At 44.5% G+C, this 127,914-nt stretch overlaps 2 protein-coding genes across 12 annotated transcripts; one reads left to right on the top strand and one right to left on the bottom strand.

Annotated features, from left to right (window-relative positions):
- Positions 1-59,091: 59,091 nt before the first annotated feature.
- On the bottom strand, positions 59,092-76,718 carry LOC141272980 (uncharacterized). Of its 7 annotated transcripts, none has more exons than XM_073684231.1 (13): positions 76,351-76,718; positions 71,048-71,202; positions 70,825-70,960; positions 70,628-70,725; positions 70,176-70,293; positions 65,935-66,095; positions 65,629-65,805; positions 65,421-65,544; positions 65,196-65,308; positions 65,025-65,106; positions 62,799-62,896; positions 62,482-62,590; positions 59,092-61,081 (listed from the first exon to the last, which is right to left on the bottom strand). In XM_073684231.1, exons 3-13 carry the CDS (start codon positions 70,919-70,921, stop codon positions 59,382-59,384), a joined length of 2,877 nt encoding a protein of 958 aa, XP_073540332.1. In that variant the 5' UTR covers positions 70,922-70,960; positions 71,048-71,202; positions 76,351-76,718; the 3' UTR covers positions 59,092-59,381. The 7 variants fall into 7 exon arrangements, with proteins under 7 accessions (XP_073540332.1, XP_073540331.1, XP_073540330.1 ...); XM_073684230.1 differs by having other exon boundaries at positions 76,436-76,718; XM_073684229.1 differs by having other exon boundaries at positions 76,452-76,718.
- Positions 76,719-76,768: 50 nt separating this feature from the next.
- On the top strand, positions 76,769-117,546 carry LOC141272984 (uncharacterized). 5 transcript variants are annotated; one of them, XM_073684239.1, is made up of 11 exons: positions 76,769-77,125; positions 100,454-100,578; positions 100,702-100,881; positions 109,257-109,380; positions 109,479-109,555; positions 110,073-110,201; positions 110,317-110,505; positions 110,590-110,713; positions 111,802-111,887; positions 114,150-114,222; positions 116,098-117,545. In XM_073684239.1, exons 2-11 carry the CDS (start codon positions 100,507-100,509, stop codon positions 117,423-117,425), a joined length of 2,382 nt encoding a protein of 793 aa, XP_073540340.1. In that variant the 5' UTR covers positions 76,769-77,125; positions 100,454-100,506; the 3' UTR covers positions 117,426-117,545. The 5 variants fall into 5 exon arrangements, with proteins under 5 accessions (XP_073540340.1, XP_073540342.1, XP_073540339.1 ...); XM_073684238.1 differs by having other exon boundaries at positions 76,770-77,125; positions 116,095-117,545; XM_073684240.1 differs by lacking the exon at positions 100,454-100,578 and having other exon boundaries at positions 76,771-77,125; positions 116,095-117,544.
- The last annotated feature ends 10,368 nt before the right edge of the window (positions 117,547-127,914 follow it).

The following is a 127,914-nucleotide window of genomic DNA, read 5'->3' as shown; positions in this document are numbered from 1 at the left end:
TCCAGGTGGTGGGTGTAGACCATACATGTCTAAATCTGGCCCGCAGGGTGATTATATTTGGCCCGTGACACCAGAACCACCACCACTTTGTGGGGCCCATTATTCTGTATGGAACCCCTTGTGGGGTCCATTATACTGTATGGAGGACGATGTGGGGCCGCTTTATACTGTATGGAAGGCTATGTGGGGACATTATACTGTTTGGAGGACTGTATGGGGCCCAGTTTTTCATTTTGGCCCTCTGTGTGTTTGAGTTTGACATCCCTAGTGTAGACGTTTTGGATTGAATGACAGCTTGAGCAGACCTCCTGAAGGCACAATTAGTCTGCCTCATGCAAGCTGCGCAGGCAGTGTGATTCAGTGTAGAGCAGGGCTGACACCTTTCGTAGTAAAGTGCTGTGATCTGCATTTCAAAAGCAAAAGGGTTATGTAATCTAATCTCTGAAAGGCTATTGCTTTACAATACTGCACATTGTCTCTTCAGAGCAGAAGAGGACTAGAACCCTAGAGCCATCTATAGGAAGTAGCAATCCTAAAAGTCAATATCGACTCTCTAACGAGCCTTGCCACATGACTTAAGACAAAAGCCAAACCAGGAATCTCAGTTTTCAGACACTGTGTTTCGGGGAACTGTCCCTCGTCAGTGCAAAGTGTGAGATCTAGTTTGGCTGAGTGAGAGTCGTCTGACTAGGATCCAAGGGGTAACGTTTCTCCTTGCAGAGTGACATGTCAAGCCTGACATGCCAAGGTGAGGAGACTTTTAAGCCACAATGCTCCTCTGGGAAATACGCGAATTGCTCTTCAAAGAGGAAGAGGACTAGAACTCTAGTGCCACCTCTAGGAACTAGCTATCCTAAAAGTCAGTATTGACTCTCTAAATAGCCTTATCACATGACTTAGGATAAAAGAATAGAATACTGGCATGGACACCTGAATTTGAATAACAAACACAGTGGGGTGCATATAATCAGAGTAAAAGGAGGCATGGAGGAGGATGAGTTTGGGTGGAGAATGGAGGGGGAGTGATAAGTGCTGGCTCACAGGCCACTGCAATGCATGATGGAACTTGTAGTCTTAGAACAAAGTAAACCTGGGGACAGGAAGTGATCGACATAAGCATCAGAGCTGCAGGTAGCAGACATCAAGTGATGCCATCTGCATGATAAAGATATATATTACTATAATAAGAGTATGGATGCATTTACTGGCACATAATAGCAAGATTAATAAAAAAAAATGAAATGAGTTAGGGTAGTGGATAACTTCTTTAACTGAATCTGAAAACTCAAAAATTGTTGCAAGTTTTACAGAGGGATGCAGCAGTCCTGACATTGCTAAGGTTTTGAGGCGTAACCACAGTACCATCAAAAGTTTTGTTGCAAATAGTCAGCAGGGTCACAAAAAATGTGTTGAGAAAAAAATATGCACATTAACTGCCAAAGATTTGAGAAAAATCAATCCTCCCGTACTGTCATATTCCAGGACTGCAACCTCTGTCGGGGTGGGGTACTGCTGTGGGCCAGTATTATTAAAGATGAGCTAGCTGGACCTTTTTGGGTTAAAGGAGGACTCAAAATTAACTTGCAAAGGCTATTGACAGTTTTTAGAAGTCACTTTCTTCAAGCAGTGGTACAGAAAAAAGCCTGCATTTTTCAAGGAAACCATGATTTTTAAGCACAACAAAGCTCCATCGCATGAATCAAAGCCTCCACAGCTTGGCAGCTAGTAACGCCATTATTGAAACAACAATGACCTGGCCTGACCATATACCTGTAGACACTGGATTGGCACTTCTCAAATGCATAAATATAACGAAAGACCCCACCAGGTGTTCTGTTTGCCCCTGGCGACAACTAGAAGTGACACATATTAGTTCAATAAAAATATTTTTTATTAGATATTTCAAATTAAAAATTATAAAAAACAGAAAAGGTGCAGGAAAAAAGGTACAGGAGCTATTATACCCAATACATGAACGTGAAATTCAACACTGATTATAGTTCAAAGTCAAGTTCAAAGATACATATATAATTTAATTTTGCATTTAGCACATTGCTCCTTAGTCTAACTCATTCAAGTAAAATATCCTTATAATTAGTGGTCCAAAGCAAGGTGGCTAAATGCAAAAAAATAGAGTGCTAGTACAATTGCAAATATATATTATTTAATATCACATATTGCATACTGTCCTCTGGACTAAATGATTAATACATATACTCCAAGATCTATGGTGCTATATCAAAGCAAAGCCTTCATATGGTGAGTCAAATCATTAGAATTCACAGGTGCACTTAGTAGTATAAAGGTCAAGCTGGATGTCACAGGGAATCATCTACATGTGAAATAACCTCAGTGGTCATGAGATTCCAACTTGGTCTCAGGGGCTGAGTGCAGGAGCTCCCACATTGACACCATAGCGCTTTCAAAACCAGGTAAAAAACAACCTTTCGTTCGACCAGTTCTTTAATATACATGTGATAGTTCTTATGTTAGTGAGACCAAGTTGGAATCTCATGACCACTGAGGTTAGTTGTCGCCAGGGGCAAACAGAACACCTGGTGGGGTCTTTGGTTATATCTAAACCCTATTGAGTATTTGTGGGCCTTTCATAAAAGGAACCTGTCAAGTGAAAAAATGCTATTAACCTGCAGATATGAGATTAATCCTGAATGTTGCTGGGAGAAATAAAGTTAATTTCCTCCTGGCAGCGGGGTTCAAAGTGCGGGCACCTGTGTGTCATGAGTGTTACACGTACCGGGGAATCAGAAGTAAAATTAGCGCTGTTCCCAGGTGCTGAAGGAATCTCTCGTCATTTTCCACTGCGATCAGCTTAAGCAAGGGACAATGTTGAGAGTAGTATTCTGCCGCTGTCTCCAAAAAGAAAAGTGTAAAAATAAGAATAAAATGAAAAAAATATTATACTCACCTGGCTTGAGGCGACCGCACATGCTGAGAAGCAGAGGAGAATGACTCGCTGCTGCGAGCGGGCCCCTGAACTGTCCTGAATGCAGTGAGTGACAGGACACGGCTCACTAAGCTCAGCGCAGTTCAGGGGACCGCTCGCTGCAGCGAGTCATTCTCCTTTGCTCCTCAGCGTGTGCGGTCGCCTCAAGCCAGGTGAGTATAATAATTTTTTTATTTTATTCTTATTTTTACACTTTTTGGAGACAGAATACTACTCTCAACATTGTTCCTTGCTAGCACTGATCTCAGTGCAAGAAGGGGACAATGATGAGAGATTCCTTCAGCACCCGGCGCTAACTGTACTGCTGCTTCCCAGGCGCTGGTACGTGTGATACTGATGCGGCACACGGTTGCCACACATGTACACACTGATATCACCGGTACTGGTTTTTCCAGTACTGGAAATATCAGGACATGTGAAAGAGGCCTTAATAGCATTTTTTCACGTAACAGGTTCCCTTTTAAAGAGGAGATTTACGGTGAAAGAAAACAGTACACCTCTCTGAACAGTGTTCGGGAAGTTGTGGTTGGTGCTGCTCAAAAAGTTGATTGTCAACAGATTAAGAAACTGACAGATTCCTTGGATGAAAGGCTTATGACTGTTGTTGAGTAGAAGGGCGACTATATTGGTGTCACGCAAGGTGTGGGAAAGACTTAGTGCAACACAGAGGGAAAGGGGGAAGTGGAGACTTCCTAGTCTGGTCTAGTGTCACCCTGTCTCAACTACCGTCCCTATATTGGCTCTTCACCAATCACCTTTCACGTGCCTCGCCCTGACTTTCCCTGACGTATGGCTAAGTCTAGAGAGGGAAGTAGAGAGATGAGCACTAGTAGATCTCCACTAAACTCTATAGACAACGAGGGTAGACAAATGGGGGGGGGAGGGTTGGAATTCCTTAGCTTTAGACTCCAAACAAATGCGCACACAGCCTCAAGCTCCAAAGAGGACAAAGTACTGTTCTTGCTGAAGTCTCACAAGTAGTAATGAATATCGCCGGCACCTCCCTCTCAGACACACCAGGTATTTATACACACAGGCTAGGGAGCTAATTAGCCAGAGGGAGGTGGCCGCTGGGTCCTATAGACAGCCAGCCTCTAAGAAGATGTCTGTAATGCCAAACGTAGAGATCTCCAGCAACCAACTGCAGGGCGACTGTCTGTCACCTCTGACACACCCGTGACAGTACTTCCCCCTCTATGAGTGGCCTATGGACACTAAGAACCGGGTTTCTCAGGAAAAGAGATGTTTAATGAGCGAACCAATCTGGGAGCATTTACCTATGGCACTGAAACCCACATCCTCTCCTCGGGACCATAGCCTTTCCAGTGCACCAAGTATTGCAGAGAACGATGTTGGAGACGAAAATCTACAATCCTTGACATCTGGAAGTCCAGATTGCCATCAACCATTACTGGGGAGCGGTGGTAGAGGCGAGGGCTCAAGAGGTTCCACATATTCTTTAAGGACCTATGGAACACGTTGTGGCCTTTAAGGGCCTGAGGAAGTTCAAGACGAAATGCTGCTGGGTTAATGACGGCGGTTATTTTATAGGTACCAATAAACCCAGGTCCCAGCTTCCAAGAAGGAACTTTCAATCTTATATTATTATTATTATATTCTTGGTAGACAACCACACAAAGTCATTCACATTCAGGTCTGGACCTGGTTTTCTGTCAGCCATACGTTTATACCTGTCTCCCATGATCTTTAAATTACTCAGCACACCCTGCCATACCGAGGAGAGCGACAGAGCAAGCCATTCCTCCTCAGGAACTACTGAAGCTCCTCCCCCACTAAAAGTACCAAACTGTGGGTGAAAACCGTTTGCACCGAAGAACAGTGACCTGCCAGTGGATTCTTGACTATGATGATTAATGGCAAATTCTGAGGTAGGTCTCCAAATTCTGATTGACACCCTCAGTCTGTCCATTCGACAGAAGGCAGAGGAAAAGGACAGCTGCACCGACAGTAGAGAACAGAATGCCTTCCAGAACTTAAAAACAAACTGGGTCTTCTGATCTGACACCACATCGGAGGGAACCCCATGAAGGTTCATGATCTCATTTATGAACACCTGAGCAAGTGTCTTGGCATTTGGAGGCACAGGGAATGCGACAAAATTAACCATTTTACTGAACCTATCTACTACCACCAAAACCACCGTTTTGCCTGCAGAAACTCAGTAATAAAATCCATGGACAAGTGTGACCATGGCCTACTAGGGATAGGTAGCGGAAGAAGAGTACCAGACAGACGGGTATGGGAAACCTTAGAACGCGCGCAAATACTACAAGCAGCTACATGTTCAGTTACATCCCGATGCAACCCCGTCACCAAAAATGAGAGAGGAGGTCCGCGGTTGCCTTACCACCTGGATGCCCAGCAAGCACAGAATTATGATGCTCCTTAATTACTTTGCGGCGCAGATTAGATTGTACAAATAACTTTCCTGAAGGGCAGGAAGCAGGGGTGTCCCCTTGTGCCTCCAACACCTCACCCTCCAGTTCAGGATAAAGACCCGAAATGACTACCCCTTTCGGTAATATTGGGGCAGGGTTCTCATGGTCACCACCACCAGGGAAGCTCCGGGACAAAGCATCAGCCTTGACATTTTTGACCCCTGGATGAAAAGTGACAAAATTGAACCTAGTAAAAAAACAGGGACCATTTGGCTTGCCTAGGGTTGAGATGTTTAGCTGACTAGAGATATGACAGGTTCTTATGGTCAGTAATAACAGTAATAGGATGGACAGCCCCCTTCAACCAATGTCGCCATTCCTTGAACGCCTATTTGATCGCCAAAAGTTCCCTATTACACACGTCATAATTTCTCTCAGCGGAAGACAATTTTTTAGAAAAGAAGGCGCATGGACGCCATTTACCAGGGGACGAACCCTGAGACAACACAAGCCCCAACCCCGACATCCGACGCATCAGCCTCCACAATAAAAGGTTGAGAAACATTCAGTTGACTGAGTATAGGTGCAGTGACAAAATGATTCTTTAAGGAAGAAAAAGCCTGGAGGGAAGCATCCGGCCATTTGAAAATAATCAGACCCCTTTTTAGTCATGTCAGTAAGGGGTTTCACTATAACAGAGTAATTTTGGATGAATTTCCGGTAAAAATTAGTAAAGCCCAGAAAACGTTGTAGAGCCTTCAGGTTCTAGGGACGTTCCCAGTCAAGGACAGCACGGATCTAATAATAATAATAGTCTTTATATAGCGCCAACATATTCCGCAGCGCTTAACAATTCACAGGTTCATATACAACAGTCATAAGTAACATAGCTAAAAATATTACAATAATTACAGCAAAAATGACAACCCTGCTCGTAAGAGCTTACAATCTACAATGAGGTGGGGGTGACACAAAGTACAATGTCTTATTTACAAGGATGGTCCAGCCATCTTGAGGGGATGAGGGATAGATAAAGGCTGCATGAGCTCATGACCAGCCCGTATCTGTAGTGCTTTTGGGTTCGGTGGAGACTTATGTTTGGAGAAATAAGGGATGGGCTATAAGAATATAAAAGGACTTCGATTAGGGGAGGTGATAGGCTGCTTTAAACAGGTGTGTTTTTAGGGAGCGCCTAAAACTGTGTAAGTTGTGGTTCATCCTAATTTCTTGGGGTAGAGCATTCCAAAGAATAGGTGCAGCTCGGGAGAAGTCTTTTTAGCCGGGAGTGGGAGGTATGGATTAGTGCGGATGTTAGTCGAAAGTCGCTTGCGGAGCGTAGAGAGCGGGTAGGCCGATAAACAGAAATGAGGGAAGAGCTGTAGGGGGGTGCCACACTGTGGAGGGCTTTGTGGGTGAGAACAAGCAATTTAAATTGGATCCTACAATTCATGGACAGCCAGTGCAATGACTGGCACAGAGCGGTGGAGTCTGAGTAACGGTTAGCCAAATAGATGACCCTGGCTGCAGCATTAAGGATGGACTGGAGGGGGGGAAAGTCGAGTGAGGGGGAGGCCAATTAATAGAGAGTTACAGTAGTCAAGGCGGGAGTGGATCAGGGCAACAGTGAGGGTTTTTGTTGTTTCCAAGGTGAGAAAGGGGCGGATCTTCTCCGGATCCATCCAAAAACCTTAAGATGACAAGTACCCAAAATAACTGCACTCCCTGAACAGGGAAAACACATTTTTCTAGTCTGGCATAAAGTTTGTTATCCCTTAATCTCTGGAGCACTTGCTTAACATGCCCCCGATGAGTCTCAAAATCAGGTGAGTAAACCAAAATATTGTCCAGATAGACCACCACAAACCTCCCCACCAAATGATAGAAAATGTCATTTATGAAATGCTGGAATACCGCAGGTGCATTGGTCAAACCAAAAGGCATAACCTGACTCTCGAAATATCCTTCCGGGGTATTGAATGCTGTTTTCCATTCGTCCCCTTCTCTGATTCTAACCAGATTGTAGGCTCCCCTTAAATCCAACTTGGAGAATACCTTAGCTCCCACAACCTGGCTGAACAAATCAGGAATCAGAGGAAGAGGGTATGGATCACGGATGGTAATTTGATTTAATTCACGGAAATCTAAACAGGGACGTAGATGCCATCTTTTTTCTTCACAAAGAAGATGAGGGTCTGATATGTCCCTTCTCCAAACTTTCGGAAATGAAATCCTTCATGGCTCGTCTCTCAGGGCCAGAAAGATTATACAGTCTGGACTTCGGTAGTTTAGCTCCGGGGGTCAGGTTAATTGGACAGTCATAAGCACGATGAGGAGGCAAATCCTGACACCCCCTCTCAGAAAAAAACTTCCTCAAAACCAGACAGAAAAGCAGGTAATATTTCCGCAGACACAGTAGCAAGGGAAATATCTAAACAGTTCTCATGGCAGTAATCTCCCCATTCAATAATTTCCCTGGTTTGCTAATCCACTAACAGATTATGTTTAACAAGCCAGGGGATACCAAAGACAATCGGTGTGGGAAGATTGTCCAGGACATAGCAAGGGATTATTTCACAATGAACTGACCCCACTCTCAGTTTTACATTTTGTACAATCTGAGGGAAGGAAGGAGATGAGCACTATTCGATCTCCACTAAACTATAGACAACAAGGGTAGACAAACGGGGGAATTGCTTAGTTTAGACGACTCCAAACAAATGCACACACGGCCTCAAGCTCCAGAGAGGATGAAGTACTGCTCTTGCTAAAGCCTCACAAGTACTAATAAATATCGCTGGCACCTCCCTCTCAGACACACCAGGTATTTATACACCCAGGCCAGAGAGCTAATTAGCCAGAGGGAGGTAGCCACTGGGTCCTAGGAAAACCAGCCTCTACGAAGATGTCTGTAATGCCAAATGTAGAGATCTCGTGCAAACAACTGCCGGGCGACTGTCTGTCACCTCTGACACACCCTGACAATTAGTCATTGATATTTTTTTTCAATGTCAGAAATGTATTTATGTACATTTTCAGGTTGGTTATTATTCTCAATTTAACAAATGAAAATAAATAATTTCATTTAGTTGCATAATAATTCTGCAAATTAATAGTTGCTCAATTATTCTGCTCACATAGATATAATCATAAGAAAGAGAAAACCTCACTTTTACTTATCCTGGTTTATTAACTTTTTGGATAGACCAGCAGTACTGTAGTAAAACAAACAAAAGAATACAGCAGCCTCTGCAAGCGCTTAGATGTATGGAAACATACAATATATGAAATTTGGATTGCATTACTGCGGTATAGATATACTAATAAAAATGAAGCTACTTAGCACACAAATTGGCCAATTCATGACAGCCCACCAGCTGCGGCACAAGGCGTATCTTTCTTTGATGGGACCCTAACTTAATAATTATTGTTTTTATATTACACAGTCATAGCAGCTTGTACCTGTTCACATCTGCTTTTTTCTGTTCAGAGGTGCTGGTAAGTTTTTTGGTCATTGACGGCACTGTAGTTCAATAATAAAATTAAAGGGGTATTCCCATCTCCAAGATCCTATCCCAATATGTAGTAGGTGTAATAATACTAGTATTAGCAAATATCTCCAATTAGAAATGTATAGTATTTTTGATTCGCTATCTCTCTTAACTCATGTGCAGGCATCGCAGGACCTTAGGTATCCATGGTTACGACCACTTATAAAGTCACAGGTAGTGGTCGTATGTAGTAATATGTAGTAGAGCTAGTGCCACTGTATAGTTTTCTTGGCGATTGGGAAGAACACTGTCAGTGATCTCCTCCATTGTAAAAGTTGCCTCCAGACTACAAGACACACATTTTTTACCAATACTTTTTTCTTGTTGAAATGTGCGTCTTATAGTCAAAAAAATAAATTATTTGATATTTTCTTCTTTAGTTTTAAGTGCACAATCCCAATGATAAATATAAAAGACATTTTCAACTAATTGATTTTGATCTTCTAAGGTTAAATGCTGCGTGTTGCTACGTCAATTGACAATTTTAAATTGTACCTATCATTCCATGTGAATTTACAGAATAGCCTATTATGCATGTGCACTGGAAGAATGACCACATTTCTGACCACATTGTTACTAGTATGATGTATTTTTATACTAGTTTTGCATTCTTGAATTTTCACCTTTTTCCAGAAGGGTTGGTTTCCTGCAGCTTTGATATTCTTCTACATTCAGGTGTCCTGCACCCTTGTCACAAAAACACACGTGGTCAAAATTGTTGGTACCCCTCGTTTAATGAAAGAAAACCCCACAATGGTCACAAAAATAACTTGAAACTGACAAAAGTAATAATAAATTAAAAATCTTTGAAAATGAACAAATGAAAGTCAGACATTGCTTTTCAACCCTGCGTCCACAGAATTTAAAAAAAAATTAAACTCATGAAATAGGCCTGGACAGATATGATGGTACTTAATATTTTGTTGCACAACCTTTTGAGGCAATCACTACAATCAAACGATTCCTGTAACTGTTAAGGAGACTTCTGCACCTGTCGACAGGTATTTTGGCCCACTCCTCATGAGTAAACTGCTCCAGTTGTCTCGTGCCTCTTCCAGACGGCATGTTTCAGCTCTTTCCAAAGATGCTCAATAGGATTTAGGTCAGGGCTCATAGAAGGTCACTTCAGAATAATCCAATGTTTTCCTCTTAGCCATTCTTGGGTGTTTTTAGCTGTGTGTTTTGGGTCATTATCCTGCTGCAAGACCCTTGACCTGCGACTGAGACCAAGCTTTCTGACACTGGGCAGCACATTTCTCTCTAGAATCCCTTGATAGTCTTGAAATTTCATTGTACCCTGCACAGATTCAAGACACCCTGTGCCAGATGCAGCAAAGCAGCCCCAGAACATAACAGAGCCTCCTCCATGTTTAACAGTAGGGACAGTGTTATTTTCTTGATATGCTTAATTTTTCCGTCTGTGAACATAGAGCTGATGTGCCTTGCCAAAAACTTACATTTTCGTCTCATCTGTCCATAGGACATTCTCCCAGAAGCTTTGTGGCTTGTCAACATGTAATTTAGCAAATTCCAGTCTGGCTTTATTCTGAATTTTTTTCAACAATGGTGTTCTCCTTCGTCATCTCCCATGAAGTCCACTTTGGAGCAAACAACGACGGATGGTGGGATCTGACACTGATGTTCCTTGAGCTTGAGGTTCACCTTTAATCTCTTTAGAAGTTATCCTTTGGCTCTTTTGTTACCATTTGTATTATCCGTCTCTTTGATTTGTCATCAATTTTCCTCCTGCGGCCACATCCAGGGAGGTTGGCTACAGTCCCATGGATCTTAAATTTCTAAATATGTGCCACTGAAGTCACAGGAACATCAAGCTTCTTGGAGATGGTCTTATAACCTTTACCTTTAACATGCTTGTCTATATTTTTCTGTCTAATCTCCTGAGACAACTCTTTCCTTTGCTTCCTCTGGTCCATGTTGAGTGTGGTACACACCATGTCACCAAACAACACAGTGAGTATCTGTAGCCCTACATACAGGCCCAGTGACTGATTACAAGATTGTAGACACCTGTGATGCTAATTAGTGGACACAACTTGATTTAACATGTCCCTTTTGTCACATTATTTTCAGGGGTACCATCATATCTGTCCAGGCCTATTTCATGAGTGTAATTTTTTTTTAAATTCTGTGGAAGCAGGGTTGAAAAGCAATGTCTGACTTTCATTTGTTTATTTTCATAGATTTTTAATTTATTATTACTTTTGTCAGATTCAAGTCATTTCTATGACCATTGTGGGTTTTTCTTTCATTAAACGAGGGGTACCAACAATTTTGACCACGTGTGTATGTGGCTGCTTCTGATGAATTAGAGGAGGGCTTTGAGCTCTGTCCCCGATGTGCTCAAGTTTTCCATGCCTGAATTTTGCAATCAATTAGTTGTCTCTACATAAAACATAAGTCAACATGTCTACAGACCTGTGATTGCAAAGATTCTCAAGCTACAGACCCTAAAATAGCCACATACAGGAAAGAAACATTTTTCTTTAATTATTACTAAATGTAGTAATTTTGCATACACTATTGATTTAGTCAAGAAAAAAATGATAGGTGCACTTTAAATATTAGTATTAAAATCCTGTATATATTGCACCATTTTGTATATGTACAGTACTGTTCAAAATAATAGCAGTGTGTTCAAAAACATGAGTTAAGCACAAAATCTTTATACTAGTTTTTATTTCCATGCATTGGGAACATTGCACACTGTTTCCTAATTCAAAACATAAGAGAAATGTATAAAAATTTTAACTACTTTACAGAAAATAACAAAAAATGAATATTGGGCTGTTCTAAAAAATAGCAGTGTCTGCATTTGTCTTTACAAACTCACAATATGTACTCTTTTTTGAGGATTTAGCATTCCTGTGAATCACTAATAGTGATGAGCGAGCACTAAAATGCTCGGGTACTCCATGCTCGGGTCCAGCAAATTTGAATACTCGGGTGCTCGACCTGAGCAACAAGCCCAATGTAAGTCTATGGGAAATTCAAGCATTTTTAAGGTGGCTCCCCCCCGGCGGTCTGCAGAGGGCCTAAAAATTGCCCAAATCGATGGGAACAGTGCTCAAATGACATGGGAACAGCATGGGGAAGACCCCTGGAAGCATCTCTGACTCCCAGATCACTGCTGTCAGCAACGTGGTCAGAGTAATGACTTGTATATAAGGCAAAATAAATAACCAAAAACAAAAATACTCCTCCACAACTTGGGCTATGTTCACACGTAGCGTTTTTTGATGCGTTTTTGCACTTTTGAATTGCTTTCAACCAAGACAAATGCATTCACCAGGAAATGTCATTTTAACATTTTACAACCTTATCTGGCCATGTGGTGTGTGACACAATCATCAGACACATGCATACAGTGCTGAAAAGACATGGGAAAAGCATGAGGAAGACCTCTGGAAGCATCTCTGACTCCCAGGTCACTGCCTAAAAGTATGCCCATCATAAGTGATCCTTGGCGCATGCGAAGATGCCTCCCGCCATGCACCTGTCGTTGCAGACTTGCAACAATCACCATCCACGTCCTTGTCCCAGTGCAGCATTCAGTTGTCCCTACCCCATTCCTTGGAATGCAAGCGCAAGTATGCAGGCAGCCACCCACCCACCCACAGGCTGCAATACTATACTGCCAAATTTTTGACAGCTGCTTGCACTTGAAATGTGGCCTTTTAGGCTCGTGGAGGAGGAAGTTTTCACAACCTCATGCTGGCGGCGGCCGGGTGTCCATACTCGGTCCCCAGCCGCCACTATATTTCCCGGTATCGCCTCCACCTTCCACAAGCACGGGTCCCACAACATTACCCGTGCCCTCCCCAGTGCACTTACTGGGAAGGACCGCCTAACCACAAACACGTGGCCAGGGATGGTACGGAGCCAGTCCACAACTTTTTTTGCTAAGAGTTGTATTTAGCTCGGTGAAAGGACTAGCATAGAGGGAAACCATATGTACCCTGCGTGTCATTTTTCCGAGGAAGTCCTGTAATTGAACTTGTTGCAAAAGCAATGGCAGCCCGTCCAACATCAACTCAAACTTGTCGGTGGTGCTTTGACACACACACACATCTTTCTTTGCGCATTTAATTTCTTGAAAACAGAGATGGACAATGGCCTGATCTGTAATGCGTTTTGAGAAATAACATGCATAAGCATGGCCGATCCACATTAAAAAAGCAGCCATAGAGTGTACGGGGACCTTCCCCCACACTTTTCTTAGCCAGGGCTGCTTTTCGGCAGGGTTGAACGGGCCCACCAGAGAACCGGAGACTCCTCCGGCGGGCCCTGGCTTCTCCTTCAGGAGAGTTCATAGTGTTGAGGTGAGGCCATGATCATGATAGAGGCCACCATCTGCTTAGTTTTCTGTTACTTGGAATGCAAGTGCAAGTATGCAGCCAGCCACCCACCCACAGGCCACAACACTAAACTTCCAGATTTCTGGGCAACTCTTTGCACTTGAAATATGGCGTTTTAAGCTCGTGGAGGCAGAAGCTTTTCACAACCTCATGCCGTCGGCGGCCGGGTGTCCATACTCGGTCCCCAGCCGCCACTATATTTCCCGGTATCGCCTCCGCCTTCCACAAGCACGGGTCCCACAAATTACCCGTGCCCTCCCCAGTGCACTTATTGGGAAGGACCGCCTAACCACAAACATGTGGACAGGTGAATGTGGCCAGGGATGGTACGGAGCCAGTCCACAACTTTTTTTTGCTGAGAGTTATATTTAGCTCGGTAAAAGGACTGGCATAGAGGGAAACTGTATCTACCCTGCGTGTCATTTCTCCCAGGAAGTCCTCTAAAGCTGCTTGCACTTGAAATGTGGCCTGAACATTACTGCTGGTACTTTTCTGTGGGAATTTGCTTGCCTCCTACCAGCCTGGAATATTTCCAGCAAACTGTGGTACGACACCGTGGTATTAGCACTGCCCCCAGTACCAGTAGCGAAGCCATCCCCAATTTCCTTCTCAGGAATTTTATTTGGTAGACTGAGTGGCTGCCCAAATACATTTTCTCACAAAGGAGCTGAAGATAGATTGGCAGTAGGTGCAAGTTTCTCCAGCCTGTTAGATATTAGAGGGTGAACGGCAGCACATTGGATCAGTGGTTAGCACTGAAGCCTTGCAGCGCTGGGATCCTGGGTTCAAATCCCAGCAAGAACAACATCTGCAAGGACTTTGTATGTTCTCCCCGTGTTTGCGTGTGTTTCCTCCTCAGTAAAAAAGCAGCCATAGAGTGTCCGGGAACCTTCCCACACACTTTTCTTAGCCAGGACTGCTTCTCAGCACGGTTGAACGGTCCCACCAGAGAATCCTCTGGTGTGCCTTGGCTTCTACCTCAGGAGAGTTCATGATAGCGCTAATTTTGCAGCTGCTATGGGGCTCTTGAGCGGGTGAGAAAGGTTAGCCCTCAGAATCAAATCCTCTGGTGGGCACAATGTTTTTCAATCTGAAACAGCTTCTCAGTGGGAGTTGTATTTCACCACAGCCATATTCTTTAGCTCGGTGAAAGGACTGGCATAGAGGGAAACCGTATCTACCCCGGCTGTCATTTCTCCGTCACCAGTTCCGCCCATTGTCACACACGACCATGCCTGGCTGTATGTTCAGCGGTGAGAGCCACAGATCAGGCTGCTGTGTTACAGCTTTCAACAACTCTGCAGCGCTGGGCGGTTTGTCAATTAAGCATGTTATCTTCAGCACAGCCTGTTGCCGCTTAGCCAAGGCAATACTGCCGTGCTGTGAGCTTGTGACTGATGTGATCATTTTGGAGATGGAGGAGGAGGTGCATGAGCTGAACAGTGTAATTACATTGAGGTTAAATTGGTGACTCTGTTTTTTATACTAAAGAAAGATCCTATTGTTTTGTTTTTTTTACATTATTTTTAAGACAAATGCATTCACCGGGAAATGTCATTTTAACATTTTACAACCTTATCTGGCAATGTGGTGTGTGACACATCATCAGACACATCCTTTTTTATTTATGATGGAGGGACTCTGAAAGTCATAAAGCCTATTTTTACAGGGACATCAGATGGCCCTTACTATTCTTAAAAGGCCAGCAGTTGGCCCTAGCTATTGTTAGAGAGCCATCAGCCGGCTATGCTTTGTTGTTCCCATTATTAACAAGTGGGTCTCCTATACTGTTATTGCGTATCCAGTGACTGCAAGGGCTGCCAAAAATTTGGACGCAACCCAATACCCCTTTGAAGAGACATAGAGGAGGGTCTCAGTAAAAAAAATGTTCCCATTATAAAGGATCGGGTCTCCTATAGTGGTAATTAGAGATGAGCGTTGTTCGACTCGAACTGTTCGCCAATCTCAAATTCGAGCTGTTTTGGGCGGTGTTCGAGCCGTTCGGCGAACACGAACGATTTGAAAAAAATTCGGCTGTTCAAGGTTATGTTCAATAACTGTTCGTGCACCAAAATCATAACTGGATTTTTTCTCAGTAATGATGAAAATTAATGTTAATACGCAGTTTGAGTGTACAGCGGGGCGGGGGGAGGGGCAGGGGATGGATCTCTGCAGGAATAATGAAGATCTCCATTTTTTTTTCTCTTTCCCGCATTTACAGTGGGGAGGTGCAATCTGTCAGCCTATCGGCAGCGCACACATAGAGCGAAGTGCTTTTTTTCACACAAGCAAGGGCATGTGTCATTGGCAGTGTATGTCACATGTCCTTGCCCTATAAGACCCAGCCATTTTCCCCGTCGCCACCATTTTCTCACTGCTGCAGCTGCATGTTAGACGGCACCGCTGTTGCTGTGTGCGCTATACCTTGTTAATTTCAAGCCAATTTTCGCACAAATCTACAGATAGCTTGGGAGTAGGGAATAGTTGTGATTGCAGTCCTTTTAAGGACTAGGTTACAGCATTTCCTACGACTTTTATTAGGCAGGTCTGTGCTCTTAAATAGATAGGTTGGGAGTAAAGACTAATTGTAATTGGAGTCCTTTTAAGGACTAGGTTACAGCATTTCCTATCAGTTTTTGCCAGGCAGGTCTGTGCCAGTGCTGTGCAAGTTTTTTTCACAGCATTTGGCTAAATCTAGCAAAGCTAATCCTTTTTGGCCTATTGCAGAGTGTGTTAGTCAGTGGAGTAGCCTATCTATGTTGCAAGATACACCACCTGTGTATAGAATACCAATTTTTTTACTGCACCTAGTGAAGTAAAACCTTTTGGGCATAGCATCATTCTATTAGTCCATCTATACTGACCTCCAACAGGTTGCAAATTGAATATAATTTTTTTATGCATCTAGCTCTGAAAAAATATTTGGGCTTCTAGCAGTGTGTGGGACTTGGTCTATTAGTCCATCTATACTGACCTCCATCAGGTTGCAAGTTAAAAATAATTTTTATCTGCATCTAGCTCTGGAAAAATATTTGGGCTTCTAGCAGTGTGTGGGACTTGATCTATTAGTCCATCTATACTGACCTCCATCAGGTTGCAAATTAAAAATAATTTTTATCTGCATCTAGCTCTGAAAAAATATTTGGGCTTCTAGCAGTGTGTGGGACTTGGTCTATTAGTCCATCTATACTGATCTCCACCAGGTTGCAAATTGAATATAATTTTTTTCTGCATCTAGCTCTGAAAAAATATTTGGGCTTCTAGCAGTGTGTGGGACTTGTTCTATTAGTCCATCTATACTGACCTCCATCAGGTTGCAAATTGAATATAATTTTTTTCTGCATCTAGCTCTGAAAAAATATTTGGGCTTCTAGCAGTGTGTGGGATTGGTCTATTAGTCCATCTATACTGACCTCCATCAGGTTGCAAATTAAAAATATTTTTTATCTGCATCTAGCTCTGAAAAATATTTGGGCTTCTAGCAGTGTGTGGGACATGTTCTATTAGTCCATCTATACTGATCTCCACCAGGTTGCAAATTGAATATAATTTTTTTCTGCATCTAGCTCTGAAAAAATATTTGGGCTTCTAGCAGTGTGTGGGACTTGGTCTATTAGTCCATCTATACTGACCTCCATCAGGTTGCAAATTAAAAATAATTTTTATCTGCATCTAGCTCTGAAAAAAATATTTGGGCTTCTAGCAGTGTGTGGGACTTGTTCTATTAGTCCATCTATACTGACCTCCATCAGGTTGCAAATTGAATATAATTTTTTTCTGCATCTAGCTCTGAAAAAATATTTGGGCTTCTAGCAGTGTGTGGGACTTGGTCTATTAGTCCATCTATACTGACCTCCATCAGGTTGCAAATTAAAAATAATTTTTATCTGCATCTAGCTCTGAAAAAATATTTGGGCTTCTAGCAGTGTGTGGGACTTGTTCTATTAGTCCATCTATACTGACCTCCATCAGGTTGCAAATTGAATATAATTTTTTTCTGCATCTAGCTCTGAAAAAATATTTGGGCTTCTAGCAGTGTGTGGGACTTGGTCTATTAGTCCATCTATACTGATCTCCACCAGGTTGCAAATTGAATATAATTTTTTTCTGCATCTAGCTCTGAAAAAATATTTGGGCTTCTAGCAGTGTGTGGGACTTGTTCTATTAGTCCATCTATACTGACCTCCATCAGGTTGCAAATTGAATATAATTTTTATCTGCATCTAGCTCTGAAAAAATATTTGGGCTTCTAGCAGTGTGTGGGACTTGTTCTATTAGTCCATCTATACTGACCTCCATCAGGTTGCAAACTGAATATAATTTTTTTCTGCATCTAGCTCTGAAAAAATATTTGGGCTTCTAGCAGTGTGTGGGACTTGGTCTATTAGTCCATCTATACTGACCTCCATCAGGTTGCAAATTGAATATATAATTTTTTTATGCATCTAACCCAGCCAATAGTTTTGGCCTAATACCACAGTTTGGCCACTCAGCTCTGCTCGGTTCCCATCCATTGTTTTTTTGTGCAAACAACTCCAGAGTTGTGAATTAGTTAACCACCAAAATGAGTGGAAAAAGGCCTGCTGCTGGTGGAAAGGGGAATAGGCGTGTTGGGAAGGGGAAAAAAGGTTGTGTCCGTGGGGTAGGTGTTAAAGCAACAGTAACATCTGCAGAAGAAAGACCATCTTCCAGCCAAACTAAAATGTCTACTTCTTTTAGCGGACAATGTGATAAGATCCCTTTCTTACGGCCACGCCAATCGCTGCAAATTCCAGATGAGGCACAAAAACAGCAGGTGCTTCATCGGATATCAAGTGCTCCTTTAAGTGGGCTCTCCTCCACATCAACTTCAACATCACAAATACTCCAGTCCTCAGAGGTGTCACCCCAATCGCACTTGCTTCCTCACAGCTCCCAAATCTCCAGCTGCCCGTCTGAGTATGAGGTAGAACAGATGGTTGAGTCTGCAGAGCTGTTTACTCATACTATAGCCTGGGAATCAGAGGTCGGCTCCAGCGCTTCTGTGAATCCAGATGAGGAAATGATCTGCACTGATGCCCAGAATCTTTATGAGTCGGATCCAGGACCAGACGCAGTAGGTTCTGACCATAATGTAGACCCTCATTCCCAAACTGTAACTCCTGTTGGTGGAGACAATGAGGAAGATGATGATGAGACTGAAATACCTGATTGGAGCGACAACTTTAGTTTTTTGTCAGGGCAGGAACAGGTTGGCTCTGAGCACGACGGGTGTGATAACACACAGGGTGATGATGATGAGGTTGGAGATCCCACTTACTGTCAACCCACAGTCAGCCAAGAGATGAGGTCAGCAGAGGAGGTGGAGGAGAATGCTAGTGACGGCGAGGTTAGGTTGCGCCTTCCTGGACAGAGACGTAGTACTGGAAGCACGTCAACAACTGCATCCTCAAACACAACTCTGCCTCTCACCACAAGTCGTGGTGGCTCTTCAGGTCGCATGGGTGCTAAGCCTTGCATAGCCTGGGCATTTTTTCAGATCGATAAAGATGACCCAACTCGTGTTATCTGTAACATTTGTCAGCAAAAGCTAAGTAGAGGCCAAAAAATACATAGTTTGAGTACTTCATGCATGAACCCGGCACATGGACATGAAGCATAAGTTGCAGTGGGAAGCTCACTGTGCTACAATGCGGCCTAGCCGGCCGGGCCAACCACCGTCTGCCACATCTTGTGCATCCGCGGCCTCTTCATCCTCTGTGACTGGGGGGACAGCAGTCACACCTGTTTTGGGACGCAGACCTGCCACCTATTTACCCGCAACAGCCAGCGTGATTGGCAGGTCATCATTTTCTTTGGCGGTGGTAACACCAGCTGGTGTTGAGCGCTGTCCGACATCGATAGCACCACCTTTGGATCAAGGCAACCTAACATCTCCGCCTGCATCTTCCTCACAGACCGGCAGTTTGCCGGGGACACCCTTATCAACCCCGTCTAAGCACAACAGCCAGCCCTCGGTCCCTCAGATGTGGACAAGTAAAAGACCATTTCCTCCTAGCCATGAGAAAGCTAAGAGGTTGAATTTCACCATCTGCAAGCTCTTGTCTACAGAAATGCTGCCTTTCCGCCTGGTGGACACAGAGGATTTTCGAGACCTTATGTCCGTCGCAGTGCCCCAGTACTAGATGCCCAGTCGGCACTACTTCTCAAAGAAAGGTGTGCCTGCGCTCCACCAGCATGTCGCACACAACATCACCGCTTCTTTGAGAAACTCTGTGTGTGACAGGGTGCATTTCACGACAGATACTTGGACGAGTAGGCATGGACAGGGGCGTTACATGTCGCTGACTGGGCACTGGGTAACTATGGTGACAGCAGGACAAGGGGCTGCTGTCCAAGTCTTGCCGTCCCCACGAGTTGTGCGTCAATCCTCTTAATCTCAAAGTTCCTCCACTGCTTCTGCCTCCTCAACCTCCTCTCGGTCCTCCACCTGCACCCAAAGCCTGTCTGGTCATGCCACAAGCTTTCTAACTGCGCAGAAGGGATCCTGCACACCTCCTTACTATGCTGGCAGTAGGACTCAACGTCATCAGGCGGTTTTTACTTTGAAATGTCTGGGAAATGTGAGTCACACAGCTGAGGAGTTGTGGTCAGCTCTGGAGAACCAATTTCATGAATGGTTGTCTCCACTGGACCTGAAACCAGGGAAGCCCGTGTGCGACAATGCTGCAAACCTGGGTGCGGGCCTTCGCCGGGGCAATGTCACACACGTGCCTTGTATGGCTCACGTGTTGAACCTGGTTGTCCAGCAATTTTTAGCCCACTATCCCGAACTAGATGGCCTTCTGCAGAGGGCACGGTCGCTGTGTGCTCACTTCCGCCGTTCGCATCCCGCAGCTCAGCGACTTACATCTCTACAGAAGTCGTTGGGCCTGCCACTTCACCGGCTAAAATGCGATGTGCCTACCCAGTGGAATTCAACTCTGCACATGTTGCAGCGACTGTGCCAGCACCGACAAGCCCTGGTGCAATACGTTCTGACGTATAGCCTGGGCCAACGAGATCCAGAGGTGGGGCAAATCATGCTGGAGGAGTGGTCTCAGATCAGGGACCTATGCACCCTTCTGCACAGTTTTGAAATGGCGACGAAGATGTTTAGTGCTGACGATGCCATTATCACCATGACTATTCCGGTGATTTACATGCTGGAGCACATGTTAAACAGAATTCGGAGTCAGGTGGTGGCACAAGAGGAGGTGGAGGAAGTAGAGGAGGAGGAGTTGTATGCGGAAGGGCTAACATCTGCAAGGTCCAGACGGTCGGCAGCACCAAGGCGGCAGGCATGTGAGGGTGGGGGAGATGGTTTTACCAGGCCGCATGGTAGCAGCCAAACTAGTGAGGAAGGTGCAGGAGCCCAGGAAGAAGTGGAGGACGAACTGATGGAAGACTCATCAGATGAGGGAGACCTTGATCACATTTCTGTTGTGCGAGGTTGGGGGGAGAGGACAGAGGAAGGAAGCATGATTGTTACTTCGCCACCAACACAACAGGGACTTGGTGCTCCTGGATGCGCAAGACACATGAGTGCCTTCTTGCTGCACTACCTGCAACATGACCCTCGAATTGTGAGAATTAGAAATAATCCTGACTACTGGGATGCCACACTGTTAGATCCCCGGTACAAAAGTAAATTTGCAGAAATTATTCCTGCCATAGAAAGGGATGCACGCATGCAGGAGTATCAGCAGAGACTGTTGCAGAATCTTACATGTGCTTTTCCACAAAACACCAGTGGTGCACGTAGTGAATCTCACAGTTCCAACTTGCCAACCGTGGGACCGTCGAGTGTTCAGCACTCAAACCGTAACAGAAACACAGTATCTGCTGGTAACATCAATTTTGCGGAATCATTTCACCACTTTTTTAGCCCATCCTTTGCAAGGCCACAGGAGACAAGAAGTCTGACACATAGTCAACGCCTAGAGACGATGGTACAGGAGTATCTCCAAGTAAACATTGAAGCCATGACTGTGTCACTGGACCCTTGCTCTTTTTGGGCTTCCAATCTGGATAAATGGCCGGAGCTAGCCACTTACGCCTTGGAGATCTTGTCATGCCCCGCAGCCAGCGTTCTGTCTGAACGTGTGTTCAGCGCTGCTGGTGGTGTGCTGACAGATAAGCGCACGCGGCTCTCCACTGATAATGTAGACAGACTTACGTTCATAAAGATGAACAAATCATGGATCCGAAACGACTTTTCTACCCCTGTGTCATCCTGGGGAGAGTAAAAGCTTGATGATTGGTTAAAATCACCTCACCAACTGTTTTAAGCTTTCAAATTACTAATCATGTTTATCTGTATATTGGCTGGAAAATAATTTGGGCTTTGTAGCAGTGTGCAGTACTGATTCTATTAGGCCATCTATACTAAGCTCCACCAGATTTAAAATTACTAATCATGTTTATATGTATCTTGGCTGGAAAATAATTTGGGCTTTGTAGCAGTGTGCAGTACTGATTCTATTAGGCCATCTATACTAAGCTCCACCAGATTTAAAATTACTAATCATGTTTATCTGTATCTTGGCTGGAAAATAATTTGGGCTTTGTAGCAGTGTGCAGCACTGATTCTATTAGGCCATCTATACTAAGCTCCACCAGATTTAAAATTACTAATCATGTTTATCTGTATCTTGGCTGGAAAATAATTTGGGCTTTGTAGCAATCTGCAGTACTGATTCTATTAGGCCATCTATACTAAGCTCCACCAGATTTAAAATTAATAATAATTTTTAGCTGCATCTAGCCCAGAAAATAATTTTGGGGCTCCGAGATGCGCAAGACACATAAGTGCCTTCTTGCTGCACTACCTGCAACATGACCCTCAGATTGTCAGAATTCAAAGTAATCCTGACTACTGGGTTGCCACACTCTTAGATCCCTAACACTCTTTGATCAACCTTTTCATTTTAATAAAGACCAAAAAAATGGTCATTTTTTAAATTATAAGCATTAGCAGGTTATTAGAAACTGAAATCAAACAGTTTTCAACTCAAAACTTTATTCTAGGTGATGTTACATTTGCACATAGGACCCCTTGTTCGAAAGGAGCTTCTGAACTCTCTCCATTGAATTTGTCAGGTTTTGGATGGTTTCTGCTTCAATTGTTTTGCATGAGGACAGAATACCCTCCCAGAGCTGTTGCTTAGATGTGAACTGTCTCCCGCCATCATAGACACTCCTTTTGATGATGCTCCAGAGGTTCTGAATGGGGTAGAGGTCAGGGGAGCATGGGGGTCACACCGTAAGTTTGTCCCCTTTTATGCCCATATCAGCCAGAGATGCAGATGTGTTATGTGCAGCATGAGACGGTGCATTATCATGCATGAAAATGATCTTGCTGTGGAATACACGGTTCTTCTTCTTGAACCATGGCAGGAAGTGCTGTTTGAGAAACTCCACATACATTATGGAGTTCATCTTTTCCCCTTCAGGGATCCTAAAGGGGCCGACAATCTCTCTCCCCATGATTCCAGCCCAAAACATTACTCCACCTCCTCCTTGTTGGCGCTGTAGCCGTGTTTGCGTGGGGTGTCCATCAACCAGCCATCCTCCACTCCATCCATCTGGACCATCGAGCGTTGCACGGCACTCATCCGTGAACAAAACAGTTTTGAAATCAGTCTTCATGTATTGTTTGGCCCACTGGAGCCGTTTCTGCTTGTGTGCAGTGGATAGAGGAGGTCGACAGGATGGCGTACGCACAGCTGCAAACCTCTGAAGGACCCTGCATCTTGTTGTTCGGGGGACGTTGGAGGCACCAGCAGCTTCAAAAACTTGTCTGCTGCTATGACAAGGCTTTTTTGCTGCTGCTCTTTTAACCTGACGTAATTGCCTGTAGGAAAGAGTCCTCAATTTGCCCTTATTAGCACGCACACATGTGTACTGTGAATCAGCTACATACTTCTTGATTGCCAAGACACTTCATCCTGATCATCGCACAATGTTGATTGTAGTCATGCCTTGACCTAAACACTCCACAATTTGTTGCTTCTCAGCAGCGAACACATCCTTTTTCTTTCCCATTTTGGCAGAAAATGTAGGCTGCTTAATAATGTGGGACAGCCTTCTTAAGTAGTCTTGCCTTTCATTGGACACACCTGCCAAACTAATTAGCACAGGTGTCTGCAATTGCTTACAGTGATATAAAGAGCCCTGACACACATCACCATCAATGAGTTTAACTGACAAACAAACAAATTCTTCCCTTATCACTCCTAAACAGTTTTTGCATAATAATTTGGAACACAGTGTAAATGTGCTTTTCCACAAAACACCAGTGGTTCACGTAGTGAATCTTACAGTTCTAACTTGCCAACCGTGGTCTGTATGGAGTTGTTCAATAAAGGGCCCAAAATTAAGATAACATAGACGGGAGAGGTCTTTATGAATAGGAATTCCTAAGTATTTGATACCCTGTGAGGACCAGGCAAAGGGAAAGTTGGACTGGATGGAATCCTGTATGGATTTGGGGAGGGAGACATCGAGGGCCTCAGACTTCGCTGCATTGATTTTAAAATTTGACCATGTAACAAAGTGATCTATTTCAGCCATAACAGCAGGGATGGATATATGTGATTGAGTGATATATACTAGTACATCATCAGCAATTAGAGAGCACTTGTACTCGGTGCCTCCCACCTCAATCCACCTAATATTGGGGTTATGGCGAATTGATGAGAGCAGGTGCTCCGTCACTAGGATGTATAAGAGAGGGGACAGAGAACATCCCTGCCTTGTCCCATTGGTGATTATGAAAGGTGATGAAAATGTTCTGACGCGCCCCCTGGGCCTTGGGACACCCGGAGCCGGACCCTTTTTGGTGGATGCTGGTGGTTGTAGTCTCCGTGGCGGCGACCCGGTTCCATGGCTCAGGGCGGTCAAACCAGTGGCGGAACTATTTATGTGGTTTTGATGTTTAAACGTCCGACTACGCCACCCGTGGATTGCGGTCAGAGTGAACCGCCGCTGCAGGGCAGACCGCTGAGGCTGGTGTTGTGGGTGCAGCAGAGCGTAGCATAACTCCCCACAGGAGGAGTATAGCCTCAGGGCAATGTATGCGGAGGATGGGGGTGATGGTGCAGGGCAGCAGCAGTAACGACACGGAGTCAGTGATGCAGTCCAGGGCCTTTACTCACAGTTCTTATTATCCAGACCACTTCTGCAGGTAACGGCTGCCCATGTCGTACTGTGCTCACGAGGTGAGGGGCTCAGACAACTCCCAGATAACTTTGGAGCGCTTCACAGGACCCCCTTTGTCTGGCCTTTCTTACCAACCCCTCTGTCTGGCTGCCTCGGGCCTCCTCTTGGTAAACTTGGCGCCAGTTTCCCTGACCCTATGTGGTGCCTTCCTAGCGGGTGTAGCGAGGGGCTGCGCCACATAAAATGTCACAGCCTCCGGTTTCTAGCTGAGGGTCGTTTCCCGCCTCCACTAGTTTCAGGGACCGGTCTCCCCCTTTGGCCTGACCCCTCCAACCAGGTGGATTCGGGCGTGCGGTGGCGACTCGCCCGTCCGCACCCCTGGGATCCCTTCGTTCCTCGTTCCTGGAGCCTTCTCCGCTCCTCTTCCTTCCTTCTCCCTCTTCCAGGCCTGGGCCTCTGTTACTAGGCCCGCCTCCGGAGCAGAGCTCATGCAGAGCCCCTGCTCCCTGTCACTTCTGCTCAGACTTCTCTGCACTGAACTAAGATGGTGCCCACCTTTTATACTCCCTTCTCAATGCACCCAGGAACTGCTTCCTCCCTGCTCCTGCACTACAGGGTTCCTCTTCCTCAGTGTTCCCTCCCCCCACTCCAGCCAGGGACAGGGACTGTTGTGCCCATCTCAGGGGCATATTGGTCGCCCTGCCCCACGGCAATGTGGTGTAATGCATGCAGGTGTCGGGTCCTGATCCACACTCCATCCTTACCTGAGAGTGAGATATTACACCTCTGGGTGAGGTGCAATACCTCTGTAGCAACCGAGCCCTCAGGGTGCTACAGTTCCATTTATCTTCAGCCTAGGTGACGTATTGCGATACAGGGCCGTGATTTTGGCTATAAAAGGGTCCCCTAGACCCCTACCCCAAGCTTTTTAAGAGAATAATATATGGCGTGCCAGGAGACTCTATGAAATGCTTTCTCAGCATCCAACGAGAGTATCTAATTACAAATTTTTAACTGCATCTAGCCCAGGAAATACTTTGTGCCTAGTAGCAGTGTCTGCTAGTCAGCGGATTATCCCGGCTGTTAAGCAAGCTACACCACCTGTAGTTTGGACACTTAATTTTTTCAAAGGAAATTGTTCGGGACCACGGGATACTCAGTGAAGAGCATCAGGAGGCACCCCAAGGCATAGGGGCTGGGACTGGCGGTAGGATGCCTTGCGGTGGACAGCCGAGCTCGATCCTTATAAAAGCTTTTTAACTGCAGCAGCTTTAGTGGACGCTACTGGAGCTGGAATTACGCGGCTGCTGGCATGAGACTTGCCCTCCAATAGATCCTTGTAAATGGATTTAAAGTGTATTCATTCAAATTAGAGAGACAATTTAAATTAAAAAGCTTAGAGCTGCCTCCACCACAGGGGGGCTCGCTCGACCCACCAGCGGACAGGCACCAGTATTGGGAGAGGGGGGCTGGCCATCAGGGTCCACCACGGCTCTGGCACAAACCTGGCGACACAGAGGTGGCACGGGCAGGAATGGACTGGCCGTGTCGGCTTCTCACTTTTTGGATTTTAGAAGGGCATGACATGCCTATATCTGTGTCTCCCCCTCCTTTTACTCCTCCACCTCTTTTCTTTTCGCATGACTATATGTACTTGTCACTTTTCCATGTGTTAGTTATGTCTTCTGAGCAGTTTGTCAGCTTTTGGACACCTTTGAAGGTGTTTTCTATGTGTTTCTATGTGTTTTTGTTTGCCTGCCATTGGTTTTAACGGTGTTCGAAGGTGTTCGACGAACAGTTCGACGAACCGTTCGGCGAACACACGGGTGTTCGACGAACCGAACTCGAACACTACGGGGGTGGCTCAACACTAGTGGTAATGCCCATGCTGTGACTGCAAGGGCTGCCAAAATCTGGGAAAAACCCCACTAAGAATTTAAAGACACATAGAGCAGGGCCACAGTAACAAGGTACGACATGTTCCCATTAGAAAGGAGAGGGTCTGCTATACAGTTATAGGGTATGCAGTGAGTCCAACGGCTGACCAATTTTAGGAAAAACTCCACTAAGAATTTAAAGACACACGGAGCAGGGCCACAGTAACAAGTACGACATGTTCCCATTAGAAAGGAGAGGGTCTGCTATACAGTTATAGGGTATGCAGTGAGTCCAATGGCTGACCAATTTTAGGAAAAACCCCACTAAGAATTTAAAGAGACACGGAGCAGGGCCACAGTAACAAGTACGACATGTTCCCATTAGAAAGGAGAGGGTCTGCTATACAGTTATAGGGTATGCAGTGAGTCCAACGGCTGACTAATTTTAGGAAAAACCCCACTAAGAATTTAAAGACACACAGAGCAGGGCCACAGTAACGACAAATTCCCATTAGAAAGGAGAGAGTCTCTCATAGTGTTGGTCTATGCAGTGAATGCAAGGGCTGCCAAAAATTTGGAGGCACTTCAATGACCCTTGGAAGAGACGTGGAGGAGGGCCTCATAAAAAAATGTTCCCATTAGAAAGGAGCGGGCCTCCTATACTTGTAATGCCCATGCACTAAGTGTATGGGCTGACAAACATTTACCCCTGTACTGTACATACTGTATAAAAAAAAATTTTCACGGGCATCATAAACACCTTTTAAAAAAATTATGTGGGTGTTGCATCACGGACCACGATCACCCTGGTGATATGGTGGTGGAGGATGAGGAGAAGGAGGAGAACAAGAGCAAATAGACAAAATCAGGAATCGTATACCCATGTGTGGGTGTGAAAAGGTGCATGGGAATACACCTCCCAAGAAAAGACACTGGATTTGAGTTTATGTTACGCTGCTATCATTCGGTGGTGTTGAGAAGTCTGGCCCAATCCAGCCCTTGTTCATTTTTATAAGAGTCAGCCTGTCAGCATTTTCAGTTGACAGGCGGATATGCTTATTAGTTATAATTCCACCAGCGGCACTAAAAACCCGCTCTGATAAAACGCTGGCACAGGGCAGGCCAGGACCTCCAAGGCATAGAGAGCCAGTTCATTCCACGTATCCAGCTTGGATACCCAATAATTATAAGGCACAGAGGAATCACGGAGGATGTTGGTACGGTCGGCAAGGTACTCCCTCAGCATCTTCCCAAACTTTGCACTCCTTGTGAGAGTACCCCGCGCCTCAAGGCCTGTGCGATGGGAGGGTCTGAGAAAACTCTCCCAGAACTTTGATAGTGTTCCCCTGCCTCTGCTGGATTGAAGTTGTGTCGCTCTTGCCTGTACTCCTTGGTTGTCCAACGAAGTGTGCCCTCTGCCGCCAGCGTTTTCAGATGGGAATTTTTTTAATAGTTCCGCAACAAGGGCCTTCTGGTACTGCCCCATTTTTGTAGACCTGTCTGCCTCAGGAATAAGAGATATAAAGTTCTCCTTGTAGCGTGGGTCTAGAAGTGTCACCAACCAGTAATGACTGAAACCCAAAATTTTTAGAACGCAAGGGTCATGGGAAAGGCAGCGTAACATAAACTCAGCCATGCGTGCCAGACTACTAACAGGCTAGACTTCCGTGTCCTCACCAAGAGGATGACTGACCATGCTCTCCTCCTCTTCCTCTCTGTCCTCTGGCCATCCACGCTGAACAGACGGTATGACATCTGTGCAGGTAGTACCATCTATAGTGCATGTGTGGCACCCCAGGGGTCCGGTTGCCACAGTGGCATTGCCTCCCTCAAAAGAGGTAATGTCATTCCTGTAAGCAAGCAGTGGTCCCCTAGTCAGGTATACTAAACATGCAACACTGTCCTGGCTCCAGACCAGCAAGCGGAGCTCCTCCCCTTGGCAACTGGGATCTGGGGGCGGGGTTAGTTAGTTTAGTGTGTGGAGTTGAAGAGAGGACGTTGAGGAGAGAGGTGCTGGGGACTGGAGATGCGCGGCAGCTCACCCCAGAATCACCAGCACAGAAGAACCGGACACCGGAGTCCGAGGCTGTGGGGCACTGAAGGCCCAGCCGCAGAAACCGGAGGGCAGGAGACTGCAGGTCTCCTGGCTCCATCAGACGCCTGGAAGCTCAGCAGCACCGCAGGGTCCAGCACCGCCACGAGGGAGCGACGCAACAGCAAGGCCCGAGCTGCCTGCCATACGGGTGAGCACAGAAACGCCACACTCAGGGACGAGGGCCACCGCACCGCTTCAAGTAGCAGGGCCAAAGAGTTTAGTGGAAAGGGAAGGCCTCCAACTTCACCTGGAAAGGAGGATTCTTTACTTGCTTCCAGGCTGCCCGGACTTCCACTTCTAGCCAGTACTCTAGTCTCGGCTTGTTTAATCAGCACCAGTAAAGACCCTGGGACTGCACTTCCTTGTCTCTGTGTTTCTTGCTGCGCCATCAACCCCTGCACTACAATGCCCAGCACGACCTGCAATATCCACACTGCCCTGGAGCTAGCTCTTCCTGTGGAGAGCCACACCATCCCTGCTGCAGTAACATCAGCTTCAGAGGACTGCTCCGCAGCGGCGGCTCCCTTTAGCCACATTCCACAGGTGGCGTCACAAACTCTATAAAAACTCTATAAATCCCCTATACATAACCCCTTTTATTGACCGCTCTGGGTCACTGACCGGGTCACCGCCACTGTGACATTCCCCCAGCATCTACCGGCCCGGCACCGGGTACCCCACAGCCCAGGGGGCGCGTCACATGAAACTAGCTCCTATCCTTCTTCCTCCTCCTCCTGATTGTCACCCAATCCACTTTGGAATGAGATGAGGCTTGGCTGTGTGTAATCACCCTGTATGGTTCCTTGCTCCATCTCATCATGCTCCGCCTGCAATGCATCCTCTTTGATTGTAAGCAGAGAGCGTTTCAGAAGACAGAGAAGCAGGATGGTGACGCTAATTATGACGTCATCGCCGCTCACCATCTTGGTGGAGTCCTCAAAGTTTTGGAGGATGGTACATATGTCTGACATCCATGTCCACTCCTGAGGTCTTATGTGTGAAGTCTGAACTGAATACCGACGGCCTTGATGATGCTGGTACTCAACAACTGCCCTCTTCTGCTCACAAATCCTTCCCAACATCTGCAGTGTAGAATTCCAACGTGTGGGGACATCACACACCAGTCTGTGAGCCGGAAGCTGCAAACGCTGCTGAAACACTGCAAGGGCGGCGGAAGCTGTAGCTGACTTTCTAAAATGGGCACACAGGCGGCGTATTTTAAAAAGCAGATCCGGCAGCTCCGGGTAGGATTTGAGAAACCGCTGAACCACGAGGGTAAGCACATGGGCCAGGCATGGTACGTGTGTGAGCTTGCCTCGCCTCAGAGCCGCCACCAGGTTCCGCCAATTGTCACACACGACCATGCCTGGCTGTAGGTTCAGCGGTGTGAGCCACAGATCTGCCTGCTCTTTCAGAGCTGTCCACAACTCTTCCGCATTGTGTGGTTTTTCACCTAAGCATATTAGCTTCAGCACAGCCTGTTGCCACTTGGCGGAGGCAGTGCTTCCAGCTTGTGACTGATGTGGTCATTTCGGAGATGGAGGCTGAAGAGGAGGAGGAGGATGAGGTGCAGGAGCTGTAGACCGTGGGGGCAACCCTGATTGACCTATGGCCCGCAATCCTTGGCGTCGGGAGGACGTGTTCTGTCCCAAGGTCCGACTGGGTCCCGGCTTCCACTATGTTAACCCAGTGTGCCGTCAGCGAGATGTACCGTCCCTGCACACAAGCCCTTGTCCACGTGTCCTTGGTTGGGTGGACTTTATCGGTAACTGCGTTGTTGAGAACACGGCTTATGTTTTGGAACACGTGCTTGTGTAATGCGGGGACGGCACACCAGGAGAAATAGTGGCGGCTGGGGACCGAGTACCGAGGGACGGCCGCCGCCATCAGGTTGCGGAATGCTTCCATCTCCACGAGCCTAAAAGGCAAGATTTTGAGCGCAAGCAGTCGTGAAATGTGAGAATTTAGTAGTGTGGCCTTTGGGGCGTTAGCTGCATATTTGCGCTGCGTTCCAAGGACTGGGGTATGGACAACTGAACGCTGCGCTGGGACAAGGACATGGACATGCTTCCTGATGCTGCTACTTGAGAGTGCAACGACAGGTGCAGGGCAGGAAGCGTCTTCGCATGCACCATGGACAGGGGATTGGCTTGCGTGGACAACAGCGGGAGAAGCAATGGTGCCACCCGCAGACACTGTTCCTGGACCCTGAGGTTCGGCCCACAAAGTCGGGTGCTTTGCTACCATGTGCCTGATCATGCTGGTGGTGGTCAGGCTGGTCGTTTTGCCATCCCTGCTGATGCTGGCCTGGCAGGTGGTGCAAATGCCCTTTTGGGGGTTATTGGCAGAGTCTTTAAAAAACAACCAGACTCTGGAAGACCTAACAGTTGTACTGGCAACTTCCTTCGTGTTGGTGTTACGGGGAACGGTTGCCTGCCTTCTGTCTGCGGCCACCACACTGCTTCTTCCTGCCTGTTGGGGTGCTCTGCCTCCCTCCCCCTGTGTGCTGCTGTCCTCGCTCTGCATGTCCTCCTGCCATGTTGGGTCAGTTACTATATCATCCACCACCTCGTCTTCCACTTCTGCACCCTGGTCCTCCTCCTGACTTTCTGGCAATTGTGTCTCATCATCGTCCACCTCTTGTGACACTTTCCCGCCGTCGCCTTTGTGTGACCGTGGCTGCTAAAATATTTGGGCATCGCTACACGCGATCTCCTCTTGCCCCGCTTCAAGTGGACCGGGCGAGAGGCCCAAATTTATAAATGGAAAAGTGAACAGCTCTTCAGAGTGTCCAAGTGTGGGATCAGTTGTCTCTGGGTAGTCAGCATGGTGGGAGGAAGGAGGATCAGGGTGAGGAATATGCGGTCCAGACTCACGGCTACTGAGACTTGACCGTGTGGAAGACAGGGTGGTGGTGGCTAAGTGACTGGAAGCATTATCCGCTATCCAACCAACAACCTTTTGACACTGCTCTGGGTTCAATAGTGGTGTGCTGCGGTCCCCTAGAAATTGGGACAGGAAGGTCAGGCGAGAAGATGTGGGTGTTTGTTGTGGCACAATTTCAGCTTGCCCACGGCCTTGTCCTCGGCCTCTGCATGCACCATTACCATCACGTCCAGTTCCCCGTCCCTTGCCACGTGCCTTGCCCATTTTAAATGAATCAGTATCTTCCACGCTCACTACAAATGACTGAGTTTGGAGCGAACTTATATGTGATCCGTGTGATAGAGAAAACTGAGTTTTAAATACCTGGCCTGTAGGGAAGTAGTTTGAACAGCAAACTGCTGTGAATTGCTTCACTGACACACTGAAGGAAATTTTTAATGGAGGCCAGGAATGGCAGTATTTTCTGACAACGTATATGTGATCCGTGTGACGGAGAAAACACAGTTTTAAATACGTGGCCTGTAGGTAACTAGTTTGAACAGCAAACTGGTGTGAATTTCTTCAATGACACACTAAAGGAAATTTTTAATGGAGGCCAGAAATGGCTGTGACGCGAGTCACTACAGAAATAACAGTCTCAGAAGAGACTAAAATTGCTGAAAGAAATATTATGTAAGTACTACTTATTGGATAAATAGAGGGAGGTCAAACAATCCAAAGTCAAGTCCAGGAAAATGGAGCAGTACAAAGAGAGCAGACAAAAGAGTAGTCAGATAACAGGCAAGTGGTCAAAATCCAGATAAGGGAAAATAGTCAGGCTGGGTCAGGCACAGAGCACAGAGAGATCAGTCCTACACAGGCAACAGCAAGTGTACAATTGACACTGGGTGAAGGAGATAGCATGCTTAAGTAGAAGACTAACCAAGGGAAGTGAACACAGATAATTGCCGAAACGACCCAGCAAAACCAAAACAGACTGACAGCCTCCACACAATAGTAACATAGCAGACAGGGAAAGTGTGGAGACCGTGACATGGCAGTATTTTCTGACAACGTATATGTGATCTTTTTGACGTAGAAAACAGAGTTTTAAATAGCTGGCCTGTTGATAAGTAGCTTGAACAGCAAACTGCTGTGAATTGCTTCATTGACACACTAAAGGAAATTTTTAATGGAGGCCAGAAATGGCAGTATTTTCTGACAACGTATATGTGATCCATTTGACGGAGAAAACACAGTTTTAAATAGCTTGATTTCTAGCGCTGTAATATGGAAAGAACCTGGCTGTATTCTGCAGTGCCAACAAGCAAATGGCGCAGAAAAACGGTGTTCTCTGGATTGCTTTTTAAGCAAATAATGAGGATTAAGATCCAAAGAAAAGTATTCCTGGCCCCTGAGACCTGGGCCTTTGTATAGAAATATATAACAGCAGCAGAAGGCAGAATTGGAATGGAGCCTCTTGTGCTATATGCACTGCAGTCTGCTATATACACTGCCTGCCTTTACACCCTGCCTGCCTGATATCTCTGCAGATAGATTAGTCCTCAGAAGCACTGTTTGTTAAGATGGATATGTGTAATGTACGGTTTTTCTCCCTACACTACCTAATACACAAGCAAATCTGTCCCTGATGCAGCAGCACCTCTCCCAAAACAAGCAAATGGCACAGAAAAACAGTGTTCTCTGGATTGCTTTTTAAGCAAATAATGAGGATTAAGATCCAAAGAAAAGTATTCCTGGCCCCTGAGACCTGGGCCTTTGTATAGAAATATCTAACAGCAGCAGAAGGCAGAATTGGAATGGAGCCTCTTGTGATATATGCACTGCAGTCTGCTATATACACCGCCTGCCTATACACCCTGCCTGCCTGATATCTCTGCAGATGGATTAGTCCTCAGAAGGACTGTTTGTTAAGATCGATATGTGTAATGTACGGTTTTTCTCCCTACACTACCTAATACACGATCAAATCTCTCCCTGACACTGCAGCAGCTCTCCCTGCACTGTCTGATCTGGAGTGACTGTGACGAGGATGGCGGCGCCAGGTCTGATATAGACCTGATGATGCTGTGCGGCCAGCCAATCACTGTAATGCCCACAACCAACATGGCTACGGCATTACAGTGCATGGCAGGCAATCCCTGCATGTTCATTGGCTCTCTAAAGAGCACCAAACATGCAGGGAGGGGACCCGAGTTCCCGCCCGAGCAACCCGGAAATATTTGGCGAGCGCCGACCATCTCGAGCAGTGAGATGCTCGGGTGAGCACCGAGCAGTAGCGTGCATGCTCGCTCATCACTAATCACTAACCTAATATTTAGTTGTATACCCACAGTTTTATAGCACTGCTTCACATCTATGTTGCATAGAGTCAACCAACTTCTGGCACCTGTCAACTGTTATTCCAGCCCAGGATTCTTTGACTACATCCCACAATTTCTTGCCATTTGTTGGCTTTGCCTCAGAAACAGCGTTTTTGTTATCACCCCACAAGTGTTCTATCGGATTAAGGTCCGGGGATTGGGCTGGCCACTCCATAACCTCAATTTTATTGGACTGGAACCAAGATTTTGCTCATTTACTGGTGTGTTTAGGGTCGTTGTCTTGTTGAAACACCCATTTCAAGGGCATATCCTCTTCAGCATAAGGAAACATGACCTCTTTGAGTATTTTAATATATGCAAACTGGTCCATGATCCCTGGTATGTGGTAAATAGGTCATGCACCATAGTAACAGAAACATGCCCATATCATGATGCTTGCACCACCATGCTTCACTGTCTTCAGAGTGTACTGTGGCTTGAATGCAGAGTTTGGGGGTCGTCTGATGAACTGTCTGCCACCCTTGGACCCAAAAAGAACAATTTTACTTTCATCAGTCCCCAAAATGTTTCTCTATTTCTCTTTAGGCTAGTTGATGTGTTCTTTGGCAAATTGTATCTGCTTCAGTACATGTCTTTTTTTAACAGTGGGACTTTGTGGGGACTTCTTGCTAAGAGATTAGCTTCACACAGGCGTCTTCTAACTGTCACAGTACTCACAGGTAAGTTGAGACTGTCTTTGATCATCCTGGAGCTGATCATTGGCTGAGCCTTTGCCATTCTGGCTATTCTTACATCCATTCGAATGGTAGTCTTCCATTTTCTTTCACATCTCTCTGGTTTTGCTTTACATTTTAAAAGCATTGGAGATCATTTTAGCTGAACAGCCTATCATTGTCTGCACTTCTTTAAGTTTTACCCTCTCCAATCAACTTTTAATCAAAGTACGCTGTTCTTCTGAACAATGTCTCGAATGACCTATATTTCTCAGGCTTTCAAGGAGAAATGCATGTACAGCATGTGCTGGCTTCACCCTTAAATAAGGGCCACCCGATGCACACCTGTTTCTTCACAGAATGATTGACCTCACTATTTGAACTCCACACTGCTATTATTTTGAACACACCCCCTTTAAATTAATTATTGAAATAAACAGGCTCAATAACATGCAGATCATGAATGCTGAGTCTGTTGTTTTTTTTTAGAATCTACTGCACCAACTGGTAAATTGTTAGACATGTGGTAATATAATTTATACCAAAAACAGTGATCAATCTGGTTAGTCATACTGGACTGCTATATTTTGAACACTACTGTATGTGTACATCTTTTATTGTGCTAAAACTGAAAGAAAAAGCTAGTTGGCCATAAATAGAGATGAGCGAACCTGAACTGTAAAGTTCGGGGTCCGTACCAGACACCTAGTGTGTGGTGCTGAACTCCGAACACAGACTTCTCCCGGAAGTACGTTTTGAGAGAGGGGTTCGGGTACCTATTGACTTCAATTGGGGTTTGTGTATTGGTTAAAGTTCGGGTAGAGTCCTGGTACCAGAATCAAACTTTGGACTAAAGTTGGGTTGAACCTGAACTTCCACGGGTCTGCTCATCCCTAGTCATGATAAAAGGTAGGGGTGTGTGTGTGTGTGTGTGTGTGTGTGTGTACTTTACGAAACAAAATGATATATCTTTTGATTGGTGTCTTCTAAGTGTGTATTGAAGCTAATCTGTAGTAAAGCAAAAGACCAGGAAAGAGAGCACTTTTTTACATAATACTAAAAGTAGAAAAAAATTTCTTGGTTCACTTTGGTACTGCACTTGTTTCTTATTGGAAGCCCAGTGTTTTAGTATATTGTTCTTAGTGGTTTAGTAATCTCAAAATGCTTTAGTTGTTCACAGATCTGTCCAGGTAAGAAATGATTGTGATCTTGTGGAGTGCAACTGGGCCCACAGGGTGGTGGGTCCAACCGATAGCAAATGCTCTTTGAAAGGGACTTGGTCAGCACAGAATGACTGTTCAAACGAAGTCCCACCGCTTGGTGCTTTACCATGGGGCCAATCATTTATATACACCTTCCCACCTGCTTGTGTTCCCTCTATCTCCACCCCCCTCTTCTTTGATTGACAGCTGTGGCTTCATAGTGCCAGAGAAGGGAGGAGACAGGAGAGTAAAACACCGAGCATCTGAACTTGGTTTGAACAGTCATTCTGTGCTGACAGTCCCTTTAAACTGCATCTGTGTCATTAGGACTCAGATTCAGTTGAAAACATTGGTGCAGCAGAAAACCATTGCTCCTTGCTCTATTATTAACTAAAGAAGCTGCAGACCTATTGAACCCAGATCAGCAGAGGACATGAATGTCCAATTACAGGTGGTGCACAGACACTGGTGCACTGCTCCACATGTGGAGGAGGACAAGCCACTCTTTGTCATCAAGAGGTGACATTAAGTTTATTGTTATTGGCGTAGATGGGGAAGTGGCACTTGTTCTTAGTATGAAGAGAACTACTGTGCAGAAGCTATTAACATCACTATATGGAGGCTACTCTAGGGGGCCTCAAATGAGAGTACTACTACTGTATGGGGGCTTTACTACTTTTATGGGGTAGTATCATGCACAAGTTACACTACTATTGTTTGGAGGGCACTATGTTATAGAATCTACAAAAGGTGGGCATCACTACTGTATGGCAGTCACAGAAGTGGTCTTTATCACAGTATAGGGGCACAAAAGGTGGATTCTACTACTGTATGGTGACCACGAAAGGGGACATAACTATTGTATAAGGGCCCAAAGATATGCATTACTACAGTATAGGGGCCAAAAAGATGAACATCACTATTGAGCTGTGCTTTTGATGGGGGGGGGATAATGTGAATAAACTCTGCACTGCTGCAAAATACTTTCTATGCCAGTATCACTCTGTATTTAAAATTTAGAAGTAACAGGGCAAAAAGACCGACCAGAAAATCCAGAATCAAAGTATAGGATTCAAAACTATATATTTTATTCAGGATCAGGAAGATAACAAAACATGCAACAAAGACGTATTACAGAAAATTATTTGTTTAAAATTGATGATCCCATAACAGTTAAATGTAACAGATATAGGATTGTATATGCTGCATAAAAAAGAGATTGATAAATTATATTTGTCATTGCATTGTGCGGTAAAAAGAATAAGCAGCAAATATATACTCAGTGAAGTTATGTCAAATAATAGCTCTATCAAATGCCTCAACTAGATATAGACAAGAAAATAAGATCATAGTACGGTGAGTACTTACTGATGAGGGAACTCAGGGCAATGTGGCGCCCACCCAAATGAGCGTTTCGGCGTTGACCTTCATCAGGGGGTGGCATCATCATGGGAGGTGGGTGATTAAAAAGTGGCTATGACCAATCATAAGGAAGAAAGGAAAAGGGGCGGGGCACGGTGCGCAGACAAGATGACCAATAATTTATGAGAAGGGGCGTGGTATGACGCAGCCAAAGCATGCCGAGGAAACCACAGCAACAGAGTCATGTGATCGATTACGCCTGTATCACGCGGGGACCACGTGATCTGACGTCGCAAAGCACATAGAGGCGCTGTCGGCGAGGCAGCCCCGGGAGACGTGACGAGCATGCGTGCCGCCCAATTCAAATGCCACCAATGACAATTAGTGTTGTGAAGCTGAATAGAGATATGGACAGTTGGACATAGAATGGCAAGGGAGCATATTAACATATAAGGTGTGGGGGGGGTACTTTCTATGCCAGTATCACTCTGCATTTCAAATTTAGGTAGCCTAATGAAGTTTTATTTGGCCTCAGCATGACTTTTTGGATATTAAAACCACCTCCACTTTCCCCAGCAAAGTACTGACCACTTCTCACCATCTCATAGCTAATGCCACCTTTCTGCTTAGTCAACACTCCCAATTGGGACAATACTAACCGTTTTCTTGACTCCTCATTCTACGATTCCTTTCTCTATTTTCTCCCTAAAAGTTGTCTGCCTCCTTCTGTCTTGACTGCTTCCCTATGCCTTTGCTGCTAACACTTCTTGAAACAGCTCAAAAACATCCATATACTTTCCCTTATACTTTACTGAACACTGTGTTGTGAACAAAAAGTGTCCTGTTCCTCGTGCATCCATCATTCTCTCCTCCAGATGCCACTGATCCATTCTTCTTTTTACCTTCCTCCTATTTAATAATTTTTTTCTCATTAACTTTCTTTTTAGGTTTCCAAAGTATCACTTATAATAAGAGCTTTAAGGGTCAAGGAAAATTACATAATCACATTATTATCATAATAATTTTGGTCATCCGAGATCTAACTTAGAAAGGAATAAGCTTCCATAGAATGAGCATGACAACCATGGTCCTCTATACAATTTCTCTTCGAAGCTCTGTAAACATTCAGAGAAAGAAGAAATAAAAAGAAAAGCAGAAAAGAAGGAGAAAGACAACATATACAGTGGTGGCCAAAAGTATTGGCACCCCTGCAATTCTGTCAGATAATACTCAGTTTCTTCCTGAAAATGATTGCAATCACAAATTCTTTGGTATTATTATCTTCATTTAATTTGTCTTCAATGAAAAAACACTAAAAGAATTGTCCTAAAGCCAAATTGGATATAATTCCACACCAAACCTAAAAAAGGGGGTGGACAAAAGTATTGGCACTGTTTGAAAAATCATGTGATGCTTCTCTAATTCGTGTAATTAACAGCACCTGTAACTTACCTGTGGCACCTAACAGGTGTTGACAATAACTAAATCACACTTGCAGCCAGTTAACATGGATTAAAGTTGACTCAACCTCTGTCCTGTGTCCTTGTGTGTACCACATTGAGCATGGAGAAAAGAAAGAAGACCAAAGAACTGTCTGAGGACTTGAGAAACCAAATTGTGAGGAAGCATGAGCAATATCAAGGATACAAGTCCATCTCCAAAGACCTGAATGTTCCTGTGTCTTCCGTGCGCAGTGTCATCAAGAAGTTTAAAGCCCATGGCACTGTGGCTAACCTCCCTAGATGTGGACGGAAAAGAAAAATTGACGAGAGATTTCAACACAAGATTGTGCGGATGGTGGATAAAGAACCTCGACTAACATCCAAACAAGTTCAAGCTGCCCTGCAGTCCGAGGGTACAACAGTGTCAACCCATACTATCCGTCGGCGTCTGAATGAAAAGGGACTGTATGGTAGGATACCCAGGAAGACCCCACTTCTTACCCCGAGACATAAAAAAGCCAGGCTGGAATTTGCCAAAACTTACCTGAGAAAGCCTAAAACGTTTTGGAAGAAAGTTCTATGGTCAGATGAGACAAAAGTAGAGCTTTTTGGGAAAAAGCATCAACATAGAGTGTACAGGAAAAAAAAGAGGCATTCAAAGAAAAGAACACGGTCCCTACAGTCAAACATGGCGGAGGTTCCCTGATGTTTTGGGGTTGCTTTGCTCCTCTGGCACTGGACTGCTTGACTGTGTGCATGGCATTATGAAGTCTGAATACTACCAACAAATTTTGCAGCATAATGTAGGGCCCAGTGTGAGAAAGCTGGGTCTCCCTCAGAGGTCATGGGTCTTCCAGCAGGACAGTGACCCAAAACACACTTCCAAAAGCACTATAAAATGGTTTGAGAGAAAGCACTGGAGACTTCTAAGGTGGCCAGTAATGAGTCCAGACCTGAATCCCATAGAACACCTGTGGAGAGATCTCAAAATGGCAGTTTGGAGAAGGCACCCTTCAACTATCAGGGACCTGGAGCAGTTTGCCAAAGAATGGTCTACAATTCCAGCAGAGCATTGAAAGAAACTCATTGATGGTTACCGGAAGCGGTTGTTCGCAGTTATTTTGGCTAAAGGTTGTGCAACCAAGTATTAGGCTGAGGGTGCCAATACTTTTGTCTGGCCCATTTTTGGAGTTTTGTGTGAAATGACCAATGATTTGATTTTTACTTCATTCTCTTTTGTGTTTTTTCCTTGCAAGCAAATTAAATGAAGATAATAAGACCAAAGAATTTGTGATTGCAATCATTTTCAGGAAGAAACTGAGTATTATCTGACAGAATTTCAGGGGTGCCAATACTTTTGGCCACCACTGTAGAAGATGATCGAAGAGATAAATGAATCACAAGAGGACGAATGCGGGGCGATAGCCAGTGCCACTCTGCCAAACATTATGCAGAAGAGACATTGGGATTTTTCAACATAAATATACAGTGGTTTTAAATGTATACATGAAATAGATAGTAAATGCACTAATATGCACCGAAAGAGACCTTCAAACTGTTTATAATTGGAATATACACAAATTGCTAAACATCGAGATCAATGCTGTGCCTACATATTAATGTGAATCACCTTGTGGATGATAATGTGGCATAAAAGGTTCCCTAGATGAGTGTTGTCCCACAGTTTCTGGATAATCTCTGCACGGGATATATCCTCTGAAGCACTCTGACGTCACCTGCTACGGGTTCTCCCATGAGCCAAAAAAATCCTACATGTATCCAAGGTAACATCCTCCTTCCTCAAGGATTACGTCTCCAATCAGCTTGACAGGCAAAAGTGAGCATGGACATCCTTGGGCAAGTAGTGCGCCAATATTGTTATCCAATTATACTAATCCATATGATTAAAGGAGTTGTAATAGGAAGGAGAGAAGGATGGAGGGTAGGGAAGGGGGGCCCCAAGTCTCATGATTACTAGGAACTTCTTAGAGAATCGGAGGTGACAGAAGTTTTTAGGCAAAGCAGTGGTGTGGCAAAGGGACTATGATTAGTGTATTTGCCCAGGGTAGCCAAACTTTCTCAAATTTATGGACTTTATCTGTTGATATGGCTGATAATTTTTGTTTAGCCACTAAAAATATAAAGGAGATGAGGGTTTGGGAATGCTTGGGGATATTAGGGATACATTTATTAAGTAAAGCTTTTCAGGTTTTTTTTGTGAGGCTAAGGTCAGTGACAGAAAGACTTAGGAAGTATATTCTAATCCAGAGTCTGCGGACTATGGGACATAATCTCCATATATGGTACATATCACCAATGAATTTGCAGCCTCTAAAACAGTTGGGAGAGTAGTCGGGGACTGCTTTGGCCATTCTAGCTGGGGTCAGGTACCATCTGGTTAACACCCTCTAAATTAGTTTACAACATTAAGGTGTTTAGTATCCCTCCAGTAGAAGAGGATCAAATTTGGGACCATTCTAAGTCGGTTAGAGTGGATCCAACGTCAGATTCTCAACGGGAGGGGTAGGTTAAATTACATCTATGTGAGAAGTAATTTATATGGGAATAAAGTAGTGAAATGGTTCCAGGGGCGTGTGGGTTTTGACAGCATCTTTGCTCAAATTGTGTGAACGTGTAAGGTGAGGCGGAGTTACTTAGCAGTGTGGAAATAAAATGTTTAAGTTGCAGATATCGAAAAACTTCTCTAGAGGGAAGGTTATATTTTTCTTGAAGGACTGGGAATGGAATAATGCCATCAACATTAAATAGGTGGTGGAATCTAGTGATTCTTGCTGCAATCCATAAGCGAAAGGTTAGGAGGGATTCGTTGTCTGGGGGAAATTGTAGGTTGCCCCCAAGGGTGACAAGAGGCTGAAAGAAGGAAACTAAGTTCGAAGAGTATTTCAGGGAGTTCCAGATTCTGAGTGAGTGCGATATAATGGGATTCATAATTTGTTTGCGCTGGGTGGGGAGGAGTCGGGAGTCTGAAGACTTATTGAGTTTAGGATTAAAGGGTTGTTCCCATCTCCTATCCCAATATGTAGTATGTGTAATAATAATAATATTAGCAAATGCCTCCAATTAGAAATGTAGTATAGTTCTTCTGATTCACTGTCTCTTTCCTCATGTGCAGGTATTGCAGGACCTTAGTTATTCATGGTTATGACCACTAGTAACTAGTTAACTATCAGTGGTCGTAACCATGGATACCTAAGGTCCTGCAATGTCTGCATATGAGGAAAGAGACAGTGAATCAGAAAAACTACATTTCTAATTGGAGGTACTTGCTAATATTATCATTATTACACCTACTACATATTGGGATAGGATCTTGGAGATGGGAATACCCCTTTAAGTATATAATTTAAGTCGCCACAAAGCAACATAGTGCCTTGAGCATGTTCAGAGACTAGGTCAAGCAGATGGGAGAGAATGGTAGTGTAACGGGTCTGGGAGGCGGAACCTCTGAGCTACTATACAAGGGGGCAGTCCTTGTAAGGGAGCGGGTGGCGACCAGGGAAGATGGGCAGGAGGTCACAGCAGGTGACCGGGACAGTCTCTGAGTGAACGGGCTGGAGGTCACGGCAAGTGACCGGGGCAGTCTCTGAATGAACGGGCAGATGGTCACGGCAAGTGACCGGGGCAGTCTCTGGATGAACGGGCAGATGGTCACGGCAAGTGACCGGGGCAGTCTCTAGGTAAAGGGTTGGTACGACCTGTGGCGGCTGATGATAGACGTGAGCTCCCAGGTGAGCAGGCGAGAGTCTCTGGATGAACGGGTGGTCACAGCATGTGACGGCGGAGCCTCCAGGAAGACCAACAGACAGGCGGCAGATGAGCGCTCCCAGGTGAGCGGGCAGAAGTCTCTGGACAGGCGGGTGGTCACAGCACGTGACGGCAGAGCCTCCAGGTAGGCTAGCAGACAGGCAGCAGATGAGCGCTCCCAGGTGAGCGAGCAGGAGTCACTGGACAGGCAGGTGGTCACAGCACGTGACGGCGGAGCCTCCAGGTAGACTAGCAGGCAGGTAGCAGGTGTGTGCTCCCAGGTGAGCGGGCAAGCTGGTCCATAGACAGACTGACAGGAGTTGGAAGGCAGACCGTCGGACCTCAGGCAAGCAGGCAGGTGGCTGATGTGCGCTCCCAGGTGAGCGGGCAGGCTGGTCCTTAGACAGACTGACAGGAGTAGTAAGGCAGACCGTCGGACCTCAGACTAGCAGGCAGGTAGCAGATAATCAGGCAGGAATCTGGCAGGTAACTGGCAGGTAACTGGCAACGGGACCTGAGGGCTGAAGCAGAGTAGTGAACAGTGCAACAACATTGCTCGGGCACCTCCATTTTGGAGGAGGTGCCTTATATATGGTGAAGTCCTCCGGCCATTGGCCGGGGACTCCTTAGGACGGCGCGCGCGGCCCCTTTAAGAGGGAGGGAGAGCGCGCGCGCGCCCTAAGCACAGTGGACGGGAAGGAGCGCACTCTGCCAGCAGAGCGGGAGGACGCCGGGCACGGAGCAGGGAGGTGAGGGGAACAGCGTCCCTGCCTAGCAGAGGGCAGGGACGCCGGCGCTACAGTACCCCCCCTTTAGGCCCCCCTTTTTTAGGCCAGACAGAAATTTAGCTAGGATAAGAGGGGCATGGATGTTCTCCCGGGGCTCCCACGTTCTCTCCTCAGGACCAAACCCCCTCCAATCCACTAGAAAAAAGGTCTTTCCTCTTACCCTTTTGGTGGCAAGAATGTTCTCTACCTCAAACTCGTCCTCAGCAGAAACCGGAGCAGGAGGCGTACCTGTAGACTTGGAAAAAGAGTTAAGTACCACAGGTTTGAGGAGAGATACATGGAAGGAGTTAGGGATCCGTAAGTTGACCGGGAGTTTTAATTTATAGGCCACCGGGTTGATCTGACTGATGACCTCCAGAGGACCGATGAACCGAGGCCCTAACTTGTAAGAAGGTATCTTGAGTCGGACATATTTAGACGAGAGCCAGACTTTATCTCCAGGACGAAATTGTGGAGGATCCAGGCGTTTTTTGTCAGCGTGTCTTTTCATCCGTTCGGACGACTGGAGGAGTGCGGATCGGGTACTCTCCCAAATGGAGGAAAATTTGCTAACGAGAGATTCCGCAGCCGGGTTGTCCACAGAGGTGGAGACAGGAAAAGGAATCCGAGGATGCTGACCGAAGACTACAAAAAACGGGGATTTGGAAGAGGATTCGCTCTCGTGATTGTTATAGGAGAACTCGGCCCATGGTAGGAGATCCACCCAGTCAGAATGATGGGCATTAACGAAGTGCCGGAGGTAACTGGTCAGGTTCTGATTGATCCGCTCCACTTGACCATTAGACTGTGGGTGGTAAGCGGAAGAGAAGTCCAAGGTGACGTCTAGCAGTTTACAAGTGGCTCTCCAGAAACGTGAGGTGAACTGTACCCCACGATCCGACACGATGTGGAGGGGCAGGCCATGAAGACGGAAGATGTGGCGGATAAAGTCTTTAGCCAGCTCGGGTGCAGACGGGAGACCAGGCAGGGGAATAAAGTGAGCCATCTTGGAAAAGCGGTCAGCGACCACCCAAATGACCGTACAACCGGCAGAGACGGGGAGATCAGTTATGAAGTCCATAGCAATATGCTGCCAGGGGGCAGCAGGCACAGGAAGCGGAAGAAGGCGACCGGCTGGCAGGTGTCTCGGGACTTTGTTGCGGGCGCAGGACACACAGGCAGAAACAAAGTCTATTACGTCCTTGCGCAGGGTAGGCCACCAGTAGTGCCGGGCAATAAGCTGGAGGGTCTTTTTCTGACCGGCGTGGCCAGCTAGTTTAGACGAGTGACCCCAGTGTAGGATCTTCTCCCGATCAGGTACTGATACAAACGTCTTACCGGGAGGGAGACGATTTAGGCTCACGGGAGCCACCTGCATTACTCTGGCGGGATCGATGATATGTTTAGGTTCTTCCTCGAGATCGGACACCAGAAAGGATTCTGACAAGGCATCTGCTTTGACGTTTTTGTCAGCCGGGCGAAAATGAAGAACAAAATCAAAGCGAGCAAAAAACAAGGACCACCGGGCTTGGCGCGGGTTAAGTCTCTGGGCATGCTGGAGGTAAGCCAAGTTCTTGTGGTCAGTGTAAATTATTACCGGGTGAAGAGCCCCCTCGAGTAGGTAACGCCACTCCTCCAATGCCAGTTTGATGGCCAATAACTCTCGGTCTCCTATGGAATAGTTGCGCTCAGAAGAGGAGAAGAGTTTGGAGAAGAAGCCACAAGTTACCATTCTCCCGGAAGATGATTTTTGAGTAAGTACAGCTCCGGCTCCAGAGGAGGAGGCGTCAACTTCCAGGAAGAACTGCTTGTTGCCGTCCGGGCGATGCAGCACCGGGGCGGAAGAGAAGGCCTGTTTTAGGGAAAGAAAGGCCTCCTCTGCTTCGGGCGGCCACTCTTTGGGATTAGTACCCTTACGGGTGAGCGCGGAAATTGGGGCAGTCCGGGAAGAGAAGTGTGGTATGAAGAGGCGGTAGTAGTTGGCGAAGCCCAGGAATCGCTGAATGGCCTTCAACCCCTCCGGTCGAGGCCATTTCTCGATGGCAGACAGTTTCTCAGGATCCATTCGTAGGCCGGTCTGAGAAATAATGTAGCCCAAAAACGGAAGCGAGGTCTGCTCAAAGAGGCATTTCTCGTATTTAGCGAAGAGGTGATTCTGCCTGAGCCTGAGCAGGACCTGACGAACGTCCCTCCGGTGAGTCTGGAGATCCGGAGAGAAGACCAAGATGTCGTCCAGGTACACCACTACGCAGGAGTAGAGAAGGTCCCGGAACATGTCATTGACCAACTCTTGAAAGACGGCAGGAGCGTTACAGAGACCAAAGGGCATTACCAGATATTCATAGTGGCCGTCCCGGGTGTTGAATGCCGTCTTCCATTCATCCCCCTGACGGATACGAACCAGGTTGTACGCCCCACGGAGGTCCAGTTTGGTGAAGATTCTAGCCCCCCTCAGACGATCAAATAACTCCGGAATGAGCGGAAGGGGGTACTTATTCTTCACCGTGATCTGGTTAAGGCCTCTATAGTCTATACAGGGACGGAGAGAGCCGTCCTTCTTTTTGACGAAAAAGAAGCCTGCTCCCGCCGGGGAGGTAGATTTCCGGATGAATCCCCTGGCCAGATTCTCCTCAATATATTCGGACATCGACCGGGTCTCAGCAGCGGATAAAGGATAAATACGCCCACGGGGAGGAGTAGTACCAGGTAACAGGTCGATAGGGCAGTCGTATGGTCTGTGAGGAGGTAGTGTCTCTGCTTCCTTTTTATTAAAGACATCAGCATAAGACCAATAAGGAATCGGAAGTCCAGGTAGATTAGCTGGGGTAGGAGAAGGACGGACGGGATGGATCGGGAACCAGACAGGTATTATGGCAGTCCTGTCCCCAGCGAAGGACTTCTCCGGTCTGCCAGTCAAGCACGGGTGCATGTCTCTGGAGCCAAGGTAGGCCTAGCAAGAGGGCGTGAGAGAGTCCAGGCAGAACATGAAAGGAGATACTCTCAGAATGCAGCATTCCCACCTGCAGAGTAATGGATTCAGTGATGAGTTGGATGGGGCGTGGTAAGAGGCCCCCATCCACGGCAGCAACAGACAAGGGTACAGCCAGAGGTTTGGTGGGGATGCGGTATTTCTCTACCAGGGACTGTGAAATAAGATTCCCGGCTGCTCCAGAGTCAAGTTGGGCTAGTTCGAAATAACGATTCTCCCCGCAGACGATTGAGACTGACAGCAGCAGAGATGGAGAGGATTTATTCTTGTCTAGGTTGACCTCTCTGAGTGAACCTAGACACAGGCGTTTCCCGACCTCTCCGGGCAGGCACGGATCCGGTGCTCCTTACTGCCACAGTAGAAGCAGCTCCCTTCGGCACGGCGTAAGTCCTGACGGGTTTTGACCATCTTGGTCTGGTCAACCTGCATAGACTCAGGAGAGTGTACCTGGGTAGAGACGGAGGGAGTAACGGGTTTCTGAAAAGTAGGAGCTAGACATGGTAACCTCCTCTCACGGGTGACCTCTTTGGCACGCTCCTGGAACCGTAGGTCAATCCGGGTGGCAAGAGTTATTAGGTCATCGAGAGTGGTAGGAATGTCCCGACCGGCAAGTTCATCTTTAATACGGCCGGACAGACCCTCCCAGAAGACGGATACCAGAGCGTCGTTATCCCAGGCCAGCTCCGAGGCAAGGGTACGGAACTGTATGGCATATTGGCCCACGGTGAGACTTCCCTGACGGAGGCGTAGCAGTGATGATGCGGATGAGGTCTTCCGTCCGGGTTCGTCGAAGACTTTCCGGAAAGCCGTGAGAAAAGCAGGCAAGTTGGACACCAGGGGGTCTCCTCTCTCCCATAGAGGATTTAGCCAGGCCAGGGCCTCCCCGGTGAGATGGGACATGATGAATGCAATTTTGGCCCGGTCGGAGTTAAACTGGTGGGACAATAGTTCAAAGTGCAGGGTGCACTGATTTATGAAGCCCCGAGCCTGGGCGGAGTCGCCTTCGAAGCGAGGAGGTGCAGAAAGCCGGGGTCCGGGGTAGGATACCATGGTATTAGTGGGCAGCGGAGCTGCCGGATTGCGAGACATGGCACTGGCGGAGGTTGCTGGTGGAGCAGTCAGAGTGTCCAGGCGAGTATTGACATTCCGCAGGTGACCCAGGATGGACTCCTGTTGGGACCTTTGACGGGACAGTTCATGACACAGGTCCGAGAGCGAGGGAGCTTGGGTGCCACCGGGTTCCATGGCCCGAGCAAACTGTAACGGGTCTGGGAGGCGGAACCTCTGAGCTACTATACAAGGGGGCAGTCCTTGTAAGGGAGCGGGTGGCGACCAGGGAAGATGGGCAGGAGGTCACAGCAAGTGACCGGGACAGTCTCTGAGTGAACGGGCTGGAGGTCACGGCAAGTGACCGGGGCAGTCTCTGAATGAACGGGCAGATGGTCACGGCAAGTGACCGGGGCAGTCTCTGGATGAACGGGCAGATGGTCACGGCAAGTGACCGGGGCAGTCTCTAGGTAAAGGGTTGGTACGACCTGTGGCGGCTGATGATAGACGTGAGCTCCCAGGTGAGCAGGCGAGAGTCTCTGGATGAACGGGTGGTCACAGCATGTGACGGCGGAGCCTCCAGGAAGACCAACAGACAGGCGGCAGATGAGCGCTCCCAGGTGAGCGGGCAGAAGTCTCTGGACAGGCGGGTGGTCACAGCACGTGACGGCAGAGCCTCCAGGTAGGCTAGCAGACAGGCAGCAGATGAGCGCTCCCAGGTGAGCGAGCAGGAGTCACTGGACAGGCAGGTGGTCACAGCACGTGACGGCGGAGCCTCCAGGTAGACTAGCAGGCAGGTAGCAGGTGTGTGCTCCCAGGTGAGCGGGCAAGCTGGTCCATAGACAGACTGACAGGAGTTGGAAGGCAGACCGTCGGACCTCAGGCAAGCAGGCAGGTGGCTGATGTGCGCTCCCAGGTGAGCGGGCAGGCTGGTCCTTAGACAGACTGACAGGAGTAGTAAGGCAGACCGTCGGACCTCAGACTAGCAGGCAGGTAGCAGATAATCAGGCAGGAATCTGGCAGGTAACTGGCAGGTAACTGGCAACGGGACCTGAGGGCTGAAGCAGAGTAGTTAACAGTGCAACAACATTGCTCGGGCACCTCCATTTTGGAGGAGGTGCCTTATATATGGTGAAGTCCTCCGGCCATTGGCCGGGGACTCCTTAGGACGGCGCGCGCGGCCCCTTTAAGAGGGAGGGAGAGCGCGCGCGCGCGCCCTAAGCACAGTGGACGGGAAGGAGCGCGCGCTGCCAGCAGAGCGGGAGGAGGACGCCGGGCACGGAGCAGGGAGGTGAGGGGAACAGCGTCCCTGCCTAGCAGAGGGCAGGGACGCCGGCGCTACAGGTAGACTGGTGGGTGTTGGGGGCGTAGTAGGAGACAAAGGTCACCAATTCATCTGAAATGGTGGCCATCACCAATACATAGCAGCCTTCTTTGTCTGCCACTGATGATCTAACAACAAAGAGGACAATTTTTTTTAAAGCACATGGCTACCCCTTTAGTTTTATTTGAAGCATTAGTGGTATAGAAAAGTAGGTAAGAGGTGGACATGAAGTTTGGGTATGATGTTTTAGAAAAATGTGTCTCTTGAAGGCAGATCACATCTGCTTGTAGAGATCTGTAATAGCGGAAAGCTTTAGTATGTTTGTTCAGGGAGTTAAGGCCCCGCACAATGTGTGATAGGATGGTTAGCGACATGGTGCTGATGCTGACTGGATCGCATACGAAGGCTCCAACTGTGGCCTATAATTGGTATTAGGAATCAAAGTGTGGGAACAGTAAGTTGTTTTGTGTCCTCTCGGGCAAGTGAGGGGGTTAAAGGTTGGGTTAGGTAGGACATTTGGACAAGGGGGAGCAACATAAATGAAATGGTGGAAACAGGGACAAGGAGGGGTGTGACAGGTATTTTAGATGGCTGAGCACAGTGTGCTTAGCAGCAGTGTTTAGTAACACAGGAGGGTCGTGTAGGTTTGTAAGGAACAACACAATTGAATATATAGTAGCTATAGTGGGGTTTTGGAAGGGGTTGGGATGAGCTGGATTAGTTTAACAGGTGATGAATCTATTACATGTAAGGCAAACCAGATTAACTATGTAAACGCCAAATATCAGATTAACAGAGGAGCTCAGTAATGGGTGGGGACCCTGTACCAAAGTATGTAACAATTAGTTAAAGTTATGAAGGAGTGGGCTTGATCCAGTAGGGGGTCTAGCTAGAACTCTAGAATACAAAGTGTAAGATTAAAGATGAACTGACCCTTTAAGGGTAAGGTAATACTGTAACCGAGAACATTAGGCAGCCTTATAAAAGTATTGAAAAACCAAAACAAAGTCTCAGGTAGACGACAGTCTTTAGGTGCTCTTCAAACCCCACATGGCGTCCCCTATTTATTACAGAAAATTTTACATTCAAAAAGTCAAATGGCGCGCCTTCCCTTCCGAACCCTGCCGTGCGCCCAAACAGTGGTTTTTCTTCCACATATCGGGTATCGGTGTACTCAGGAGAATTTGCACAATACATTTTGAGGTCCATTTTCTCCTGTTACTCTTGTGAAAGTAAAAAAAAAAAAAAAGGGTCTAAAGTAATGTTTTTCTGAAAAAAAGTTAAATGTTTATTTTTTCCTTCCACATTCCATTAATTCCTGTGAAGCATCTGAAGGGTTAATAAACTTCTTGAATGTGGTTTTGAGCACCTTGAGGGGTGCAGCTTTTAGAATGGTGTCACTTTTGGGTATTTTCTGTCATAAAGGCCCCTCAAAGTTACTTCAAATGTGATGTGGTCCCTAAAAAAATGGTTTTGTAAATTTTGTTGGAGAAATCGCTCAACTTTTAACCCTTATAACTTCCTAACAAAAGCAAAATTATGTTTCAAAAATTGTGCTAATGTAAAGTAGACATGTGGGAAATGTTATTTATGAACTATTTTGTGTGACATCGCGCTGATTTAAGGGCATAAAAATTAAAACGTTGAAAATTTCAAAATTTTCGCTAAACTTCCGTTTTTTTTTACAAATAAACACAAGTCATATTGAAGAGATTTTACCACTATCATGAAGTACAATATGTCACGAAAACATTCTCAGAATCAGTGGGATCAGTTGAAGCGTTCCAGAGTAATTGCCTCATAAAGTGACAGTGGTCAGAATTGTAAAATTTGACCTGGTCATGAAGATGCAAACCGGATTGGGGAGCAAAGGGGTTAATTCAAGGTATTCTATGAGCCCATCTCCACAGCAAGCAGGCTTGGGTACCAATTCTGAGTAGGATTTTAGTCTAGAGGCATTTAGTAGTCTATACAATTTCAAAAGAGGGTGGGTCAATTGGGAGGAAGTTAGTTAGGGCTCCCACCAGGGGGAAATGAAATCCCAGATTATCTGTGATTGGGATGACCATTGGCTGAAAAAGTTTGTTCTTGGAGAGGTGCTGCCTACATGACCAAATAACGACGTCAGTTACATATGGAAGCGCCAACGTTCGGTAACAACAGAGAACAGATCTACCTATCCAGATGTTAAGGTAGCTTGTATTTGTCGAGGTTGGCCAGGCCTCCTTTTTGCTTTTCCCTTTTGCTTTGGCAACTCTCGAAGGTTTTGATGCCCATGCAAATGTAGTAAACATTCTTGTAAGCCGGCTAAACACACTTTTGAGCAAATTATGAATTGTTTGATATGGATAAAGGAGGTGTGGAAGAATGTTCAATTTTAGTACATTGATTTTCCACAGCCAAGAAAAATCTGTGTTCCCATTTTTAAAGATCTGAGTTGATCGTAGTGATAAGGGTACTCTTCTCTGAAGCTGCGCGCTACACTTCTTCGTCTATTAGTGAAGCAAGCAGCATCAGCAGAAAGACAGGCAAGAGAACGAGTCCGGCTGTTTGCGCGTCCGGCCAGGCACAGGTAGTGCGCATTCAGACACTGCTCACTCTGGGAAGTGAAGTAAGCACTATCAATCAGAAGCGGGGTAATGCCCCCAATATGCAGATGAGTAGGCTTAACAGTGCACCAAACGCTTGGCAAAGCTAAAGGTACACCTTAGGATCATTTATATATGAATTAAAATTTATTTTCTCACGCAGTATACCAGTAATAGGTACAGTGATAGTATAGCTTTTATAGGGGTTATGTCTCCTACAATACTGTACAGGCCATTTAAAATGCATTTTGGGGATGACGGACTCCCTTTAACAAGAGAAAAGAGTGAACACGACGAGACGAGTGAAGAGAAAGGGGGAGTTGGCACACTGAAATTTAAAACCTAACTTATATTGAGTATACAAATAAAATATCTACCTGTGTGTATATTGCTATGGACGTCTCCCCCCTTACTGTATTTGTAAGATTTATTCCTAGATTGTTAAAATGACACCCAGGGATATGTGTTCATATGCAATGGTTTTGACTTTCTGTAGTAGGTCCATAATAGAGAATACCCATGTATGTTTGTTTATATAGCTAAAATAAAAAACTCAGGTTAAGTGCACACTGTGCGTTTTTTATGCGTTTTCGCGTTTTTTATGTGCGGAAATGCATCAAAAACGCTAGGTAATTTGTCTGCCAGCTAATGCAATGACAATCCTGATGTGCTGTGACATGATGCAGAATCTTCCGCTCAGGATTGTCATTGCGTTTAAATACGCAGCATGTCTATTCTATGTAGCGTAAATGCGTTTCCCGCCCATTGACTTCAATTGAACTGCAGCAAACCCGCAGGTCTAAATATATTTGCGGATTTGACTAGTTAATTGGTCAAATACGCTGCAAAAACGCATATGGATTGGTACCTGGGTTGGCTGGGGAAGACTACTTCTTGCATCAGAAGACCGCCGCTCCGACTGATAACAGCGAGAATAGCGCGGCTGAGGGGAGCAGTAGTCTCCTCAGCCGAGCCGGCATGTGCGCGGCGAGTGTAAAAAAACCCAAACAAACAAAAAAAAACACACCTATGCTCACCTGTCCGGCATCCTCACGATGTCCCCCGGCGTCGTGATCCCTCGGGGGCCGGCAATACACTGACGGGAGCGCGCTCGCTCCTGGCAGTGTACATCGCTGCGGTGCCGGTTGAGGTCACGTGAGTTCACAGCTGGAGATCAGCTGATGAGCTGGGGACCTCACTTTACGGCACCGGAGCTGCATGGGAACATTCGTGAGAATGTTCCCACGTACCACTGATGCTGAGGTCACCGGGGCTGATCAGCTGATCTTCAGCTGATGAACCCAAGTGACCTCACTCCTGCAGCAGAGCAATGTACTCTGACAGGAGTGATTACACTCCTGTCAGTGTACAATGCTGTCTTCTACAGCAGTCACATCAGTGATTGATGTGACAATCTGGATTACGTTGTGACGGCGGACAGGTGAAAGATATGGTTGTTTTTCACTTTTTTTTTTTTTTAAATAAGATTGTGGGATTCGGGGACTGGGCGTGTAATAAAAAAAATTATTAAAGCCGTGTGTAATTTTATTTCAATAAAATACTTTACTCTGGCGGTGTCTTATTGAAAAAGCGTAGAAAATTTTACTACGCGGTTAGTAATGGCGGTGTCTTATAGACGCCTCTTCATTACTAACCTGGGCTTCATATCAGCTGCCAATACAAGGCTGACATGAACCCCAACCCCATTACCCCACTGCTACAAGGCAGTAGGAAGAGCGGAGGCTAAGAGCCAGACTTGGCGCATCTTATGGATGTGCCATTTCTGGGACTGCTAGGGGTGATATTAGCTGCAGAGGGGGCTAGTATCCATGGACCCTTCCCTGGCTATTAATATCAGCCTGCAGCGGTCTGTTTAAACTTTGCTGGTTTGATTTTATAGGGGGACCCTGCGTTTTTTTTCTGGGGTCCCCTTTAATCCAGCCAGTAAAGGCTAAGCAAACAGCTGTGGGCTGATATTAATAGCCAGGGAACATTTTTGGCTAATGGCCCCTTCCCCGGCTACTAATATCAGCTCCCAGAGGTCAGCTTTCCCTCTGTTGGTTATAAAAATGACACGGGAGCCCATGCCATTTTTTTTTTATTTTTTAGGCTATGTGCCCACGATCCAGACGTAGCAGCGCTTTGAACACGGCCTATTTTTGCTGTGTCCAAAACGCTGCATTCTATTGAACACAGGTAAATCCACATGTGTTCACTGAACCATGCTGATTTATCGCATTCAATACATTCTAGTGGTCAAATTTCTCTTGCAGAGACTAGCGACTAAGCAAGAGAATTTGACATGCTGTGGTCCTGAAAGACGCGCCGCATGTCAGTGTCCGTGGGTGATCCAAAGTCTCAGATGCACACATAGTGGGCATGAGATTTCTAGAAATTCCATTCACTATGCTGTAACATCTGGATGCTGCGGGTTTGACACTGCACAAATACACAGCTTCAAACCTGCAGTGGCTCCTGACCGTGGCCACGTACCCAAATTCACCCGCAGCGTGTAAATTTCTGTAGCGGTGACGCCAGTCTCTGCTGCAGATTTTGACTAATTGAAGTGTCATTATATGCGGTGGATCCGCAAGTATTGACAACAAAAGTGCGGCATTAGAACACAGCGTTTTGGACACAGCAAAATATGCTGCGTCCAAAGCGCTGCTAAGTGCTGATCGGGGGGACGTAGCAGCTAACGAAACAGCTGTGAGCTGTCATTAAAGCCAAGGAAAATGTTTGCCTAGTAGCACCTTCCTAGGCTAAAATAGCAGCTCTCAACTGCCCCAGAAATTACATGAATAGAAATGCTAATGAAGATTGGGTTTATGGGATTAGCTGACACCTAGCCCTTTTGTGTGGTGATGACAAGGTGTTAATCAGACCCTTTCATTACTACACCTAATTAAAGAGTTAAATAAACACACAGACACAGAGTAAAACACTTTATTTGAACAACAGACACATTCTTTAATCATTTAAATTAACCAATATACTCACCCCAGGTCTGACGGTAATCCAAGGGTTAAAGCAATGTCCCACGTTTCTTTTTTCAAATAACTTTATTTAGCTCCAAAAAGCATTCATTTATGTACAAAAACGCTTTAAAAAAACGCATTATAAAAACAGCATAAAAAAAGCGTCAAAACGTGCGTTTCTCCTGCCAAGAGATGCAGAAACGCTGCAGAAATTTCTGCATTCAAATCCAGAAACGTGCGAACATAGCCTCAATCTACAGTAGTGATCATAGAAAATCCTCTAGCATAGACCCAATACAAATCAAGTTCCGTCAAAAGCGGCACAATGTCATGCCGTATTAAAAGGTGTTATCCACTACAGATTATATTTAACTGGTATGTTTTAGGCAGCACAGTTATGGCCATCGTTAGGCACCTGGCTGCCATGGCAAACCTTCGGCGCTTATGATCGATTGCTCTATTAAACGCTTTATATGTGTGATCAATAGCGACCACAGGAAGGTGTTAAACAGCCAGAAGTGCACATAGTTGTGATCCTGACAGTCACAGTGAGAGCCCATCAGCAGATGACACAGGAGTAGCTCCTGTATCTGCTATACCATAGTACAGTGTGCTCATCTAACTACACTATAACTTGTATTAACCATGGGTTTACTATAATAAAGTAAGGTTGAGATCACACACAAAGTTCTGACAGGTTTTAGTGGAGATTTTTAAGTTACAGTCAGCGGTAGAGTCAATGGAGATTGCGAGAAAGGAAGAACTTCTACTTCTCCTTTCTGATAGCTCCATGTCTTACTTTGGCTTAATAAAAAAAAAAATCAAAAACTGCCCCTCAAATTACATTAAAAATGTATGTTCCCCACAATAATGGGTATTAAGCAAGAAGCAACCAAATTGTTAGGGTGCTCTTTACAAATGGAAATTTGAACGTAGCCATACCAATGGAGGGACCAAAAGTCATCTCTTCCAAAGTCAGTGGTCTACTTATAGCGGTTTTTGAAGAAGATGCAGGGCTCAGAAGGCTGTATTACAAATTTGATAGGATCAAACTTTTTACAACATACAAAGGAGAAAGTGCCCTTGCCAAATGATTGGCCAAAGGAAACTGGTGGTTCACAAAGCTGGTTGGTTCACAACTTTGAGATTCATTAGTCTCTAAAGCTAGCCATTCAAAATACATGACGGTTGGACTCGGGAGAGCAGACAGCCAACTCTCCCGAGCACAGAAGCATTCAGGCAGCAGAGCGATCATGTGTTCTATGAGAAAGCTGCCGACTGACATCAGCTGGCAGCCCATTTCAGAGTACGATAGACTTCTCTCTCGACTATCAGTCAGCTGGCGCCCTCATACACATTAGACTGTTGTCCAAACCCAATGACTTCAGAGGGATCACTCGCCATTAGTCTAATTTGTTTAGGGGCCTTAATGGCTCATCATTTCTGTCTAACTCCTGGCTGTCAGTTTACAGGAGGAGTCAACCTCAACATGTGCATAGTCACACCACAATTATGATGAGAGGCGGCAGAGGCAAGTTAATTAAGAAAAAATGTTTGGCACTAGATGGCAAAGTGTACAGCAGCTGGAGAATCTTTCATTGATTTAAGTACAAGTGGGCCTAAGGTGGTGGGCTGTTAAGTATGTCGGCAGACTGGAATGAGTGACAATGAGTGACAGTGGTGTGGTGGATCCTCTGAAGTTTGTGCACACAGTCAACAGAACTGAAGTGCTACAAAAAGTGCAACAAGGCTAGAGTATATTCACAGGACAGTGGGTAAGCTGGCTTAGCAGAGTATATGTTTGGTGAGGCCCCAGCCATGAAAAGAACGATTGTTGATTCAACAGGGGTTCTATGGAACGTTAACCCTGAGTAGAAGAGAAATCCGATGTGCAGACGCCTGTACAGTGGTCTGTGTGTCCCAGTCGCAAAAGAATCCTAAGGTTGAAGAAAATGAGGGGGACAGTTTTGGACTGAATGGATTAATTGGTACAAAAGATAACCCTCTTCCTGTGTAAAGAAGAAAATTCAACTGATCCATATTACATATACATAAGCAACAGTTGATAAAATGGAATTAAACATCCTATCTAATAAGTAATCATATGGGATGTTTAGTGTTAACAATGTATTTGATTTTCTTTCTGTACAACACATGCACTGACTATACACCGCTGTCAACCATCTGATGGCAGAAATGCATGTCAGATGTATAATCACTCAGACCTACCAGACATATTGCCAGCAGTAGCTGAGTGAGACATCATAACAGGTGGTCATTGCAGCTCCAAGAGGACGATAACCTCATCCGAGTGAAGCTGCTAGCTACTATTCCAACAAGGAGTGCACGTTATTTATACCATTTACTGCAGCTGGATTACATATGCACTTTCATTGGTTGTACTGCATTGAAACAACAGTAGCAAGAGGCAGGTAGCAGCACCTGGATGATTCTATAGGTGAACTGCGCGGAGGGCTACCTGCAATCCCAGGGTGGTTGTAGAACATGCACCTACACGGTACTGGCGTTGTTATGTTGTACCTTATTGAACTTTGCCTTGTCTGTTGCAGCTTTTGCATTTCCACTCCTTCATATACTTCTAACAGTGACTGCCTATGTTTATTGTCCACAGCGCTGTCCCTTCCTTTTTCTTTTGTGAATTGTCTTGTACCTCTATGTGTATTGATTTTATTAGTATTTTTTTCTACAGACATATTATAGTCCTGCATTTATCCAGTCTGAAATTTTGTGCATCGATTGACGCATAATGGGATTCGGTACATGGGCATCATAGGCTGAATCATTGATTTAGGGAATAAGACACTTTATCTTCAAAGTAGTGGACTATAAAGTTAATGCTTAGCCATGAGAAGATCATTTAACAGCTTTCTTCAAATTGCTAAAATTTGACAGATCTGTTTTAGGCCTCATTGTTGCACATAAAACACCTATCTGTATTTTTCACAGCTACAGCACATACCCCATTATAATCTAGGCTGCTATTCACACGTGAGGTTAAATCAATTACCGTATTTTTCAGACTACAAGACGCACTTTTTTCCTCCATAGTCTTAATAGTCCGAACCTTCTAATTTAATGTCTGGTTACTGTATGGGCATGGGGGAGCAGTAGCGGTGGAGAAGCGGGGTACAGGAGGCAGCAGCGGCTGCTGTAGCCTACACTGTCCTTGCTGCTAAAGAACATTAATATTCACTGCTCCCCACGCCCATGAGCATGGGGAGCACTGAATATTCATTCTCCTTAATCACAGGTGTACAGTGTCTGCAGCAGCCGCAGCTCCTGCAGCGCTCGGCGGTCATTTGTTCGCGCTACTAAAGAGCATGAATATTCACCCCCTCTCCACGCCCATGGGAGAGGGGGTGAATATTCATGCCCTTTAATAGCGGGCACACGCGATTGCCCGGCAACTGCAGGAGCCACGCTATTAAAGGAGCATGAAGTCACAGCTCCCCACGCCAATAGTCCCGGCGTGGGGAGCAGTGACTATTCCGGTAGCTGATCTCCCTGTGTGAGCGTGCATGGCAGGGACGCCATGCGCGGCTCACATAGTGAGTCAGAGCAGGACGCGACACTGGAGCAGAGAGAAGAAAGGTGAGAAGTTTTTATTTTTTTTGTGTGATGGGGATGGAGGTGCAATACGTATCAGGATGTGGGGGTGCCATGCATATCAAGATGTAGGGGTGCCATGCATACCAAGATGTGGGGGTGCCATGCCTACCAAGATGTGGGGGTGCCATGCCTACCAAGATGTTTGGGGTGCCAAGCATACCAAGATGTGGGGGTGCCAAGCATACCAGGATGAGGGGGTGCCAAGCATACCAGGATGAGGGGGTGCCATGCATACCAAGATGTTTGGGGTGCCATGCATACCAAGATGTTTGGGGTGCCATGCATACCAAGATGTTTGGGGTGCCAAGCATACCAGAATGAGGGATGTGGGGGTGCCAAGCATACCAGGATGAGGGGTGCCAAGCATACCAGGATGAGGGGGTGCCAAGCATACCAGGATGTAGGGGAGCCATGCATACCAAGATGTGGGGGTGCCATGCATACCAAGATGTTTGGGGTGCCAAGCATACCAGAATGAGGGGGTGCCATGCATACCAGGATGAGGGGGTGCCATGCATACCAGGATGAGGGGGTGCCATGCATACCAGGATGAGGGGGGAGCCATACATACCAGGATGAGTGGGGAGCCATACATACCAGGATGAGGGGATCTTAATACAGAATTGGGGGATATTACCCCTATTACAGTGTCAGCAGCAGACCCCTTCCCCCATAACAGTGCATCATGACCACATTTTTTGCTTACATTTTTTTCTATATTCCTCCTCTAAAACCCAGGTGCGTCTTATCGTCCGGTGCATCTTATAGTAAGAAAAATACGGTACATTTCTAAAATCTCATTCACACAATGCATTTTATTTTTCCTAGAGTTTGAGCTGAGGTGCTTTTTTATTTTATTATTTTAAACAGAACAGGTCATTTGTTTCAGTATTTTTGCTGCATTATTTTCCCCATTCAATTGAATGCATAAAAAAGCATCAAAAACACATAAAAAAAAAGCAGGTAATGTACACAAATTTTTTTCTTGCCAACACTTTTTTTTTTGCGGTGGATAAAATATGCTACAAAAAAAAAAATCAAAACATTGTGTGAACATACCGTAAACTTCACCTGGGAGACTCACAATTTTGAGATTGGGAAAGATGTATGTCTGTGTGCTTTAAATAGGACTATCCATAGTCATTTTCTAATTTGTAAATTCCACTTCTATCTCTTTTTCTGACCCATCAGATAAAGTAACTTTCAAATCTACCAGTCTTCATAGTAGGCTTGAGGAGTATTGCAGGCACTATCCACAGAATAGGTCATAACTAGTAGATTGGCAGGAGTGTCACCACTGCGACAGCACTAGTCAAACGCTTTCTCCAGAAGGTCAGTAGGGATTGACTACAATGGTAATGCGCATGCATGCTAGGATGCAGGAACTATTCTATGTTGAAAGACAGCAGACAATCTTTACTTTCATCATAATTAAAATTGTCTGTACAGAATATGTAATAAAGAAGCCAAAAACCAATTTCATCAAGCATATATTACAATCATTTTTCAGACATCACAATATAAAGGAAGCTGAAATAATATAAGCAAAAAAGAAGGTGGAAGAGCCATCAGTATTGAGCTTGTATAGAGGAACACATTTTAATTTATTTGAACACATCAAAGACAAACGCCATATGACATTAACATTTATTGGTGCAGTTATACTTAAGTTTCCACCCACTTAAAGTTAATTTGCATTTTCTCTATATTTGCTTAGTGTTTAAAATGATGCTTTAAAATAGTCTGCAGTGTTTTTAAGAGTTTGAAAATAACAAAACTGCAAGATGCAATCTTAATACATTTCATTTTCACAGTAGCCTTGATGGAGGCAGGGAAAGAAGCAATTCCCATCATTGTCTTCAGACTAATCGAATCTGTGCCATGGGGTTTGCTCTCGTACTGCTTTTCCACTCACTGTGGACTTCAGGTAACAATAATTTGAGAGTGTGGGACATCAATGGTAATGCCATCCATAAGTGACATCTGGGTGGCTTTGGAAATGTAGTGAGTCCCTTGATGTCTAACAAGATTTGATTTCTGGTTGAAACATTTTCCGCACTCTGGACAAGTAAACGGACGCTCTCCTGTGTGACTTCTCTGATGAATTTCAAACTGACTTTTCCGCGTAAAACCTCTCCCACATTCTGCACAAGAATACAGCTTCTCTCCTGTATGAATTCTTTGATGTACAACAAGATCTGATCGATGGATAAACCTCTTTCCACATTCAGGACACGCATATGGTTTCTCCCCAGAATGAATTCTCTGATGTCTTACAAGATCGGATTTCTGGATAAAACATTTCCCACATTCCAAACATGGAAAAGGCCTCTCCCCTGTGTGAGTTCTTTGATGGTCAGCAAGACTTGATTTATGAGTGAAACCTTTGTCACATACTGAGCAAGAAAATGGTTTCTCCCCCAAGTGACTTCTCTGATGTCTCTCAAGTCGATCCTTTAGGGTGAAACATTTCCCACACTCAGAACATGAAAAGGGCCTGTCATCTGTGTGAATTCTCTGATGCTTTACAAGACCAGCTTTCTGGGTAAAGCATTTGCCGCAGTGTAGACATAAAAATGGTTTTTCTTCTTTTTCAGCATCTTGTTGCATGTCAACATAATCTGAACAAATACATTTACATTCCCCACATTCCAGACAGGAAAACCTTTTTCTCTTTCCTTCATGAACTCTCTGATGTGCAATAAGGCCCGATTTCTGGGTAAAACATTTTTCACATTCTAAACATGAATAAGGCTTCTCCCCTGTGTGGATTCTCTGATGGGCAACAAGAACGGATTTCTTGGTAAAACTTTTCCCACATTCCATACAAGGAAATGGCCTCTCTCCTGTGTGGGTTCTCTGATGGTCAACAAGAACGGACTTCTTCTTAAAACACTTGCCACATTCAGAACATATATACGGATTACGTCCTGTGTGAATTCTTTGATGTTTAACTAACATCGACTTCTTGGTAAAACATTTCCCACACTCTAAACATAGCAATGGCTTCTTCTCAGCGTGGATTCTCAAATGTTTTACCAGAACAGATTTCTTGCTAAAAGGTTTCCCACATTCAGAACACGAGTATGGCTTCTCCCCCATGTGAAATTTCAGATGTTCTATCAGATAGGATTTCTGAGAGAAGGATTTGCTGCACTCTGCGCATGAAAAAGGTCTCTCTCCATTGTGAATTTTCTGATGCTTAAATAGATTCTCTCTATGCATGAAACATTTCCCACATTCTGAACAAGCAAAGGGTTTCTCCCCTGTATGAAATCGCTGATGCTCTATAAGTCGGAACTTGAATGTAAAAGATTTGCCACAATCGGCACAGAAAAAAGGCCTAGTATGACTTCTCCTATGCCTGAAAAGATTTGCCTTCTTTGCAAAACGTCTACCGCATTCAGAACACGGAAATATTTTAAACACCCTTTGATCTGTATTTTGGGTAAAAACATGTGATTTCTCAGAAGGCTCCTTAGGATACAAGGGATCAGAGAACAGATCTGATCTATAATGCATGTTCAACAATAGCGGGTCTTCATAAGAAAAGTTTTGAGGGATATTATCTTCTATTTCACAATCTGGAGATAAAAGAGGACGACCATCCGAGTTATGGCAACCTAACAGAAATTAAAAGGGATATTATCTATTATTTTCATAACAATGTAAATACATTTTATAAAATATGTAATTGAATGTTTCCTATTGCATTTTATATTATAAACCAAGGCAAAGACAATCCCGGGCATACAGATTTTCAAGGAGTTTTGAAGTACATTTTTCATAAAAAAAAAACATGTTACCTCCTTAAGCCACAAGGGATTTAGAAGTCATTATTCAAATTACACATCTCAAGTGGATTTGTACATTTCTGCCTAATGGGTAAACTTTGTAAACTTTTTTCCCGCCAATCTGTTCTCACATAGTCTAACACTGTCAGCGCTTAGCCTATCGGCAAGAGAAAAAAAAAATCACCTTTTTATATTGACAACTGGTGGACATTCATCAATGTATTAATGCATTTCCAGGGAGAATAATAGAGGAACAACAAAACCAAGGAAATAGTTTTCCCAAAAGGAAACTATGCTACAAATGGTTATAGGAAGAAAAAATATTTTCCGTCATAATTTAAAGGGAAACTGTAATATTCCAAATCGCTATTAAGCTGCAGCTATGGGGTTAATCTGCAGGTTAATAGCGTCCTAAAGCCTTTCGGTCGCTGCATTGAAAGGCAAGCTGAGGGAGGAAATTAACTTTATTCCTTTCCAGCAGTCTCCGGCTTTCAGTCATAGAGGCGCAGCTTTCATCAATGCTCAGAGTACAGTGATGAGTGGCAGCTGTAACCACGTCCCGGCACTGACTGACAGCAGGCTCGGTACTGATGCATTGCTGAGCCAGCTGTCAGTCAGTGCTCACTATGTACTGAGGGTTGACTAAAGCCACACCTCTGACTGAAAACCTCTGGGAGGAATAAAGTTCATTTCCTCATGGTAGCCAGACTTTCAATGCTGCAGCCGCACGGCTTTAGAACGCCATTAACCTTCAGATTAAACCCATATCTGCAGGTTAATAGAGTTTTGGGACATGGAGTAACCATATATTTTTTAAAACACCGCCACTAATGCAATTTTTTTTTATTTATACTTAACGGGTCATTGATATTTATTAACAAGGAAAACCTCAAATCAAAGAGACCTTACCTACCACATCCAACAACAACAAAAATATTCAAAGATAATACAAGCTTCTATCGGGAAGTGATAAGTGGAGGTCCCAAGTGATCGGCCAATTATCACCTATTCCTACAATTAGATCAAAGAAGATGAAAGAGTGTGGAGAAGATCTAAAGAGCAGGAGGCTGTGCAGCTACTGGATAATACGGTTAAGACACTGAAAATAATATCTAAAGTGTGGCCATTAAATGGAGTAAAGGACCTCCTCTGGGTTGCCCATCATAGACCAATAAACTGATGAACTCATTAGACAAAAGATAACTGTTTAGAGGATTTTTTTAACTCACCTTGACTGAGATCTAAAGGAATTTCCTCATCTTTACACTGATGATTATCCATCACGTACATTCCATGTTCATCTACAACTTCAACTTTAATATCAATCAAATCTTCACCCTAAATCAACATTTACAATTCAACAGACAGGAGACATTAAGCAGAACCTTTTAGGAAAAGGAAAGAAGGTAAAACTAAACTTCTAACTGCTTCCCCTAGTATTAAATCAAATTAAAAATCAACAGAGAACAAACAATAGTCCTACACGGGCGATCCATAGAACCTGCAGATTGAATCCAGGTTTTTAAGCATCCTTTGTCCTAAATACCTGATGTTCTTGTGAGACAAAGTTATTTTCCTCTGAATCATCCTGGGAATACAGAGGACTTTGACATTTCTCTTTCGGATTTCTCTTACTGGATCGATCTGTTGAAAATATATATACAGTGAGTGATCATATCATTTATAATCATGAGAAAAACTAAGAACACCCTCTGAATTTTACGATATTGCATATCAGGACATAAATACAATAAATAAAACACAAGTAAATCCATGCTTTTATTACACAAAAGCGCTGTTGTACTGCCAAGGAATCCACTTCAGAAAGGATATGTAAATGGTTTGCAAGTGCTCCGAGTATAACCATGCCCTCTCCTCGGGACTAACAAGCTGCATCAGTGCTAACCCAGCTCATTAATAAAAGGCAAGGATTCACTTGTGTTCTTTATTTTTATTAATTTTTTTTTTTACTTATCAAAAGTGTTGCTGTATTAAGTCAGCTAATTAAGTGCCCTTGATTAACTGTCCATCAGCAAGTGTGACCACCAGTATAAAAGCAGACGTTTCGGCAGGATGCGGACCTGGAGCATTCAGGTATGTGTTATCAAAATGGCAATGCAACGTTGTATATGAACAGAATATGATGGCGCTATGTATAAGCCAAGCAGAAAAATAAATATATCATCAAGACTTCTGGAATAATATACTTTGGACAGACAGAATTAAAGTGAAGATGTTTGGCCATAATGTCCTGTGCTTTTGGTGAAAACCAAAACCAGTATATCAGCATCAACACCTCTTACCATCTATTAAGCACTGTGGTGAAGGGGTTGGGATTTGGGCTTGTTTTGCAGCCACAGGACTTTGGCCCTTTGCTGTTATTTGGCCAGTTTGTCAGAAATTGGGTCGTGCCACATAACAGTGAGTACATCAGCAAATGGTTGAAAGAGAAAAACAATAAAGGTGTTACAATGGCCCAGTCACTGTCCAGACCTCAACCCAACTGAAATGCTGTGGCGAGACTTTAAAGCACCAATCTAGTGGTTTTTTTTGGTTATTTTTATTTATTTCACTGCTGGAGTGGTGTCACTAATGGATGTTCCCTGTTCCTAGTAATATAGTTATCAGTCGCAGTCTTCTGTTATCGGTGGTGCTCCGGTCGTCTTCTGCAGTGCGAGACCTGCCGGATCCCTCCAGTGTTTGAGGGGTGAGCAGGAAGTCACATCTCAATGTAAGTCTATGAGAGCCAGAACGAGGGTCTTATAGACTTAATTTGAGAGCTTGTGGCCGCTACCTTCTGACTTCCAGTCAGTAACACGAGCTGCTGTCACAAGATGGCAGCCCAGTGCTAAGAGTGGATAAATACATAAGAAAAAAAATGCCAGAGTGGTGGCTTTGAGAGAGCTGTGCATAAGTGAATGTACCGAAAATCCCAATGATCTTAAAAGAGGTTTCCTCCATGAACAAAATACATATTAATCACTAGATATTGGAATAAAAATAGTTGCACAATTGAATGTATTTAAATAAAATGTTCCTGTGCTGAGATAATCTTATAAATGTGCCCCTGCTGTGTACTGTGTAATGGTTGTGTCTGACCGTGCTGGAAAATGGTCTGATCATACCACAGCTCCTGGGCAGAGGAGGACGCAAGAGAGTATACAGACAGGACAGCATGGGATCACAGCTGATTCTTTTTGTGGGGTAAAATATTTCTCTGCCTGTTTTTAAACAATGTTTTACCTCAAAAGAAAGAATTATTTGTGATCCCCTGCTGTCCTGTCTGTATACTCTCTTGCGTCCTCCCCTGCCCAGGAGATGTGGTATGATCAGACCATGTTCCTGTATCGTAAGACACGGCCATTACACAGTACACAGCAGGGGCACATTTATAACATTATCTCAGCACAGGAACATTTTATTTAAACACATCCAATTGTGGAAATTATTATTATTCCAAGATGTATTGATTAAAATGTACTTTGTTCGCAGTAAAACCTCACGAACAAAAATATTTTGTTAAATAAATTATATCACTGTGCAGTTTGTCATGCGTTGTCGATCTGAGGTTGTACTTACCTCATTTTAAGACTCTCAGGACCAAAGGTTTTTCTTTTTTTTCATTATGTTCTGACAGGTAAAACCATAGAATGCAAAGAGTGTACACTGTTTTTCTTACTACTACATATGTGACAACCAGATGATGTGTATATTTTGGAGAGTCTCAAAACGCTCATCTCCTTTAACTTCAATAAAAATGCCCTCCACTTACATTGCTGTTGGTCAGCCATCATATTCATATCCTCCTCTTCTTCATCTATAACTTCAACTTTGATATCAAGAAGATCTTCACTCTAGTCAAACAAAATAAAAAAAATATTAACAAACAAAAATCAATGGTCTAATGACTAGTCATTTATGATTTTATAATATTTGGCAAGACCTCAGCTCCATCTTCTTCTTGTTCCTGTGGGATACTGTGATTTTCCTCTGGACAATCCTGGGAGTACAGGGGGCTGGTACAACTGTCTGGTGCATTGTTCTTACTGGATCCATCTGCAGAAAACATACACAGTGCAAATTTTTGATCATGGTGGGTCGGTTGGCCAAAATTTACATGCCCCTCAGATCTCCTCCTCCATTTACGATAAATGAGAGCTCATCTTACCAAAAGATGTACGTGGCTGGTGGTCCATCATCAGAATATTCCTGTACAGATCCTTGTGCTCTCCTATATACTCCCACTCCTCGATGGAAAAATGGACAGTGACATCATGACACCTTATAGGAACCTGACACACAATGATACATCATCATCCAGACACATCATCCCTTGTGTTCCTGTATAATGTCCCAGTATTCCCAGCAGCGCTCACCTCTCCAGTCAGCAGCTCAATCATCTTGTTGGCAAGGTCCAGGATCTTCTGACCATTTATCTGTGAACGAGGTAAAGGTTCTATGATGGGGCTCTGGGTCCTGCTACAGTCTAACACTTGGGGATGACTACTAGGAATCACGCACTCGCCCGGTGTTTTCTTCACTACAGTATAATGCTGTTTATGGAAAAAGCAATGGTAAATATCACCATATACACTTCCAGAACACCTTACCACCCCAGTCACATCTGTGTTTTATTCACAGGTAAGAGTGATGTCATGCAACATAATTCCCAGAATTCTCACCTCTCCGGTAAGAAGGTACAGAATCTCCAATGTAAGGTTTACAATACTGACAGGAAGCATGTTCTTCTGCTTGTCCATCCTCAGGGGATCTGTCAGAAAATGGTCTACCGTCTTGTGGAGAAGACGAGGCTTCAACTGAAAAGTGTCTACACTTGAAGAACCTAAATAGTGAAATGCATAAACACACACACAGTGAGGACCAATGCCCCATGCGAGATCATACAGTAATACATTGTAAGAAAGTAATCTTTATTTGCTCTGCTATATACAAGAAATAATGACAGAACCTGGCATTATGAAATATAAGCTAAGAGCGTGAGAAAATGACAAAGTCACCAACAGAATCTATTGCAAGATCTAGATTGGCCTAAAGGTCCTCACAATTGTTTATCCCCATCCCCATCATTGCATTCAGGAGTCGGTTATTGTTTTAATTTGCCACAAAAATATTAGGTGTTCTCTTAACTCTATGGGTCACCACGATTATGGAAATACCAAATTTATGTTTTATCATTTTTGTACAATACTCAGTTTGAAAAAAAAAAATAAAGTAACGTGCAAGTTTTAGGTAGTGGTGGAAGAAATTACTGCAAAGTAAGACCGTTTTGAAAAATATAAGTGTTAAATGCATGAACAAAAGAGCAATCTAAATCATATCTATATTGGTGTAACCACCCTTTGCTTTCAAAACAGCATAAATTCTTCTAGGCACACGTGCTGTTTTTGAAGGAACTCAGCAGGGAGGTTGTTCCAAACATCTTAGAGAACTAACCACAGCTCTTCTGTAGATGTACGCTTGTGGAAATCCTCTGTCTTTTCATGTAATGCCAGGCAGACGCGATGATGTGAGATCTGGGCTATGTGGGGGAAAATTTATCACTTTCAGGACTTCTTGTTCTTCTTTATACTGAAGATACTTCTTAATGACGTTGGCTGTATGTTTGGTGTCATTGTCCTGCTGCAGGATGAATTTGAAGCCAATCAGACCCCTCTCTAATGATATTGCATTATGGGTAAGTATCTGCCTGTATTTCTTAGCATTGAGGACACCATTAATCCAGACCAAATCCCCAAACTTGCAAGGACCCTCTACCATGCTTCACTGCGACCTGCACACATTTATTATCATATTATTCTACAGCCATTCAGCGAAAAAAGCCTGCCTTTTGTTATATCCAAATATTTCACATTTTGACTTATGAGTCCAGAGCACCTGCTGCAATTTTTTCTGCACCCAGTTTTTTTGTTTTCATGAATAGTTGAAATACTTGGCCTTGTTTCCAGGTCAGATGTGTGACTTTTTGGTCACAATTCTTCCATGAAGGCCACTTCAGACCAGACCTCTCCAAACAGTTTATGACAGTATATGGGTGTAGATGGATCCCACTGGTTGCTGCCAGTTCTGACCTGATGCCACTGCTGGACATCTTCTGAGTTTGAAGGGAAGCAAGCATGATGGACCCAATTCATGATTTGCAATTTATTGAATGCACTTTTGTTTTTTCTGTCTTGTGGTATTCGCCAACTTTTGTTGTGCCAAATTCTTCAAAATGGCGCATGTGGTTCATGAAATTAGTAAAATATCAAACTATTTAATGTTGTCTTGAACAGTTTATTTTTGCAATTTTTCAACACCAAAAGTCACAGATCTTTTAAAAGTCACAAAAATGTGCCAAATTGAAAACCCCTCTAGAAAAGGTACTCGAGGGGGACAGTAGTGAAATGTGTCCAAAAAAAGTTGGTATTTTGTAATAGTAGCATCTGGATAAACAAAGTTGACAAGGGGGGGGGGAGGAAGTGCGACAACTCAAAAAGTGGTACAAAATGTATAGAGAATAAGAATAAAGCACAAATACTAAAACACCACTAAAAATTACTCCAGAAAAATGCAGAAACAGCAATGATGAATCAGGGCCGATGTGTATCAGCTGCTGTACTAAGTTTCCTTGGCCGACCACTGTGTCTACAGTCCTTTGTGTTGCCCGTTTCTTGAGGTCTTCATTTCTGAGAAATACAGGAAGATGCTTTTCCATCATGAAATAACATCAATGAGTTATTTGACTGGCCCCAAATTTATTCTACAGCAGGACAACAACCACAAACAAACAGCCAATGTCATTAAGAACTATTTTCAGAGAAGAAAAGAAGAACACGGAGTCCTGGAAGCGATATGGCTATTGTGACAAAGGATGCCAGAGTAGGTTTGAAACGCGTTACTTTTTGTCTGTCATTAAAATAGTAGCAGGGGAGATCATGTTAATCTGAAGTTTTCCAATAAAGGCAATTTTTAACCGGATTTGGAGCTGGATAATTACCTTTTTGCACTAAGCAGAGTCAGACAGGAAAAACCCCAGGTTCACATTCATGGGGTGAAGAAGTACTGCCTTTTCACAGCCAAATGAAAAACTGGCATATTTTATTAAGATGTGAAAAGATAGTGATGTGATGGGAAGGGAAGCAATTAGTTCATGAAGTACACCAACATTTCTGCTCCACTGACAACTTTTTTTAGGCACAGATAGGCTGGATAATACACTGTCTTACTTATGTATTGCAGTGTATTATCGATCCAATCAAAGATTGAAAAAAGGTTCCCATAGAAAATGAAATGTTGCTGTAGGTCATGGATTAATAAAGGAATCTTCACTTTATTGTTTTGACTTGGACCTTGGAGTGCTGTCAACTTTTTTTTTTTTTACGTCTATAGAAAGCACTTAGTAGAGGTTTTGGTATCTACACTTACCCATGTTATAGTGCTGCAAAAGATTAGATAGATGGTAACCATATCCCATATATACTAAAAACTTAATCTGACTATTATAAACAGTAGTGAACGTCATGGTGTTCTTACTGGAACTATCATGGAGCCTATGCTTCGGAAAAATTCAATTTTCAAAGTACCAGATGAAAGATGGGCATAAACACTTGAGCCATAAAAGCTATAGAAATGGAACAGATAATGCACTCACCAACAGTGTTGCTTGATAATAGTCCTGTTTATTCAGGATTACAAATGCGGAGGGGTGGTGCAGGTTCTGGGGTGCGGGGGAACATTATCTGTTCCATTTCTATAGCTTTTATGGCTCAAGTTTCACTATATATGGAATTTGCACCACCTGGCTCGCATGCACACGGCTAGTGCCCTGTCTACATGGTTTCCAGGCTAACACTCTGTCATATGCAGAGTGCAGCGATTAGTGCTCGCCAATTGAGAGATGCATAGTGTGACTGGTGCCTTACTATCTCTTTTCATATGCTGGACATAAACACTTGAGAGTCAATCACATGAAAAAAAATCTCACTTCAGACAGATCTTTCTTTAGGCCAAGTTCAGAAGACTGTATTTCACAGAATTCTCGGACTGACCTCAGGTCTCTCAAACAGATAGGCATATACTGTATAAGACTAAGTTCAAATCATGAGACCCAAGATCCCTAATCTGCATGTGGCTATGCAACCACAGTGGGAACCACAATGAAACCTTAGCAATGCCACATAGCCTAGGACTTAAAAGGGTTTGCAGGAAAATTGTGTACCCAGACGTAGGTTTGTTTTTTTCCCTTCATAAATAGAACACAATGTTTTACTCACCCTCCTCTCCCAGACTCCCCGCTGGACTCGGAGGGTGAGTAACGCACTTTTTTCCCCACATCAAATGACACAACTTTCCTTAAACCCACTTTTAAGAGGCTGTCCACTACTGAAGGCAAGAAAAATAAAAAAATGTGATACTCGCACCCAAGACCAATGCAGCTTTTTCGCACTTAGCGCTGCATCCCCCGCAAAACTACTGGTGAAGGATGAAACGCCAAGTCAAAAAAGCACCACCAATCCAGGAGGAGAACAGCAATTTTTTTTTTGCTCAGCCTCGAACCCATTAAGAAGGGGTGGTGCAGTCCATAACTGGACAACCCCTTTAATATTGATCATATATGCCAGCCTGATTGTTGTAAAAAGGACAGTCTTGACATTTATCCACGGAAAGAAGCCCCATGGGCACGTTTGATGTATATGCCAGGAACAAACATAGGACTCTAACGAGAAGTGAACACAGTCTTCTGTCCATGTTCATCTGGTAGCAAACAATGTCATTATTAGAGAACTGGTGTGTTGTAGGGGATGAAGTCACTTTTAACAGGCAAACTCTTGCTAGAATTTTTATTATTTTTTTGCCGAGGATAATGAGAATGTGACTGAACACAAAGACTGACTTCTGTCTGTATGTAGCGGTCACTATTCACCTGGACTTATATCTTCAGGAGTTTCCTCTTCCTTACAACAGGGCTCAGCCATAACAGAGGTCTCGTCTTTTCCCACTATAGCGTCACACTTGTCAGCAAGCATGCCTTCTCCATGTTTCTTACGTGGATAAATTAATAAAGAGGATATTGAGAGAAAGCAGGATAATGTTTAAAATAAATCAGAACAAAATTCATGGGTAGATTAGGTAATGCCCAACTACACAAAAGAATAATAACATGCGGTTAAATGGATATGAACAATCCAAACTGCTGTGAAAAATGTTGTTTTGGGAGTTGGTTTATCTCACAAAAAGGGCCAATATACATACAAGAAAAGTAATGTCTCAGAAAATCGGGTCAGATCAAGGAGGTCTTTTTAAACTGGTGGTCTGTATAAAGGCTTCTCTGTAACTTAGCAATTTTTTTTTAGGAGAATTTATAAGTTCATCTACCTGATTATCCTTTGTGGCATAGTGATCTTCACTGCCAGAGTCCTGGGAATCCAGAGGACTGGGAGATCTCACTAGTGGATTTTCACTACTGGATTCATCTGTAAGAAAACACACACCCACACACTGCGACTGAATACACTGTCTACATGTGATCAGCAGATAAGGGTATCTAGATGACCCTGATAATACTCTTCTACCATTAACGTCTTCAGGTAATATGACGGGCTGGTGGTCCTCCATCATGGCGTCCTTGTACAGATCCTTGTGTCCTTCTACATACTCCCACTCCTCCATGGAGAAATGGACAGTGACATCCTGACACCTTATAGGAACCTGACACACAATGATACATCATCATCATCCAGACACATCATCCCTTGTGTTACTGTATAATGTCCCAGTATTCCCAGCAGATCTCACCTCTCCAGTAAATGATCTTGTGGGTGAGATCTAGGATCTTCTGCTCATTGCACCCTTCTGAGGATCTGTGATTGGGCTCTGGCCCCCTGGTTCACAGGGATGGTTGCTGGGTGGGTAACACACTCTCCGGAGGCCTTCTTCCCTACTGTGTAATCCTGTGTATAAAAAGAAACCCTGATAAATACAAATTTCCAAAATAGTCTGTGGTCATACTACTATTACAGAGTGCTCAAGTGACAATTCCTGGCACCCCTCACCTCTCCGAGCAGCAGATAGGTAATCTCTAGGGGTAGGTTACAGATATAATCAGTCATCTTGGTTCTGGGAGTTATCCACTGTCAGGCTCATGTGTGGGAGAAACATGAATGGGAATTGATAAATTCAGAAATGGAATAGAATGGTGTTTCAAAGCCTTTCCAAATACTGTAATATGGGCAGAACCAGTTTATTATAGAAATGTGTTATTTCAGCAGTTGAATAAAATCTGTCTATGAAAGAAGACATAATGCCGTACCAAGCCACTGGCCAAGCAGTTTTATTAGCATGTACGAGGACCCATCTTCTAGGAGGTACATCAGCGGGTCACCAGGCCAGTCACAGTAATGACCATGTGAAGGGATTTTGTGATACCCAGAAGCAGACAATAATGCATTCTGCCCCACACCGCAATATTTTATTACAATTTAATAGATAAAAACAATATTCCCCAAATGTAGGGAACAGCTTGATTTTTGGAACTATTTTTGCACCCCAAGGGCATCTCTACTTCTGCTTGGTGGGTCACCCCAAGCTCCACATACAGGACCCCGGAGGTGGCATTGGTCAGGACTCCTGACAGGGCCTGGGCCTCGTCTGCCAACATGCTGAACGGTTGACCATCAGGGGGCTGCACCACCCTCACAGGAGCTCACCAATACATATCCCTGACAGTATACAGTGGACACCAGAACCCACAGGCTAATGGCATTCCTCAAGCATATTCAATTAACTGCATAACATTATGGGGAGCGATGGGTTGTCATGACAGCTGGGGGTCTACTGAAGACCCGCATGCCTGTCATTATGATCCTCCTGTGAAAACCAGAGTTATCTGGTGTTTATAGTACACAGCACAAGTGATTAGACGATGGCAACTTCAAGCCCCCTAAAGGAACTTTTCTTTTTTTTTTTACTGTAATTAAAAGTTATAAAAATATGAATCACTCCCCTTCCCTCCCATTAAAAATAAAACATTGAAAAAAAATACACATACTGGGTATCGATGTGTTCATAAAAGTCTGATCTATCAAAATATAAAATAAAATTAATCCGAGCAGTAATGACTAGACATTCAAAACACCAGAATTATATTTTTTTGTCTGCAGCAACATAAAAGGCGAGCAAATCATCGTATCTACCCCAAAACAGGATCAATAAAAAAGTCTGCTCAAGGCTCAAAAACTAATCCCTCACACAGCCCCATAAACCGAAAGCGTTGAGGGCCTCAGAAAATGGTGACACAAGAAAAGGGTTGTTTTTTTTTCACGAATTTCCTATTTTCTTTTCACTACTTAAATAATAATAATAATAATAATAATAATAATAAAAAAATACTATGCATGTTTGGAATCTGCATACTTGTACTGATGTGGAGAATCATACTGCAGTTCAGTTTTACTATATAGTGAACACGGTAAATAAAAACCCAAAAAACATTTGTGTAATTGCACTTTTTTTTGCAATTTCAGCGCACTTGGAATTTTTTTACCCGCTTTCCAGTGCATCACATGATAGAATGAATATTGTCATTCCAAAGTGCAACTTGTCCCGCAAAAAACAAGCCGTCATACAGCTATATTGACAGAAAAAAAAGAAGTTATGGCTCTGGCAAGAAGGGGAGGGAAAAAAATGAAAAATGGCCACGGCGATGGGGTTAACTGATGATGGATTAACTAGGGAATAGCCTATGCAGCCCATTAAAGAGCTTTTGAGATAATTGTCCAATTACTTTTGATCACTTTAAAGAGGCAGCTACATATTAAAGAGCTGTAATTCGTAATACCTTTTTCCAAATAGGACATGAATATCCTCAAATTAAGGCTATGTCCCCACTATCAGTATTCTTTCTCAGGAGTGGGAGCCAAAACCAGGTGAGGAACAATCAGAGAAAATGTATTAGGCTGTGTGCCCACGATGCGTTTTTAAGCGTTTCCGCAGCAGCAAAAATGCTGCAGAAACGTTTAAAAAACACATGGTAGAAGGTCTGTCATGTTACCCAATGATAATCCGCATGTGCTGTGCACATGCTGCAGAAATTATCATTGCGGAAAAAAACGTAACACTACCAATTATTTTGCGGAAGTGCTGCGTTTTCGTCGCCATTGACTTGCATTGGAACGCATGGATTCCGCTTCACTAGATAAGCACATGCGGAATACAAACGTTCAATGTGTGGATGGTACCCGGGTTTGGAGAAGAGGAGACTCTCCTCCGGACCCGGGTACCATAGAACCTGTGAAAAAAAGAATAAAATAAAAAATAAATATTATATTTACCTTCTGACGGCCCCCGCTGCACTCGTCCTTTCATGCCGGCAGCTCGCGATGGACTGGAGGACCTGCGCTGACGTCATAGTCATGTGACGGGTCACGCGACGCTGACGTCGGCAGGTCCTTCAGTGTACCGCTGCCGGCAGCCAGCACCGAGCGAAGCAAGACACCGGGGGCCATCAGAAGGTAAGTATATATTTATTTTTTACTATTCTTTAGGGTCACACTATATAAATCCATGCCGTCTGCATGGATTTATATAGTGTGACCAAGTTGTCAAGCACTTTTCCAAGTGATGCTAAAATCGCTTGTCAACCCGCATGCGTTTTTTCTGCCAGGGGAGATGCAGAAACGCTCAGGAAAAATCCGGAGCATTTCTGCATCGTGGGAACATAGCCTTATAGAAACAAGTCACCAATTCTGCATTTATCACCCACTCCTGGTTTTGGCTCCCACTCCTGAGAAAAAATACTGACCAAATACTGATAGTGGGGCCATGGCCTATAAATATAACCAGCGGGATCCGGCTGGGAACTGCACTTCACAGGGCCCTGTGACATGCAGGGGAGGTGGGGTGAGTATGGAAATAGGGCTAGTATGCGGACATTTCTTGGGGTCCAGGGGACACAAAGCTTAGCTTTTTTATTAAATTATTTCTGCCATTTCACAGCAACCAGACCTCTAATATGGGCCATACAGGTAAGTATAGATTCACATTTCTAACACCTGTATGCCCATATTAGCAGTCTGAAAAGTCTCAGGGGTGACAGATTCCCTTTAAACATACATACAAAACCGTATAAATCACCGTAAATCATACTAACTTGTACAATCAAGTTATTAAATCATTTTTAGAGCAAAATACATGCTGTAAAGACAGAACGCCAAAAAAACAAAACAAAAAACAAAACAAAACACAATTTCCCCCCCATTTGGAATTTTTCCCCGTTTTTCAGTACACCATATGGTAAAGAAAATAGCGATATTCAAAACTACAACTCATTTTGTAAAAAAAACAAACAAAAAAAAAACAAAACATAAAAACAAAAATTGAACTTGTATCTCTTTGTCAATGATGAAAATAGTTATTTCTCTTAGAAAAAGAAGGAGGAGAATTTTTACTTACAAAAAATAAGCCTGATCAGAAAGGGGTTACAGTTCATTTTTCATTTTATAACGCAATGAGATCCTAATTTTATGGAATCCCACTGCAATGGACCATGATGCATATATCACCTTAGCTGGCAAATCAATGGGTCAGTTTATATGGAACTTTAAAGGGCAGCACAGAATGACTGTGCAAACCAAGCACAGGCACTCGGTGCACCATGGCCAAACATTTAAGTGCACCTTCGCACCTACTTTGTTTTCCCTCCATCTTCTTCTTTAATTGACAGCTCTGGCTTTATAGAGCGAGAGAAGAGCAGAGAGATTATATATATATATATATATATATATATATATATATATATATATATATATATATATATATATATATATATATATTTGGCCCCACCATGGTGCACTGAGTGCCTGTCTGTGCTGACAGAGTCCGATTCAAGCAATAGTCAGCTGAAACGTTCAAAAATCAGCCATATCGGATGTCTTTCATCTTTGTGGCCAGCTCTACAACAAAGGAGCACTGGGTTGAACTGTGCATTTGGGGTCTTCGGCTTGACCCCCTATTGTTAGTACAACATCCCCTTCCTGTGCGCTGATACAGGATGTGAAAGACTATGAATATTTCTAACAGTAAATCCTCTTTCCTTCTTCCGGCAGCAGAACAAATAATATTTGTAAAAACAGGAACTTCTGAAAATGGCCAAGCTTGATCCAGTGACATTTCTCCCCATCTGCTGTGCCTGAGCAGTGGGCACCCGATGCCGCTCCACAACCTCCACAGGGATACATGCAGCGGCAGGGCAGATGTCCAACCGGGGCTCAGTGCATACTCCTCATCATTGTATGGAAGTGCAGCAAGAGTTCACATTACACTGCTACGTGCAGAAATAAATCAATTTTAACAAAACTATAACTAAAAAACAGACTATGGGGGGCTTACTGGTGTGAACATACCCCTAGGATTGGTTCTAATGGGACTTATCAAAAGTTGACGTGAAATGTGTGAACCTGACCCAATATGCTTTAGATCATAGGGTCTTTGCAACTTAAAGGGGTTGTCCACTACTGTAGACACCCCGATCCATCACCCCATTTATAATGAATGAATGTATGTATGTATACTCACCTCCCGCGGTTCCACTGATATCAGATCCGCTGCTCCTGGTGGGTCATGTGACCGCTGCAGCCATTCTATGGCCACGGGTCATCAATTTTTCTGTCAAAGACATCAGACCTCCGCTCTGACTAAACAGTGTAGGGTGCAGCTGAACAGCAGCCACTGATTGGCGGCAGCGGTCACGTACCACAATAATGTCACGTGACCCTCCAGGAACAGCAGTGTCAACATCACAACAGTGGCGGGGGACGAGAATACATTGTGTTTATAGTAAAATGGGGCCCCGAAGTTACTGAGCTGTGCACAAGCCCATCAATAAGCCACTTATGGCAAGCAATGTGTCCCCTGAGAGGGGTATTCCCATGTCACACATTCACTGCACATAGCCAGAGACGTGAGGGCCCACAACCCCCGGCAGCCTGCTGAGGTGACCCCCAGCATTGTGTACACAGCCCCCTCAGCTGTCTGAGGGCAGCACCATAATGGCAGGCTGGTGGGACTGTACAGTGATGCCTTGGCACAATGCGGACACGTACCGTCCGTGCACCTCCGCACTTTAGGGGAAGGAACACAGAATAGATGGCAGAGACAGCCGTGAGGGGGAGCAGCGGCGACACGTACCCGAGCCCGTCCTCACCTCTCCACCGGGAGCCCCGGATCTCAACCCGGAAACCTGGGCAACGGCTTAAGGATGTTGATGACGTCACGACAACGTGATCAGTTGGAGGACCGTGGCCTCGGATGAAGGGCGTGGCTTGCTCTCATCTAGGATGGACCTAGAACACAATAGTCGCATGGACCATGACGACTAGACAGAAGTTGTCAATAAATCTCCTCGGGACGACGTTACCAGGGCAATCCTCGCCCTGCGGTCCAAGCCTCTTCCTGAGAGCACTCCTGTGACGCGTCACTCCAGTGCTATTCATGGGAATGGTAGTTCAGGTCGTCCTCTCAGTGCTGATCTCTCCGTACATCTGGACTACATTTCCCGGCAGGCGTGGTGCCCAGTCTTCCTCTTGTCTCTCGAGAAGAATTTTGTGGTGCAATGCACAGCGGGAATTGTAGTCCATTCATAATGACAACTCAATACGATTAGATTAGTGGAGATTGGGGAAGCATCATAGGAGTGTGATGTGTGACATGTCTGCGGCGCTGCTGTTAGGTGCAGAGGAAGCTTCCCGCTGGTGTGGTGTTAACACTCCACAGTTATTACCGCAGGGAAGATGGAGACGGATGTGCGGACCAACAGGCTCTAGCCTCCACCTATAACGTTACATACCAGAGGTACCGTGCGGAGACCCCTGTGCCCAGGTGAGGAGTGCGGAGGAGCCTACCCACTGTGCAGCCCATTCCATGTATTACACAGGAGTATTACCCCCATCATCCCCTCTCCTTTACTGTGCAGCCCATTCCATGTATTACAGAGGAGTATTATCCCCATCATCCCCTCTCCTTTACTGTGCTGCCCATTCCATGTATTACAGAGGAGTATTACCCCCATCATCCCCTCTCCTTTACTGTGCAGCCCATTCCATGTATTACACAGGAGTATTACCCCCATCATCCCCTCTCCTTTACTGTGCTGCCCATTCCATGTATTACACAGGAGTATTACCCCCATCATCCCCTCTCCTTTACTGTGCAGCCCATTCCATGTATTACACAGGAGTATTACCCCCATCATCCCCTCTCCTTTACTGTGCAGCCCATTCCATGTATTACACAGGAGTATTACCCCCATCATCCCCTCTCCTTTACTGTGCTGCCCATTCCATGTATTACACAGGAGTATTACCCCCATCATCCCCTCTCCTTTACTGTGCTGCCCATTCCATGTATTACACAGGAGTATTACCCCCGTCATCCCCTTTCCTTTACTATGCGGCCCATTCCATGTATTACACAGGAGTATTACCCCCGTCATCCCCTCTCCTTTACTGTGCGGCCCATTCCATGTATTACACAGGAGTATTACCCCCATCATCCCCTCTCCTTTACTGTGCGGCCCATTCCATGTATTACACAGGAGTATTACCCCCATCATCCCCTCTCTTTTACTGTGCGGCCCATTCCATGTATTACACAGGAGTATTACCCCCATCATCCCCTCTCCTTTACTGTGCAGCCCATTCCATGTATTACACAGGAGTATTACCCCCGTCATCCCCTTTCCTTTACTGTGCAGCCCATTCCATGTATTACACAGGAGTATTACCCCCGTCATCCCCTCTCCTTTACTGTGCGGCCCATTCCATGTATTACACAGGAGTATTACCCCCATCATCCCCTCTCCTTTACTGTGCAGCCCATTCCACGTATTACACAGGAGTATTACCCCCGTCATCCCCTCTCCTTTACTGTGCAGCCCATTCCACGTATTACACAGGAGTATTACCCCCATCATCCCCTCTCCTTTACTGTGCAGCCCATTCCATGTATTACACAGGAGTATTACCCCCATCATCCCCTCTCCTTTACTGTGCAGCCCATTCCATGTATTACACAGGAGTATTACCCCCATCATCCCCTCTCCTTTACTGTGCAGCCATTCCATGTATTACACAGGAGTATTACCCCCATCATCCCCTCTCCTTTACTGTGCAGCCCATTCCATGTATTACACAGGAGTATTATCCCCATCATCCCCTCTCCTTTACCGTGCAGCCCATTCCATGTATTACACAGGAGTATTACCCCCATCATCCCCTCTCCTTCACTATGCAATCCATTCCATGTATTACACAGGAGTATTACCCCCATCATCCCCTCTCCTTTACTGTGCAGCCCATTCCATGTATTACATAGGAGTATTACCCCCATCATCCCCTCTCCTTTACTGTGCAGCCCATTCCATGTATTACACAGGAGTATTACCCCCATCATCCCCTCTTCTTTACTGTGCAGCCTATTCCATGTATTACACAGGAGTATTACCCCCATCATCCCCTCTTCTTTACTGTGCAGCCTATTCCATGTATTACACAGGAGTATTACCCCCATCATCCCCTCTTCTTTACTGTGCAGCCTATTCCATGTATTACACAGGAGTATTACCCCCATCATCCCCTCTTCTTTACTGTGCAGCCTATTCCATGTATTACACAGGAGTATTACCCCCATCATCCCCTCTCCTTTACTGTGCAGCCCATTCCATGTATTACACAGGAGTATTACCCCCATCATCCCCTCTCCTTTACTGTGCAGACCATTCCATGTATTACACAGGAGTATTACCCACATCATCCCCTCTCCTTTACTGTGCGGCCCATTCCATGTATTACACAGGAGTATTACCCCCATCATCCCCTCTTCTTTACTGTGCGGCCCATTCCATGTATTACACAGGAGTATTATCCCCATCATCCCCTCTTCTTTACTGTGCTGCGCATTACATGTATTACACAGGAGTATTCCCCCCCATCATCTCCTCTTCTTTACTGTGCAATCCATTCCGTGTATTACACAGGAGTATTCCCCCCATCATCCTTTGTCCTTTACTGTGCAGTCCATTCCGTGTATTACACAGGAGTGTTCCCCCCCATCATCCCCTCTCCTTCACTATGCGGCCCATTCCATGTATTACATAGGAGTATTACCCCCATCATCCCCTCTTCTTTACTGTGCAATCCATTTCATGTATTACACAGGAGGATTACCCCCATCATCCCCTCTTCTTTACTGTGCGGCCCATTCCATGTATTACACAGGAGTATTACCCCCATCATCCCCTCTCCTTTACTCTGCGGCCCATTTCACGTATTACACAGGAGTATTCCCCCCATCATCCCCTGTTCTATACTCTGCGGCCCATTCCATGTATTACACAGGAGTATTACCCCCATCATCCCCTGTCATTTACTCTGCGGCCCATTCCATGTATTACACAGGAGTATTACCCCCATCATCCCCTCTTCTTTACTCTGCAGCCCATTTCATGTATTACAGAGGAGTATTACCCCCATCATCCCCTCTTCTTTGCTCTGCGGCCCATTTCATGTATTACACGGGAGTATTACTCCCATCATCCCTTCTTCTTTACTCTGCGGCCCATTTCACGTATTACACAGGAGTGTTTCCCCCATCATACCCTCTCCTTTACTCTGCGGTCCATTTCACTAATTACACAGGAGTATTACCCCCATCATCCCCTCTTCTTTACTCTGCGGCCCATTTCACGTATTACACAGGAGTATTACCCCCATCATCCCCTTTCCTCCCTTTATAGAATGTAAAGTGATCCTGGTGCCGCCATCTAGTTGTGTTTTTCACTCTTTGGGCCTAAAATGCTTCATGTGACTTTGGGGAGTTTATCCAGGATTTTTCAAAATAGGGCTAAGGCGCGGAAATGGTGCAAAACAAATATTATTCCTCTAGCTAAACCCCCCTACACATCTTCCTATAGCAACGACGTCACATCTGTCATGTACGCGACCACTGCAGGCAGTCGCTCGACTCATCGATTACGTGCTGTGCATGCCATCGTGGTCACTGATTAGCTGTAGCAGTCATGTGTATGCTGGACAAGACCTCATCGCAACAGATGAATAGTGTTTTTCTTTATGATTATTTTATATTATTATTTATTTATTATTATTATTATTATTATTTTATTATTAGCCCAACTTTTACAAATCCTGGACAATTCCTTTGAAATATAACGCCTTACAACAATCACAAGGTGTGTAACCATGGTCTTAAATGCAAAACGTTATTCATATTTTGTTAAAAAACAACATAAAAGCAATTTGTAAGCGCATTGCAGCACTCCTTGTGGTTGTTGTAGGTCATAATACATCTGGTGGAGTGTTCTCTGGGCGATATGTATCGGCTAATTAGTCCACTTAATTAGCTATCTAGGATGGACCTTGGGATCACAACTGATAGGACTGCTTTCTATGTGCCACCATTATATCCTTCATTTCATGATGTAAGTCAGGGATGAAGATTTTACACTTGCCGCCAGGTCTCATCTGGATATCGCCATTTCCATTCGTTTTGCTGCTATTTCCTCTCTGACTTAAGATCCTGGTAAGACTAAAATTTTGGAACGGCCGCTCCTGATTAAGATTGTGATCCTATGACGAAACATCCTGATCTATTGATAGGGCTTGTATGGAACTACATCTAAAAGTCCCAAATAAGACCACATACACCACTTTCCAAATTATTATGCAAATGCTATTTTTTTTTCTTGATTTTCCTAAATGGTCAATGCAAAAGAGTCAGTGTAATGTTCAAACCATCATTCAATAGAGCATACAGTCATGGCTGAAAGTGCTGCCACCCTTGAAATCGTCCCAGAAAATTATTACAATTACACACGACTCTGACTCTACAGCACAGCCTCACTACTGAGCGTGTACATAAGGTGCAGCACAGATTCATCTGACTACTGAGCATGTACATAAAGTGCAGCACAGATTCATCTCACTGCCTCACTACTGAGCGTGTACATAAGGTGCAGCACAGATTCATCTGACTACTGAGCATGTACATAAACTGCAGCACAGATTCATCTCACTGCCTCACTACTGAGCGTGTACATAAAGTGCAGCACAGATTCATCTCACTACTGAGCGTGTACATAAAGTGCAGCACAGATTCATCTCACTACTGAGCATGTACATAAAGTGCAGCACAGATTCATCTCACTGCCTCACTACTGAGCGTGTACATAAAGTGCAGCACAGATTCATCTCACTGCCTCACTACTGAGCGTGTACATAAAGTGCAGCACAGATTCATCTCACTGCCTCACTACTGAGCGTGTACATAAAGTGCAGCACAGATTCATCTCACTGCCTGACTACTGAGCGTGTACATAAAGTGCAGCACAGATTCATCTCACTGCCTGACTACTGAGCGTGTACATAAAGTGCAGCACAGATTCATCTCACTACTGAGCGTGTACATAAAGTGCAGCACAGATTCATCTCACTGCCTCACTACTGAGCGTGTACATAAAGTGCAGCACAGATTCATCTCACTGCCTCACTACTGAGCGTGTACATAAAGTGCAGCACAGATTCATCTCACTGCCTCACTACTGAGCGTGTACATAAAGTGCAGCACAGATTCATCTCACTGCCTCACTACTGAGCGTGTACATAAAGTGCAGCACAGATTCATCTCACTACTGAGCGTGTACATAAAGTGCAGCACAGATTCATCTCACTACTGAGCATGTACATAAAGTGCAGCACAGATTCATCTCACTACTGAGCGTGTACATAAAGTGCAGCACAGATTCATCTCACTGCCTCACTACTGAGCGTGTACATAAAGTGCAGCACAGATTCATCTCACTACTGAGCATGTACATAAAGTGCAGCACAGATTCATCTCACTGCCTCACTACTGAGCGTGTACATAAAGTGCAGCACAGATTCATCTCACGGCCTCACTACTGAGCGTGTACATAAAGTGCAGCACAGATTCATCTCACTACTGAGCGTGTACATAAAGTGCAGCACAGATTCATCTCACTACTGAGCATGTCCATAAAGTACAGCACAGATTCATCTCACTGCCTCACTACTGAGCTTGTACATAAAGTGCAGCACAGATTCATCTCACGGCCTCACTACTGAGCGTGTACATAAAGTGCAGCACAGATTCATCTGACTACTGAGCTTGTACATAAAGTGCAGCACAGATTCATCTCACGGCCTCACTACTGAGCGTGTACATAAAGTGCAGCACAGATTCATCTGACTACTGAGCATGTACATAAACTGCAGCACAGATTCATCTCACTGCCTCACTACTGAGCGTGTACATAAAGTGCAGCACAGATTCATCTCACAGCCTCACTACTGAGCATGTACAGTACAGACCAAAAGTTTGGACACACCTTCTCATTTAAAGATTTTTCTGTATTTTCATGAATATGAAAATTGTACATTCACACTGAAGGCATCAAAACTATGAATTAACACATGTGGAATTATATAATTAACAAAAAAGTGTGAAACAACTGAAAATATGTCTTATATTCTAGGTTCTTCAAAGTAGCCACCTTTTGCTTTGATGACTGCTTTGCACACTCTTGGCATTCTCTTGATGAGCTTCAAGAGGTAGTCACCGGAAATGGTTTTCACTTCACAGGTGTGCCCTGTCAGGTTTAATAAGTGGGATTTCTTGCCTTATAAATGGGGTTGGGACCATCTGTTGTGTTGTGCAGAAGTCTGGTGGATACACAGCTTATAGTCCTACTGAATAGACTGTTAGAATTTTTATTATGGCAAGAAAAAAGCAGCTAAGTGAAGAAAAATGAGTGGCCATCATTACTTTGAGAAATGAAGGTCAGTCAGTGCGAAAAATTGGGAAAACTTTGAAAGTGGCCCCAAGTGCAGTTGCAAAAACCATCAAGCGCTACAAAGAAACTGGCTTACATGAGGACCGCCCTAGGAAAGGAAGACCAAGAGTCACCTCTGCTTCTGAGGATAAGTTTATCTGAGTCACCAGCCTCAGAAATCGCAGGTTAACAGCAGCTCAGATTAGAGACCAGGTCAATGCCACACAGAGTTCTAGCAGCAGACACATCTCTTCAACAACTGTTAAGAGGAGACTTTGTGCAGCAGGCTTTCATGGTAAAATAGCTGCTAGGAAACCACTGCTAAAGACAGGGAACAAGCAGAAGAGACTTGTTTGGGCTAAAGAACACAAGGAATGGACATTAGACCAGTGGAAATCTGTGCTTTGGTCTGATGAGTCCAAATTTGAGATCTTTGGTTCCAACCACCACGTCTTTGTGCGACGCAGAAAGGTGAACAGATGGACTCTACATGCCTGGTTCCCACCATGAAGCATGGAGGAGGAGGTGTGATGGTGTGGGGATGCTTTGCTGGTGACACTGTTGTGGATTTATTCAAAATTGAAGGCATACTGACCAGCATGGCTACCACAGCATCTTGCAGCGGCATGCTATTCCATCCGGTTTGCATTTAGTTGGACCATCATTTATTTTTCAACAGGACAATGACCCCAAACACACCTCCAGGCTGTGTAAGGGCTATTTGACCAAGAAGGAGAATGATGGAGTGCTACGCCAGATGACCAGGTCTCCACAGTCACCAGACCTGAACCCAATCGAGATGGTTTGGGGTGAGCTGGACCGCAGAGTGAAGGCAAAAGGGCCAACAAGTGCTAAGCATCTCTGGGAACTCCTTCAAGATTGTTGGAAGACCATTTCCGGTGACTACCTCTTGAAGCTCATCAAGAGAATGCCAAGAGTGTGCAAAGCAGTCATCAAAGCAAAAGGTGGCTACTTTGAAGAACCTAGAATATAAGACATATTTTCAGTTGTTTCACACTTTTTTGTTAAGTATATAATTCCACATGTGTTAATTCATAGTTTTGATGCCTTCAGTGTGAATGTACAATTTTCATGGTTATGAAAATACAGAAAAATCTTTAAATGAGAAGGTGTGTACATAAAGTGCAGCACAGATTCATCTCACTGCCTCGCTACTGAGCGTGTACATAAAGTGCAGCACAGAATCACCTCACTGCCTCACTACTGAGCGTGTACATAAAGTGCAGCAGAGATTCACCTCACTGCCTCACTACTGAGCGTGTACATAAAGTGCAGCACAGATTCATCTCACTGCCTCACTACTGAGCGTGTACATAAAGTGCAGCACAAATTCATCTCACTGCCTCACTACTGAGCGTATACATAAAGTGCAGCACAGATTCACCTCACTGCCTCAATACTGAGCGTGTACATAAAGTGCAGCACAGATTCATCTCACTACTGAGCGTGTACATAAAGTGCAGCACAGATTCATCTCACTACTGAGCGTGTACATAAAGTGCAGCACAGATTCATCTCACTGCCTCACTACTGAGCGTGTACATAAAGTGCAGCAGAGATTCACCTCACTACTGAGCGTGTACATAAACTGCAGCACAGATTCACCTCACTGCCTCACTACTGAGCGTGTACATAAAGTGCAGCACAGATTCACCTCACTGCCTCACTACTGAGCGTGTACATAAAGTGCAGCACAGATTCATCTCACTGCCTCACTACTGAGCGTGTACATAAAGTGCAGCACAGATTCATCTCACTGCCTCACTACTGAGCGTGTACATAAAGTGCAGCACAGATTCATCTCACTACTGAGCGTGTACATAAAGTGCAGCACAGATTCATCTCACTACTGAGCGTGTACATAAAGTGCAGCACAGATTCATCTCACTACCGAGCATGTACATAAAGTGCAGCACAGATTCATCTCACTACTGAGCGTGTACATAAAGTGCAGCACAGATTCATCTCACTGCCTCACTACTGAGCGTGTACATAAAGTGCAGCACAGATTCATCTCACTGCCTCACTACTGAGCGTGTACATAAAGTGCAGCACAGATTCATCTCACTGCCTCACTACTGAGCGTGTACATAAAGTGCAGCACAGATTCATCTCACTGCCTCACTACTGAGCGTGTACATAAAGTGCAGCACAGATTCATCTCACTACTGAGCGTGTACATAATGTGCAGCACAGATTCATCTCACTACTGAGCGTGTACATAAAGTGCAGCACAGATTCATCTCACTGCCTCACTACTGAGCGTGTACATAAAGTGCAGCACAGATTCATCTCACTACTGAGCGTGTACATAATGTGCAGCACAGATTCATCTCACTACTGAGCGTGTACATAAAGTGCAGCACAGATTCATCTCACTGCCTCACTACTGAGCGTGTACATAAAGTGCAGCACAGATTCACCTCACTGCCTCACTACTGAGCGTGTACATAAAGTGCAGCAGAGATTCACCTCACTGCCTCACTACTGAGCGTGTGCATAAAGTGCAGCACAGATTCACCTCACTGCCTCACTACTGAGCGTGTGCATAAAGTGCAGCACAGATTCACCTCACTGCCTCACTACTGAGCGTGTGCATAAAGTGCAGCACAGATTCACCTCACTGCCGCACTACTGAGCGTGTGCATAAAGTGCAGCACAGATTCACCTCACTGCCTCACTACTGAGCGTGTACATAAAGTGCAGCACAGATTCATCTCACTGCCTCACTACTGAGCGTGTACATAAAGTGCAGCACAGATTCATCTCACTACTGAGCGTGTACATAAAGTGCAGCACAGATTCATCTCACTGCCTCACTACTGAGCGTGTACATAAAGTGCAGCACAGATTCACCTCACTGCCTCACTACTGAGCGTGTACATAAAGTGCAGCACAGATTCATCTCACTACTGAGCGTGTACATAAAGTGCAGCACAGATTCATCTCACTGCCTCACTACTGAGCGTGTACATAAAGTGCAGCACAGATTCATCTCACTGCCTCACTACTGAGCGTGTACATAAAGTGCAGCACAGATTCATCTCACTGCCTCACTACTGAGCGTGTACATAAAGTGCAGCACAGATTCATCTCACTACTGAGCGTGTGAATAAAGTGCAGCACAGATTTATCTCACTGCCTCACTACTGAGCGGGTACATAAAGTGCAGCACAGATTCATCTCACTGCCTCACTACTGAGCGTGTACATAAAGTGCAGCACAGATTAATCTCACTGCCTCACTACTGAGCGTGTACATAAAGTGCAGCACAGATTCATCTCACTGCCTCACTACTGAGCGTGTACATAAAGTGCAGCACAGATTCATCTCACTACTGAGCGTGTACATAAAGTGCAGCACAGATTCATCTCAGTGCCTCACTACTGAGCGTGTACATAAAGTGCAGCACAGATTCATCTCACTTCTGAGCGTGTACATAAAGTGCAGCACAGATTCATCTCACTGCCTCACTACTGAGCGTGTACATAAAGTGCAGCACAGATTAATCTCACTGCCTCACTACTGAGCGTGTACATAAAGTGCAGCACAGATTCATCTCACTACTGAGCGTGTACATAAAGTGCAGCACAGATTCATCTCACTACTGAGCGTGTACATAAAGTGCAGCACAGATTCATCTCAGTGCCTCACTACTGAGCGTGTACATAAAGTGCAGCACAGATTCATCTCACTTCTGAGCGTGTACATAAAGTGCAGCACAGATTCATCTCACTGCCTCACTACTGAGCATGTGCATAAAGTGCAGCACAGATTCATCTCACTGCCTCACTACTGAGCATGTGCATAAAGTGCAGCACAGATTCATCTCACTACTGAGCATGTACATAAAGTGCAGCACAGATTCATCTCACTACTGAGCGTGTGAATAAAGTGCAGCACAGATTCACCTCACTGCCTCACTGCTGAGCGTGTGCATAAAGTGCAGCACAGATTCACCTCACTGCCTCACTACTGAGCGTGTGCATAAAGTGCAGCACAGATTCACCTCACTGCCTCACTACTGAGCGTGTGCATAAAGTGCAGCACAGATTCACCTCACTGCCTCACTACTGAGCGTGTGCATAAAGTGCAGCACAGATTCACCTCACTGCCTCACTACTGAGCGTGTGCATAAAGTGCAGCACAGATTCATCTCACTGCCTCACTACTGAGCGTGTGCATAAAGTGCAGCACAGATTCATCTCACTACTGAGCGTGTGAATAAAGTGCAGCACAGATTCATCTCACTGCCTCACTACTGAGCGTGTACATAAAGTGCAGCACAGATTCATCTTACTGCCTCACTACTGAGCGTGTACATAAAGTGCAGCACAGATTCATCTCACTACTGAGCGTGTACATAAAGTGCAGCACAGATTCATCTCAGTGCCTCACTACTGAGCGTGTACATAAAGTGCAGCACAGATTCATCTCACTTCTGAGCGTGTACATAAAGTGCAGCACAGATTCATCTCACTGCCTCACTACTGAGTGTGTACTTAAAGTGCAGCACAGATTCATCTCACTGCCTCACTACTGAGCATGTGCATAAAGTGCAGCACAGATTCATCTCACTGCCTCACTACTGAGCATGTACATAAAGTGCAGCACAGATTCATCTCACTACTGAGCGTGTGAATAAAGTGCAGCACAGATTCACCTCACTGCTGAGCGTGTGCATAAAGTGCAGCACAGATTCACCTCACTGCCTCACTACTGAGCGTGTGCATAAAGTGCAGCACAGATTCACCTCACTGCCTCACTACTGAGCGTGTGCATAAAGTGCAGCACAGATTCACCTCACTGCCTCACTACTGAGCGTGTGCATAAAGTGCAGCACAGATTCATCTCACTACTGAGCGTGTGCATAAAGTGCAGCACAGATTCATCTCACTGCCTCACTACTGAGCGTGTACATAAAGTGCAGCACAGATTCATCTCACTGCCTCACTACTGAGCACGTACATAAAGTGCAGCACAGATTCATCTCACTGCCTCACTACTGAGCGTGTACATAAAGTGCAGCACAGATTCATCTCACTGCCTCACTACTGAGTGTGTACATAAAGTGCAGCACAGATTCATCTCACTGCCTCACTACTGAGCGTGTACATAAAGTGCAGCACAGATTCATCTCACTACTGAGCATGTACATAAAGTGCAGCACAGATTCATCTCACTACTGAGCGTGTACATAAAGTGCAGCACAGATTCATCTCACTACTGAGCGTGTACATAAAGTGTAGCACAGATTCATCTCACTGCCTCACTACTGAGCGTGTACATAAAGTGCAGCACAGATTCATCTCACTACTGAGCGTGTACATAAAGTGCAGCACAGATTCATCTCACAGCCTCACTACTGAGCGTGTACATAAAGTGCAGCACAGATTCATCTCACTGCCTCACTACTGAGCATGTGCATAAAGTGCAGCACAGATTCATCTCACTGCCTCACTACTGAGCGTGTACATAAAGTGCAGCACAGATTCATCTCACTACTGAGCGTGTACATAAAGTGCAGCACAGATTCATCTCACTACTGAGTGTGTACATAAAGTGCAGCACAGATTCATCTCACAGCCTCACTACTGAGCGTGTACATAAAGTGCAGCACAGATTCATCTCACTGCCTCACTACTGAGCGTGTACATAAAGTGCAGCACAGATTCATCTCACTACTGAGTGTGTACATAAAGTGCAGCACAGATTCATCTCACTACTGAGCGTGTACATAAAGTGCAGCACAGATTCATCTCACTACTGAGCGTGTACATAAAGTGCAGCACAGATTCATCTCACTGCCTCACTACTGAGCGTGTACATAAAGTGCAGCACAGATTCATCTCACTACTGAGCGTGTACATAAAGTGCAGCACAGATTCATCTCACTGCCTCACTACTGAGCATGAACAGAAATTGCAGCACAGATTCATCTCACTACTGAGCGTGTACATAAAGTGCAGCACAGATTTATCTCTCTGCCTCACTCCTGAGCGTGTACATAAAGTGCAGCACAGATTCATCTCACTGCCTCACTACTGAGCATGTACATAAAGTGCAGCACAGATTCATCTCACTACTGAGTGTGTACATAAAGTGCAGCACAGATTCATCTCACAGCCTCACTACTGAGCGTGTACATAAAGTGCAGCACAGATTCATCTCACTACTGAGCGTGTACATAAAGTGCAGCACAGATTCATCTCACTGCCTCACTACTGAGCATGTACATAAAGTGCAGCACAGATTCATCTCACTGCCTCACTACTGAGCGTGTACATAAAGTGCAGCACAGATTCATCTCACTACTGAGCGTGTACATAAAGTGCAGCACAGATTCATCTCACTACTGAGCGTGTACATAAAGTGCAGCACAGATTCATCTCACTACTGAGCGTGTACATAAAGTGCAGCACAGATTCATCTCACTGCCTCACTACTGAGCGTGTACATAAAGTGCAGCACAGATTCATCTCACTGCCTCACTAATGAGCGTGTACATAAAGTGCAGCACAGATTCATCTCACTGCCTCACTACTGAGCGTGTACATAAAGTGCAGCACAGATTCATCTCACTGCCTCACTACTGAGCATGTGCATAAAGTGCAGCACAGATTCATCTCACTGCCTCACTACTGAGCGTGTACATAAAGTGCAGCATAGATTCACCTCACTGCCTCACTACTTTGCGTGTACATAAAGTGCAGCACAGATTCACCTCACTGCCTCACTACTGAGCGTGTACATAAAGTGCAGCACAGATTCCTCTCACTGCCTCACTACTGAGCGTGTACATAAAGTGCAGCACAGATTCATCTCACTGCCTCACTTCTGAGCGTGTACATAAAGTGCAGCACAGATTCCTCTCACTGCCTCACTACTGAGCGTGTACATAAAGTGCAGCACAGATTCATCTCACTGCCTCACTACTGAGCGTGTACATAAAGTGCAGCACAGATTCATCTCACTGCCTCACTACTGAGCGTGTACATAAAGTGCAGCACAGATTCACCTCACTGCCTCACTACTGAGCGTGTACATAAAGTGCAGCACAGATTCATCTCACTACTGAGCGTGTACATAAAGTGCAGCACAGATTCATCTCACTGCCTCACTACTGAGCGTGTACATAAAGTGCAGCACAGATTCATCTCACTGCCTCACTACTGAGCGTGTACATAAAGTGCAGCACAGATTCATCTCACTACTGAGCGTGTACATAAAGTGCAGCACAGATTCATCTCACTACTGAGCGTGTGAATAAAGTGCAGCACAGATTTATCTCACTGCCTCACTACTGAGCGGGTACATAAAGTGCAGCACAGATTCATCTCACTGCCTCACTACTGAGCGTGTACATAAAGTGCAGCACAGATTAATCTCACTGCCTCACTACTGAGCGTGTACATAAAGTGCAGCACAGATTCATCTCACTGCCTCACTACTGAGCGTGTACATAAAGTGCAGCACAGATTCATCTCACTACTGAGCGTGTACATAAAGTGCAGCACAGATTCATCTCAGTGCCTCACTACTGAGCGTGTACATAAAGTGCAGCACAGATTCATCTCACTTCTGAGCGTGTACATAAAGTGCAGCACAGATTCATCTCACTGCCTCACTACTGAGCGTGTACATAAAGTGCAGCACAGATTAATCTCACTGCCTCACTACTGAGCGTGTACATAAAGTGCAGCACAGATTCATCTCACTGCCTCACTACTGAGCGTGTACATAAAGTGCAGCACAGATTCATCTCACTACTGAGCGTGTACATAAAGTGCAGCACAGATTCATCTCAGTGCCTCACTACTGAGCGTGTACATAAAGTGCAGCACAGATTCATCTCACTTCTGAGCGTGTACATAAAGTGCAGCACAGATTCATCTCACTGCCTCACTACTGAGCATGTGCATAAAGTGCAGCACAGATTCATCTCACTGCCTCACTACTGAGCATGTGCATAAAGTGCAGCACAGATTCATCTCACTACTGAGCATGTACATAAAGTGCAGCACAGATTCATCTCACTACTGAGCGTGTGAATAAAGTGCAGCACAGATTCACCTCACTGCCTCACTGCTGAGCGTGTGCATAAAGTGCAGCACAGATTCACCTCACTGCCTCACTACTGAGCGTGTGCATAAAGTGCAGCACAGATTCACCTCACTGCCTCACTACTGAGCGTGTGCATAAAGTGCAGCACAGATTCACCTCACTGCCTCACTACTGAGCGTGTGCATAAAGTGCAGCACAGATTCACCTCACTGCCTCACTACTGAGCGTGTGCATAAAGTGCAGCACAGATTCACCTCACTGCCTCACTACTGAGCGTGTGCATAAAGTGCAGCACAGATTCATCTCACTACTGAGCGTGTGAATAAAGTGCAGCACAGATTCATCTCACTGCCTCACTACTGAGCGTGTACATAAAGTGCAGCACAGATTCATCTTACTGCCTCACTACTGAGCGTGTACATAAAGTGCAGCACAGATTCATCTCACTACTGAGCGTGTACATAAAGTGCAGCACAGATTCATCTCAGTGCCTCACTACTGAGCGTGTACATAAAGTGCAGCACAGATTCATCTCACTTCTGAGCGTGTACATAAAGTGCAGCACAGATTCATCTCACTGCCTCACTACTGAGTGTGTACTTAAAGTGCAGCACAGATTCATCTCACTGCCTCACTACTGAGCATGTGCATAAAGTGCAGCACAGATTCATCTCACTGCCTCACTACTGAGCATGTACATAAAGTGCAGCACAGATTCATCTCACTACTGAGCGTGTGAATAAAGTGCAGCACAGATTCACCTCACTGCTGAGCGTGTGCATAAAGTGCAGCACAGATTCACCTCACTGCCTCACTACTGAGCGTGTGCATAAAGTGCAGCACAGATTCACCTCACTGCCTCACTACTGAGCGTGTGCATAAAGTGCAGCACAGATTCACCTCACTGCCTCACTACTGAGCGTGTGCATAAAGTGCAGCACAGATTCATCTCACTACTGAGCGTGTGCATAAAGTGCAGCACAGATTCATCTCACTGCCTCACTACTGAGCGTGTACATAAAGTGCAGCACAGATTCATCTCACTGCCTCACTACTGAGCACGTACATAAAGTGCAGCACAGATTCATCTCACTGCCTCACTACTGAGCGTGTACATAAAGTGCAGCACAGATTCATCTCACTGCCTCACTACTGAGTGTGTACATAAAGTGCAGCACAGATTCATCTCACTGCCTCACTACTGAGCGTGTACATAAAGTGCAGCACAGATTCATCTCACTACTGAGCATGTACATAAAGTGCAGCACAGATTCATCTCACTACTGAGCGTGTACATAAAGTGCAGCACAGATTCATCTCACTACTGAGCGTGTACATAAAGTGTAGCACAGATTCATCTCACTGCCTCACTACTGAGCGTGTACATAAAGTGCAGCACAGATTCATCTCACTACTGAGCGTGTACATAAAGTGCAGCACAGATTCATCTCACAGCCTCACTACTGAGCGTGTACATAAAGTGCAGCACAGATTCATCTCACTGCCTCACTACTGAGCATGTGCATAAAGTGCAGCACAGATTCATCTCACTGCCTCACTACTGAGCGTGTACATAAAGTGCAGCACAGATTCATCTCACTACTGAGCGTGTACATAAAGTGCAGCACAGATTCATCTCACTACTGAGTGTGTACATAAAGTGCAGCACAGATTCATCTCACAGCCTCACTACTGAGCGTGTACATAAAGTGCAGCACAGATTCATCTCACTGCCTCACTACTGAGCGTGTACATAAAGTGCAGCACAGATTCATCTCACTACTGAGTGTGTACATAAAGTGCAGCACAGATTCATCTCACTACTGAGCGTGTACATAAAGTGCAGCACAGATTCATCTCACTACTGAGCGTGTACATAAAGTGCAGCACAGATTCATCTCACTGCCTCACTACTGAGCGTGTACATAAAGTGCAGCACAGATTCATCTCACTACTGAGCGTGTACATAAAGTGCAGCACAGATTCATCTCACTGCCTCACTACTGAGCATGAACAGAAATTGCAGCACAGATTCATCTCACTACTGAGCGTGTACATAAAGTGCAGCACAGATTTATCTCTCTGCCTCACTCCTGAGCGTGTACATAAAGTGCAGCACAGATTCATCTCACTGCCTCACTACTGAGCGTGTACATACAGTGCAGCACAGATTCATCTCACTGCCTCACTACTGAGCATGTACATAAAGTGCAGCACAGATTCATCTCACTACTGAGCGTGTACATAAAGTGCAGCACAGATTCATCTCACTACTGAGCGTGTACATAAAGTGCAGCACAGATTCATCTCACTGCCTCACTACTGAGCGTGTACATAAAGTGCAGCACAGATTCATCTCACTGCCTCACTACTGAGCATGTACATAAAGTGCAGCACAGATTCATCTCACTACTGAGTGTGTACATAAAGTGCAGCACAGATTCATCTCACAGCCTCACTACTGAGCGTGTACATAAAGTGCAGCACAGATTCATCTCACTGCCTCACTACTGAGCATGTACATAAAGTGCAGCACAGATTCATCTCACTGCCTCACTACTGAGCGTGTACATAAAGTGCAGCATAGATTCACCTCACTGCCTCACTACTGAGCGTGTACATAAAGTGCAGCACAGATTCACCTCACTGCCTCACTACTGAGCGTGTACATAAAGTGCAGCACAGATTCATCTCACTACTGAGCGTGTACATAAAGTGCAGCACAGATTCATCTCACTACTGAGCGTGTACATAAAGTGCAGCACAGATTCATCTCACTACTGAGCGTGTACATAAAGTGCAGCACAGATTCATCTCACTGCCTCACTACTGAGCGTGTACATAAAGTGCAGCACAGATTCATCTCACTGCCTCACTAATGAGCGTGTACATAAAGTGCAGCACAGATTCATCTCACTGCCTCACTACTGAGCGTGTACATAAAGTGCAGCACAGATTCATCTCACTGCCTCACTACTGAGCATGTGCATAAAGTGCAGCACAGATTCATCTCACTGCCTCACTACTGAGCGTGTACATAAAGTGCAGCATAGATTCACCTCACTGCCTCACTACTTTGCGTGTACATAAAGTGCAGCACAGATTCACCTCACTGCCTCACTACTGAGCGTGTACATAAAGTGCAGCACAGATTCCTCTCACTGCCTCACTACTGAGCGTGTACATAAAGTGCAGCACAGATTCATCTCACTGCCTCACTTCTGAGCGTGTACATAAAGTGCAGCACAGATTCCTCTCACTGCCTCACTACTGAGCGTGTACATAAAGTGCAGCACAGATTCATCTCACTACTGAGCGTGTACATAAAGTGCAGCACAGATTCATTCACTACTGAGCGTGTACATAAAGTGCAGCACAGATTCATCTCACTGCCTCACTACTGAGCGTGTACATAAAGTGCAGCACAGATTCATCTCACTGCCTCACTACTGAGTGTGTACATAAAGTGCAGCACAGATTCATCTCACTACTGAGCGTGTACATAAAGTGCAGCACAGATTCATCTCACTACTGAGCATGTACATAAAGTGCAGCACAGATTCATCTCACTACTGAGCGTGTACATAAAGTGCAGCACAGATTCATTTCACTACTGAGCGTGTACATAAAGTGTAGCACAGATTCATCTCACTGCCTCACTACTGAGCGTGTACATAAAGTGCAGCACAGATTCATCTCACTACTGAGCGTGTACATAAAGTGCAGCACAGATTCATCTCACAGCCTCACTACTGAGCGTGTACATAAAGTGCAGCACAGATTCATCTCACTGCCTCACTACTGAGCATGTGCATAAAGTGCAGCACAGATTCATCTCACTACTGAGCGTGTACATAAAGTGCAGCACAGATTCATCTCACTGCCTCACTACTGAGCGTGTACATAAAGTGCAGCACAGATTCATCTCACTACTGAGTGTGTACATAAAGTGCAGCACAGATTCATCTCACAGCCTCACTACTGAGCGTGTACATAAAGTGCAGCACAGATTCATCTCACTGCCTCACTACTGAGCCTGTACATAAAGTGCAGCACAGATTCATCTCACTACTGAGTGTGTACATAAAGTGCAGCACAGATTCATCTCACTACTGAGCGTGTACATAAAGTGCAGCACAGATTCATCTCACTACTGAGCGTGTACATAAAGTGCAGCACAGATTCATCTCACTGCCTCACTACTGAGCGTGTACATAAAGTGCAGCACAGATTCATCTCACTACTGAGCGTGTACATAAAGTGCAGCACAGATTCATCTCACTGCCTCACTACTGAGCATGAACAGAAATTGCAGCACAGATTCATCTCACTACTGAGCGTGTACATAAAGTGCAGCACAGATTTATCTCTCTGCCTCACTACTGAGCGTGTACATAAAGTGCAGCACAGATTCATCTCACTGCCTCACTACTGAGCGTGTACATACAGTGCAGCACAGATTCATCTCACTGCCTCACTACTGAGCATGTACATAAAGTGCAGCACAGATTCATCTCACTACTGAGCGTGTACATAAAGTGCAGCACAGATTCATCTCACTACTGAGCGTGTACATAAAGTGCAGCACAGATTCATCTCACTGCCTCACTACTGAGCGTGTACATAAAGTGCAGCACAGATTCATCTCACTGCCTCACTACTGAGCATGTACATAAAGTGCAGCACAGATTCATCTCACTACTGAGTGTGTACATAAAGTGCAGCACAGATTCATCTCACAGCCTCACTACTGAGCGTGTACATAAAGTGCAGCACAGATTCATCTCACTACTGAGCGTGTACATAAAGTGCAGCACAGATTCATTCACTACTGAGCGTGTACATAAAGTGCAGCACAGATTCATCTCACTACTGAGCGTGTACATAAAGTGCAGCACAGATTCATCTCACTACTGAGCGTGTACATAAAGTGCAGCACAGATTCATCTCACTGCCTCACTACTGAGCGTGTACATAAAGTGCAGCACAGATTCATCTCACTGCCTCACTAATGAGCGTGTACATAAAGTGCAGCACAGATTCATCTCACTGCCTCACTACTGAGCGTGTACATAAAGTGCAGCACAGATTCATCTCACTGCCTCACTACTGAGCATGTGCATAAAGTGCAGCACAGATTCATCTCACTGCCTCACTACTGAGCGTGTACATAAAGTGCAGCATAGATTCACCTCACTGCCTCACTACTTTGCGTGTACATAAAGTGCAGCACAGATTCACCTCACTGCCTCACTACTGAGCGTGTACATAAAGTGCAGCACAGATTCCTCTCACTGCCTCACTACTGAGCGTGTACATAAAGTGCAGCACAGATTCATCTCACTGCCTCACTTCTGAGCGTGTACATAAAGTGCAGCACAGATTCCTCTCACTGCCTCACTACTGAGCGTGTACATAAAGTGCAGCACAGATTCATCTCACTACTGAGCGTGTACATAAAGTGCAGCACAGATTCATCTCACTACTGAGCGTGTACATAAAGTGCAGCACAGATTCATCTCACTGCCTCACTACTGAGCGTGTACATAAAGTGCAGCACAGATTCATCTCACTGCCTCACTACTGAGCGTGTACATAAAGTGCAGCACAGATTCATCTCACTGCCTCACTACTGAGCATGTGCATAAAGTGCAGCACAGATTCATCTCACTGCCTCACTACTGAGCGTGTACATAAAGTGCAGCAGAGATTCATCTCACTACTGAGCGTGTACATAAAGTGCAGCCCAGATTCATCTCACTACTGAGCGTGTACATAAAGTGCAGCACAGATTCACCTCACTGCCTCACTACTGAGCGTGTACATAAAGTGCAGCACAGATTCACCTCACTACTGAGCGTGTACATAAAGTGCAGCACAGATTCATCTCACAGCCTCACTACTGAGCGTGTACATAAAGTGCAGCACAGATTCATCTCACTGCCTCACTACTGAGCGTGTACATAAAGTGCAGCACAGATTCATCTCACTACTGAGCGTGTACATAAAGTGCAGCACAGATTCATCTCACTGCCTCACTACTGAGCATGTACATAAAGTGCAGCACAGATTCATCTCACTGCCTCACTACTGAGCGTGTACATAAAGTGCAGCATAGATTCACCTCACTGCCTCACTACTGAGCGTGTACATAAAGTGCAGCACAGATTCACCTCACTGCCTCACTACTGAGCGTGTACATAAAGTGCAGCACAGATTCACCTCACTGCCTCACTACTGAGCGTGTACATAAAGTGCAGCACAGATTCATCTCACTGCCTCACTACTGAGCGTGTACATAAAGTGCAGCACAGATTCATCTCACAGCCTCACTACTGAGCGTGTACATAAAGTGCAGCACAGATTCATCTCACAGCCTCACTACTGAGCGTGTACATAAAGTGCAGCACAGATTCATCTCACTACTGAGCGTGTACATAAAGTGCAGCACAGATTCATCTCACTACTGAGCGTGTACATAAAGTGCAGCACAGATTCATCTCACTGTCTCACTACTGAGCGTGTACATAAAGTGCAGCACAGATTCATCTCACTACTGAGCATGTACATAAAGTGCAGCACAGATTCATCTCACTGCCTCACTACTAAGCATGTACATAAAGTGCAGCACAGATTCATCTCACTGTCTCACTACTGAGCGTGTACATAAAGTGCAGCACAGATTCATCTCACTACTGAGCGTGTACATAAAGTGCAGCACAGATTCATCTCACTGCCTCACTACTGAGCATGTGCATAAAGTGCAGCACAGATTCATCTCACTGTCTCACTACTGAGCGTGTACATAAAGTGCAGCACAGATTCATCTCACTGCCTCACTACTGAGCGTGTACATAAAGTGCAGCACAGATTCATCTCACTGTCTCACTACTGAGCGTGTACATAAAGTGCAGCACAGATTCATCTCACTACTGAGCGTGTACATAAAGTGCAGCACAGATTCATCTCACTACTGAGCGTGTACATAAAGTGCAGCACAGATTCATCTCACTGCCTCACTACTGAGCGTGTACATAAAGTGCAGCACAGATTCATCTCACTGCCTCACTACTGAGCATGTGCATAAAGTGCAGCACAGATTCATCTCACTACTGAACGTGTACATAAAGTGCAGCACAGATTCATCTCACTGTATCACTACTGAGCGTGTACATAAAGTGCAGCACAGATTCATCTCACTGCCTCACTACTGAGTGTGTACATAAAGTGCAGCATAGATTCATCTCACTGCCTCACTACTGAGCATGTACATAAAGTGCAGCACAGATTCATCTCACAGCCTCACTACTGAGCGTGTACATAAAGTGCAGCACAGATTCATCTCACTACTGAGCGTGTACATAAAGTGCAGCACAGATTCATCTCACTGCCTCACTACTGAGCATGTACATAAAGTGCAGCACAGATTCATCTCACTGCCTCACTACTGAGCGTGTACATAAAGTGCAGCACAGATTCATCTCACTGCCTCACTACTCAGCATGTACATAAAGTGCAGCACAGATTCATCTCACTGCCTCACTACTGAGCGTGTACATAAAGTGCAGCACAGATTCATCTCAACTTAAAGCAGAGATCCTTAGATCAGGAACAGAACAGACATTTATAGGACATTTCAGAACTTTCCCAAATTCTAATGAAAACATTTACTGCATACACTCCACAGCCCTGTGTATAACAAAACATATGTAATTGCAGTAATTTTCTGGAAGAAATACTTCATTTTCTGGAACAATTTCAAGGGTGCCAACACTTGTGTCCATGACTGTAAATCAGATTTTATTGGACAAATCTCTCAATAATAACAGTATTTTTTCAAAACTTAAAATGCGTTGTTCCAAATTATTAAGCACTGCAGAGTTTCCAAACATTTTATATCTTGTAAAGAACTGAGCATGGTCATTTGTTGAATTTGGAGCAGTAAGAGGTCACATTTACTGAAATCAAAAGCTTTTTTAACATTTTATCAGGCCAAGTTTCATGTTAGCATAGGAATCCTTCTTTGATCTCTCATTCACAATTCTTGAATCTATTGAACTTTTGAGTTTTTGGATAGTTTCTGCTTGAATTTCTTTGCAGGATGTCAGAATAGCCTCCCAGATTTGCTGTTTTGATGAGAACTGTCTCCCAGCCTTATAGATCTTTTGCTTGAGGATATTCCAAATGTTCTCAATAGGGTTGAGGTCAGGGGAGGATGTTGGTCACACTATGAGTTTCTCTCCTTTTATGCCCATAGCAGCCAATGACTCAGACATATTCTATGCATCATGAGATGGTGCATTATCAGGCATGAAGATGATTGTGCTACAGTTGGCATTGTTCTTTGTACCCTGGAAGAAAGTGGTCAGTCAGAAACTCTATATACTTTACCAAGGTAATTTTCACACCTTCATTGATCCTAAAGGGGCCTACCAGCTCTCTTCCCATGAATCCAGCCCAAAACATGACTCTGCCATCTCCTTGCTGATGTTGCAGCCTTGTTGGGACATGGTGGCCATTCCCCAACCATCCACCACTTCATCCATTTGGACCATCCAGGGTTACACAGCACTCATCAGTAAACCAAGACTGTCTTAAAATTAGTCTTTATGTATGTCTGGGCCCACTGCAACCATTTCTGATTGTGAGCCCTGTTTACAGGTGGCCGAATAATAGATTTATGCACAACTGCAAGCCACTGGAGGATACTACACCTTGAGGTTCACTGGACTCCAGAGGCACCAGCAGCTTCAAATACCTGTTTGCTGTTGTTGCTTTGTAATTGTATTTTATCAGCTGATCTCTTAATCAGATGAATTGGTCTGGCAGAAACCTTCCTCATTATGCTTTTATCTGCACAAACCCGTCTGTGCTCTGTATCGGCTACAAACCTCTTAACAGTACAATGATCACTTTTACGTTTTTTTGTGAAATATCTAATATTTTCAAACCTTGACCAAGACATTGCACTATTTGATGCTTTTTGGCAGCAGAGAGATCCTTTTTCTTTCCCATATTGCTTGAAACCTGTAGCCTGTTTAATAATGTGAAACGTCCTTTTTAAGTAGTTTTTCTTTAATTGGACTCACATGGCAAACTAATTTGAGATTTATTTCAGTGATCCAAATAGCCATGAGGCACAATACCATCCATGGGTTTATTTGAAAAACCAAAATTATATCTTTAACACTTAAATCCAATTTGCATAATAATTTGGAACCTGCTCTATAATATAATCCCCATTAATTTCCCTGCAGAACCGGATCTTCTGTGCTGATCTCGCCTTGTATGCAGCCTCCAACTACTGAGCATGAACATGAATAAAATGACTGAGAGGATGTTAAACCTCACGCAGCAGATCCTGAGCCTGCTGACCAAAGAGGTGACAGATTCAGGCAATTATGTCAGATGATATACCTTAATGTCCATTTAGCTAACAGGGATGTAACTGGATATGTAAAGATATCTGTATATAAGATGTATCATGGTCCGCCTCCACATGCAGGAATACACTGTAATAAAGAAGACATCTGAAGAGTGTGTGGTATCCTACATGTCCAGAGGATGGAGCAGGACCCAGAGCCCCATCATGGAGCCTCCACGTCATCCCCTGATACTTGAGAGATACAATGATCAGAAGATCCTGGACCTCACCAACAAGATGATTGAGCTGCTGACTGGAGAGGTGAGCGCTGCTGGGAATACTGGGACATTATACAGGAACACCAGGGTTAAGGATTATTCCCATCTCCATAGATGAATATTTTTAGCTAGCACTTTTAAAAACAAGCACTTTTGCAGTTTAGGGTTCATAAAATTTGCAGCGGTTCTTGAGACTGTAAGGCTGTGTGTTTTTGCGGCGTATTTTCCACGCGGAATTGACCCCAAAACGCTAGGGAATCCTTATGCCAGCAAAGCCAATGAGAATCCTGAAGTGCTGTGCACATGATCAATAATTTTCCTTTCAGGATTTGCTGTGCTTTTAAATGTGCAGCATGTCAATTCTTTGTGCGTTTTTGCTGCTTTTTTCACTCATTGACTTCAATTGAGTCAGTCAAATACGAAGCAAAAACGTAGGTATAAAAATGTTTGCGGATTTTTGCTGTGGATTTGACTGACTCAATTGAAGTCAGTAAGTGAAAAACGCAGCAAAAGCGCACAAAGAATTGACCTTGACCGCGGGTCACAGGCATCGGCTGATGACAGACTACTATTCCCATGAGCCTACATCTGCTGTCGCTGATAACAGTGAGAGCAGGCGCTGCTGATGGGGTGAAGTCATCAGCCGGCGCCTGTGCTCATAGTAAAGAAAAAAATAAGTTGAAATAAATAAATATTGAAATAAAAAAACACATTATACTCACTTAACACAAATCCCTGAAGCTCTTGTCCTCTGTAAAAAAAAATCAAAAATAATAAACCACCATATCCCTCACCTATCCGACATAATCCAGAGTGTCCCACGGCGATCGGATAATTTGTAGAACAGTCACATTAGCAGATGTGACTGTTCTACCCGGCAGCAGGCTGACACTGACAGGAATGTAATCGCTCCCGCAGTGTATAGTGCTGAGCTGCCATAAGTGAGATCACCGGGGATCATCAGCTGATGAACTCCTGTGACCTCTCTCATGGCATCTCAGTGCTATGCACTGACACAGGAGCGATTACTTTCCTGTGTCAGTGTGTAGCCAACTGTCCTGTAGAGCAGTCACATGAGTGACTGCTCATGTGACTACAACTAATCCAGATCCTCGTGAGACTGTATGGATTATTTCATCACTTCAGACAGGTAAGGGATATGGTTGTTCATTATTAGTTTTTTTTACAGGTGACAATGGCTTCAAATGGATTGGGCATTAGGTGAGTATAAGGTTGCTTTTTTATTTTCTGTTTTTACAGGGGACAATAGCTTCAGAGGATTGGGCGTTAGGTGAGTATAACTGTTTATTTTTAAATAAATGTGTAAAAAAATGGTGTGGACTTTTATTTAAAATAAAGGATTTTATTCTTGCTGTGTCTTTATTTAAAAACTTTTACTATGGGGTTAGTAATGGGGATGTTTTATAGATGCCCTCCATTACTAGCCTGGGCTTCATGTGAGCTGACATTAACTCCAACCCTATATTACCCCACTTGCCACCGCACCAGAGCAAATGGGAAGAGCCAAAGCCTAGTGCCAGATTTGGCACATCTTATTGATGCACCATTTCTGGGGCAGCTAAAGGCTGATGTTATTAGCCTCGGAGGGGGCCTGTATTCATGGTCGCTTCCCTAGCTATTTATAACAACCCGCAGCTGTCTGCATAGCCTTTGCTGCTAAAATTGTATAAGAGACCCTGCGTCAATTTTTTTCTGGTGTCCCCCTGAAATCTAGCCAGTAAAGGCTAACCAAACAGCTGTGAGCTGTTATTAATAGCCAGGGAACATGGTGGCCTAATGGCACCTTCCTAGGCTAAAAATATCAGCCTTCAGCTGCCCGAGAAATGGTACTTCATATTTGAAGTCCCAATTCTGACACTTAGCCCGGGCTCTTTCCGATGCCCTGGTGCAGTTGCATTGGGGTAATGGGATTAGGTGTTGCTGATACCAAGCCATAGGTGTAATAATGAATAGTTGTCAGCCAGACACCCTCATTACTATGCCTGTAAGTAAAGAGTTAAATAAACACACACACGAGAATAACACACTTTAATTTAAATAAAACAGACACATTCTTTAATCATTTAAATTAACCCAATATACACACCCCAGGTCCAACAGTAATCCAAGGGTTAAAGCGATGTTACACGTTTCGTTTTTCAAATATCTTTATTTAGCTCCAAAAAGCATTCATTGCTGTACAAAAACGCATAAAAAAACGCATGTGAAAGCTTGCGGTTTTTCCACAGTGTTTTTGCTGCCAAGAGATGCAGAAACGTTGCAGAAATTTCTGATATCAAATACTCAACGTGTGCACATACCCTAAGGCTATGTTTACACTAGGCTTTTATTCAATGCTTTTTTTATGCAAATTTTCAGCTGTGTTTTACAGTACCAGCAAAGCCCAGAGCTGACGTTTTTTATTGATACCATTTTGGGGTAGATACAATGTTTTGATCGCCTGTTATTGCATTATTGCAAATTTGCAGCGACCAAAAAAATTTAATTCTGGTGTTTTGAAATTATTTCTCATTTTACCGATCAGATTAATTTACTTTATATTTTGATAGATCAGACATTTCTGAACGCAGCGATACCAAATATGTATTTTCTCTAATAACCCCCCATGACAGCACACAGGATGTAACCCCACCCTAATAGGGACAGGAAATACAAAGAGGTTTAAATAGCCCCTCCCACATCCTCCCTCCAGTGTTATTTCCTGTCCCTATCAGGGATGAAGAGGTCATCCCCGGTGTGCTGGGCTGGCGACAGGCACTGGGGGAAAGCTACTAGCCGGGCAGCAGAAGATCGAGCGATCTTTACCTCTCCTCCTCAGGGCGCTGCTCCCGTCTCCTCCGGATTCAGGACCCCCTCCTGCAGTCCGCGCTCTCGGGCAAGGTCTGCAAGATCTTCTGACCGTAGGCCTCTCTGAGCTCTCCGGTCCATCTCCTACTCCTCTCCCCCTCTGGATGTGCGGACGATGCCGGCTCCCGGATGTGGAGCGCACGCTGTGGCGCTGGAAGTGACGTCGGACGCCGGGCGGTGAATGATGACATCAGTTCCGGCAGTTTGCATTCCACTTTGAACCGCATCAAAAAGCTATGGGGGAAGAAGAGCGGAATGCTGCCCGTGATCAGAAATCTTCACCTGGATACCGGGGGAGGAGCCCTCTAAACAGAGGGAGGCGCTGGTCCGGTCGCCAATAAAAGGAGCCCTGGGCAGGAAGACATCTACAGGTAGGACAAAACCCATGTCTGTTGAAGCTTCTCGCTCTGCATCTGTAGAGCCCAGCGTCGGTCCGGTCCCAGTAAGTATGGCACTGGTAGTCCAGGAAATAGTGATTATAACTCCCCTCCCCTTCTCCCCTCTCTTGTAGGGGGACAAGGAACCTGCATCTGGAGAAAAAGTTAAAGCGTCACGCAGATGTCCCATCTGTACAAAAAAAACTATCATCCTCCCATAGAAAGCCCCTATGCAAGGACTGTACGGAGAAGATTATCAGGCAGGAACAACCTTCCTTAATGGAGGAGATAAAGGGGATTGTACGTCAGGAGATCAAATCCTCCTTCGCCTCGGCCTCTCTCCCTATGCCCTCACCTAGTCGGGGTTCTACATCTACTCCCTCAGCAGCCAAAAAGAGGAAGATTAGCCCGCCAGAGGGAGGGGAGGAAGACTCTCAAGAGGAGATATATATCTCGGACGATCTTCCAGAGGAAGGTGAACTAAGTCCAACCCCTGATAACTCCCAACGAGAGAGATATTATTTTCCATCAGATAGTTTGGAGGAACTCCTCATGGCAGTAAGGAGAACTATGGAGGTCGAGGAAGAAAAAGTGCCCCAAACAGTACAGGATTAGATGTTTGGGGGGCTACGTTCCAGGAAATAATTGGTGTTCCCTATACACCAGAGTATTAAGGACTTAGTCTTAGAGAAGTGGGAATCTCCAGAAAAGAGATTAAATACCCCTACAGAATTAAGGGATAGATTTCCTGTAGACAATGAGACGGCAGAATACTGGTCTGAAGGCCCAAGAGTGGATATCCAAATTGCATGAGTAGCAAAGAAAACCACACTGCCCTTTGAAGATTCCTCTCAATTAAAAGACCCCTTGGAATGCAAAATGGAGGGACTACTCCGAAAATCCTGGGAGACCTTGGCAACACTCTTAAGCACCTACGCAGTCTCTACGGGCATAGCTCGATCAATGGCTCGTTGGCTAGATCAACTGGAGGAACACTTAGTTTCAGGCACCCCCAGAGAAGACATCTTGGCATCCCTACCGCTTCTACAGAAAGCTACGGGGTTTTTAGCAAGACGCCTCTGCAGAATCCGTGAGAGTGGCGGCAAGAGCATCTGGGCTATCAAACTCTGTAAGAAGGGCCCTATGGTTGAAATCCTGGAACGGCGACGTGGCATCAAAAATGAAGTTATGTTCCATCCCCTTTAAGGGGAAATACATGTTCGGGCTAGCCCTAGATGATCTTCTAGAGAAGGCCTCAGACAACAAGAAGGCCCTCCCGAAACCTAGGAATGTGAGGAAGAGGCCTTTTCGTCCCTCCCAAGAGCAGACCCCTCAATATAGGGGTAAAGGCAAAACAGGACGATGGAGCTACCCAAAAGGTAGAGGAGGCAAAAGTATTTTTCTCTCCCAAAACCAACGTCAGAACAGACCATGACATCAGGACAGTCGGGGGCCGCATCGCGAATTTTCTCCCTCAGTGGAAAGAAATCTACTCAGACCCATGGGTCCTGAGGGTTGTCGAGTTCGGAGTAAAAAATAAATTTCTCCTCCTATCCTCCAGAGAGGATAAGGTTAACACCGCTCTCCTCTCAGAGTCGTCAGGCCACCCTGATATCCGGTCTTACAGACCTATTGTCCTCAGGGGTAATATCCCTGGTTCCTACAAGAGAGATAGGCACAGGACATTATTCCAGACTCTTCCTAATAAAAAAAACAAATGGCTCACACCAAGTTATAATCAGTCTAAGGCCACTGAATCAGTATACCCACTACCAACGATTCAAGATGGAATCCATCAGGTCGACAGTCCCCCTGATAGGACAGGACCATGTCATGGCCACAATCGACCTCCAGGATGCATATTACCACATCCCATACATCCACTTCACCGGAGGTTCCTAAGATTCGCAGTGGCTCAGGGGGATCAAATAGTCCACTATCAATTCAATGTTCTCCCATTTGGAATTTCATCAGCCCCGCGAATATTTACAATAGTCATGGGAGAAGTCATGGCTTTTATCAGGGGTCAGAACATTTCAATAGTACCATACCTCGACGGCCTGTTATTAATAGGGCCCTCAATACAAGTACTCCGAGAACATCTACAGTTGACCACTCAGATCCTATAGTCTCTGGGCTGGTTAGTGAACCAGAAAAAAATCAGAGCTGGTTCCCTCCATGACAAAAAACATTTCTAGGAGTACTATTGGATTCCCACAGCCAGATGTCATTCCTGCCCAAACAAAAACAGGTCATGATAAAAGCAAAAATCAATGTCCTAAGAAGCAGAAGATCAGTATCATTAAGAGACGCCATGTCGGTCCTCGGGTCTATGACATCCTGTATTCAGATGGAGGCCTGGGCTCAGGCGCATACCCGAACATTACAGACCCACATCCTTACGAAATGGGACGGATCCCCACAGTCTCTGAACAGGAGAATCCCTATACCACCACTAGTAAGAACTTCTCTATTCTGGTGGCTGAATGGAAAAAATCTGAACAGAGGAGTACCATGGATCCAGAATCCGCTGGTAACCATAAAGGTGGATGCCAGCGAAAAGGGATGGGGAGCCATGGTCTCCCAAGAGCTATTCCAGGGTATATGGACCAAAGAGGTGAGCCAACACTCATCAAATTTCAGAGAACTAAAGGCCGTAGAGGAAGTTCTCAGAGCAGCAGAGCCTCTGGTCCAGAAATCTCACATTCAGATATTTTCAGACAGTATCACCACGGTAGCCCACCTTCGTCATCAAGGGGGCACAAGATACGAAAGCTTAAAAGCAATCTCAGCAAGAAAATTCTCTTGGGCCGAAGAACATCTTCTATCCTTGTTGGCTCTTCATATCAAAGGTTCAGTCAATATGCAGGCCGACTCCTTAAGCAGAACAAAGATTCATCCAGGAGAGTGGAGCCTAAACCCAGATGTCTTCCATATGTTAGTTGAGAGATGGGGCTATCCAGAGGTAGATCTCTTCGCCGGACACCAGAATGCGAAAGTACCTCAATATTTCTCCCTGGATCCAAACGGCCCTTGCCTGGGCGTGGACGCATTCGCTTACAAATGGGAGTTCAAACTAGCGCATGCCTTTCCCCCACTACCTATCCTTTCAAAAACCTTACAGAAGATAAGGACCAAAGGGACCAGAGTGATCCTAGTGGGCCCTCGCTGGCCAAAAAGAAGTTGGTTCGGAACGTTAACCAGTCTGAGTGTGGAGAGCCCTCTAATCCTTCCTCCCATCAAGCATCTCCTTCTCCAGGGACCGATTCACTATCCGGATCCCGAGAGACTACACCTAACTGCCTGGCTTCTGAATTCCTGATATTAAAAACAAGAGGTGTCTCAGAGAAAGTCATCAAAACTCCCCAGAAGAGCAGGAAACCTGTAACGAACACCATTTACCATAAGATCTGGAAAACCTTCTTAAGGTGGTGTGCACCCACTCGCCCAGACCTTCATAGGGCTGATGTGGCTCAGATTCTAGACTTTTAACAAGAAGGTCTGGACAAATGTCTCAGACCTAGTACTCTTAAGGTCCAGGTAGCAGTGTTAAGTTCATACTTCGATCAAAGACTAGCGGAACTTCAGTGGGTGAGAAGATTTATGACAGCAGCCACCCGCATCCACCCTAGAGTAACAGACCTGGTTCCCCCCTGGGACCTTAACATTGTTCTGAAAGGGTTAACCCTTCCACCTTTTGAGCCCTTATCAACCATAACACTGGACAGGCTGACCTGGAAAACGGCTTTCCTGGTGGCAATAACTACAGCCAGAAGAGTGTGTGAACTACAGGCCCTTTCGGTCAACAAACCCTACCTGAGAATCCTGGAAGATCGTCTAATTTTCCAACTTGACCCTTCATTTCTACCTAAGGTGGTCTCAAATTTCCGCTGATCTCAGGAGATAATCCTTCCATCTTTTTATGACAACCCAAAAGACAAAAAAGAGATGGAATTCCACACTCTGGACGTTCGGAGAATAGTACTGCACTATCTTCAGGAAACAGAAGAAGGAAGGAAAGCCAAGAACCTATTTGTCCATACACAAGGTCCAAACAGAGGAAAGAAAACCGCAAAATCCACAATAGCCAACTGGATTAAGAGGGCGATTACAGAGGCTTACCAGATCCAGGATCTACCTCCTCCAGCAAAGCTCAAGGCCCATTCTACAATGGCGATATCTGTCTCCTGGGCTGAAAAAGCCAGCGCATCCATCAAACAGATTTGCAGAGCTGTCACATGGTCCTCAATTCATACTTTCTCCAAACACTACAGACTAGACCTAATGTCTGTTGGAGATTTAGCCTTCGGAAGGCAGGTCCTTCATGCTATTGTCCCTCCCTAGTATATCTTTGGTATACCTCCTGTGTGCTGTCGTGGGGGGTTATTAGAGAAAATAGAATTAGACTTACTGGTAATTCGGTTTCTAATAACCCACCACGACAGCACGGGTAATTCCCTCCCCCTCGCTTATTGTTTCTACGACAGCTTGATCAGTAGAAATAAAATTAATTTGAAGCATCTATAATCTTGTGGTCCTATGTAATAACACTGGAGGGAGGATGTGGGAGGGGCTATTTAAACCTCTTCGTATTTCCTGTCCCTATTAGGGTGGGGTGACATCCTCCTGTGTGTTGTCGTGGTGGGTTATTAGAAACCGAATTACCGGTAAGTCTAATTCTATTTTTTTTTTTATTGTGTTATTTTTAGCGGAGCAAGGGGGGTGATTTAAACTTTTTGTGTTTTTTTTTTCTAATACTTTTTAAAACAATTTTTTTACTTTATTTAATAGTCCCCTTAGGAGTCTTGTCATTAGCCACATTGTGGGCATGTCCGCACGAATACTGTGAATGCTCCGCCACTCTCATTCAGTGTCAGTGCGCTGACTCGTGAAATGATATGACACAGCGTTTACTCTCAGCATCAGAGACATGTCAATCACCATAAGGTAACGGCTTTATCATGCAAATAGGAGGGTGAGACCGTGCACCAAGTCTTAAGCCACGCCAAGGGTACACTGAGGCACCCTCATTTGCATATAAAAAAAAGTTGATTTTTAATAAAATATTAAGTGAAACTATAGTAAAATATGATTTAATTATGTGCTCTATAAATGTTTATGCGACAGACTCCCCTTAATGTGTCTGGATGATGACTGTATCATTATGTGTCAGGTTCCTATAAGGTGTCAGGATGTCACTGTCCATTTCTCCATGGAGGAGTGGGAGTATATAGGAGAGCACAAGGATCTGTACAAAGACGTCATTATGGAGGACCACCAGCCTCCAACTTTACCGGGTAAGAAGAAGAGCAGTTTTGAAGATCAGCTGAATACCCCAATTCTTTGATTATCACCAATAAACAATGAATTCAACCACAGTATGTGCTTCCTACAGATGGATCCAGTGTGAGAAGTTCACCAGAGAGATGTCCTAGTCCTCTGTATTCCCCGGATTGTGCACAGGATCATCAGGTACATGGAGCTGAGGTTCACGAAATACCATAATTCAGACATTTTTTTGATGGTGCACTGAGAGAAGTGGAAGAAAAAGCAGCAATTATGTGATCATTAGTGTGCCAATCAAACGTAAGTGGCCAAAAAAACGACCGCTGGATCTGTGAAAGAATCCCACCAGTGTGTATACTGCACACAATTAGGATTCCCTATATTGTACTTCCTGCATATCTGGACCTGAAAATCCTTTAATCCCTTGCTTGTATCAGTAAAGTCCAATATCCTCTCTGCCTGGGAATGATTGTGATCTGGTGACCATTGTTTTGGGGTAAGACGTATTTAGTGGTCAGTTTGTTGTTTGGATCAAAGAGGTCTAGTAGCCATTTCCTTACAATATTTTATTTCTTAGACATTGAAGATGTTGTTGATGCTGTGGATATCCCATAACGTCAGCGAACTGGAATGTTATAACATAGTCAATAGCAGTGAATGATGGCTCCAGACTAATAGCTGTTTTCTTCTTTTACCTTCACAGAAGCCACTTTGGAGTCTTCCAATCTCAATGAAACCAGATATATTACTTGTTACTGAAAAACATGCTGATGGCATGACTGAGACGTTACTAAGCCTTATTCGGGAGGTCTTCCAGCAGCTATCTGGAGAGGTGAATTGTGAGACATGATGCCTTTCTTATGCCTATTGATAAAACAGGTACATGACTGTAGATGTAATGCTGGAAATACATAGTATTATTCATTAATGTTTGTCTTCATACACAGGATTATACAGCGGTGAAGACATCTGGAGAATATGTGACACCCAGAAGCTGTCAACGTGTGTCTGGAGAATGGAGCAGGAGCCGGAGCCCCATCATGGAGCCTCCACCTCACTCACTGATATCTGAGAAACACAATGATCAGAAGATCCTGGACCTCACCAACAAGATGATTGAGCTGCTGACTGGAGAGGTGAGCGCTGCTGGGAATACTGGGACATTATACAGGAACACAAGGGATGATGTGTCTGGATGATGATGTATCATTGTGTGTCAGGTTCCTATAAGGTGTCAGGATGTCACTGTCCATTTCTCCATGGAGGAGTGGGAGTATATAGACGGACACAATAATCTGTACAAGGACGTCATGATGGAGGACCACCAGCTTCTCACATCAGCAGGTAAGAGGAGACTTTATGGTAAAAAGAGAGTCTTGAGGGTATGTGCACACGATGCAGAAATGCTCAGGATTTTTTCCTGAGCATTTCTGCATCTCCCTGGCAGAAAAAAACGCATGCGGATTGTACATGCGGATTGTACATGCGGATTGTACATGTGGATTGTACATGCGTTTTTCCAGCCAGGTAGAAGCGTTTGTCAAGCGTTTTTTCATGCATTTCTGTATGCGGGTTATCAAGCGCTTCCCAAGCGATTTTAGCATCACTTGGAAAAGTGCTTGACAACTTGGTCACACTATATAAATCCATGCAACCGACATGGATTTATATAGTGTGTGTGAATGTCAAAAAATAAATATATACTTTACCCTCTGATGGCCCCCGGTGTCCTGCTTCGCTCGGTCCCGGCTGCCTGCAGTGAAGACTTTAGGACCTGCCGACGTCAGCGCCACGTGACCCGTCACATGACTCTGACGTCAGCGAAGGTCCTTCTTCATTCAACCCCGAAGTGCCGGGAACCAAGCAGGAGCGCTGCGCGGGCCGTCAGAAGGTGAGTGTGTGTATATATATATATATATATATATATATATATATATATATATATATATATATATATATATATATATATATATATATATATATATATATATATATATATTTTTTTTTTTTTATTCTTTTTTTTTTTAATGGTACCTGGGTCTGGATGAGAGTCCTCTCATCCACACCCGGGTACTATCCGCACATTAGACCGCATGAAAAGCGCATCAACATATACAGTGATGCGGATTCCATGCGGTCTAATGCAAGTCAATGGCGGCAAAAGAGCAGCGTTTCCGCAAAATTAATTGACATGCTGCGGAGTTTTGAGCGCAGCGTTTACGCTGCGTAAAAATCCGCATCATGGGCACAGCACATGCGGATTTCAATTGGGGAACATTGCTGCCCTTCTACCATGCGTTTTTAATGCGTTTACGCAACTGCAAAAACGCCGCGGAAACGCATTAAAAACGCATCGTGTGAACTCAGCCTGAAGGTCACTCTGGTAACCGCATCGTCTGATTGTACATACATTTAGTCATTGTTTCTTTTAGATGGACCATGGAAGACAAATTCACACGAGAGACATCCCAGCACTCTGCGTGTCCAGGATTGTTCAGAAGAGGACTTGCAGAACCAGGTAAATAGAACTTAAACAAAACAAACAAACCCTTTAAATGTAGACTTCACATTTTTTTATTTTATCAATGTTATAAATGGCTAACATTGTAAAGTTATTCAATGAGAAGGACATCAAATCAAAAAAATTACAGAAAAAAGAGCCATACATACCAATACCATGTCACATAACTAATATGCTGCAGAATGAAGTTGGGCCCCTGAATAAAAGGCGGAGGCAGTAAAGGGGCAAAATACTGATGAACAATCACTCAAACACCTACCATTCATGAGGGGCTTAGTATAATAAAAGCAGACCGATAAGGCTTGTGTAAGGTGCCCATCACACAAATGTATGTACTGTACCATCCCGGCACCTATTGGTAATGCCCATGCTATTGGATCAGGCAGTCTGCCCAGCACTACGTAATGCACCCAAAAGAACAAGCACCTTCTTTTTCCCCACAAAACTATAGTGTCTGGTTGCATCCCACAAAGATGAAAAAACGCATGTATTAGTTGATATTTTAGCTAAAATCATTCAACTATCAAAGGCCTTCGTTATCTTGAAATTTCAAAGTTGTTGTAAAAACAATTTTCTTGTTCTGAAGAGCAGAGGGATTTTTAATTGTATTGTTTAGTGTTTGTTGCCTAGGTTACCACAGTCTATAAGTGGTGGCTGGTCTCCTAGGCAAGGAGCACAGCGCTTATAAGATCTTTGGTGCAGAGCAGGGATGTCAAACTCAAACACACAGAGGGCCAAAATGAAAAACCTGGAAAAAGTCGCAGGCCAACCAATATACAGTAAAATGGGCCCCACATAGTCCTCCATGCAGAATAATGGGCCCCACATAGTCCTCCATGCAGAATAATGGGCCCCACATAGTCCTCCATGCAGAATAATGGGCCCCACATAGTCCTCCATGCAGAATAATGGGCCCCACATAGTCCTCCATGCAGAATAGTGGGCCCCACATAGTCCTCCATGCAGAATAATGGGCCCCACATAGTCCTCCATGCAGAATAATGGGCCCCACATAGTCCTCCATGCAGAATAATGGGCCCCACATAGTCCTCCATGCAGAATAATGGGCCCCACATAGTCCTCCAGGCAGAATAATGGGCCCCACATAGTCCTCCATGCAGAATAATGGGCCCCACATAGTCTTCCATACAGAATAATGGGCCCCACATAGTCCTCCATACAGAATAATGGCCCCGCATAGTCCTCCATACAGAATAATGGCCCCGCATTGTCTTCCATACAGAATAATGGCCCCGCATAGTCCTCCATACAGAATAATGGCCCCGCATTGTCTTCCATACAGAATAATGGCCCCGCATTGTCTTCCATACAGTATAATGGCCCCACATAGTCCTCCATACAGATTAATGGGCCCCACATAGTCCTCCATACAGAATAATGGCCCCGCATAGTCCTCCATGCAGTATAATGGCCCCGCATAGTCCTCCATACAGAATAATGGCCCCGCATAGTCCTCCATACAGAATAATGGCCCCGCATAGTCCTCCATACAGTATACAGGGCCCCACATAGTCCAAATACAGTATAATGACCCCACATAGTCCTCCATACAGAATAATGGGCCCCACATAGTCCTCCATACAGAATAATGGGCCCCACATAGTCCTCCACACAGAATAATGGCCCCGCATAGTCCTCCATGCAGTATAATGGCCCTGCATAGTCTTCCATACAGAATAATGGCCCCGCATAGTCCTCCATACAGAATAATGGCCCCGCATAGTCCTCCATGCAGTATAATGGCCCCGCAGAGTCCTCCATACAGAATAATGGCCCCGCATAGTCCTCCATACAGTATACAGTGCCCCACATAGTCCTCCATACAGTATACAGTGCCCCACATAGTCCTCCATACAGAATAATGGGCCCCACATAGTCCTTCATACAGAATAATGGCCCCACATTGGGGTGGTGGTTCTGATGTCGCGGGCCAAATAAAATCGCCCTGCGGGCCAGAGTTTGACATGTATAGTGTAGAGCATGTAACTTCTGTTCTGCACTAGATGAATTGCTAGACCCAGACCATGCCAGCTTCAGTGCCACTGCGCTCCTCCGGTGATGCTGAGGAAAAGGTGCCTTATTTGGCCACATACTGCTCGGGACAGTGGCCCATCCATGCTGCTGGTTCGAACTGTTAACCAAGAAGGAACACAGGATGTCAGGTGACTGAGGAGCTCCTGAAGATTGGTGACAATCACCCTTAATTACACAGTATAATTTCTTCTTTGCTTCTTATAGTATGAAGAAATAATTATTATTAAAGTTGAAGATCCAGAAGATGAAGAATTGGAGGTTGGCCAGCAATATGAGGGTGAGAACTATCCTAATGCTATCAGCCCAGATGAGTATAATGACAGAAAATTCTCCTTATTCTAAATAATTTCACATTGTAATTGCCTAATTTTTCTAAGAGTGCGTTCACACAGAGTTTGTATTCCAATTTTGAGTAGAATTCTGCTTCAGATACTCGATTAAGCTTTCTATTGATGTTATAGCCTGTCGAAAAAATCGGCTCTATAGGAGCTTCTTTTTTATTAAAAACAATAAGGAAACTTATTCAAAGAGTTTTGAAGTCTTTTCTATATGGATTTCTCTAAAGAATCTGTTTTAAAAGTAAAGTTAAAAAAACGGTGTGTGAATATACACTAAAAGTATCACCAATTTGGAGGAACCTTTTTCTGAAATTTTAGTAAGCTCTTAATGTTTTTTTTTCATAAGTTAATTATCATTTCAGCATATCTGTGACGGGCTGTGGCCAGGTCTGGTGATTGACGTTATTCTAGTTACTACTTTAGTAATACATATCTGACATTTGTATCGGTTAATTAGGATGTTGTGCAGGTCCGACTTAGAGACATATTTTATTATTATTTTTCTTATTAGTTAATTGCCTGATTGTAAAAACTTCAAGCATTCAGCCCATCTAAGGTCTCAGTCGGACATCCGTTTTCACATACATATTCTATACATGGTTTTTCATATATAGTATACACACTCATTGTAGTTTGAGGCTGTTCACAGGTCCGTGTAATTTTGCGGGCCATGTGTTTGCTAAAAACATGGAATCATGTCCGTTTATGATCCGAATCACAAATCAAAATCGCCCATACAAGTCTATGGGACTGTGTCACGGCAGCACACAGATGCCATCCTTGCACAATCTGTTTGCCGTCCGTTTTTAACATTGTAGTGGGTAGGAGAACCTTTGCATTTTATTTTATTTTTTTGCATACAAGAAAATCAATGGTGATAAATACGGACACTGACCAACCACTGATGAAAATATACGAGAAAAAAAACCTTACACATATCTTTTAACTTATTCTGGACACAAGCAGCCATATATCTCAATGACACCAATTTATGATGAGATTTTTGTCTTCTGTACGTCCATTTAAACCCTCTTGAGATATGTGACAGATAACAGGCTGTACAGTTAAATTCACATGCTGCTTATTGGGTGCGGATTTGTGTGCAGAAAGTATGCAATGTAATAGTACAAGTATTAGGTTTCAACTAATCTCATCTACATTGTGCTGAAAATTTTTGCTCAGAAGTGAACATCAAGTGCGGATATGAAAATCTGCAGCAGGTCAATTCTTTGTGCAGATTTGTACCTTTCCAATAGAAAGGGTGAAATCTGCATCAAATCTACAAGAAAATTCTGCATGTGACATGTGCAGATACCCTGCAAAATATATGCAATGTGTGAAATTACTCCAAAGGGTTTCCCTACAATTTACAGTCATCACCTATCCAAGGATGATGAATGTAGGAACACTAGCCGCTACACTGCTCAGAACCCCACCGATCACTTGAACAAAGGTCCGCCTTTTGCTCTTCTTGCTGCATGACTATGATGAGGAGGAATTTGGATGTTATGGTGGTCAAGCTGAATGAATCTATGGGTCTAAATGAGACAGACAAGTACAAAGTTTGGCTGCTTCTGTCAGCCCCATTGACTTTGAATGGAGCAGTGATAAACATGCTCGACTGACCCTCATCCCCCTATTTAAACTCCTGCGCACCTCACTGCGGCGGTGAGGAAGAATGAGGGAATTGCAAGCCTATTCTAATAGTTGTGAAGGGTAAAGGTGGCACAGGACTAGTGTAGGTGACATTGACATTTTATTTTTTTTATCAGTGGAAAATGTATTGAATAATATTTTTTTTGTGTATTCAGCAGGTCAACCCAACATCAAGACTATGTCTGCGAATGTGAACAGTATTAAACATCAGAAAACGCACATCGAGGTGGAGTTTCGGTGTTCTGATTGTGGCATTTGTTTGGAGAATAAGGCTAGTTTTGATGAACATGAGAAAATTCATGCAATCAAAAAGAGATTTTCATGCTCCGAGTGTGGCAAATGGTTTCCATATAGATCGAGCCTTGTGGAACATGAACGATTTCACACCGGGGAAAAACCATTTCCTTGTTCTGTGTGTGGGAAATGTTTTGCTCACAAACGTCATCTTGTGACGCACCTGAGACTTCACACGGGTGAGAAGCCATTTCGTTGTTCTACTTGCGGAAAATCCTTCACAAACAAACATCACCTTGTAAGACATGAGCGGAATCACACAGGAGAGAAGCCATTCTCTTGTTCAGAGTGTGGAAAAAGTTATGCCGAGAAGTCTAGTCTAGTTATACATCAAAGGATACACACAGGGGTCAATTTGTTTTCCTGTTCTGAATGTGGAAAACAGTTTGTGATAAGGGCCGGTCTTATCGAACATATGAGAAGTCACACGAAAGAGAAGCCATTTTCATGCCCTGAGTGCGGAAAAGTGTTTTCACACAAATCGAAACTTGTTCAACACGAGAGAGTTCACACTGGAGAGAGACCATATGCTTGCTCGGAGTGTGGGAAGTGCTTTGCACGCAGAACTCATCTTGTATTACATCAAAGAACTCACACGGGAGAAAAGCCATTTTCTTGTCCTGAGTGTGGAAGAAGTTTTACCAACTCATCGGCCCTCACACAACACCAGAGAATTCACACCGGTGAGAAGCCATTTTCATGCCTCTTCTGTGGAAAGCCATTTGCAACCAAATCCGAAGTTGCACGGCATAAAAGAACGCACACAGGGGAAAAGCCTTTTTTGTGTACGGATTGTGGGAAATGTTTTGCCATCAAGTCTCTTCTTTCAATACACCAGAGAATTCACACTGGGGAGAAACCATATTCTTGTTCTGAATGTGGTAAACTATTCAGGGAGAATTCTGGTCTTATCAAACATCGGAAAATTCACAATGGGGGGACCCCATTTTCCTGCACTGAATGTGGGAGACGCTACGCAGACAAATCTGATTTTAGGAGACATCTGAGAATCCACTTCACTGAGAAGCCGTTCTCCTGTTTAATTTGTGGAAGAGGTTTCACATGGAAACCAGAGCTTATTGCACATCAGAAATTTCACACATGCGAAAATCAATTTCTATGTTGCGAATGTGGAAAATCTTATGCGCAGAAACGGAATCTTCGACGACATGAGAAGACTCATAAACTTTAATGGAAAATCTATTTGGATTTTTACAAGCAAAACATTTTTATACCACAATTACTATGTTAACTGGGTCCGTTATACATTTAAATGGACACAATTACTTATTTCATGCAATAAAATGCTAATTAATTATGTAAAAATCATACAATGTGATTTTCTGGATTTTTTTTTTAGATTCTGTCTCTCACAGTTGAAATGTACCTACGATAAAAATTACAGACCTCTCCATTCTTTGTAGGTGGGAAAACTTGCAAAATTAGCAGTGTATCAAATACTTATTTTCCCTACTGTATATCAGGGAAGGGTAACCTTTTCTCTGCCAAGGGCCATTTGGAGGTCTGTGTCAGTGTATTGCAAAGTTGACTCTTTGTGATAAGTTTTGTAAAGAACTGATCGCAGCAGTAACTCGTACCGAACACAGATGTATAATACACTGCAGGTCTCATTAAAGGGGGAAATTCATCACTGCTCATGTTCCGTTTATAGAACTCAAGCACTGGGAGGTCTGCAGTATACAGCACATAGGAGACACAGAGACTTCTGTATCGTCACATAGGAGACTCAAAGACATCATATTGGAGACTCTGGAGCATATGCATCACATAGGAGATATTGGGGCAAGAGCATATACATCACATAGGAGACACAGGAGCATATACAGCACATAGAAGATACTGGGTCAGGAGCATATACATCACATAGGAGATTCTGGGGCTGCTGTCTTCTGAGGGACGGTAGTGAAAAGCATGCTAACTTCACCCACAAAGAACATTCTGGTCTTGGCCAACATCAGGACGTAATCCTTCATTGCATGTGCCACAACGTTCATTAGTGGATGCTGCGGGTGCACGCTCGCAGAGTAAGAAGCAATTAAAGGGTCGGCAAAATGGGCCTGCCAGCGCAAGCACTGCTGTCCCTGGGAATCTTGCCTATGCACCATAGGAAAGAATGTTTAATTCCCGGGGACCGGAAGTTCCCCACCCCTGTTATATATTAAATTAAATTCCTGGTTATGGAAGAAATAAAATGGCTTCTGCTTTGGAGCTTCATTACATTATTGAAATTGAAGGAATCTCCTGAGCGCTGAGCGAAAGATACTTTAACTGAATACCTTGCAGGGGAGCGAGCACACTCCTAAGGCGCTTCCTCCTCCACTGCCATAGTTCGGCTTTCCAGTGCTTAGTAACAGAGTACAGAAACAGCAGACAAGTAGACTAAGGAGGAAGCAGTGGTTTGGAAGCCACTTAGATTCAAGTTTTACAGTACTGAAGCCTAATTGCTTAATAAAGTGATTTTAAAAATTTTAAGGGAATTTGTCATCAGGTTTTTGCTAGTCCATCTGAGAGCAGCGTGATTTAGGGATAGAGACCCTGATTCCATGTGTCACTTACTGAGCTCTGAATGCTGAGCTCTGTATAACCCCGCCCACATCACTGATTGGCAGCATTTTTCCCATGTACAGTTTGCACAGAAAGCTGTCGATTAGAGGTGAGGGAGAAGCTACACTTTGCAGAATTATTAGGCAAGTTGTATTTTAGAGGATTATTTTTATTATTGATCAACAACTATGTTCTCAATCAACCCAAAAGACTCATAAATATCCAAGCTTAATATTTTTGGAAGTTGGAGTGTTTTTTTTTTAGATTTGGCTATCTTAGGAGGATATCTGTTTGTGCAGGTGACTATTACTGTGCAGAATTATTAGGCAACTTGATAAAAACCAAATATAATCCCATCTCACTTGTTTATTTTCACCAGGTAAACCAATATCAGTGCACAAAATTTAGAAATAAACATTTCTGACATGCAAAAACAAAAACCAAAAAAATGAGTGATCAATATAGCCACCTTTCTTTATGATGACACTCAACAGCCTTCCATCCATAGATTCTGTCAGTTGCTTGATCTGTTTTCGATCAACATTGCGTGCAGCAGCCACCACAGCCTCCCAGACACTGTTCTGAGAGGTGTACTGTTTTCCCTCCCTGTAGATCTCACATTTTATGATGGACCACAGGTTCTCTATGGGGTTCAGATCAGGTGAACAAGGGGGCCATGTCATTATTTTTTCTTCTTTTAGACCTTTACTGGCCAGCCACGCTGTGGAGTAGTTGGATGCATGTGATGGAGCATTGTTCTGCATGAAAATCATGTTTTTCTTAAACGATACCGACTTCTTCCTGTACCACTGCTTGAAGAAGTTGTCTTCCAGAAACTGGCAGTAGGTCTGGGAGTTGAGCTTCACTCCATCCTCAACCCAAAAAGGTTCCACAAGTTCATCTTTGATGATACCAGCCCAAAACAGTACCCCACCTCCACCTTGCTGGCGTCTGAGTCGGAGTGGAACTCTCTGCCCTTTACTGATCCAACCTCTGGCCCAACAAGAGTCACTCTCATTTCATCAGTCCATAAAACCTTTGAAAAATCAGTCTTAAGATATTTCTTGGTCCATTCTTGACGTTTTATCTTATGTTTCTTGTTCAAAGGTGGTCGTTTTTCAGCCTTCCTTACCTTGGCCATGTCCCTGAGTGTCACACACCTTGTGCTTTTTGATACTCCAGTAACGTTGCAGCTATGAAATATGGCAAAACTGGTGGCGAATGGCATCTTGGCAGCTTCACGCTTGATTTTCCTCAATTCATGGGCAGTTATTTTGCGCCTTTTTTGGCCAACGCGCTTCTTGTGACCCTGTTGGCTATTTGCCATGAAACGCTTGATTGTTCGGTGATCACGCTTCAAAAGTTTGGAAATTTCAAGACTGCTGCATCCCTCTGCAAGACATCTCAGAATTTTGGACTTTTCAGAGCCCGTCAAATCTCTCTTCTGACCCATTTTGCCAAAGAAAAGGAAGTTGCCTAATAATTAAGCACACCTTATATAGGGTGTTGATGTCATTACACAACACCCCTCCTCATTACAGAGATGCACATCACCAGATTTACTTAATTGGTAGTTGGCTCTCAAGCCTATGCAGCTTGGAGTAGGACAACATGTATAAAAAGTATCATGTGATCAAAATACTCATTTGCCTAATAATTCTGCACGCGGTGTATAAGGAGCTCATGAATATACTTGACTATATGGCAGCAGGTTTAATAGTCCTTTAACCCCTTCATGACCTTGAACGTATAGAAGACACCGTGCCTGTCATTGTGAATCTCCTATTGTGACATTTGCTACACATTGGAGTGCTGAAGCCCTGATGATCGCAGCTTCAAGTTTCCTAAGGGGACTAATGAAGCAAGTAAAAAAAAAAAAAAAAGTATTAAAAACAAACCCAAAAGTTCAAATCACCCCTTTTTTGCTCCATTCAAAATAAAACTATTAGAAAAATATACATTTGCGTTCAGAAATGTCCGATATATCAAAATATAAAGAAATCAGATCGGTAAATGGCATAACGAGAAAAAAATCGAAACGCCAGAATTGTTTTTTTTTTTCTCCGCTGCAACATTGAATAAAATGCAATAACAGGCGATCAAAACATGATATCTTCCCAAAAGTGGTATCAATTAAAACGTCAACTCGGCGCGCAAAAAATAAACCCTCACCCGGCTCCAGATCACGAAAAATGGAGACGTTACGGGTCTTGGAGAATGCCGACATAAGCTAATTTTTTTTCTTTTCTTGCAAACTTCAAACTTTAGAATTTTTTTTCACCATTTAAATAAAAAAGAACCTATACATGTTTGGTATCTGCGTACTCATACTGACCTGGGGAATCCCATTCTATTGCCAGGTCAGTTTTAGCATTTAAAAAACATGGCAAATAATAATAAAAAAAAATTGCGGAATTACACTTTTTTGCAATTTCACCGCACTTGGGATTTTATTCCAAATTTTCCAGTATATAGCTATATGGTACAATCAATGGTGTCATTCAAAAGTACAACTCATCACGCAAAAAAACAAGCCCTCATATGGCCATATTGACAGTAAAATAAAAAGTTATGCCTCTGGAAAGAAGGGGAGCAAAAAACGGAAAATTGCAAGGTGGTGAAGGGGTTAATCATCTCCTGTTGAGCTGATAAAACAGTGATGTTAACAAAACTAACCTAAGCCACCCAGTAAGTGAGACATCCCTGGACTATGGGGCTCTGTTTTCACACTATTCTGCTCTCAGATTAGGTGACAAAAAACTGGTGACAAATTCCCTTCAAAGGGTTAAGGCCCCGTCACACATAACGAGATCGCTAGCGAGATCGTTATTACGTCACGGTTTTGGGATCGCTGGAGAGTCGTTTCGTGATCGCTGGGGAGCTGTCAAACATGCAGAACTTTCCAACGATTTCGGCCGCCCCAGCGATCTAACTAACGATCTCGGCGGTCGTTGGGACGCTTTCACACAGCAGCTATTTCATCGATCCACACCTTGATAGGGACTGTACTGTGTCACAAAGGCATGCATAAAATTACGCAAAATCAGGACTCAGTCGAATGAACGGATATCAACAGCCCGGAGAATTCTGCTAGGATCTGCAATCCAGCACGAGGTCAGAAACAAAGGATGGAATCGCTATTTTGTTGCCTTCTTTATGCACGGCGGAAAATGAGAACGCTGTAGCGACCACCAATCGGGGACGAGGGGCGCGGAAAAGTCCAATTTATGCACGCCTACGTGTCTCAGTTCTGAATCACTAACGAGGTCGTTGATAAGGTGTCAAATACAGCGATGCACACTGCCCAGCGGGAGCGCAACGACCCAGGAATGGTCCAGGAAGCTTTGTAACGATCAGCGATCTCACAGCAGGGGCCTGATCGCTGCTACCTGTCAGACATAGCAAGATCGCTATTGCGTCACAAAAACTGTGACGTATCAACGATCTCACTAGCGATCTCGTTATGTGTGACGGGGCCTTTATTCCCAGAATCACATTACTTTTCAAAAAGTACAGTAAATGCATACGTATTGTTAATATACAGACTAAGCCCAACATAGAGTTTCTTTCTTGTAGCTTTGTGCCTTTTTTCATCTTTCAATTTGGTGTATCCAGCTTCACATAGCAGAATGTGAGGTCCTGTTCAGCAGAATGTGAGGTCCTGTTCAGCAGAATGTGAGGTCCTGTTCAGCGGAATGTGAGGTTCTGTTCAGCAGAATGTGAGGTCCTGTTCAGCGGAATGTGAGGTTCTGTTCAGCGGAATGTGAGGTCCTGTTCAGCGGAATGTGAGGTCCTGTTCAGCGGAATGTGAGGTCCTGTTCAGCGGAATGTGAGGTCCTGTTCAGCGGAATGTGAGGTCCTGTTCAGCGGAATGTGAGGTCCTGTTCAGCGGAATGTGAGGTTCTGTTCAGCGGAATGTGAGGTCCTGTTCAGCGGAATGTGAGGTCCTGTTCAGTGGAATGTGAGGTTCTGTTCAGCAGAATGTGAGGTCCCTTTCATATTTGCTAAAACTACATTTTACAGCAGCCTTGCTTGTCGTCAATGCTACAGACCCATCCCTCCCTTTCCTGTATGTTCCTGACAAGCCTCATAACTCTCAGTTATCATCAAATTAATCTTCGTGTAGAATTCACCATATGTTTTTGTGCACTCTGTTCTTGTACAGTACTCTGCCTGACCAGTTTTATCTTCTGCGATCTACATCAGTATAGCTGAAGTGTGGTTTTACATCATTAGCTGGTTTTAGCAAAGCTCAACTGTCCTGCAGGCCTCCACAATGCAGAGTAGCATTGTTTTTGTTGCCTGCTGCAGACGGATCAATGATGTGATGCATTATGTTGAGCAAATAATGCTCTGTTGATGCTTATGGCAGAATATTATGCTGATTGCAGAAGATACTGCTATCATATGCAGCAGTAGAGCAGTATTTGCAGTTTCACATCATTGAACTTTCAGCAGCATTCAACAAATACAGCTCAAGTAAACTCTGGCCCTGTATACTTAACCTCATACTGCCTTATAGATCACCACTCAGTCCCTTGTATACAGCCCATCCTGCAGTATCCTCCTTACTGTATCTTCTATATACAGCCCATCCTTCAGTATTGCTCTCCCTTTTTCCACCCGATATGTCCCATCACTTCATTCTGTCCCCTCTATATACCTTCCATCTTGCAATATATCTGTCCTTTCTGTTCCCTATATACTGCCCATCCTACAGTACAGCAGACAATAAAGAAGATGCTACAGACTTATTGCCTCTTGTTCTTTCAGGGAATCTGTGTACTTTTAGATTTTAAAATAAAATACTTTTATATTTTCAAATAACTCAGACTATCTTTTGTATTGAAGCATCTAATAAACATATGCAAAGGTTATTATGAAGGGAGGGGGGGAGCTGTCACATCATCTATAGTGATGGTGGATCCAGAATGATCCAGAATGATGTGTTACCAGGGCGTGCATACAGTGCGTATGGAAAGTATTCAGACCCCTTTACATTTTTCAATCTTTGTTTCATTGCAGCCATTTGGTAAATTCTAAAAAGTTCATTTTTTTTTCTCATTAAAGTATCAGCTGACTCTTACAGCTGTCACGTGCCCCAACAGCCGCAGCTGTTAACCAGTTAAATGCCACTGTCAATCTCTGACAGCGGCATTTAACATCACTGCGCCAGAAGCACAGCATTAGCCCCGCCCATCGGTGACCACGTCACATGATCGCGGGTCACTGATGGGTGGGCATGGCAACCCGGGGTCTGCAGCAGACCTCTGTGGTTGTTATGTCTCGCTATCTATGAGCGCCACCTAGTTGTCGGCGCTCATAGCACATGAGCCTTACTCCTGCATACAGGCGATCTGCTCATCGCCTCTGTGCAGCAGAGCCAATTAGATAACTGCAGCTTCTAGTCTCCTGTGGAGACTATAGAAGCAAGCAGAAAGTGGAAAAAAATGTTTTTAAAAATATGAAAAAAATAAAAAAAATATAAAAGTTTAAATCACCCTCCTTTCGCCCCATTTAAAATAATAATAAAAAAACACATACACATATTTGGTATCGCCGCGTTCAGAATCGCCCAATCTATCAATATAAAAAAAGAATTAATTTGATCGGTAAACGAGAAAAAAATTCTAAACGCCAGAAATATTTTTTGGTCGTCGCAACATCGAAATAAAATGCAATAACGGGCAATCAAAATATTACATCTGCCCCAAAATAGTATAAATAAAAATGTCAGCTCGATGCGCAAAAAATAAGCTCTCACTTGGCCCCAGATCCCGAAAAATTGAGACGCTACGGGTCTCGGAAGATGGCGCCATATTATTATTATTTTTTTAAGCAAATTTTGGATTTTTTTTTCACCACTTAAATAAAAAAGAACCTATACATGTTTGGTGTCTACGAACTCATAATGACCTGGAGAATAATGATGGCAGGTCAGTTTTAGCATTCAGTAAATGTGGCAAAAAAAAAAAAAAAACAACAACAACCGTGGAATTGCACTTGGAATTTTTTTACCATTTTCCAGTACTTGATATGGTAAAACCAGTGATGACGTTTAAAAGTACAACTTGTCCCGCAAAAAATAAGCCCTCACATGGCCATATTAACCGAAAAATAAAAAGGCTATGGCTCTAGGAAGAAGGGGAACAAAAAATGAAAACGCAAAAAGGAAAATGTTCCCGTCACTAAGGGGTTAATATTTGTCAGGGTCACAGAAGAACATATCTCACAACTTTACACTCATTATAAAGTCATTTTCCTCTTATTGAAACCCATAAATTGCCCTTTCATTTCCCCCATAAAGTATCATGCCAACTATAGTCCCCCTGAAACACAGTATGATACCCCCAAAGTGAGTTCTTCCACAGTACCCTCCACACACACTGTATGATGACTCTACTGCAACCCCCTCCCTCTCAACTCTTTCCTGCAAGGTAAGGCGATCCCAACACAGTATGATGCCCCATCTGTGATCACCACACAGCCCTCCATTCAGTATGATGGCTCCAATATAACTATCCACACTATATAAAGGCCCCACCTAGCACTCCAAACAGCAAAATGACTCCCACACAACCCTCTACACAATATCATGGACTCCACAAAAATCTTCACACTGTATAATTCCTTACATACAATATAATAGCCCCCAGATAGTCTTCCAAACAGTATAGTGGCTCCTGACATACCCCTGCAAACAGTATAATGCCCCTACATAGTCCTGCAAACAGTACAATGGCCCCCAACAGGCCTCCATACAGTATTGTGGCCCTCACATATCCCTCCATACAGTATTTGGGCCCAACATAGCCCTCCATACAGTATTTGGGCCCAACATTGCCCTCCCTACAGTATTATGGGCACCACATAGCATCCATACAGTATTATGGGCACCACGTAGCCCTCCATACAGTATTATGGGCCCCACGTAGCCCCCCCCATGGACCCCACGTAGCCCTCCAAACAGTATAATGGGCCCCACATACCCCTCCATACAGTATAATGGGCCCCACATACCCCTCCATACAGTATAATGGGCACTATATAGTCCTCCGTACAGTATAATAGGCTCCATGTAGTGCTCCATACAGTATTATGTGTACCACAGAGTCCTCTATCCAGTATAAGGGGCAACATACAGTCCTCCATACATAATAAATACCTCTTCCTGCTGCCCCAGTCTCTGCAGCACATCTTCTGACCCTCTGCACTGCTCAGCACAGAGGGCGCTCTGTAATGACATCATCGCGCCCTCAGCGCTGAGACGTCACAGAGCTCTCCATTATTGTTTGACTGTATCGGATTCCAGGATGCCGAAACAGTTGTAAGTATGATGCAGGGCGGGGGCCTGGCAGTGGGCCTCCCCGACTCACGGGCCCCATAGCTGCCACGTGGTCTGCCGCTATTGGCGGTTTTGCCAGTGTGCGTTTCCTGACACTTTAATCCTGCTTGTGATGATAATTAGACTTGTGAAAATCTTTCCTAGAAAAAGAAAAAACAGTAAGTGTGAGTCTAAAGTAGCACCAGTAGCCAATGTGAAAATTGCAAGATTTCTATATATATTTTTATTACAGATTCATATGGAAAAAAAGTCATTTTTTTAACACAAAGCGAACCTGTTACCAGGTTTGACCGCTATGGGATACAGCCACAATCTTTCAGGCATGATATACGGCATTCTATAGTGCTGTATATAAGCCCCTAACCCGACCTGCAAGACAAAGAAAGGACCTTTTATTATACTCACTTGGAGGGCAGTTCAGTCCTAGGGGTATCGCTGGTCTTGGTCCGGCACCTCTCTTCTTCTTTTAATACCTTCCTCGTCCTTGCTTCATGTGGAGGATGCGTCCCTACGTCATCCACACAGTCTCCCCGGCATCGCGCTCCTGTGCAGGCGTACTTCTGTACCTTGACGACGGCAGAGCAAAGTACTGCAGTGCGCAGGCGCCGGGAAAAGTCAAAGAGACCTGGCACATGCGCACTGCAGTACTTTACTCGGCCCTAGCCAGGAGCGTGACACCTACATTACTCATATAACAATGCTGTGTGAGATGTGGCAAGTCTACTTTGTCACTCTAGTTTAAAATTTTGGTTATTGGTTTCTAGTATGTCTCCAAACTAACCAGATTGTAATTATTGTTGTAATGCCACTCCATGAACAAGTTATCTAACAAAAAAAAAAACACTTGTCAAGGGGCACATGAACATGCTTAGTGCTCGCTCACATGAGTGTATAATGTGGCCGGGGGCTATCTGATGTTTGATCAAATAGAGATGACTAGCCCAGGGGATGGGGGATGACTTGGTTACCCGGGCCTTTAGCCTTAAGGAGGTCGCGGTGGTCGGCTCCCGGACCCGTACTCTGGGGTCTCTCTTAAAAAAGGCGTTGATAGATATCAAGTTTATAAAAGTTCGTGACGCCACCTGTGGCTTCTGGTGAGGATCACCAGCGCTGCGCAGTCCACTGAGGCCGGTGATAAGGCAGCTAGATGGTATGGCTCCCCACAGGTGGAGCTAGGCCTCAGGGCAGGGTATGAATGGGGAAAGCTGGACGAAGAGACCCAGCCGGGTCAGAGCAAGAACAGGGACGGACACGATAGTCACTTCAGTACCTTTACTGATGGAAATTCAGGCACTCCCCGGAGCACTGTAGGGTGAAGGGTGTATGTCCGGATCCTCCCCAATGAGCAGGTTTTGGGCCTCCTGGTTCTTGCTGCTGCGTAGTAAGTTTCTGACCTGCCTGGAGCTAGGCCTAACTTTGTCTCTGTCCTGTGCTGGCTGACCTTGTGGTAGGGCCTTCTCTTGGAGTGCACGCTCCCGACCTACGGGGCCTATGTGTCTCCTGGCTCTGGTACGTATCAGCACTTTAGCGATCCTGGGACTTGTAGTTCTCCAGGGATTAAGGTTTATCTTACTGGGTCATGGAGATCCCGGTAAGCTTCAGACCCGGTGTCCGGTAACTGCTTCTTTGGGGTGAGCTAGTTAAGCTCCTCTGCCCCCTATGAACTAACTCTCTCTACTCTTCGCATTCGGCCTACTCGGACCCTCAATAGGCTACTCACACTAACGGCAGCGTGCCGCTCTTCACCGATCTTATGGCGCCGGCACACCTG

The sequence above is a fragment of the Phyllobates terribilis genome, unplaced genomic scaffold (assembly GCF_046119375.1).
Source record: "Phyllobates terribilis strain yellow unplaced genomic scaffold, ASM4611937v1 Scaffold_5__5_contigs__length_657084704, whole genome shotgun sequence".
Lineage (NCBI taxonomy): Eukaryota > Metazoa > Chordata > Amphibia > Anura > Dendrobatidae > Phyllobates > Phyllobates terribilis.
This window is presented reverse-complemented; position numbering and strand designations above follow the sequence as displayed.

Excerpts from the sequence above, each read along its gene's own strand:
- LOC141272980 (XM_073684231.1), bottom strand. The coding sequence starts at position 70,921 with ATGGAGGAGTGGGAGTATGTAGAAGGACACAAGGATCTGTACAAGGAC. Across the intron at positions 70,294-70,627 it reads ATGCCACAAAGGATAATCAG|AAACATGGAGAAGGCATGCT; the intron begins GTAGATGAACTT and ends TATCCACGTAAG. Across the intron at positions 61,082-62,481 it reads TCCTTTAGATCTCAGTCAAG|GTTGCCATAACTCGGATGGT; the intron begins GTGAGTTAAAAA and ends AATTTCTGTTAG.
- LOC141272984 (XM_073684242.1), top strand. The coding sequence starts at position 100,507 with ATGAACATGAATAAAATGACTGAGAGGATGTTAAACCTCACGCAGCAG. Across the intron at positions 110,202-110,316 it reads TCCAGCAGCTATCTGGAGAG|GATTATACAGCGGTGAAGAC; the intron begins GTGAATTGTGAG and ends CTTCATACACAG. Across the intron at positions 110,714-111,801 it reads CCAGCTTCTCACATCAGCAG|ATGGACCATGGAAGACAAAT; the intron begins GTAAGAGGAGAC and ends TGTTTCTTTTAG.